The sequence below is a fragment of the Taudactylus pleione genome, unplaced genomic scaffold (assembly GCF_031769625.1).
Source record: "Taudactylus pleione unplaced genomic scaffold, aTauple2 ptg000025l, whole genome shotgun sequence".
Classification (NCBI taxonomy): domain Eukaryota; kingdom Metazoa; phylum Chordata; class Amphibia; order Anura; family Myobatrachidae; genus Taudactylus; species Taudactylus pleione.
Window position 1 is genome coordinate 4,304,385 of NW_028284427.1, and position 144,179 is coordinate 4,448,563.

The window sequence follows — 144,179 nt, forward strand, 5'->3', positions numbered from 1 at the left end:
CTTTAGGGACCTGGAGTGGAACTGGGCATAAGTCACCATGTCGAATGTGGCTACCGTATCTGCATACTGTAGCTAAGTGAACTGACACTGATTGCAAAGTAGATTGTGCACGTGAAACTGTAATGCCACAATCTTGTCCTCTGGTAGAAGAATCCTCTATCCCAGGGTGTCCAGAAGCGCCCCCAAGTGCACCATCTGCTGAGTTGGCAAAAGAAAATACTTTTTCCAATTGAGCAGTTCTCCAGTAGGAAGACAATGGTCATCCGTAGAGGACATTGTAACATCTCCTGAGATTAGGCCAATATCACGAGGTCATCTAGATATGGCAGTATCCTCGCTCCTGGTTTTCTGAGATGAGCAGTCATGACTGCCATTATCTTGGTAAATACCCAAGGGGCTGTGGCCAGACCGAAGGGTAGAGCCTGGAATTGGTAATGTGGCTGATCTACTGTGTACCTGAGAAGGCCTGGTGGGATCCTGCAATCGGGACATGCAGATATGCATCCTGTATGTCCAGTGAGACCATGAAGTCTCCAGGCTCCATCACCAGCAAAATTGACTGTAGAGTTTCAATACAGAATTTGGGCACCTAGATGAATCTTTTGAGACTTCAGATTCAGGATAGGGCGGTGTGACCCATTGGGTTTTTGAATCAAAAATAACTTTGAATAATAACCCTTCCCTGTTGCATCACAGAAACGGGGACTATGACTCCTGACCTCAGGAGTGCCCCAATAGACTCTCAGTAGGCCGTAGCTCTGACCGTGTCTGCAGAAAAGTTTATAGCAACAAACCTCTGAGGGTGATGCCTTAGGAATGTGATGGCATAACCCTGAGAGACCAGCTCTCACACCCAGGCATCTGTAGTTGTCTGCTGCCAGGCCAGGGAGAACAGTAAAAGTCGGCCTCCAATCCTGACATCCTCCAGGGGGAGGCACGCCCCATCAGACAGTAGGCTTACCATCTGGCCTGGAAGCCGAGCATTTAGTTGACTAAGATTTCTTGGGCTGCGGTATCCTGTGGGACTGACTCTTTCTTTGTCCTACCCTGTGGCCGAAAGGACCAAGATGACAACTGCCTCCTAGAGGTAGACGTAGATGGCAATTCAGCAGACTTCAGTGTTGCCAAAGTCATTATATCATCCAACCCTGGTCCAAACAGTACCTTCCCTGCAAAAGGCAAAGATTCCAGAGCCTTCTTAGACCCTGCATCCGCCTTCCAGGTCTTTAGCTAAAGTGTTCTTCAGGCTGCAATTGAGTTAGCCGAGACCCTAGAAGCCAGGATGCCTGCATCAATTCCCGCTTTCCCCATATACATAGCTGCTTCCCGAATCTGGCTGAGAAGGGACTGCTGCTCTTTGGTTGGATCAACTATAGTATTCTAAAGAGACTTCCTCCAATGCTCCATAGCCTTGACCACCCAAGCTACAGCCGTAGCTGGCCTGGTAATAGCTTCAGATAGTGAAAACATCAATTTCAAGTGATCAAGCTTTCTATTGTAACCTCTTTTAACGAGGATGCTGCAGGAATGGGTAACGTAGCTCCTGATTTATCTTGTCACATGAGCATCTATCGTTGGGGGAACTTCCCATTTATTACACACTCCTGGTGCAAATGGGTACCGAGAGGTTATATTCCTTGTGGCATGAAAATGCTTACTAGGGGTATCCCATGCTTCATCAAAGAGATTCGACAGGTGTCCAGACTGAGGGAAACAATCCTTAGTCACTGCCTGACGTCTAAAGATTGGCTCCATAGATGCCAGTGACACCTCCTTTTCCTCCATACTGAGGACAGATCTGACAGCTCTCACTAGAGAAGGAACATTCACCAGGGACTGATGGTCCTCTTTCACTGAGACAGACCAAGAACTCAGAGTCTGATGAGGAGGTCGAGTCAGACTCCTGAGGCAACACATGACTAGAACCTCTTTTATGCCCCTGCTTTTTAACTAGCACTGTGCGGAGAGGCTGAAGACAGCAGTATATTCTGACTAGAGTGAGCAGCAGAATTAACTCAACAGGAATTCATGGGGGGCATACACATAGGATGATGCACATGCTGTGAGTACCCCATAGCATGAGGCACTGCAGCAGCCAGAGCCTGTACCTCCATGTCTTTGCCTATTAAATAGGACAAAACCTCAGGTGTAATGGCCATCCAAGTTCACTCTGGTGCTGGTGCAGGTGTACCAAATATATTGGATAGCTGTTTGCAATAGTTATTACACAATCTATACTGGTTAACAGCCTTGTCGGACAGGCCTGCAGAACAGGACTTACAGGATATAAGCAATGGAGGGCTCTCACCTTCACCTTTACCTTCAGACATGACAATGTATAAATGGTATAAGGTATATAGTATAAATGCAAGGTGACTTTGCATCCATGAAACACCCCACACACCTTCAGAGAAACACAGTGATTAATGTACCCAACAATTTTGAAAAAATAGGCAGTGTACACACAGCAGCTAGCATACAGTCACATACAATGCATAAATACGCACATTTGCTAAAGCAATATGGACTCTGGATCAACTAATCAGCCACGAAGGGGTAATGGTAGGATATAGAGTGCGCTATATGCCAAACCCAAGGGAGAGGTATATAGAGAGACAGACCAAACCTCTGAGACCAACCACTTCAGTTGTGCACGGACAAATGCTAAATTGAGGTGGTCAATTATAACAAGCCAGAAGCGGGAATTTGTACCCGGAAGTATGCGTCTGGGGGGAGGAGTGGCCGCGGGAGCGCCTATCTTCCCTAGGCTGCGATTTTGACGGCCAGATAAGCTGACTTCAAGGCAAGACATTGACTAGTGTGCTCTGGTGCGTCTTACCACCCGTCCCTGGCGACGTACAATATGGCCCCGGCCGCCTTAGTGAGGACATGTTGCAAGAGGCCTTCAGCCGTAGCCACCTCTGATGCATCTCAACACCGGAGGTGGGGGACTGCTTCGCACACAATTCCCCGAGAGGAATTGCTTACCTGCCATCTCAGTGACCCGACTGCAGTCCCGGGCCTCAGCGAAAGCCGCTAGCTAAGCCACGCTGAGGCCTGCCAAGAACTTCAGGGCATACAGCGGTGCTGGTATTTTGGCATCGGTGGCGTTAGGAGTTGCGGTGCATCTTTCCCGGCGCCTGGTAACACTAAACTCTGAAGTTTGAAAAATCTTAAGGTAAAACATAAAAGAAAAAAGCCTATGACTGCCTAGCAGTCCCGCTGTTATAACAGGTGCGTCTTGCCGCACACCACACAAAAAAACTGAATGCCTGTGGCTGGGGTATATAGGGAGGAGGACCAGTACACGCTGGGAGCTCCAAAGCTTTGCTGTTTGGTGCATTGGATGCGATCCAACTACATACCCCCAAGGTAGATCCGGTGGACCCTATGGAGCCCGAAGAAGAAATCTGCAATAATGTTATCTTTACCTGGCACGTGTAGAGTCGACAGGAAATGGAGATGTCCTTCTGCCCATTCCCGAATTCTTTCGTTAGAACTCAACTCTTGGTGTCACCCTGGCGACTTAAGTAAGCCACTATTGCCACATTGTCTGAATACTTTAAGGTGCCTTCCTATTAATTGATTCTGGAAACAATGTATTGCTTTCAAAACTGCCCTCGTTTCTCGCTGTTTTAAGGAAATCATCTTCTCCTGCGGAGTATAAGAAACCTTGCCAACTTTGTTGCAGTAGATGTGCACGCCATCTTGTAGAGCTTGTGTCGGTAGTTAATACCAAACACTGTGGCTCTGATATTGACTTAGTTCTGTACTTGTCCACCAAAATAGAGTCTCTCGTGATTTGATGTAGGTTTACTTGGTAACACAGAGTGATCCCTTCTCGGCTATACCATAGTAAGTTCCACATTAACTTTCTCATCCTCCACCTCACCCAAGGGACTATGTCTATGGTACACGTGATCTGAGACATAATTGTATTTTAGCGCCTGCCTGTACCAAGGAGGCTAGTTTATTTTGTAATAGTTAATTTTTTTTCAATCTTTTTATGTTCGTATCTTAATTCTGTCAATGTTATTGCAAAGTGTAGAGTGTCTATCTGCACATTCAAAATTTGTATTTGCTGTACCGGACTTAACTGACTTTTTCCCAGTGAGACTGAATGAATTTTATGGATTCTTTACAGCAACTTTTACCATTTCTCTTGAACCTCCAGGATTTAGCAGGTCATCTAGATTTGTCCAGATTGCTATCCCTGGTCTTCTTAAATGAGCTATAAGAGTCACCAAGACCTTTGTAAATGCCCTGAAGGGTGTTGCCAAGCAGAAAGGAAGACAAGTATATTGGAGATGCTTTCCTTAGATGCAAAGTCTCAGAAGTCTTTGGTATCTCTTGCATACTGGAATATGACCATAGGCATCCTTTACATCAGTGGTTCTCAAACTCGGTCCTCAGGACCCCACACAGGTCACAATTTCCAGGTCACCCAGCGGGTGCACAGGTGTACTCATTACTCACTGACACATTTTAAAAGATCCACAGGTGGAGCTAATTATTTCACTTGTGATTCTGTGAGGAGACCTGGAAAATGGGCACTGTTTGGGGTCCTGAGGACCAAGTTTGAGAACCTGTGCTTTAGATCTATTGACGTCAGAAAATCATTTTCTTATACCTGCCAGAATAGATTTTATGGTTTCCACATGAAATGTCTCTACCTTCAAAAATGTGTTCAATTGTCCGAGGTCCAGGACTGTCTGAATCCTCCTGTAGATTTTTCGACCGGAAATATTAGAGCATAAAAACCTCTTCTTTCTGATCACGGGACAATTTTCACAGCTTATGAATTTTTCTAAAGCCGTTTTCTAGTGCCTTGATCTACAAAGTTACCACCAGAACCTCTGATTTCACAAATTTGTTCATTTTTGGTTTCTGAAAATTCTATACTTAAGACACCACATCCATAACCCTTCTGTCTAGAACAGACTACTCCCATTGCTTGGCGAATTTCAGGAGCCCTTTATTTGCATGGATGCGGGGAACTTGTAGCATTGCCTCTCTTGTAGGACTGGCGAAAGGACGGCCTTGTCATCCCTGAATAGTATGTTACTATATTGCCATCCAGGTCTATAACTTCTAGCTTCCTTAAACAGTTGTTTAGAAAATGGCATAGGGTACCTGCTCCGACTATCCTGAGTTAATTTTGCAGATTTACTTCCCGTTATTTACTGTATTATTGCCTCCTATTTATTACCTACATATGGTAATACATTTTTTTTCTATTTTTATTATTTTTCGATTGGTTTCTGAATGAACATCAGCTGCCCATAAATGCAACCATAGAGCTCTTTCTCGCCATCACTTACTGAGAATTCCAATACACCAAATGAGGTCTCACACAGATAATCTATAGCTTATTTTCATTATTGTTAGACTTCCTCTGTAAATTTTTTTTTTCTTTTAAGGAACCCTTAATATAGCCCGTTCTTCAAGGGGGTGGTAGTTTCGGATACAACCTCCTCTGCTGCTGCATTGCCTCTAGGAATAGCACACCAAGCTAGGAACTGCTCATAATTAATCAGATACATCTGATTAATTCTCTTGATATTACCCAGCAGGGCCGGATTAAGATCTGTGGGGGCGGGGCCCCTGGGCAAAAAACTTGTGGGGGCTCCTACAGCGGCATATTAAGACAAGAGGGTGTACGTGTGCATCCCCATTCGGAGGCCCCTCCTCTCTCCCCAGCGGTCAGCAGATTGACGCGGTTGACCGGCGTCAGCAGCAACAGTAGACTACGTGCACAATGCTGGGAAAAAGGCAGTGGCAACCATTTTCTGGCATTTTGTGCAGGGCTGAGACACCTGATTCAGGACCTCGTAGAGATATTGGCAAAATATGGGAGCAGGGTGCGCTGTGCAGACCCCCACTGGACTCAGCACCGCACACCCTGCACCCAGATAAATATCTATATTATTAGATTTACTTATAGAGATATATATATATATATATATATCTGTAAAGATATATGGTACTGTGCAGCATTTATTCTACACCTGCCTAAAACATTTGCAAAGTAAGAATGCTTTAAATAATAGAACGGTTTGCATTTTTTAATTGATACAAATAAACTATCAAGTGAATGAACAGAAGATAATTTAAAATCAAACAGCATCAATTCTTCTAGGTACACTTGCACACAGTTTTTGAAGGAACTCAGCAGGGAGATTGTTCCAAACATCTTGGAGAACTATCCACAGATCATCTGTGGATGTGGGCTTGCACAAATCCTTCGGTCTCTTCCTGTAATCCTAGACAGACTGGATGATGTTGAGATCAGGACACTTATATTTTTGAAAGCATTCTTACTTTGCAGCATATTAAAATATATTAAAAAGAACATAAAAAAGTGTGATTCAAGTTAGAAATAGTGTATTAGAATAGATTGTATGACCAGTACACATCTGTATATATATTTATTAGTGGGGGAATAGGGCTACAATTATATATTATGTTAGATGTCACATATATACTAGTCAATTTGTTGACTACATCTATTCCCTCCCATCAAGATCAATATATTTGTGACATCTAACATAATATATAATTCTAGCCCTATTCCCCCACTAATAAATATATATACAGATGTGTACTGGCCATACAATCTATTCTAATACACTATCAACATTCTGCCATTCTTTAGGCATAATTTCCTTTATTGGGAAAATACCTGCTTCTTTAGACCAGTCTTCAAACAGCAAATCCTGATCATCACCACAGGTTATAAATCATAGATGTATAAATATTCTGCAATAAATGATCCACATTAAATATTCTGATATCTTGAACTTCACTAGAAACAAAAGGACTTTCTCCATTAATTTTAGCAGCTAATTAGACTTACTGGCAACAGGTGTAGTTACCTTCACACAATTACTGCAAAACCTTACATCCCAATTTCCTGAGAAAGCTTTATCACAAGCAGCAAAGATTTGAGAGATGTTTCTTTCTTGCAAACGCTCTTCCTAGTTCCCATAGCTGGAGACACCCTGCAGATAAAGATAGTATTACTATACACCCTGACTATAAGAAGAAGGTACCTTCTATGACAGGGGTCAGGGAACTTTTTTACCCCAAAATATATTTAGATACGCCGTTACCCCCCTGGATTTGAAGGGAAGAAAATCATATAGTAGTGCCCCCATATAATGCCCCTATAGTAGTGCTCTCATATAGGGCCCCTGTAGTAGAGCCCCCATATAATGCCCCTGTAATAGTGCCCCCATATAATGCCCCTGTAGCATCCTCCCATAGTTATGCCCCTTTAGTAGTGCCACTTGTACAAAGGAAAAAAAAAAACCACTTACCTTAATCCCCGCTCCTGCATCCGCCGCCATCCTGTCCGCCCGGCTGCTCCTCGGAACTCTGGGAGAAACGTCATGACGTCTCTCCCATAGTGCGCATGGGGAGAGCCAGAAGCTGGAGTTCAGAGAAAACTCCAGCCTCCGGCTAACGCGGCGCTGCATGGAAGGTGCCGGGCGCCCGCTGGTAATATCTCAGCGGGCGTCCGGCCTAAAGCCTACCTGCGGCGCCGGGCTGGAGGAAACTGGCGCTGCACCTGACGCCAGTGACCTCCATTCCTGGGGCTCATGGACGGATAGCCGGGCATGCAATGATTAATATGCATGCCCGGCTGTCCATCCATTTCATTTTTACCACTTTTTGGGGTAATTTACCCCTGTTCCCCAACCAGTGTTCTATGAAGACTTACCTTGGCTGGGTACATGCTGCCTTTTGGGGAGGGCTGTTGATCCATGCTGACTCTGCTACACAATAATAGGTACGTGGACACAGTAACAGCTTTCTGCGGTGAGCGGAGGACAAAAAGCAGCTCCATATGCTCCGGTGTCTGGTGCAAGCTTTTCAATGCCTCTAACCTTTGACTCGTGCAGGTACATGAGCAGACCGTCCCGCATAGCCCGATGGGTCGGCCGCATTTCTGGCACTTCCACTCACAGCCAGAACCAACTCAGCATTACTGCGGGGGAAATAATGTCTGGGCTTCGGATGGTGAACATCAGCAAACAGACCACCTGTTCAGCATCTCCACAGAGAAAAAAAAAAAAAGACTATATACCGTAAGTGGGAGGTCTCTAGGGGAAAACAAATTTTGTGTAGAACTAAGGGAATGGGATGTAATCCTAGAGTGATGGCTGTCATGAAGTAGAAAGAAGCAACATTATGACATCTGGTCAGGCTTACAAAAATTGCCTAAAAATATTAACACCTCTACTCTGATGCAACCTGATACACTAAGCATCAACAGAATCGTGGAGGACAATGTACAAATTAGAATGTCACACAGTCCCTTTGAACACTGGGAGGAAAAAAAAAGGCAATTTAGAGCCCCTTGTAGAAACTAGCTTTGCTTTACTTAAGCTGCCCACCTTCCAGTGCGTACTCGGAAAGAGTGTTTAGCACAGCCGGGAACCTTGTGAGTGATCGGCTTAGGAGGCTACATCCTAAAAATGTGGAAAAACTGATGTTCATAAAAATGAAATGAAAGTAAAGTCTTCTGCTCTGGTAGGTTCTAGTAGGGGAATGAGCCAATATTGCGTGATAATGATAACAACACTGATATCTTACAACTGTACATACAATTAACAGTACTGTTAGCTACCTAAAGCCCATTGGTAGCTTGTTTTGTGGGATCCCAAACAAACCAAGCACTTCAGCCACAAAATTAACAGTCCTTGTCGCTGAAGTGCTTGGTTTGTTAAACTGTGCATGTCCTTTTCTATATACAACTTGAGGATGGGTGGGAGGGTCCAAGGACAATTCCATTATGCACCACTTTTCTTTCCATTGTACTTTACTAGGTCATTGTTGACAGGCTTCTGGTTTGCAAGACCCATTTCTGTTTTTCTTTTGTTAATAGTTGTAGCTGTTTCTCTGTTCGTATAATCAATCAATGGCATGCTTTACCTGGCTTCCACACTACATGTTCCCAGGCCCATGTCTGTTTTTCTGTTCTTTACAGTTATAACTGCTTCTCTGTTCGTATAATCAATCAATGCTTTACGTGACTTTCACTAAATAAATAGTATTAAATACTCCACCTCCACTTCCCTGTACTGGCCTTGGGCCTCTGATCTAGTTTCTTGATTAATGAAAACATTCTAGACCATCATATAAGTTTATATTACACTGCCATCCTGTCTGCCATTGTTTCCTAGAGTGCTCTATTCTTTTAAACTGCCATATGTTTGCGTTACATTATTTAGCATTATGATAAGCACATAAATGTGTGATTCAGCATCTACTAAGCATTTGTCCTTATTATCAAGTCATCACGTTCATAATTCTGACCTTTAACTGCTCCTTTACACACCAGTTTCTTGTGGGGAAGGGGCTATGTAGCATGGCTGCATCTGGTTCGTGATTTTTTTTAACATGTATGCTTTTCTAACACGTACCAGTGTATGTCAAATCCCTTATTTTGCCCTGGATGCAGTGCACTGCTTCCCAAACTACAGTAAATCTACACTTCTATTTCTGCCAAGTAAATTGCATTCTATACTATTTGAACTTTTGCCCAAGATAAAGAACACACGTAGAAATATGCCAAATAAATTGATCACTGGTGTGTTCACAATTAAGGTGTCCAATTGCACAGCATATATATTCAATTATACCTACCATTCACCCCCAATTCATCAATTAGATTTATTCTTGCTTGTTCAAAAAATTGCCATTTTGGTAGATTAAACTAGGTACTAAGACATTAGAAAGATGAGTCATTTGCAGCTTGTACATGCTCCTCTCTATCTTCACCAAAAAGCTGGGATTCTAGTACAAGAAGCAATATCTTAAAACGGCATAAACCTTCACAAAGAGAGAACAATGCCTGACGGTGTCATAGTTCATTTTATTAATAGCCTGCACTTTTAATCTTGGAATACCATTGGACAATTAATAAATTCATGCAGCAATTATCAGTTTGATGTAGTTTGAGAGTGACAATTAAGGTTAGGACGCCAAATTCTATTTGACTTTATTTTGCAAGTGAAGATTGAGCTTATACAAATTTTAGCAGCACAATTGTTGGTACTTGATAATGGCCCAAATGCATTATGGAAAGTGTAATCTCAATTTGCCAAATATAGTTTTTACATGAAGTAAATGTAACTAGTACACAAAGTGAAATACATTTTTTTACATGCTATAAATCTTTAATAACCATATAGTAGTATGTAACAATACCACATACTCCATTTGCGCAAAATAAACATCTGCATCTGAGACATAAAAATGACTGTAAATCTAAAATATTTTAATTGTCATTCAGTTGTGAGTAGCAAAACAAACATGCTTTTATGGCTAAGTGCAAGCGAGCTTCAGGAGTTTGCCAAAGATGCGCCAAGTCCACTATGATGTGAAAGCAATAATATCGAACAAATGTATGCCGGGTGTCTTAGCGTCTAGCCACGGGGAGGGAGGGGGGGGGGGGGGTAAGATTAAGGTTAGGGACCCCCCCGGGGGGACTTAGGGATATGCACACCCCGGGAGTGCTAGGCTTAGGCACCACTAGAGTGGTTAGGATTAGGCACCCCCCCTCCCCCCGGGAGGGTTAGGGCGCAGGGAGGGGGATTAGGTTTAAGCACTAACGGGGGGATGTTAGAGTTAAGCACTCCTAAGGGTTAGGGGGGGAGAGGGGCGGGTACTTACCTTCAGCTGTCGGGATTTCGACCAGCCGGGCTGCCGTTGTCGGTATTCGATCCGCCGGCATTACATACAGATTTCAATAGCATGATAGTAACTGATCACTGTGCATAAAGACTTTCAAAGAGCCACCATGCTATGAAGTCCTGGCAAAAATCTGATGCTTATGTGCACTTAGCTTAAAAGACGAAACATGATAAAAGAGGTTATATTAAATTAGTGCATATAATTGTTTCAATTGATTTCATAGTAACAAATCAAAAAAGTATGTAAAATGTGGAGAAGTACAGGCATTCCACAATCTGGCTTTGTTTTGTACATTTAAGTTAACATGTCCCAAAGGCAGCAGCAGCAAAGGGCAGTCCAACAAGCAGTTAAACAGGCACTTTCACCAGAGTCATCCCTTCTTCTTTCTTCTACAACATACACTAATAAAAAATAAAAAAAAGAGAATGAAAAAAAATATTCAATTTCAGCTATTGCAAGACAAAATATACCAATTCAATTTAATATTAAGTACCCTCCATAGTTCTTTATATAACTCTAGCTGGGATACAGTGTTGAAGACTGGACCCTGAAGTACACCTGCAGCCTTTATTTGTTTACATTGTCCTCGCCAATAACCCCATTCCATTCATCCTGAAAAGGACCCCACTGTTTGCTAACATGCATGCAAACAGTGCTGTAACTGCCGTGGGTGCTAGGGGTGCGGCTACTATGGTGCTTGAACTGCCTCTGTGGCCCGCCGCTCCCCCTGCACCCAGTCACGCACACAAGGTGGGCTGGTACAGTCCTGTTGATTTGGTGCCGGCCCACCTGCAGGCAGACATGGAGAGCGCTGCCGGTAGCGAGGCAATCACAGCTTGTGGACCAGCAGGCAATCAGCAGTGGCAGCTCCTGATTGGCTGCCGGTCAGCAAACTCAGATTGGTTCACGACCGGCGTCGAATTCAAATTGCGTCAGTGCTGTCTGTCCAGGTCTGCCGCAGCACAAGCTGTAATTAGCTAGCAGCCCTGCACCAAATCCACACCTGCTGTGGATTTAGTGCAGGGTCAGAGTAAGCGTTCACGAGTCAATCGGAGCTTGGGGACCGGTGCCAGATTCAAATTGTGCCAGCGCTGTCTGTCCATGTCTACCACTGCCTGCTGGTGTGCCAGCTGAAATTATCTGGCGGCCCGGACCCAAATTCACACCTGCTGGCTGCTGTTGGCACACAGAAGGAGACGAGAGGCTGCTGGAAGGACACGGAAGGTGAGTTGCTGGGGGGGGGGCATAATGTGTAAGGAGCACTACCATTGTGTACTACTCCTGTGGAGTAGTACATAGCACCCCCAGATCTTCCTGCATGTTCAGTTGATCTGGGGATGCGGTGTGCGATTCCATGCAGTGCTATGTGGGTGGGGGAGCCGGCATATCAGGCGGTTGTCCACCTGATTGCACAGTGTGTGGGGACCACCTGTATGTCGGACATCAGATCCCCCGTTGAGTCAGAAAGTGCATATCGCACTGTGTATGGGCGGCTCAACTAGGGAATTAATATGAATTGGCATGAGTCAAAGTTTGACACTTGCTCAGCCTGTGAGACTAAAAGGATACTTTTGTAGCTTTCACACAGGTTTTTGGCATACTGCCAATTTCCACTGAAGCCAGCCCCTTAACCTGTGTAATGTAATGCTGGTTACACACTTGTCGAATCTGCAGGAGATCCGACTCCCGACCGACATTGGACAAGTGTGTACCCACCGTTGACCAACCCGCACACCCAATCCTAATCGCCTGTCGGGTCTCCTGATTTTTAAACATGCTTAACAACTAGGAGACTCGACCAGCAACCAGGCGACCAATATTGTAGTGTGTAGGCTGTGGAGACTTGAGCTGGCGACTGATCTTCGGTCCCGGCAACTCAACACACTATCAGCGTTGTGGCGGTGCGGGATCCGAAGGGATCCCTGCACCATCTGCCACTGCTGCTGGACTTTAAATATTTACCTGTGCATAGCTCGGCGTGCATAATACCGGCGCCGTATTTTCCATTTCAAAAATGGCGCCCTTACACCAGCTAATACTAAACAGCGCGAGAAGGCGGAAGGAAGTCCAATGGCGGAGGAGAAGCAATGAAGAGCTCCTGAAGAATGAAGACACTGGGGAAGTCCTGGATGTGCGGCAGCCATGTAAAGGAGCTAAAAGGCTGCTTCCCCCCTAGGTGAAGGTGTAGGAAAATAAATTAAAAAAATTGTGTTTGTTTTAATTTTAATTAATTTTTTTTTTTTTTTTTAACAGGGGCCTTAATGCCCCGCCTGCTGGTACTTGTTGTGGTTCTCCAAGTATCAGCATGCGGGGGAGGCTTGATGAGACCTGTAGTTCCGCCTGTAAAAAACAATATTAAAAACTTTTACTAATGAACTATCAACTCGACACCCATAGCCCCAAGGGTGTTGGGATCGCCCCGGGCTTCAGCCCTGGCCTTTGGTGCCCTGGAGATGGGGGACCCCTTTATTGGGGGTTCCCCTCTTCCCCAGGAATCCCCGGCCTGGACTGACTAGTTAGGTGGGGATGAATGCTTTGGCCGGGGAACCCCATCAAGTGTGTCCCCTGGTTATGGCATTACCCCCCTGCTAGTGGAGCCTGGTGCTGGTTCTGAAAATATGGGGAACCCATACTTGTTTTGTTCTTCGTATTTTTAGAACCAGTGCCAGCTCCAAGAGCCTGGTGCTGATTAATCAAATATGGGCGACCCCGACATGATTTGTTACCTGTATTTTTTTTAATCAGGGCCAGCTCAAAAAGACTGGGGCTGGTTATGCCTCTGTGGCGGGAACTGTATTTTTTTTTTTTTAATCCTTTCCCGTTCCAATTATCAGGTTATTAATTCTCAACCTCCCCCTCTTCACCATTATAATTAAATTCCTCATTAATAAATCCCCTTTCCTGCATAGTGAGATTGGACAAGTTAGTAGCGAGGCTTGGATGTAGAATCTGCAAGCAGGTCTTCAGTAGAATTGTATAAAAACAGTCTGATCTGCCATATATTGAATAAGTGTGTACCCAGCATGAATACCCCATTTTTAGGGATTGAGTGACAGTGTGTGGCCCTGACGAAGGCGAAACCTAGGCAAAAATCTAATCCTGGTCAACCACCAAGCCAAATTTGGTAGAACTAGGTCTAAAACTGTGGCCGTGCATAAATGACAAACAGATACGCTTTCTTGCTTATATATAGATAGTTGAAGGCTGGTTGTGGATGGTAAATGAAATCTCAAAATAAATAAAAATAGCATATAAAAATAGAACAAAAAAAAAAAATATTACTATTCTGCAGTGCTCAGATATTATTCAATAGAAGTACTCAAAGAAAAATTATATTTTAAAATATCACACCTTGGCACACGCGCATATATATATATATATATATATATATATATATATATAGTGAAACGGGGTACTTGAAATGAGGATTTCAGACAGGCAGGTATTTTTGGTAAAGCAGTGTTTTTTTAATAGCAGCAAACACTGCACCTTAGCAAAGGTGTGTTTAGGCCTGCAGACATACAGTCAGGTGCATAAATATTGGGACAATGACAGAATTTTCATATTTTGGCCTCTATTCACCACCACAATGGCTCTGACATGAAACAAACAAGATGTGCTTTAACTGCAGACTTTCAGATTTAATTTGAGGGTAATTACATCCAAATCAGGTGAACGGTGTAGGAATTACAACGGTTTCTATATGTGCCTCCCACTTTTTAAGGGGCCAAAAGTAATGGGACAAACTAAACAATCCTAAATCTAACTTTTTGATACTTTGTTGCAAATCCTTTGCAGGCAATTACAGCCTGAAGTTTGGAGCGCATAGACATCACCAGACGCTGGGTTTCATCCCTGGTGATGCTCTGCCAGGCCTCTACTGGAAATGTCTTCAGTTCCTGCTTGTTCTTGGGGCATTTTCCCTTCAGTTTTGTCTTCATCGAGTGAAATGCATGCTCAATCGGATTCAGGTCAGGGGATTGACTTGGTCATTGCATAACATTCCACTTTTTAGCCTTAAAAACTCTTTAGTTGCTTTTGCAGTATGCTTCGGGTCATTGTCCATCTGCACTGTGAAGCGCCGATCAATGATATCTGCAGCATTTGACTGAATATGAGCATATAATATTGCCCGAAACACTTCAGAATTCATTCTGCTGCTTTTGTCAGCAGTCACATCATCAATAAATACAAGGGAACCAGTTCCATTGGCAGCCATACATGCCCACACCATGACACTACCACCACCATGCTTCACTGATGAGGTGGTATGTTTTTGATCATGAGCAGTTTCTTTCCTTCCCATCACTCTGGTACAAGTTGATCTTTGCCTCATCTGTCCGTAGGATGTTGTTCCAGAACTGTAATGGCTTTTTTAGATGTTGTTTGGCAAACTCTAATCTGGTCTTCCTGTTTTTGAGGCTCACCAATGGTTTACATCTTGTGGTGAACCCTCTAAATTCACTCTTGTGAAGTCTTCTGTTGATTGTTGACTTTGACACATATACACCTACCTCCTGAAGAGTGTTCTTGATTTGGCCAACTGTTGTGAAGGGGTTTTTCTTCACCAGGGAAATAATTCTGTCATCCACCACAGTTGTTTTCCGTGGTCTTCCGGGTCTTTTGGTGTTGCTGAGCTCTCCAGTGCGTTCTTTCTTTTTAAGAATGTTCCAAACAGTTGATTTGGCCAAGCCTAATGTTTTTGCTATCTCTCTGATGGGTTTGTTTTGATTTTTAAGTCTAATGATGGCTTGCTTCACCGATAGTGACAGCTCTTTGGATCTCATATTGAGAGTCGACAGCAACTGATTCCAAATGCAAATGTCACACCTAGAATCAAGTCCAGACCTTTTACCTGCTTAATTGATAATGAATTAACGAGGGAATAGCCCACACCAGTCCGTGAAATAGCTTTTGAGTTGATAGTCCCATTACTTTTGGCCCCTTAAAAAGTGGGAGGCACATATAGAAACCGTTGAAATTCTTACACCGTTCACCTGATTTGGATGTAATTACCCTCAAATTAAATCTGAAAGTCTGCAGTTAAAGCACATCATGTTTGTTTTATTTCAAATCCATTGTGGTGATGAATAGAGGCCAAAATATGAAAATTCTGTCAATGTCCCAATATTTATGCACCTGACTGTACAAGCACATAACATAAATAACAAACAAACATATGTCTCAGCACTCCTTGTGCTAATCAGTCAGCAGTGGTTTGCAGCCACAATTTGGGCTTGCTCTCCCAGTATAGCCCTTGGAACCTCCAAGTCCTGGCACCCTAATGCTAACCACCACTACCCCCAGCCTATCACCAGGCCAGGTTGTCCGGCATCAGAAGCCATGAGCAACATGTGTGAGAGTTTTAAGCCCTTTATGTGCTGCTGACTTCCTGCTGGCTCTGGGCGGCCTGGAAAACCCAGAATTCTATTTTTCCAGTTTGAGTTGTGCAGCCCAGAAAACCTGGAATAGGTACAGAATGTGCAAATCTTGTTTTCCTCTCCATTGGAGGGAGCTGATCCCACCAGAATTTGGGCAATTCAGGTGAGAGACCACCCCTCTCTCCACGAATATATATATATATATATATATATACACACACACACACACACACACACACCCATACAACTCACACATACATACATAATATATATAGAACCATGTATGCAGCACATCTCTTATACCACTTTCAGATATAAATCCCTGTCTTCAAACCAGGGATTTATATATCAGGTCTTCCGGCATTCAGTGGGAGCTTGGAGATGATCAATTTGTTTTAGGCGTGACCTGGGTCATTAAGACCCGGGCCACACCTTTCACACTTGAACCAGGTCATCGACCCAGGTTGCAAATCCCAGGAATAACCCTGATAGTGAGTTTTCCTTATAATTGAAAGAGTTTTAATATACTACAATATACTACACTAGATGGTGCTCTTTTCTCACCCATTTCTTTATTTCCCACGATATATACACATAATCAAACTCGGGTAGTTTTCAGGGTTTACCGCGGGTCGTTCTGTGGCACACTGCAGTGCAAAAGTCGCGATCAGGGTCACGATGACTCAGATCGTGCCGCATGCCGCCTGATTGGCCGGCTTCAGTGGAGCTTGGAGGTTACATCATCTCCAAGCGTCCACTGCAGCCAGCACTGGTCCAAGCAGCGCACCCCTTCTGCTCTCCCTGGCTCTGGACCGCAGCGGATTCAGGTAAGAGGGTCGGGAAGGGCGATGGGAAGAAGCGCTGCTCACCTGCACCGGAAAAGCCGTGTCAGTGCTGACCCGGGCTATGCCATGGTGTAACAGGGTCCTGTCCAGAGTCTGATTCGGGCTGGAAACGTGTTCCAAATCCCGGGTCAGACCAGGGACTTTGGTATAAAATGGGTATAAATGTTTTGTGAGAGGGACGTTAGGTTCCTCCATGTTGAGAGAGGAAATCAATTGTTTAGTTAGAGCCAGACAGGCTACACTTTTTTTTTTGTTTTATCTTTATGCTGCAAAATAAAACTAGCTACTGATACTTGTACCAAGACCCTGGACTGATCTGTAAAAGTGCACCCATCTAGCCAAGGCCATAGCAGGCTTACCCTGATCTTGCCACAACACTCTCTCCCCACGGGAGGGGAGGGTTAGGATTAGGGACTCCAAGGGGAACATAGGGTTAGGCACCTCCCCCAGGAAGATTAGGTTTAGGCTAAGGGAAGGGGGTTAGGGTCAGGCACCACCGGGGGGGAGGTTAGGTTTAGGCGTCCCCCCCCAGGAGGGTTAGGTTTAGGTTGCGGGGAGGGAGGGTTAGTTTTAGGCACCCCTGCAGGGAGGTTAGGGTTAGGCACTGGGGGGAGAGGTTAGGGGTGTCACTTACCTGAGTCGGGATCTTCAGCTGCCGACTTTCCGGCATCGTTATTTCATCTAACCTAAGTCTGGCGGTAATTCATGCCGATTCCCACACAAATATGTATGTACATATAATCTATTAACACAGTCAACTTTAATATTCAATATCTGCACCCATTAAATCTCCACTTTTATTCCATTCAATAATAAAAGCTTTTGTTATTGTGCATACACATTTTCCAACACTGTACTTTCACTTGCATTTCTGCAAGTCTCCTGCACACACACTCACATTCCTACTTCGAGTTTTCCTCCTCCTATTTACCTCAGCCACACCTTGACCATGTTTTCTTCAACTCCACTCTTCACTCAGTGTCTTCCTAATCCACTGTTCTGTCACCTGCTTCCACCTTTACTCTTGCCCCCTCCTCCTCCCCTTATCTCCCCCCTCCTGTCTGCCTTCCTCCCCCTCCTCTCCACTTTGTCTCCTCTACCCCACCATGGTCCTACTACCCCTCCGCTAATTTCTTCCCCCACCCCTCTCTCCATGTCACTACACCCCACTTCTATCCACATCTCATTAAACTCTCTCCCTGCCCACCTCCTAGCACTGGAGCCCAAACAAATCGCTACACTTTATTAATTTCTGTCCCCCAAATTAATCTCACCTCCTCCCTCCAAATTCCTTGACAATTTTGCTTCCTGGCTTCCTCACTTTCTCTCCTCAGACCTTCCCTCCATTATTCTAGATGACTTTAATATCCCAGTTGATATTCCCACAGAGTCTCTAAACTCCTTACCCTCACATCTTTATTTGGTCTCTCCCAATGGACCTACTCTCCCTCCCATGTGATTGGGCACTCACTTGATCTGGTCTTCACTCAAAATTGTGATATTTCGGATTACTCCAATTTCACATTGCCCCTCTCTCTTAACTTATCCCCTCCTCTACCTCCTAAGGCTACTCTTACTAAGCGTAACATTGAGGCTATCCACACTGATTCTTTTTCCTCCCTGCTAGACTCACTTCTCTCTCCTATCCTCTCTCTCTCTCTCCTGAACAAGCCACTTCCCTATACAATGCCTCCCTTCTGCTCTTGACTCTGTTGTTCCGGCGATCACTACGCACCCCCACAGATCCACACCTCAACCCTGGCAGTCCAAATGCCCCAGATACCTGTAATAGTTCACGTACTGGCGAGCGACAGTGGAGAAAATACACACTACGGCAGACTTCCTACATTTCAAATTATGCTCTCATCCTTCAGTGCTGCCCTTTCCCTCTCTAAACAGTCATATTTCAAAATCCTCATCTCCTCCCAGCAGTGGTGTAACTAGAGGAATTTGCCCAGGGCAAATTTGAGAAGGGAGCGCGCCCCCCCCCCGATGTGCGTGGCAAAAAATGGGCGTGGTCACTTAAAAATGGGGCGTATCAACAAGACACACCCCTTTATTTTCAAACTGAACATTCCTATCCCTATGCACCTTATACAGTACCCCCAGTATGCAGTTGTGGTCCCTCATATGCAGGCCCATAGTAGTGCCCCTTATACAGTATCCCCAGTAGTGGTCCCCCTTATACAGCCCCCAATTAGTTCCCCTTACTCAGTACCCCCAGTAGTGGCCCCCCAAATGCAGTGCCCCATGTAGTGTTCCCCCTTATGCAGTCCCCCTAGTAGCAATCCCCACAATGCAGTGCGCCCAGTAGCGGTATCCCCTTATGCAGTGCCGTTTATATGGTGCCCCCAGCAGTAGTCCCCCCCCCTTTGGAGTGCCCTTTATATAGTGCCCCCAGCAGTAGTCCCCCCCCATGCAGTTTTCCCAGTAGTGGTCCCCTTATGCAGGCACCCTGTAGTAATCCCCCCTATCCAGTGCCCCCTGTAGTGGCCCTTCCTATTATTGTCCCCAGTAGTGGTCCCCCGAGTGCAGTGCCTCTAGTAGTAGGCCCCTTTTATAATGCCCCCAGTGGTAGTTCCCCCCAAGTAGTAGTCCCCAGTAGAGGTTCCCCCTCCCGATTAAGTGCCCCCAGTAGTAGCCCTCCCAATAATGGCACCCCCAGTAGTAGCCCCCTCCCCCAGTAGAGGTCCCCCCAGTAGTAGCCACCCCCTTCCCCCGTTGTGCAGATAGGTTAAAAAAGAAAAATATATATTATATATAAAAATATACTTACCTGAATCCACGCTGCTCCTGCTCCTGTCCGCGACGCTGCTCCCGCCCGCCAGTCCGCCCGGGCTGGCGCGCTCAGCATTATGGGACAGACGTCATGACGTCAGTCCCATTACCCACTTGCAGTGGGTGCTGCAGCAGTCAATGAGAGTCTGACTCTCATTGGCTGCTGTTTAACACACGCATCGCCGCCAGCGATGCGTGTGTTATGCACAGCCTGAGACCGCCTCCTAGCACTATTCTGCAAGCGCTCAGGGGGAGGGAACGGGCTCAGGTGTGAAGCACAGGACCGGCGCTGGAAGCCTAGCGCCGGTCCTGTGTAAATGTGTACCGCTGACCGCACTCATTGCGGTCGGCGCTACACTGGCTAACTAGGGCGGGCGGGCCGGTACCGTGGCCGGCTGGGCCCCCCCGCGCCGCGGTCCAACGGCGCCCAGGGCACGCACCCCGCTCGCCCTGCCCTAGTTACGCCACTGCTTCCCAGTCCTCAAACCCCTGGTATCTCTTTGCCACTTTAAACTCCCTACCTCATTCTCTCTGCCCTTGACTTTGCCACCTACTTTAAATCTAAAATTTATTCCATACGTCAGGACATCAAATCCCGCCAGACCCTCAGCACTCCACCCCCTCCTTTCCCAGACCACCCGTCCAAATCCATGTTACCAACTCTGACATCCTTCTGCCCTGTATCTGGAGAGGAAGTCTTGGCTCTCATCCGATCCTCCTCCCCTTCTACCTCCCCCCTTGACATTATTCCTTCCTGCCTCCTCCACTACCTTTCTCCTTCTGCCTGTTCCCATCTTGCCTACCTAGTAAATCTCTCCCTCTCATCTGGCAGTGTCCATTTCCCTGCATTCAAACATGCCCTGGTCTCCCTTATTCTTAAAAAAAACCTTCCCTTGATCCTAACACTCTCTCCAACTACCAACCCATCTCTCTCCTCCCTGTTGTCTCCAAACTCCACGAGCTTATTTTTTACAACCACCTAACTTCCTTTCTTTCCTCCCACTCTCTCCTTCACACTTTTCAGTCAGGCTTCCGTTCTCTCCACTCCACTGAAAATGCCCTCACGAAAGTCAGCAATGACCTCCTTGCTGCCAGATCCAAGGGCCACCAATCTCTGCTCATTCTCCTCGACCTCTCTACTGCTTTTTACACTGTGGACCACCCTCTCCTCCTGCAAATCTTTCACTCCCTTGGGCTACATGACACTGCCCTCTCGTGGCTGGCCTCCTACCTCTATGACCATTTATTCGCCATCTCCTCTCATGACTCCTCTCCCCCCCCACTTCTACTTACAGTAAGAGTTCCCCAAGGTTCTGTTCTTGGACCACTCCTATTCTCCCTCTATACATCCTCTCTAGGCGAACTCATCAGCTCTTTTGACCTCCAATATCATTTCTATGCTGATGATACCCAGATCAGATCTACCTTTACCGCTCCCCTTTTTCTTCACCTGTATCTCCAACTGTCTCTCTGCTATCTCTTCCTGGATGTCCCAGTGCTTTCTTAAACTTAATATGTCTAAGACTGAGCTGATCATCTTCTCACCCTCCCGCATAACCTCACTTACCACAATTTCATTATCAACTGACGGCACAACTATCTCCTCTAGCCCCAAAGTGCGCTGTCTTGGAGTTATCCTCAACTCCTCCCACTCCTTCAACCCACACATTCAGCACCTCTCACAGTCCTGCCGTTCAATCTCAACAATATTTGCAGCATCAGACCCTATCTCACCCTGGGGGCTACTAAAACCCTCATCCACTCACTGGTCATCTCCAGATTTGCCTACTGTAACCACCTCCTATCTGGCCTCCCTGACTCCCACCTCTCTCCACTTCAATCTATCCTCAATGCTGCTGTTCAGGAATGATCCAGGAATGATGATGTTCGTCCATGTAAGATGACGTTTAGCCTCTTTCTGAGTTCCGTTTTTTTGGAGGGAAAAATCCGAACTCAACGTGCAAACTCGAACCTATCCGAGCCTGCACATCCCTAAAATATATATATATATATATATAGATATATATATAGATATATAGTTTTCCAGCACATATTTGATTATTAAAGCCTCTGTTTTCTGTTTGGAAGGGTGGATTCATGCCGAAGGAAGAATCACAAAAAAATGTATTAGTGGTTTGTATTAAAAGTATACACATTTGCTTATAGTTCACCTTCTTACTATTTTGGATACAGTTTACATAACATGTTACATTAAAGCAAAGAAAATAATATTTTTTTCAGAAAAAAAAAAAAGATATAATGTTTGGGTCCTGCATGACAAATTAGGGATATTGATGATAGAATATGATGAGGCAAACAGAAAAAGGACTTAGCAAAGTGGTGGGAAATTCCTCAGAATATAAGGAATATGATTGTTAGTCTCAATGTTCTTCTTTGTCCTTCCTGTATACATTTGCCCAAAATGGCTGTCAATATTGAAGATATAAGGTCTACCTACTGATCAGACAACTGTGACTAATCACAACGGTCCTCTTTTGTCCACTATCTGCTATTAGCTGCCAAGACAACTGCCTTCTTTAAGCTGTTATTATTTTGACAGAGCAAGTACAGTATTTGTCCGCTTGCTGGCAGATATCCACTTGCCCCTCAATCACACAATCTTCCCTGGAAATACGAGGGCTGATTGAAAAGTAATGAGACTGCCTCTGTTTTTCAGTCCCATAGGTAGATGTGGTAACGCTATGTTGGTTATTATGAAGCTCATACATCGATGTGTCTGAACCTGCAGTTGGACTGGACTTGGAAAAAGCGGAAATGAAACTCAAGAAATATTACGGCTAGCATACGGTGGAGAAACAATTAGCAGTGCTGCAGTATTTCGGTGGTGGAAGCACTTCAAATAGAGTGACTGACGAAGCGCGTTCTGGGAGACCATCCAACCCGGTTACAGACGCCAACATTGCCAAAGCTGCGGAGATTTAGCAAAATGACAAGTTAACTTTCCGCATACTTTCTGCTTCACTTGGCATCTCATTCTAACAAGTTCAGCATATTGTGATAGAGGGACTGGAAATGCATCATGTGTGTGCCCGGTGGGTACCAAGAAAGCTCACAGAAGACCAGATGCGACGGCGAGTTGAATCATGTAAGAACACCATTTGAATGTCAGAGAGGATACCCGATTTCCTGGCATCGACTGTGATGTGTGACGAATCGTGGATTCGTCATTATGAATCCAAACAGTCCAGTGTATGGAAAACATTTCCGCAATTTTCCAAGTTTAACACAAAATTCAATCACACAATCTTCCTCATCCATCATGACTAAACAAACGAAGATCTTCCACTTGCTGTGACCAAACAGACTACTGACTACGCCAGTCCAACTGCAGGTTTAGACACATCGATGTATGAACTTCACAATAACCAGCATAGCAGTGCCACGTCTACCTATGGGATAGAGAAACAGAGGCAGTCTGATTACTTTTCAATCAGCCCTCATATAGATTGTTAAGTTTAATTGAGACTAGAAAAAAAAAATAAAAAATGTTTAAGTTATTATTTTGGGTGCAACTGGCAAGGCCAAACACCTAGTAAGTACAGTATACACTGGCTCTCAAACAAGCACAACCTTCCTGGCAGATATACACTACCTCTCAAAAGACACAAAATCTTCCCTTGACATATCTAAACCAGAAAAAGGTGTTCTTTGGGGTGCAGCTCACTCAGATACAGCACAGTATTTTTTGATCAGGTAAGCTTGCAATCACAGTACTGTTCCTAATGCACATGACATATACCCTACAAAGTGTACATTACACAGTAAATTTTGCTCAAACACAAGCAGGAGGGCTTGTGCAGATTGCTAGCTATAGTGTCTGTCCATTTATCTCCCCTTGACAGTTTAAAAGACTGCTTTTCTGTCCACCCAGACACAACAATGAGCAAATTAGATCTTTGGCCAGCTAATCCTGAAATCACAGCATTGTCTCTACATTATACTGTATAAAGTGTATGAGGGAATCCCTTGTATATATTCTAAATACAGTTAACTTTCAAACATACACTGTATTGTAGATTGCTTGCTATAGTGTCTGACCCTCAGACGGATCAAATATACCTTCTTTTCCACCCTTTCCATCCACTCCAACCACCTACAACTCTCTCCAATGACCACTATCGCAGCACAGCTACAGCAAACAATCCTCTCCATCCACTTTCCTATCTAAAATGGTATCTGAAATAACGAGGGATACTTCTATGCAATCCAAAACTAGCGCGATACAGCATTTTTAGGAAAATTACATATTGTCTCATTTTCAGAACAGACTTTGGCATGAGGGACGGAGCCATGCCTTGCTTTGACTCGTTACCACAAAATTCAGTCCTGTTGGATTTCTCCAACATATACACAGTAAAGTGCCAAACATAATGGGATAGATGGCTAGCCCGGTGAAGTGCAACAACTCAACATGGCATCAATTCCAAAATCTCTGGGTAGATGTTGACCCATGCCATCTGGGTAGCTTCCCACAACGCTCTGATATTTGTAGGTGCAGGATCTTGGGTGAGAATGGACCTCTCTACCATGTCCCATAAATGATCGATCGGGTTCATATCGGGCTAATGTGGTGGCCAAACCATTTATCAAAACTCTCCAGAATGCTCCTCAAACCAATTGTGGACAAATTGGGATCAATGATATGGTGCATTATCCTGCTGGAATATTCCATCGTGGTGGTACAAGTAGTTAAACAAAATGCAACGTAGTGGTTATTGGTCAATGGCGTGTTCAACAGGACTAGTGGACTCAACCCATGCCAGGTGAACACACCCCACACCAATATGAAATCACCAACAGACTGCACGGTGCCTTGATGACAACCAGGGTCCATGGCATACCAGAACCAACCATCAGCCCGAAAAATCTGGAATCGGTGCTCATCAGACCACACCACATGTTGCCAGTCCTCCAGGGTCCAATTAGTAAAGTCATGAGCCCAAGTGATGCGTTGTGTCATAGTGTTAAAAAGGGCACTTTGGTGGGCCTTTCACTCCCATATTCCATGGAAGCTAAAGACCGTTGCACTGACCTGCTGGATATGCATTTGGTACCCCTTGTGTGTGAATGTAGATGTGATTTCAGCCAATGTCTCTTACCTTGGACAATTCTATCCAGATGCCTCTGATCACGATCATTAAGCACCCGTGGTCAGCCACTGTGCTGTCCACAGTGGGTGGTAGTGCCTTCCATGACTTATTTCTGGTACACATGGGACACCGTAAATGGAGAAATTTTGAATGTCAGCAAAACTTCGGAAATGTAATATCCCATCCATGGGGCACCCACTATCATGCCCCGCCTGAACTCCAATAATTCACGTAGTCTTTCCATGAGCAGCCTAGCAGGTGTTCAAACTGACTCACAGGATGTCAGATTACAAATGATGCAAGACATCATAGTACGGATAGAGAAATTGCATATATATGTGTATATATATATATATATATATATATATATATATATATATGCAGACAGTAGGAATAGCGCACTAGTGAGAATAATATAAGAAGTATAATTTTACTTGTAATAATGCCCCCTGACAAAGTCATTAACGAAACCGGTTGGATGTGGTCTAAACTGATGTGAAACATTAAAGTCATCTGCTATCTCCAGAAGCAGCGCTGATCCGGAGGCACCTGTAGCGGTGGCGACTAAGAGATCTGCCAGATGAGAAGAGCTGATTACCGGGCGATGTACAAAGTTCTTGTGTGTATGTGAGCATTATCACAAGTAAGATTATACTTTTTATACTATTCTCACGAGAGCGCTATTCCTACTGTCTGCATCTTTTAGAAAATCTGGGATCCTCCTGGCAAGAGGAAATTTAAGGGTAAGCAGCAAATACATCTGGACAGTTTATCTGGAGGAAATCTATAGGTTTATCTGCGCTGAACATTGCTGTGTATGTGATTTTATATATACATATACAATTCTTCAGGAAAGACTTCTGTATTTTGTGGAGCAGATAAGTGGCTTAAATAATAAGTCTGCTGAAGAGAAATTGTTGCATGAACAAATTGTTGAAATATTACACAGAGTGAATTGTCCTCTTTAAAATAAAATTTAGATAAGAGAAAGAAAAATGACAGTTGGAATTAAACTCCTTGAAGAGGCTGAAGTGTTGAAAGAGTCCATGAAGATTATGTGCTTCTTGCAGAGAAAGAGCAAGACATTGTTGAATTGCACCAAAAGTGTGCATTACTTCAGCAGGCAGTGGAAGCGTTAAAAGAACACGTAAAGGAATATCAGAGTTGTTGAAAGAAAAATATGGTGTTGAAAGAAAAATACTCTTTTATTGTGTCCACAGAAGCAAAATGTGCAGAGTGTAAATTAGAGAGAGCTCAGTAGCAAAGAGACAGGAATGCAAAAGACATGGAAATGGTTTGCCTTCAAGCAAATTTTGAGGAGCAAATACAGACGTTCCAGTACAACTTTGCTACTTCCAGAGCAACTTCAGGGTGTTTGACTAAAATAAATATAATTCTAGAGGAAGTCATGCATGAAACCGCAGAACAAAGTGAAGTTTTGGAAAATAACTTTACCATGTACATGCTGTGATTGAGGAGCTACAAGGAGAGAATAAGAACCTTAAAAAATGGCACAGAAATAGTTGCACAATCTCCAGTAGGAAAATAGAGAAGAAGAGCTTGAGTGTAAATTAAATCTTGCAGAATCTGAAATAGCTGAAAAAAGTTGAGTCTGGTTAACCTTGAAGATATGGAGAGCAATCCTCTGCAGACTCAAAGCGCAAAGAAAAAAAAAGTATCCAGCTGGAACAACAGCTCATTGCAACTGAGGAAAAGTGCCATTTGGAAGTTGGTGTGGCTGAAGCAGCCGGGCCAGAAGGCCTGGTGTCATACCTGCAAGAAGCATGCAGGACTTTCAAACTTTGTGAAGTGTTTGCAGACTAGCTGCCAATTGTTAGATAGGAATGATAAAGTGAGGCATTGCATTGGAAGAGGGCTAGGCTGTTAATTATTTTCTGCTAAAAAAATAGTTTATTTATGAAAAACCAAAACAGTCAGCTGTATGTATGGATACCCTTATTTGAGCACCCAAATATTGCACCACCAACCACTATACTTCCCACTACGGCCCTAACTCTGTGGAGTTTGTATATTCTCCCTATGCTTGCGTGGGTTTCCTCCGGGTGCTCCGGTTTCCTCCCACACTCCAAAAATATACTGGTAGGGTAACTGGATCCCCACAAAAGTGACCCTAGTGTGTATGTGTGTGCGCATGTGATAGGGAATATAGATTGTAAGCTCCACTGGGGTAAAATATTCTCTGTAAAGCGCTGCGGAATATGTGTGCGCTATATAAATAACTGGTAATAATAATACTGATCAAAATACCCCATAACACACACACACACACACACATATATATTATATTAGAATAGAAAAATAACAATGACAAGCTCTAATTTGTTCAAGCACCCAGGGGACTATTATACATTTTTTCTATAATTGATGTTTTAGATAATGTCAAAGTCACTAGCATGACTTTTTTCAATAGGATTTAAAAATCCTTTCATTATATGTTTTTTTTTATATTATTAGTGTATTTTGTATTGACAATATTTTATTGTTTGAAGTTTGGGATAGCATTGTACTGTGACCATTTGCTCACATACAGTATAGAACCTGTTATGTGGAAGAGCATAATTATCCATGCATGTTTCGATATGATCTGCTGCCATCTAGTGGATGTTATGTGTAATTATCTTAGAGCCTGCTCTGGAACACTTCCATGTTGATCGGTGTCCTGGGGGAAGAGGTTTAGTGAAACAGGCAGGAGTCGCTGATTGCAGTGTACGCTGAATGGGATGTTTGGCCGCATGGAGGGCATGCCGACAGACATGCTCAGCTGGGTGGAATGCACGCCACAGCTGGTGCTCATTTACTGGGTTTATAACGGGTAAGTGAGCAATTTGATCACAACTATTTTGCAGCATGTTCACGCCGCAGGCAACTTGAACTCTTTGGTAGTCTGGAATGGCCCAGAGGTGGTCGAAGTTGACTGACATGATAAGTAGCTTACAAAAAGTATGGTGGTCGCTCACATCAACTTAATGACATTGCACAGGTGCTCGTAAAGGGTGGGGTTTACACTGAGCTACAGAAAAAAAAAAAAAGGGATTTTCCCTCCAGCACACTGCAGCAAAAAGCGTGGGGCCCCCAAGGTTGCTCTGGCTGGGCCTTTTTTCAGGGCATCACCACTTAATTCACATAGATATTTTTTTATCACCTTTCTATTTGTTTGTCTATTATTTATGTCATTTTAACCCCTTACCATTAACACTTATTGATTTATCTTTACACAACTATACTTTACACTTCACTTTCACCCTTTTTTCCATTATTCGTGTGATGCCCTGGGGATGGTCCTTGGCTGGATTCTTTTGGGGTTCCCTGCGTCTCGGACGTGAACCCCATAATGTTAGGGACGCTGGTATAGAGGAGCCTTGACGTTTGGCCCAGCGCTTATTCATATATTTGCAAATGTATGTAAACCAATACCTCTGAATTTCTATTATCATGTAGGATTAAAGTATTTTTGTTTTTGCTGCAGTGTGCTGGAGGGAAAATCCCTTTTTTTTTTTTTCCTGTAGCTCATGATAAGTAGCTTACGTTAGAAGCCAATGTTCATGATCCGAGTTGCTGAAACATTTTTCATGGTGAAGTGACTGTGCAATATATTCTCACTGGTGATAATATTGTATGCTTGAACAAATTGGAGAGTGCCATGGTTATTTATATTTTATGTGGCTATACTGAATGCTGGTATGGCTCTGAATGTAGCAACCCAGAGGAATAATTATGAGTAAGGAGAGTGCGGGCATCTTATTTTCTCATGGGAGGTTTCTGTCCTCCCCGAGCTCGCCTATATATGAAAATGATGATCATTGTTAATCATACACCAGACAAAAATCCTACAAAATCCCTGACATTGTGCAAGTGTACCTAGAAGAATGGATGATGTTTTGAAAACACAGGGTGGTCACACCAAATATTGATTTGACTTAGATTTCTCTTCTGTTCATTCACTTTACATTTTGTTAATCGATAAAATAAAAACACTTCTATTTTCGAAAGCATTCCTACATTGCAGAATTTTTTGCACAGTATTCGTCGGTGTGTGTAATAAATAAATATATATATATATATATATACACACACACACACACAGATGTGTCCTTGCTCATTTAGCCTTTCGCGATATGCCTGGCGTGAGTGAGCCACCAGGTTCCATGCAACTTTGCTAGCATCTTTTTTTTTTTGTCGAAAATGTGCCCAAGTCACAATGTGAGGAGACTAGGACGTACCAGGAGACTGTGTGCAACTGAGCCTGTAAGCAGAACTTGGTGTGGAAAAAGCTGCGGCCACTGCATCGTAGCACGTTGCATACTGATGGAGAGGCTCCGTCGCAGACAGATAGAACAAGTGTTGCATATCAAATTGATCAGCATAGTCTTCTGGTGCATCCTAGTCACATCAAAATGCAGAGCACTAACACGGGACCAGGTGTGCCTAGAGGGGATATTTGGCACGACTGCAGCAAAGATGAGTGAGACACATCTGTATTTGATTGCAGTGGCCCATTCTAGCAATTTCATGTTTACTAAAAAAATTAAATAAATTAAAACTTATCTTGCATAAGTCTGGTGTGACATTGTGTCTGGTTGGGAAACCCTTGCCTCTTTGCCAGGTCATGGGCTGAGTTGCCACAGAAGCCAAAAGGTTGATCCATCACACAGGGTATTACAAATGCAGTCATTATGACTACCTTTACAATGTTGACAATCGTAATGACGCCACAGTCAACAGGTATGATGTTCATAATGCCGACATTTTGCATGGATCGGAGGTTTAGGGTTAGGCTTCAAGAGGGAAGGGCCAGTATTAGGGATACTCACAACCAGAAGTGACGCAGGATCAGCTGGAAGTCACTGTCAGCTGATCATCGGACCTGGAAGACACCACTGGAGCCACCAGACCCAGGTAAGAAACATTTTGTCGATATTTCATCAGTGTCAACATGATGAATGTCGACAAAATATACTGAACCCATATGTATGTATGTTATTACTATGCACAATTTATTTTTATTAGAAAGGATGTAATATTACCTTAAAAGTTAACTGTTTTTGTAATTAAAAATATATAGACTAATCCTAGTCAAATAAGGCAAACATTTAAAAATAAATTCTCTCTTCTTTCTGACATTTAGTAAAATTGCCATTTACATTGACATTTACACAAAATGTGTATTTACTTTATTTCCTCATTAACAAAACCATGGACTAAAATAAACTAATATTTACTTAAGATTAGAGGTTTCAGGACATTTTCTGAAGCATTTTGACAAACAAAGCAGGTATTGTTTATATTACAAAGTAAAGAATAGAATACAAATACAATACATAGCATATGGTAATGTTAATGCAATTTACCATTTTGGCAAACGTCTCTCTTCACTGGGCTTTTAATACAATAAACAGAACTTTGTAGTCAAATATATGAAGATTCTGAAAGCGTCTACTTTTCCAGTGTGCATTTGCAGGCCTGAATGTATGCGACTCTTTGGGGTAAATTTTCGAAGCAAAAATTTTCAAAATCCGCTACCTCTCGGCGTTGTGTAAGTATGAAATGTAAAAATCACACATATTATTCAAAGCAAAATACTGCGTGTCCTACTATTAATAGCATTATCGTTTTACATTTCCTGCACAGAAAAGAGTTGGCACTTAGTAAATGTACCCCTTTTTAAAGTCTAGTACATTTCATACTAGCCTACTTATGAAAAAGCATTTCAGGGAGATTGTGAAAGCAACACCTATGAGCGCTGCATTAAAATGGACATGTACGGTATCGTCTTAGAGGCGTGTCATAAAGTTGGCTTACATCCAAATGTAAACAAGCCCCAAATCAGCAGTTGTTGCTCAGTAAGATCTACTTATTGAGGAGAACACACTGACTCATCATTGTACCTTATAACCAATGCAGGGAAATGGCACTGCTGATCCCACTTGAATGTATATATTTATGTTATTTCTATTTTTCCAAGTATATAACAGCTACATAATGGGGGTAAGGTGCAAACAGGGAGATTGCTATTATTTTAGGGAGTCTCCCTGACACTGAGGGAGAGTTGGCAAGTATGGTACAGATGTGTCCTCTTACAGCCTTGTAGGACACATACAGTCAGGTGCATAAATATTGGGACATTGATAGAATTTTCATATTTTGGCCTCTATTCACCACCACAATGGCTTTGACATGAAACAAACAAGATGTGATTTAACTGCAGACTTTCAGATTTAATTTGAGGGTAATTACATCCAAATCAGGTGAACGGTGTAGGAATTACAACCGTTTCTATATGTGCCTCCCACTTTTTAAGGGGCCAAAGTAATGGGACTATCAACTCAAAAGCTATTTCATGGACAGGTGTGGGCTATTCCCTCGTTATTTCATTATCAATTAAGCATGTAAAAGGTCTGGAGTTGATTCTAGGTGTGACATTTGCATTTGGAATCATTTGCTGTCGACTCTCAATATGAGATCCAAAGAGCTGTCACTATCAGTGAAGCAAGCCATCATTAGGCTGAAAAATCAAAACAAACCCATCAGAGAGATAGCAAAAACATTAGGTGTAGCCAAATCAACTGTTTGGAACATTCTTAAAAAGAAAGAACGCACCGGAGAGCTCAGCAACACCAAAAGACCCGGAAGACCACGGAAAACAACTGTGGTGGATGACAGAAGAATTATTTCCCTGGTGAAGAAAAACCCCTTCACAACAGTTGGCCAAATCAAGAACACTCTCCAGGAGGTAGGTGTTGGCTACCTCCTGGAGAGTGTCAAAGTCAACAATCAAGAGAAGAAGACTTCACAAGAGTGAATATAGAGGGTTCACCACAAGATGTAAACCATTGGTGATCCTCAAAAACAGGAAGACCAGATTAGAGTTTGCCAAACAACATCTAAAAACAGCCATTACAGTTCTGGAACAACATCCTATGGACAGATGAGACAAAGATCAACTTGTACCAGAGTGATGGGAAGAGAAGAGTATGGAGAAGGAAAGGAACTCCTCATGATCCAAAACATACCACCTCATCAGTGAAGCATGGTGGTGGTAGTGTCATGGTGTGGGCATGTATGGCTGCCAATGGAACTGGTTCCTTGTATTTATTGATGATGTGACTGCTGACAAAAGCAGCAGAATGAATTCTGAAGTGTTTCGGGCAATATTATATGCTCATATTCAATCAAATGCTTCAGAACTCATTGGACGGATCTTCACAGTGCAGATGGACAATGACCCGAAGCATACTGCAAAAGCAACCAAAGAGTTTTTTAAGGCTAAAAAGTGGAATGTTAGGCAATGGCCAGGTCAATCCCCTGACCTGAATCCGATTTGAGCATGCATTTCACTTGATGAAGACAAAACTGAAGGGAAAATGCCCCAAGAACAAGCAGGAACTGAAGAGATTTGCAGTAGAGGCCTGGCAGAGCATCACCAGGGATGAAACCCAGCGTCTGGTGATGTCTATGCGTTCCAGACTTCAGGCTGTAATTGCCTGCAAAGGATTTGCAACAAAGTATTAAAAAGTGAAAGTTAGATTTAGGATTGTTTAGTTTGTCCCATTACTTTTGGCCCCTTAAAAAGTGGGAGGCACATATAGAAACCGATGTAATTCCTACACCGTTCACCTGTTTGGATGTAATTACCCTCAAATTAAATCTGAAAGTCTGCAGTTAAATCACATCTTGTTTGTTTCATTTCAAAGCCATTGTGGTGGTGAATAGGGGCCAAAATATGAAAATTCTGTCAATGTCCCAATATTTATGCACCTGACTGTATGTACATTCTTTTTTAACAATTCTCCTGCAAATACATCAGGACCTTATACAGTTTAAGTCCTGACCTGAATGCATGACAAATATATAAAAATAGACCTTCAGACGTATCCTCACTCGTCTTTACTGCAGTTGAGCCAAACAGTCCCTCTCAGTGTGCCTGGTCCCGTGCAACTCTGCTTGTGTCTGCTGAAAATGCGATGCGACTTGACTAGGACACACAAGGAGACTGCAGATTAATTTGATATGTGCATTTCAACTTGGACACATTTTCGGCAAAAAAAGACGTATGCCGCTAGCAGAGTTGTACGGGAGCAGACTGCTTGCTGACGCCAGGCATATCGCGCTGCATGGTGTATTGAGCCTAGATGAGCAAGCGCACATTTGTAATCTGTAATTTATATGCTATGAGTACTTTCAGCAAATGCTCTGTGGAAACAGATTTTACTTTTATTCTATAGCAAACCAGAGTATTCATGCGACAGGTATAAGAGTTTCATTACGTCTGCAACATCTGCATCTGGAAACTGAGAAATGTCATCATGTGCATGAACAGGGCGTTACTTGTGTACGTGGTCTCCTGTTTTGGAACTACAAGGCACGCAATCCCTGCCTTACACTTGAGAGAAAGCCATGCTAAGACTTGTAGTTGCACAACAGAAGACAAGGAAGTTGGCTAAAATTATCACAGAGGACTCCACGTTTTATTTATTACCAGTTATTTATATGGGTTGGGTACAGGATGCTGGTGCTCAGGATCCCGGCAGTAGGAATCCAGATGCCGGAATCCTGACAGGGTTAGGATACAAATGTTAATAAAAATGTAATGCCGCGCTACTGAATAAAAGCTCACTTAGAAAAAAGAAACAATAAAATAACTATGTAAAGGAGCGCTTGGAAATAAACTGGTTTATAAGCCTATGATATGTGTAGAGCGTTCCCTGTGGAAAAAAGTTTAGTAATAATAGATGTTTATAAAGCTCTTTTGCATAATTAGACAGTCCGTAGATGCATAACACTATCGTTATAAAGCCCGCAGAGGCAAGGGGAGGCCTAGTGATTCTGGATAAAAGTGCATATGAAGCAGAAATCATGAATCTTTTGTCAGACAAAGAAACCTATGAAATACTACCAGGAGACCCTACCACACAGTACCAGAAAGAACTTGGAAGAGGGATTAGAAATAGGAATCCTGTAGGAAAAAAAAACAAAAATAATTAAATGTAACGAAGAGAGAATCTAAAATAAAAGAAAAATAACGTGAAACAGAAGGACTTATTGCAGTGGTTCTCAAACTCGGTCCTCAGGACCCCACACAGTTCACGTTTTGCAGGTCCCCTAGCAGATACACAGGTGTATTCATTACTCGCTGACACATTTTAAAAGGTCCACAAGTGGAGCTAATTATTTAACTTGATTCAGTGTGGAGACATGGAAAACATGCACTGTTTGGGGTCCTGAGGACAGAGGGCCTGATTTAGACCCGGACGGCATATGCGAAGGGTCGTTCAAAAAAAGGGGCCGGCTATTTAAATTGTGCGCTCGCTCACTGCGGTTTGTTGACGCCTCTATGTCTGAGCGAGCGAACGAAAAATGCGCTCGCTATTTTGTAAAGACGCCCCTTTGCCGTTCGCATCACACATCATCTCCGGTATTTATTTGATTAATCGGGTACATCGAAAGGCATCTGAACTGCTCGCAGTGCTTGTGGTAGGTTTTTCTTACCGCTACCACTGCGAGCAGTTCAGGCTAAAAGACAACCAAGTGACGTGGTCGCTGATGCTCCTTTACTAATTATGCACTCCCATTAAACGCCCTTTTTACCGTTAGGCACGCCTGCGTTCGGATCTCCACTCCCCCGTTTTCAAGCACCTTCCCGTTACCACCCACAAACGGTACATTCTGTCACTGAAATTAGCAGCCCCTCGCTGTTTTGCGAGCGCTCGATTTCTGACCACGACTGGTTTGCGCATGCGCATTACGACCCATATGCATGCGCAGTTGTGTGAACATCGCTCAGAGCGAACGAGCGGCTGCTTACGAGCGGCTCTGAATCAGGCCCAGAGTTTGAGAACCTGTGACTTATTTATTTGTCAGAATGCAGATGTAGGGCGGTATGTAATAGAGATCGAGTTCGGCTTTGCCTTGTAAATGACTGCAACTTCAAAAAAACGATCGAGATCAGTCTGCATCCCGCACCTCCAGCAGACTCTATCTCTATTACATCCCGCCCGCGGTTTCCAATATATAGGACAAACAAAGGAAACTAAAAACTAGAATTGTGGAGCATACTATATATTTAATAGCAATAAAAGGACTGCAATCTCATAGCGTACCTAAACACTTCTGTGAACATCATAATAAAAAACCCTTTAGAATTACATTTCAAAGAAATTTAAAAAATCCCAAGGATTTGGAGAGGAGATCTTCCCCAACTGCTTATGAAGAAAGAAACAGAACGGATCTTTGCTATGCATACCTTACAACCAAATGGTCTCAATATAGATATTGAGATTAATGCTTTTTTATAGAATTAAAACATAATTTGAAACTAAGTCCAAAAGTCAATACACATCACATACCTTATAGTGATTTTTCATAATCTTATTTTATAGTTATTTTATCAGATAGAAACGAGACACATGGTAGCCGCTTTTTTAACTGGGAATCCGATTCTGACTTCCGTTTTTACCACTAAAATTTTTCTCTATAATATAGAGATTTTAAATCATTCTAAGCTATCCTTGATAAAGGGCTGAAGCGCCTGAAACGCATTGGAAGAAAGATTACAGACACTGTGAAATGCCATACTGGAGCAGCGCCTAATATTGCATTCACCAGCGGACGAATCAAGCAATCACAGAGGGGACCAGCCAGCGTCAGTAAAGAGCGGCACGAAAGGTCGGCAGTGACAGGGCTAGTAAGTTAGCCTCACCTGCAGCAATCTGGTGACAGCCTTACAACTGGTATAATTGGAACCCAAAAGTTATGCATCCACGGACTGTCTAATTATGCAAAAGAGCTTTATAAACATCTATTACTGCTAACCTTTTTTCCACGGGGATCGCGCTACACATATCATAGGCTTCTAAACCAATTTATTTCCAAGCGCTCCTTTACATAGTTATTTTAGGGTCAGGATACAGACACCTGTCTGTCCGTATCCTAACCCCGCCCCCTCTCCCTACCAACTGCCTAAACCTAACCCTCACATCAGTCACAGTCCCAATGGAGTTTACAATCTATGTTCCTTACCACATGCACACACATATACAATAGTACAGAGGTTCCCAAACGAGGTCCTCAAGGCACCTCAACAGTTCACGTTTTAGAGATACCCATGGTTGAGCAGAGTTGGTTAAATCAAATTGACTGACGTACTAATTAAGTCACCTGGGGTCAACCATGGCTATCTCTAAAACTTGAACTGTTGGGGAGCTTTGAGGACCGCGTTTGGGAACCTCTGCACTAGGGTTAATTTTTTGTTGGGAGCGAATTAACCTACCAGTGTATTTTTGGCCTGTGGGAGGAAACCGTAATACCCAGAGGAAACCCACTCAAGCACAGGGAGAATACACAAACTCCACACAGTTAGGGCCATGAGGGGAATCAAACTCAAGACCTCAGTGCTGTGAGGCAGTAATGCTAACCATTACCCCATCTGTGCACTTTTTAATCTATCCCATGCCTACTAACTAACATGTACCCCAGATACATTGCGCTGAAACAAGAGAAGAATGCAAAGTTTCATACCTTCTGTATCCAAGATGCACAGAAGATCTCTAGAAAGCTTACATCCATACAGTATATGGAGGCATTGCTTTGTACTAGACTTCTTTTTTCCTAACAAATTAGGAAACCCAGAAATAACATATGGATATGAATGTACTAGAAGAGGATTTAATAAGCACAAAAAGAACATAATAATACATAATATTACAATAAACTGGTTTAAACAGGGTGAAAACAAAATGCCTGGACAACACAATCTTAGGGCCTGATTCTGTGCAAAAATATGCTAATGATGCACAAGGCAACTTGTTTAAATAGATGCCTTCTGTCGGCTTCTGTGATCCGCAGTGACGCAGCCATCTAATCACTTTGTGTCTATTGGTCTTCTGTGTAACCTTCTGTGTCTTCTGTGGATGATGGCCGGTGGTGTAATGCAGCTGAAGCCAGAAATGCTGCATCCAAAGATAGAGCCTGTGGCTAGAGCACACCCAGAAAATGGGGCCATCATGTCTCTATTTCCTCAGAACCAGCCTGAGATCGCCCCCGCACCACCCCCAAATGGCTGCAGCCTGTCAGACTGGCACCTGCACACTGTGAGCGAGTTCACAGAAAGAGATCTGCACATGAGCAATACAGATCCTGTAACTAACTTTGGAGTTGTACTAAACCATCGGGTTTGCGTACAGTCCCTTAAAACGGATCCATACAATCATCTAAATCATTTCAATATGACATGAGTTATATAGGACCTGAAGATAAAAAGTTATTTACCAACAGGCAGAAGCAAACAGTTGAAACTATAACAGATTGTCAAGCAAAGTTATTAAGCAAAAAAGCCTTTAAGAGAATGAAAAGGGTTGGCTACATGTGACTGGGCAGCAGTAATGTCATCCATTTTTAATGCATCCATATGGAATAACGACTTCTATTCTGACAATATTTTCTGCCTAGGACAGAAGCATTTTTCTTTTTGTACAGTGAATTTATGGACATTATATAAGGAAAAATAAGAGTTATGGTATAACATACCTTAGTTAACTCTTTTTCTTCGAGGTCCATAGGATCCACAAGAACTACCTTGGGGGTATGTAGTTGGAGTGATCCATTGCACCAAACAGTTTACAGCTTTCCACCTCCAGCATGCATAGGGCCTCCTCCCTATATACCCTGCCCCCAGCCACAAGCATTCAGTTTGTAAGAAAGCCTAACGGCAAGAGAGACGGACAGTGACGAAGGAAGTACAAAGTACACAAGAAACACTCTCAAAAAAAGAAAGAGGGAATCAGTCATACAAAAAGAAAGGAACACATCCCAACTGAGGCCAGGTGCGTCAGGGTGGGTGCCCTGTGGACCTCAATTAAAAAGTTAACTAAAATATGTTATACCTTAACTCTTATTTTCTTCTTCAGGGTCCATAGGGTCCTGTCAGGGCTCAGCCGGGGATCGGCTCTCGCTTACCGTTCCGCCGGCTTCCCCTGACATCCCGGGTGGTCGGGCAGCTGGCGCGGCGGCGGGGGAGAAGCTGAGCATTCTCCCCACATGCAGTGGCTTCCGGGTGGGCTGGTGTCTGGCATCGCAATTCCGGACATGGGCGCCGCCATGACAGTCGGCCCATGTGACAGTATCTCCTTCCCAGGATAGGTGAGTGATCAGCTGACGCTGTGCATCTATCAAAGGGTTCCCCTGGGTATATAACTGTTCCACAGGTTACAGGAAGTTGCCTGAACAACGGTTGTCTCCTAGCGTGCCTTAGTTGAGTTCCCGGTCCAAGTTCCTAACCTTCGTTACAGCAGCAGTGTATACCATCTCTACCTGTGTGCCTCCCGTCTCTGGTGAATATCCGTGCAGCAGTGTATACCATCTCTACCTGTGTGCCTCCCGTCTCTGGTGAATATCCGTGCAGCAGTGTATACCATCTCTACCTGTGTGCCTCCCGTCTCTGGTGAATATCCGTGCAGCAGTGTATACCATCTCTACCTGCGTGCCTTCCGTCTCTGGTGAATGCCCGTGCAGCAGTATACGCCATCTCTACTTGTGTGCCTTCCGTTTCTGGTGATTTCTCGAGTAACCGTGAGTCCTTCTCCACTTGAATATCCTCTTGCTAGTGATCTACGTGTCAAGGGGTTGTTACTGTACTGTTAGGATATTGTTTTGTGCCTACCCAGGCATATCCTCTCTGGGCCACGGGTGTTGTGTCTCTATTCCCTCGGGGCTTGGGTACCTGGTCAAAGGACCGCGACCTGCTCACAGGGTGCAGCGAAGCCCAAATCCCGCTTGGAGGGGCCACTGGCGAACACCATCCTGTGGGTTAGATTCCGCACCTTTGCCCAGGTCTCGCCAACACTCAAGTCCTGTGGATGAGGAGAACATATATCCAGGCCTCTCGTCTCCGCTTCCCCCCGCAACCTAGGCCCACCACATCTCATATTCCAGTCTCAGACGTGACAGGTCCACAGGAACTACCTTGGGGACGTCCTACAGCAGTTCCCTTAAGGGTGGGGACGCTCCTGAGCAGAAAGGAGAATCCGCCGCCCAAAAGAAGCATCCTGGGAGGCAAAAGTATCAAATGCATAGAACTTGATAAAAGTGTGGACCTAAGACCAAGTCGCCACCTTGTAAAATTGTTCTGCAGAGGCATCATGTCTAAACGCCCACAAAGGTCCCACAGACTGAGTAGAATGTGCTGTCACAGTGTTCGGAACATGGAGATCAGCCTGAGTATACACATGAGAAAAAGTCATAAGCAGCCACCGAGCCAGAGTCTGTTTGTTATATGGCTTTCATAAACAGTTGGCCAGCTAACACAAAAATTGCATCAGATTTTCTGATGGAGTTGGTACGATCCACGTAGATACGAAGAGCTCGAAGCACATCCAGTGAAACTTCACCTACAGAAAGGCCAGAAGATTGAAATGCTGGGACTACAATTTCCTAATTTATATGAAAACGGGATACTCCTTGTACGGAGGACAGCTCTATTCTGATTAAAAAAATCAAATATGGAGAGCATGAAAGTGCTGCCAAATCTGAAACTCTGCGAGCTGAGGACATAGAGAAGAGGAGTATTCACTGTCAACCATTGAGCTCCACTATGCCTGAGGGTTCAAAGGGGGGGGAGCCTGCAGTGCCCTGAGAACCAAGGATAAATCCCATGGTGCCACTGAGGGACAAACGGAGGTTGCAGGCGGAGAACACCCTGAAAAAAAATGTTCTAACATCTGGCATAGTGGCAATTCTGCACTGGAACCAGACGGACAATGCAGAAACCTGAACTTTTAAAGGTAGCCAGACGAAGACTTAAGTCCAGCTTGAAGAAAAGCAAGAACTCGGGAGACCACGAAAACCTTAAGGTCATATTTTCTGTGGGAACACCAATTAAAAAAATGAATGCCAAATCATGTGATAGATGCGGGCCGTAGCAGGCTTCCTCACCCTCAGCATCGTCTGGATCACAGAAGTAGAGAAACCTTTGGCCTTTAAGACGGAAGCCTCAAGAGCCATGCCGTCAAAGCCAGCCGAGGTAAATCCTGATATAGGCAGGGACCCTGTATTAGCAAAACCGGTCATAGAGGCAGTGGAAGTGGAAGTGGATATGGATAGACATGTCAGATCGGTGAACCAATGTCCCCTGGGCAAGGCAGGAGCTATTACTATTATCCTGTATTATTCTGCTAGAACTTTCTGACGACCCTCGGGTGGAGGGAGATTGGAGGAAACAAGTATGCCAACCTGAAGTCCAACCTTACCACCAGAGCATCCACGAAGGCGGCTGAGGGGTCTCTTGTTCTGAACCCGTACCTGGGGACCTTGTGGTTGTAACGCGACGCCATAAGGTCTACGTCCGGAAGTCCCCACTTGTCCACCAGGAGTTGAAAGACGTCCAGTTGAAGAGCCTATTCTCCGGCGTGTATGTCCTGACGACTTAGGGAGACCGCTTCCCAGTAGAGGACCCTTGGGATGAATATTGCTGGAAGATGGCAATCTCCCACAGTAGAATGTTCACCACTTCCTTCACGGCTGCTGGACTTCGTGTGTCTCCCTAATAGTTGATATAGGCCACTGCAGTCGCGTTGTCGTACTGAAACTGGACAGGCCTGCCTTGAAGGAGGTCCTGTGCCAGAATGGTAATGAGGAAATCCCCATTAGGGGAAGAAACGCGTTACAGATTTTTATTACTGCTTCATTGAAGGGTCTGGACATTTGCTGCAATTTCCATCGATTGCCTGCTGCTGCACCACCCCTATTGGGATACAAAATAACAACTTCCTGGACATTAGCACTGTGAACTGTTGTTAAAGGTACAATGAGACATAGAAAGAAGAGAGGGATTCAATCCCCAGTGGCCGAAGCCGCAGGTGTAACTCTCCTCTCAAACCCGGCACACGTTAAGTCCAGGACAGCAAGTCACAGCTAACCAGTGATATTGGAAACCAGCATCACACGCGTATCTTTCTCCCGAAACACAGTACACGCTAAGTCCAGGTCTGCACGTTACAGTTAACACAAGCGACTGGAGCACAGTGGTATCGGGAGCTGAAACCCAGTAAACGTTAAGTCCGGGACTGCCCGCTACATCAATACAAAGAACTGGAGCACACTGAGATCGGGAGCTGTTTCTAGTATTTGGGAAAGATTCCTGGACTGCACAACCTGAATATATATATAATGGGAGGTGCTACCTGATGAGACTAATTGCAGGCACCGAAACAGACAAATCTCAGGTGCACAACCCCAAATTATTGATAATATATAAATGTAATAACATTTTGCAATCAATAGAGGTTATTCAATTAATGCTACACATCCAAATTAAAGCAGTTATTTTTATAAAAAATTTAACTTTTATTGGTACAGTTTACCTCCAAGCAATTTTTTGTATAAATAGATATAGTGATACATTTATAACAGTAAGTATTTTCTTGCTAGATATGTTTCTATTTAACATTTGTGGCTGTTACAAATGAATTGGAGATATTGTATGTGTTTTATATTACCAGTGCAATTAATTAAACCCTTTTAAAAAACTTATATTGGCATATTTGCAAATTAATCAACATCTAATTATTCTTATTGCGCTGTTATTTAAATCATATTTAGTTCTTTTTATGCTTGCTACAAACGGCAGCAGAAGATCAGGTGTATATGAACATATATTTATACACGTTTTTATATACTTATTTATTTTGAACATATATTTAAATTATATATTCACAGACAGTGTGAACACTAGCCTTTCTATGCGCCAAAGGCTTTTTTTTTTCTAGAAGCCATCAATAACCGCTTCCCCAACATACACAGCTGCCTCTCGCATCTGACAGAGATAAGACAGCTGTCCTCTGGTAGCATCAGGCAAGCTATCTTCCAGAGACGTCGTCCATTCTTCCATAGCTTTGGCTACCCAGGCCACAGCCATAGCTGGTCTGGTAATAGCTCCAGATAATGAAAACATTGATTTCAAATAGTTATCAAGTTTTCTAGCTATAACCTCCTTTAGTGAGGATGCGGAAGGAATGGGTAATGTAGAGCCCCTGATCAATCTAGTTACATGAGCATCTAATGATGGGTGAACTTCCCATTTGTTACATTCACCAAGTGAAATGGGTACTGAGAGGTTAAATTCCTTGTAGCATGGAAATCCTTATTTGGAATACACCATGCTTCAGACATGAGATTAGTCAGTTGTTCAGACTGAGGGAAATAATCTTTAGCCACCTTCTGACGCCTAAAGACCAGAGTCTTAGATTTCGGTGAAACCTCCTCCTGCTCTATACTTAGGACAGATCTAACAGCTCTCACCAGAGAGGGGACATCCACAGAGGATTGATGGTCTTCTTCCACTAAGTACCAGAATTCTGAGTATCAGAGTGTGATGAGTAGGCAGAGTTAGAATCCTGAGGTAATGTCTGAAGCTAACCTCTCTTATGTCCCTGCTTTACTGATACTGGTCTATTTGCCTGCATTACCTGCTGCGGGGCTATAGACGGCAGCATACTCTGACTAGAGTGAGGAAAAGCATCAAACCAAAAAGGATTCATGGGGGACATTTGGAATTATGAAATATGGAAAAAGTGAAGCGCTGTGAATACTTTCCGGATGCACTGTACATAGAAGGATGCAAATGCTGTGGGTACCCCATAGCAGGAGGCAATATCATAGCAGAAACTTGTGACGTTGCAGCCCTGTCCACTAAATGTGACAAAACCTGAGACCAAGAGGCCACCCAGGGTGGTTCTTGAGCCGGAGCAGGTGTACCTGATAGAAAATGTGGCTGTTTACAACAGACACTACACAACCATCTTGCACAAATCCTGCTCTGACAGGCCTGCCAAACATGATTTACATGACATCAGCGCTGGAAGCTCATCCTTCTCCCCTTTACTTTTAGACATAGCAATGTATAACAGGTATAAATGCAATGTGACCCTCTTCATATTTGTGAAAAGCCAATGAAAAACCCCACACACCTTTTTGGAGGGATGAGGAGAAACATAGTGATAGATATATCTGACAGTTTGTAAAACAAAAGGTAGTATAAATACAGCAGCTAGCATTAAAGTCACATACAATGCAAATATACATTCAAATGCTAATGCAAATAGACTCTGAATCAACTGACCAGCCCCACGGGGGTATTGGTGGGATCTAGAGCGCTATATACCTGACCCAGGGGAGAGGTATACAAAGAGACAGACCAAATCTCTGAGACCAACAGCTTTCAACAGTGCACCCAAGGTGGACTGTGAGCGTCTCACATATGAGGTGGTCAGAAATAGCAAACCAGACGTGGAAATCCACCCCGGAAGTTGCGTCTGGGTTGGGGGATGAGCGGCCATCTCCACCAAACTGTGATTTGGACGGCACGGATACGCTGGCGTCACAGTAGCAGGCGCTTACTAGTGCATCTACTACCCGTCCCCAGCGACAGACTATATGGCCCCGGCCACCTTAGTGAGGACACGCTGAGTCTCCTACACCGGAGGCCCGGACTGTAGCAACGAGGAATCTCCTTACCTTACCATCTCTGTGAATCCGATTACAGTCCGGACCCCAGCGATGCTGCTAGCTAAGCCTCGCTGTGGTCTGACGAAATCCCCAGGGCATAAAGCGATACTGGCGTTTCAGCATGGCGGAGGTAGAAGGAGTCGCAGTACATGCGTCCTATTCGTCGCCTAGTACCGCTAAACGCAGTAGCTTCCAAAACTATGGTAAAAGAAAAAAAAAAAGAAAAGCCTGGGACTGCCTAAGTAGTCTCGCTGTTATAACCAGTGCATCTGGATACTTGCTGCGCACCAAACAAATAAAACTTAATGCCTGTGGCTTGGGGCAGGGTATATAGGGAGGAGGCCCTATGCATGCTGGGAGCTGGAAAGCTGTTTGGTGCAATAGATCACTCTAACTACATACCCCCAAGGTAGTTCCTGTGGACCATGAAGAAGAAAACAATTTTAGAAAAGCATACATGAAGATTGTTCCTTGTCCTAAGCTTGCCCTTAGCTACTTGCACTATTTTGTTGGTCACAGGACAATAGTAGATGCGTCGTCTTAAAGGCAAGATGTTTATTGCTTAATGTCTTGAAAAAGACACTTCCCCTCAGATGGTGCTCGGGGGTATCACAGCATACAGATAGCTTCAGAAATACAATCCTTGATGGTCAAAAGAATACACACATTTCAGAGCACGTAGGTTCTTCCTGTATCTGGTTCCATTACATAATACCACAGGGGAAGTCTGCCCGGGGTCCCTTAATCAATCAAGTACTGTACATGCATACATTTAGCAGCATTGTCCCTCATGGACAGTGGGGAGTGGTCACTCGGTCTGGCACTACTGAGGGCATTCCCCTGATGCAGCACAGTGCACCAGGGGTTAACAGCCCAAATCACTGCAGCCACTGGAATCCTTTTCAGCTGTATAGTTATAGTCCTGCAGTCCAGGAAAATTTTCCTATCTGCAGCAGCTCCCTGCTACCATGCAAGTGCTGTTCATTACCTCTCCTACTGCTGCAGCACATTGGGGGTTAGATTGACGCCGCTGCAGCTGTGGCGCACCTACCCCCCTCTCCCCACCAGGAGCCAGCACTGGTGGTGCCCCAGCGTGCGACTGCTTATCCCTGTAGTGCTGGGAGCTCCCAGTCTCTAGTGGTCAGCACACAGCCCTGCAGCCCGGGACTAAAAGGACCCCATACACGGTGCGATATGTACCCTGTGATGCGATGGGCGACATATCGGGCGCTCCCCACACATGGAGCTATCCGGTGGCCGAGCGCCCAATATGCGCGCACCCTCCTCCCCCACCCGTATAGCAGAGCGACGGGCGAACCCACGGGCGCAGCGGACGATATCATGCCCACATAGAACGATATAGCGTATCGGCCGCTATATCGCTCCCTGTATAGGGTCTTAAGTCCCAATGGTACAAAAAAATATCACAACAGCCTGCGCTCCTGGACTGCAGCCCTAGTCCACTCTATGGCGCACTACACCTTGATACATACAAACAACACTAATGAATGGTCCAATGGGCGCTGTCCTTCTCTTTAAGTCCAAGATGTAATATGGAGTCTTCCTCTCAGAAAAGAGAAGAAAAACAAAAACAAAGTCTGTATATTAATCCAATATATTATAGATGTGGTTGGAATAGACTGGTGATTAACTCACCTATCCTAGATGAGATGTATTCATCAAAAGGTATCTTTAACTTTTCCTCCTATTCTAAATGCAAGGGTGTTATATACAGACGTCCCCCTTAAGGAAATGAACTCACCTGGGCTCAGGTGTAAGTGTTCCACAAAAGGTATCTTTATATATCCCAATCTGGTCGTCTCAATGGGTTCACCCCCGCCAGATATCCAGCCAACGATACCATACAGCAGTTTCCCAGTATAAATCCTAGTCCTCCATTTGCATAAAAAGCAATACTTCATAGAGTGCAGGCATCAATATTTCTTGGTTAAAAAAATATTTTTAATCCTCCAGACAAATATTTCCATACAACATTAAAATAGTCCATTACACAAATTGGGCCCTTCCAAAAGGTATGGTCACATAAGAAACTCGTCCCACTCACCCGGAATGAGTGAAACACAAGCAAATCTATAACGGTGGAAAAATCTTATGGCCAACCAGGTGGAGAAGCCCTTACCACCTAAAGTCCTGGCAGCAGCGGCTCTATAGTCCCCCAGTGCAGCGCGGCGGGGGTTAACCCACTGCCTGGCACATATAATAAAAGAGAATACATTTGTCCATGTCCCAGCGCCTTGCAGACCTCCCTCAGGGACGCAGCCGCACCGGGGTGCGGGCACACAACATAGCATTAATAGATTAAAAGTACCTTTAATCAACCACACGGCGCCGGGTGTCAGTAAATATTTAAAATTGGCGCCCTGCGTTTCAATTGTTCATTTAAGGATGCTGGGTCTCGGGCCACAGTGAACAAAGAACTCATTTAACAACATTAAACAATGCGCACCATTCATAATTACAAAATACAATAACCAGTCAACAACAAGGTGATCGAGAATAAACAGAACATAGAACTGCAGTTCTAGCATATTGACAAAACTGTGAGCATCAGTTATAAGAAGTAGCTGTGTGAAGTAGGAAAGTGTGAAAGATAATGGGCTGGTGAGACAGAGCTGGTGAGACAGGGGTACAGTGGTAGGAAGGAAACCACAAGGGAAGAGTGACCTGCATGTGAGAGCTTACATCTTAGACGGAAGAGCAGATACAATTAGGGTGGTACTAAGTGCAGAACTGGATTAAGGGCCATGTGCCTGGGGCTGAAAATTTTCAAGGGCCTATTGTGAGGTGCAGGGAAGCTATGATTGACCAGTGATGTGTGGATGTGGCCTGTGCTATGTGGGCATGTATGCCCCAAACTCTACCTTCATACGTAAAAATTTAAAATTGCACAATTTAGTGAGGAAAATAGAAATACATTTAAATACCTATGACCATGTGGCCATCTGGGAAGATTGGTCATCATCATGATATTATAAAGGCGCCACCCTCCCTCTTAAGAACCATACTGGTCAGCAGCCCTGCTGGGCTGTACTGGAGCTTGGGAGCCTCCTGCAGTTAAACAGCAGCAGTCTGCTCTGCCTGTGCGGGGGGGGGGGGTGTGTGAGGAGCATCACACACTGATCACGCCCCCCCTTCCTGATTTGCCCCTGGCTGAGGGGCTCACAGCACCATCTCCAGCGCAGTAATAATTTTCCTAAGAGGGTGAGACCACACCTCCCACGGTTACACCACTTCCCCAGAATATAACCATCGCAAATGGTTGCAAAGGCAAGAGTTAAGGCCCCCATACATCAGAGATTGATTGCAGCAATCATGCAATTTGCAATCGATTGTGTATAAAAATCTTTCCCTTTTTCAATCGATTCTGGCATCTCTCCAATATGCAATCAATAGAAAAAGGGAAAGATTTTTATACACAATCTATTGCAAATTGCACGATTGCTGCAATCAATCTCTGATGTATGGGGGCCTTTAGGAAGGTTGATAGACTGGAATGAAGATGTGAGCTTTGAGAGAGCAGGTTTCTAAGCCCTGGGGACTAGTGGCTAGTCTAAAAGACTGTACAATTGTGTTTCACTAGAATAACACTGGTGCCTCCAGGATATATCCTATTCATGCAAGCTGATGGATTTTGTACTGCCACAACAGCAGCAAACACGGGTGTCTCCAGGATATCATATTCATGCAAATGGCAAATTACATCCTGGCGTACAAATTACATACTAGCCAATATATGGCTAGTGCATCTTCGTGCCTGTAGTCCCAATTTATCTTCATTAGCCTTAGAACTCGCTCCAAAATGCTGGAAGCAGGGATACTTTAATTGGAAAAGCCTTATATTTATGCCATGGATTTTAGTGCGTATGCCTTCACCGCTATTCTGCAATAACTGTACAGTAATTCTTTTATCAGTTCTGCAGGTGGGGAATTTTGAATGGCATGTGGGCAAGTTGGAGGGCATTTTATGGCAAGATAAGTCTATAAGCATATCTAAGCAAGCAGGTCTGACTGGCACATAGAAGCATTCTATGGCAAAATGTCTAAGGGCATGTGTTAGATTTTAGAAGCAGGTGGGGGACATTACTGTAATTAAGGCTGTGTTTGAAGTCTATCTTGTTTGGTCTCACTGACTTACATAATGCTTTTTATTAAGTTTTTCAATTTCATAAAAATAAATGAATGCTTACTTCATACAGAAGTGCATTTATATAAAGCTTGTTTCTTTATCAATGGCCTAATCATGACAATCTTTGTAAATCAGCTGTTTGAAATGTCTTGTAATTTTGGGCAATATTGTATAGGAATAATTTAACAGTTTTCTTTTTAATGAAAATCTGTAAAATAAAAGTACAAAAATCAGAGGCATAAAGTCTGATGCACTAGTGAATTGTAGCATAAGCAAAATGTGCCAAAACAGATAGGGCTTCAGAAGTTCACTGAAGTCCTTAGCACTCATAATGCGTTTTGCATAATATAGAACTGTAAAGATTCCCTTATTTACCCTACTGGCCAATAGCTGACCTGGTGTTCCTGCTGTTGGTACTTGTTGCCTACTGCAAAAAAAATAGAATGCAAAGCAACTGGCCCCATAGTAAACATTCTAGTTGGTGAACTTAGAAGAACTCCATGACCATGTAGTAAGGGACCACGCAGCTAAGACAGCCACCACTGTATAAACTTTCCTGCTGCAGTGTCATCAATGAGAAATGTCAGCGCTATGAGCCTAATGTGGACTGATTATGTAAGGATGTAATTCAGATGTGTCTACATACACGTATTCTCAATTTGCTCCAAACAGCCCAGTTTAGCGCTCTACGGACTTTGCTACTTAGCCGCTACAAAAAACACATCCTAAGTAACTAGTACACTATGGGCCGTATTCAATTAGCGGCGAAAAACGGCCATTTTTTTCACCATTGGTGAAAACAGCCGTTTTCGCCCAAAAAACAGGCGAGAAGAAAAAAAACTGGAGAAAAGTTTTCTCCATCCCAGACCAGGTGAGAAAAAATGCAAAATCCCAATTTTTGGCTAAAAATGTGGGGATTTCTTTCAGAACCCTTTGGACACCCCTCCTAATGATAAATTACTGGGGGAAAAAAATTATAAGTTGCGTTTTTTGTTTTTAAAATGGTTGTTTTCGCCAATGATGAAAAAAAAATGTCCGTTTTTACCACGAATTGAACGTGGCCCTATAAGTGAAAAAAGTAGCAGCCTGATAGACAAATTAAGTGTCTATCTGGTTCTCCTCTCTTTTTTTTCCGATTGCTCAGACAGTAGGGCCCAGTTGTTACCAATGTTTTTCACCTTTGCATCACACTGCATCATTTTGCTCCGGCAACTTCACATTTGTGGAATAAGCCCCCCTTCTGCTCATTGTTATTGCATTAGTTCTCTCTTTTCAATGCCTATTATTGTGGTCCCATCTTTCCCACATGGACCTTACCACTCTATTCCCACACTACACTTACTAACACTCTCCACCTTTTCTTGCAGAGAAGTGGGGTCTATTGAAGAGCTGCAACCTTAAATGTTTTGATTAAAATATGAATAAAATCCCCATGCTTTTATCTGATAGATACACAAATTTGAAATATATTATTGTTTGTGCCGATAGCGAAAGTCTTCTCTCTTTCCTCTACGCTCCTCTTTTCTCACTCAGTCTCTGCCTAATGTCTCCCTTAGCTCACCACTTTCCCACTTAAATTAATTGATTTAAATTAATTACCTCAACTTTCCCCACAAGTTTACTTTTTCCATTCAGTACCTTAAACATCAATGGGGGTGGCTCAATTAGGTGTGATTATCTTGCACCTGCGAGGAAGTGCAGCTATATGCCACACCTCTGGATTCGCATATTATTGTTTGCAGCCAAAATTGTGCAAGTCCCTCGCAGCCCTTATACAGGAAACCCACTTTCTTAAACTCATGCTAACCTAACAGAGCATTCCCACAAGTATTGAATGCTTCCTCAAATTGCAAATCTAAATGTGTGGTGACCATCTTAAGTAGTTCTTGATCCATTTTTGGTTGACTCCACTCATGCAGTTCCTCAGGGTCACTACCACTTCCTACTTCGGACATTAAGAAGAGGTAATTTCTATGGCCCAGTGGCAAAGTAAACCCGTCCAAATTGCTCAAGGAAAACTGTAACATCCCCACAATCTTTACCAGCCAGTGGAGTAAGGCCAACCAATCACATCACAGATTGCAGGAAAAAAAAAAAAATCTTACAATAATCTAATTTTCAATAAATTAAATGTGTTTTGTTTTAATAACTTGTGATCTCACATTAATATTTTATTTTAGCTTTTGCCATAACTCTACATTTACCTTTTTCTTTACACTGAGTTTATGAATATTACTGTCACAATCTGAGGAAGCCCTACCTAGGCATAACATTGATTTCTCTTGGCCCTTACACTTCCCAGCTTCCGACTTAGTGGAACATCCATCTTCCACTGTTCTACTAGCTTTGTGAATTACTAATGTCAAGTTGTTTGTCTGTCTCTTTTCACCCTCCTATCCAGTTAATTAAATCACCCGGTTCTTCATTACCTCAATTATACTGAAACTAACAGATCATAGACAGACATTGCAATCCATTGTATTGATAAAATAAAATCTGTATTTAATGCCCACTGATTAGTATGGCACACCAGCCGATAACCGATGTATTGCCTAGTAGCATCCACTTACAGTGGAGATCACAACTACAAGATTGCTTGATTGGAAAGATATGTGATAACTATAGGATGTTCTAAAAATGTGAGTATACTTCCATGGAAGTGTTCCATGTGTAGGAACTTGTGGGCAGTATACTTTGCTGTAATGTGATCCAATGTAACTATGTTCCCAATATATGCATTTTAATTGCATATAGATGGAAGATACGTGGCATCCCACTAACACCCCAGCCCACCTTCTCCTTCCTCTGGTCCCCAGCATGAAGCTAGAAACAGCAGAACCACGGTGCCATTACAATGCATGTAAGGAGTTAAACATGGAACGTTTACGCCACTTACGAGACCTAAACCCCTTCGTTCATGTGATGGATCATTCATTATTTCAAGAGATTCACTGCCACAAAACCAGCAGGGGTATGCTGAAATATCTGAGCTTGGTAACTGCTCAATAACATAACCACTTCCTTCATATTGGTCAAAAATATCACCTGGGATGTAACCTTTACCCATGGGAAATAGTGTTTGAAAAGAGTGGTTGGAGAACTTTTCAGTGTGTTATACATTGGAGAGGACTTGATGTTGAGTATTTGGATTTAACCAGATTCTAGCCAGATGCACTGTTCATCTGTCCACCTTTGAGATACAGTTGCAGCAGCTCTCATTCCTGCAGTAAAGCACTCCATCAAGAGAAGCTCACAGTTTGGAAAATCCAAGTGCCTACTGGAGTAGGGTGACTGGTATTCGCTTCCAATTACACTGGTAGAGGGTACGTTGGCTAAGCTGCCAGGATTCTCAAAAATACACACTCTGGGTGATACATGAACCCAAGCCATGTCAGTTAGCTATAAACATTCGTCTTTGGAAAGGCAGCTTGGCCAAATGGCCCACCCAAATCTCAGATCTTGACCCATAACAGTAAAGAGGGGAAGAATGCATTAGAGTGTTAAATAGGAAAAAAAAGGAGTAAAAATGCACAAAAAAATAAGTGTAACTGCAGTTTTATTGCAAGTGGAAAAAGCATTATTTGGTGGTGAATTAGATAATTTGATTGAATCCCTACAGACGCTGTATTAATAGGCTAAGTCATGAAGCTCCAAGATGGAAACAATTATGTATATATTTTTATAAACCATTTGATCACCTATGCCTGATAAAATGGTTACACAATATGATATATACACAGAAGCCATTAACAGGGGTATCAAGAGATATTACATCAAGAGACCATCTTTATCATGCACTATTCCCAACCCATTAAGCTTGTAGTTTGAATGGTGTGGGCATTTTCCAGTTTGGATCAATGACAGATACCTAGCCTAATGTCAGCTTGATATGAACATACTAAATACACAGCACATTTCAGCTTTGATATTATGAACAAGACCTGAAAGTAATTCAAATTAATACATTCCTTACTCTTCTCTGCTTCAGTAAGGGATAATATACTATTATCAGGCATCTACTATCAGCTGAGAACACTTTTAAAACATGCGCACTATATTTAGTCAGTACACTGACTAACAGGATGGAAATATCATTTGGTAATAAGTCATTTCAGGAGTTTCATACCTGTGTTTTTAGGAGCCTCCATATAAACTGGCGCTGGAGGTTGACCACCCTGCCAACCATATTGGGGATATTCCTGATAGCCAGGCTGTCCTGGCTGGTATCCTACCGGACCGGGGGGGTAACCAGGATATGGAGTTGGGCCTGGGCCACCTTGCGGATGTCCATATGGTGGGTAAGGAGCAGTTGGATTAACCCCGGAATATGGTGGAGGATTTTCGTAATTCATGATGAATGGTAATCTATAAAAAAAAAAATATATATATATATATTTATATATAAATTTTACTTACCACCATTGATGCATATTTTAGCATTGTTTATTTTGCTTACAAATGTGATTACAATTTACTGCATTTTAAGTCAGACATTCAATCCCTCTGTGTCCCTAATGCAGCGTTTACCAAACTGTGCGTCGTGGAGCCCTGGGGTGCCGCTGCTGTGAGGTCCAGTCTGGTCCTTAGTGGGCTTGGTGATCAGTGCATGCATGTGGTGGCGTGGTATGGGCGAAAAGTGGAGGTGGGCTCTGACAGCGATGGATTGCCCTGCCCACATTCTACACTAAGATAACCCTGATCTCTGTTTCCATAGTGGAGCAGCGCTTCCTCTGCAGGTACTGCACTCCCTACGCTGAGCTCCTCAGCTTCCCATAGTACCTCACTGTACAGCTATCTCCCTTTCTTCCACAGGCTAAAGTATGTGTGTCATCATGCCCCCCCCCCGCTTCCTGAGGCAGAAGTGTGTGTGTGTCACCATGTTCCCCCCAAGCTCTAGTGTGTCACCATGTTCCCCCCAAGCTCTAGTGTGTGTCACCATGTTCCCACCAAGCCCTAGTGTGTGTCACCATGTTCCCACCAAGCCCTAGTGTGTGTCACCATGTTCCCACCAAGCCCTAGTGTGTGTCACCATGTTCCCACCAAGCCCTAGTGTGTGTCACCATGTTCCCCCCAAGCTCTAGTGTGTGTCACCATGTTCCCCCCAAGCTCTAGTGTGTCACCATGTTCCCACCAAGCCCTAGTGTGTGTCACCATGTTCCCCCCAAGCTCTAGTGTGTGTCACCATGTTCCCCCCAAGCTCTAGTGTGTGTCACCATGTTCCCCCCAAGCTCTAGTGTGTGTCACCATGTTCCCCCCAAGCTCTAGTGTGTGTCACCATGTTCCCCCCAAGCTCTAGTGTGTGTCACCATGTTCCCCCCAAGCTCTAGTGTGTGTCACCATGTTCCCCCCAAGCTCTAGTGTGTGTCACCATGTTCCCCCCAAGCTCTAGTGTGTGTCACCATGTTCCCCCCAAGCTCTAGTGTGTGTCACCATGTTCCCACCAAGCCCTAGTGTGTGTCACCATGTTCCCACCAAGCCCTAGTGTGTGTCACCATGTTCCCACCAAGCCCTAGTGTGTGTCACCATGTTCCCACCAAGCCCTAGTGTGTGTCACCATGTTCCCACCAAGCCCTAGTGTGTGTCACCATGTTCCCACCAAGCCCTAGTGTGTGTCACCATGTTCCCACCAAGCCCTAGTGTGTGTCACCATGTTCCCACCAAGCCCTAGTGTGTGTCACCATGTTCCCACCAAGCCCTAGTGTGTGTCACCATGTTCCCACCAAGCCCTAGTGTGTGTCACCATGTTCCCACCAAGCCCTAGTGTGTGTCACCATGTTCCCACCAAGCCCTAGTGTGTGTCACCATGTTCCCACCAAGCCCTAGTGTGTGTCACCATGTTCCCACCAAGCCCTAGTGTGTGTCACCATGTTCCCACCAAGCCCTAGTGTGTGTCACCATGTTCCCACCAAGCCCTAGTGTGTGTCACCATGTTCCCAACAAGCCCTAGTGTGTGTCACCATGTTCCCAACAAGCCCTAGTGTGTGTCACCATGTTCCCAACAAGCCCTAGTGTGTGTCACCATGTTCCCAACAAGCCCTAGTGTGTGTCACCATGTTCCCAACAAGCCCTAGTGTGTGTCACCATGTTCCCAACAAGCCCTAGTGTGTGTCACCATGTTCCCAACAAGCCCTAGTGTGTGTCACCATGTTCCCAACAAGCCCTAGTGTGAGTCACCATGCGTCTCCTCCAGTGTGTGTGTGTGTGTGTGTTACCAGGGGCACCGAGAAAGGGGAAGGAGCGGGTACAAATTACCCGGGCCCGTGGTTGCTGCAGGGGCCCGGTGGGGCCCCGTGTCCGGCACCGCTCCCCCTCCCTCTTAAGTCACAGCTGTCCTGGGAGACTGCTCGTGGCTGCAAAAGCACGGGGATCACGCTGATCGCGACCCCCATTGGCTGTGCACCCGTGCTGAGGGGCACACAGTGCTCCCCTCCCCAGAGTGCAGCGGCGCTGAAAATATTGTATTAAAAAAAATTTCTAAGGGGGCGTCACTACGCTTCCAGCGATTAGGCCACGCCCCGTCACCTGGGTCCGGTGTGGCTCGTCGGCCCTGTGTGTTACCATGTTTCCCCCCCCCCCTGGTCCTAGTGTGTGCGCCACCATGTTTTACCCAGGACCCAGCATGTTTTTCACCATATCCACCCCATGCCCCAGTGTGTGTGTGTGTGTCACCATGTCACCCCCAGGCCCCATGTCCCACTCCCCAAAGCCGCATTATGTGCGTCACCATGTCCCCATCCCTCAAGCCCTAGTGTGAATGTTTATAGGTCTGTCCCCTCCAGTATGTAAATCACCATGCCAGTCTATATAGAGTTTGTATAAAGTTTGGAAAACACTGCCCTAACGTGTGTGTATATACAGTCAGTATTATTGGGACATTGACAGAATTTTCTGATTTTGGCCTCTATTCACCACCACAATGGTAAAGATGTGCTTTAACTGCAGACTTCCAGATTTAATTTGAGTGTAATTACATCCAAATCGGGTGAACGGTGTAGGAATTACAACGGTTTCAATCGGGCGATCCGCCAGGTAAAAATCCCCCATCGCGCGGCACTGTAGCATCAGCGGTGCAGCCCGCACCCGCCGCTAGTGTCCCACAAGTGTAGGGCAGTCCGCAGTGAGTAGCGGTCTGCCCTACACAGAAACAAACACACAGCCACCAGTGGCGGCTGTGTGTTTGTCATAGCAGCGCAGCCAGCCAATGACAGTCATACAGACTTTGATTGGCTGCTGGGGCCACGGAGGGATCCGGCTGGAGCTCACTCAAGAGCTCCCATTCCGGCTCCCCCCGCAGCGGTTGATGGGAGAGACGTCATGACATCTCTGCCATAGTGCAGAGCGGGCCGGGAGCAGCAGGCAGCGGCGGTCGTCGTCTACAGCGGGGATCAGGTAAGTTGTCTATTTTTTTTTTCTTTTGTGAGTATGTGTTACTGTATAAAGGAGGGCTGCTAATGGGGGTACTGTATAGGGGGGCTGCTACTGGGGGTACTGTATAGGGGACTGCTACTGGGGGCACTGTATAGGGGACTGCTACTGGGGGCACTGTATAAAAGGGGGCTGCTACTGGGGGCACTGTATAAAAATAGGATTTTGGTACTTACCGATAAATCCCTTTCTCCGATTCCACAGGGGACACTGGAGCCTCAGTACAATGGGGTATAGGAGTGTGTTAACCGGGAGCTGGCACCTTTAAATAAAAAACTACTGGTAGCTAGCTCCTCCCCTCTATACCCCCCCCCCCCAGGTCAGTCTAAAAACAACTGTGCCCGAGGGGAGAAGGAGAAGGAGACAGAAAAGCTACATTAATCACATATACATAAGAAAACAACATATACATGAAAAAACAAGAACAGGTCAGTCAGACAACATTAAACGCAAACCAGCGTCTGAACCTGTAAAACAGTAACAATGCAGGTAGAACAGCGTAGGGAGGGTGTCCAGTGTCCCCTGTGGAATCGGAGAAAGGGATTTAATCGGTAAGTACCAAAATCCTATTTTCTCCTTCATCCACCAGGGGACACTGGAGCCTCAGTACAATGGGGATGTCCCAGAGCTTACATCCCGGGTGGGAGAGCGCTGAGAGCCCTGCAACACCGCACGGCCAAACTCCAAAGCGGAGGTCGCAAAAGTATCAAACGATAGAATCGTAGGAAGGTATGCGTGCCTGACCAAGTGGCTGCTCTACAAAGCTGGTTTAAGGAAACCCCGCGAGCAGCCGCCCATGAAGGACCTACCGAGCGCGTAGAATGCGCCGTAATAGGACCCGGTGGTTGTTTGGAGGCCACCACGTATGCTTGCCTGATAGTGAAGCGAATCCATCCAGAAATGGTCTGTTTTGAGGCTGGCCAACCTGGACGGGCCACATCAAACCGAATACACAAAGTATCGGATTTACGGAGGGAGGCAGTCCTGTCAACGTAAATCCGGAGTGCTCCGACTACATCCAAGGATCTTGAATTGGAAGAGTCATCCTTAAACACCGGAACCACGATAGGCTGGTTTATATGAAAAGCTGTCAACACTTTGGGAAGAAAAGCCCTTTGAGTACGCAGCTCCGCCCTATCTTCATGGAAAATAAGATAAGGAGGGCGGCAGGATAAAGCACTGAGTTCTGACACACGCCTTGCCGAAGCGAGTGCCAAAAGCAGAACAACCTTCCAGGTTAAGTACCTTATCTCCACTCTCTGTAATGACGGAATACCCTTTTTTCTGAGGACGGCCCTTTCAGTAGCCAGGCCGTCAAACGAAGCCGCCTTAAGTCGCGATAAACAAATGGGCCCTGAAGAATGAGGTCGTCCTGAAGAGGCAGTGGCCACGGCTCGTCTATTAACAGATTCTGTATCTGGGAATACCACGCTCGTCTGGGCCAATCTGGTGCTATCAGAAGCACCTTGATCCCTTCTCGCTTGATTCTTTGAAGCAGGCGCGGAATGAGCGGAAACGGAGGGAATAGGTAGAGGTAATGAAACTTCCACGGAGCCGTCAGTGCGTCCACTGCAGCTGCTCGTGGGTCCCTTGTTCTGGAGTAGTAAACCGGTAGTTGGTGGTTTAACCTTGATGCCATAAAGTCGGCTTGAGGACAGCCCCACCTCAGAGTTAATTACTGGAACACCTGAGGATTGAGTGACCATTCCCCTGGATGAACATCCTGCCGACTGAGATAGTCGGCCTCCCAGTTTTCTAGTCCTGGGATGAAGATCGCAGAAATCGCTACTGCAAATTCCTCTGCCCAAAGTAGAATCCTTGTTACCTCCCTCATGGCGGCTCTGCTTTTTGTGCCGCCCTGCCTGTTTATATACGCCACTGCCGTGGCGTTGTCCGACTGGACTCTGATGGCCTGCCCCTCCAGCAGTGGATGCGCCAGCTGGAGAGCATAAAATACTGCTCTCAATTCTAGAATAATGGGCAATCTGGCTTCTTGCTGCATCCAGTGCCCCTGAAAATGCTTTCCCAGAGTCACTGCTCCCCAGCCCCTCAGGCTTGCATCTGTGGTGAGGAGGGTCCAATCCCACACCGCAAACCTTTTCCCCGCCAGCAGGTGGGAAAGGTTCAGCCACCAAATGAGAGATGTTCGAGTCTGAGGCATCAGGAGAACTCTCTGATGGAGAAAGAGGTGGGATCCTGACCACTGGTAGAGGAGATCCAGCTGAAAAGGATGGGCGTGAAATCTGGCATACTGAATCGCCTCGAAAGCCGCTACCATCTTCCCAATAAGGCGGATACAGAGATGTACAGACACTCGGCGATGTTTTAAGACCAGGCGCACCATATGCTGAATGGAGGCAGCTTTGTTTTGAGGCAGGAAAACTCTTTGATGCACTGTGTCCAGTATAATTCCTATGAATAGTAAACGCTGGGTAGGAATCAGGGAGGACTTTTTGAAATTTAGTATCCAACCGTGTTGCAGGAGGATGCTCTGAGTTAAGCGAATGTCCCTTAACAGCCGAGCTTCCGAAGAGGTCTTTATCAATAGATCATCTAAGTATGGAACAATGGGCCTGATTCAGACCCACTCGCGAGCGGCTGTCCGCTCGCAAGTGGGTCGATGGTCTGCACTGAGCATGCGCACGACAGAGGGAGCTCCGTCGTGCGCATGCGCCAGACGTGACGAGCGAAGGACTTTCCTTCGCTCGTTGTGTCTGATCAAAGGGGGCGTGCTGTCGATGTTGACTGACAGCACGCCCCCTTTGGTGGGCGTGGCTCCCAGACGGGGGCGTTCCCAAGGGAACGCCTACCGTCAGAAGCCGGCCCACTGACATCACTAGTGATGTCAGTGGGAGTGATTTTGGCTCTGATAGAGCCAAAATCACTCCGGGCCTTGCGATTGAAAAACTCAACCGCAAGCTCCGGCTCGCAGTGGCGATGGTCAAGACCATCGCGGCCATCAACCTGCACACTCGTACAGGCTGTGGGTGGTGACCCACAGCTATACGAGCGTCCAGGAGGACGCTCCATAATTATGGAGGACGGCCCTCATTCAGAGCGTGCGCTCTGCTCAGAGCGTACGGCTCTGAATGAGGGCCAATGACGACCCCCTGACCATGCAGTAGGGCCATCATTGCCGCCATAACTTTTGTGAATACTCTTGGGGCCGACGAAAGTCCGAAAGGTAGGGCCTGGAATTGAAAATGCGACTCTAGGACCGCAAAATGAAGAAAAGCCTGATGGGGGGGCCAGATTGGGATGTGGAGATAAGCGTCCTTTATGTCTAAGGACACCAGAAACTCGTTCCTGTCGAGACCCGCTATAACGGATTGGAGAGATTCCATCTTGAACTTGAAAACTCGAAGTTGAGTGTATAAATCCTTGAGATTGAGTATGGGTCTCATGGAGCCGTCCGGCTTGGGCACCACAAACAGGCTGGAATAAAACCCTTGACCTCTCTGGTGGGTCGGAACATTCACTATTACCTGAGACAATAACAGTTTTTGTATTGTCTCCTGAATTTCTCCTCGTTTTTCTGCAACCAGAGGTAAACCGGTTTTGAAAAAACGAGAAGGAGGTTGGACCCTGAAGTCCAATTTCAGGCCGTGAATAATGATGTCCCTGACCCAGGCGTCCTGGCAAGACTGGATCCAAATGTTCTTGAAGCGTAAAAGGCGCGCCCCGACCCTGGGATCCCCCAAATGAGAAGGAAGGGCGTCATGCGGCAGGCTTGGCAGCTGCCTTGTCCTGCTGAGTGTTGGAGGTGGCTGATGCTGAAGCTCTACCTCGGCCTCTGGAACCTCTTGAGAAGGCTGGACCTCCTCTGGAACGACCTCTAAATCTTCCAGAGGCACGAAAGGATCGAAAGGAGGCATCTGTCAAAGGTCTTCTAGTAGGAGGAGGAGCTGCAGATGGTAGGTAAGTGGATTTCCCACCTGTAGCTTGTGAGATCCACCTATCTAACTCCGATCCGAAAAGTACCTCCCCAGTAAAGGGAAGGGTCTCCACCGCTCTCTTGGACTCTGTATCTGCCTGCCATTGACGCAGCCACAGAGCCCTTCTAGCAGATATAGCTAATGCTGAAGATCTGGCGGATAGATTACAAATGTCCTTAGACGCTTCTCCAAGGAAAGCAGCCGACTCTGCAATCTGTTTGGCTAACTGAATTAAGTCTTCAGTTTGCGTACCTGTCATAATCCTCTCAGCCAGCTGCAGCGCCCAGGCTTCAATGGCCTTATTTACCCAACAACTAACTAGTGCTGGACGCATCAAAACCCTGCAACTGTTTATAAGGATTTTAATGCGTGTTCCATCTTCCTATCCGAGGTTTCCTTTAGGGAAACCGCACCAGGCACTGGAAGCACCGTTTTCTTAGATAGACGAGCTACTGACGGGTCCACGGCTGGAGGAGTTTCACATAATCTCCTACTGTCAGGTGGGAAAGGGTAATAAGACAGATATTTCTTAGAAATTTGAAATTTTTGTCTGGATGTTTCCATGCGGAAGAGAGAATCTCATCCAGCTCTTCTGATGCTGGAAAAGTAACAGACTGTTTAAATCTTTTACCGATAAATAGATGGTTTTTCAGTAACCTCTAAATCCTCTACATGCAACACCTGCTGAAATTAAAGCATCCACGCCCTGAGATGCAGGTTCGGGGTCCTCAGTAATGTAAGTTTCCTCTTCCTGAACCTCGCCCTCTTCAGTGTCCTGCAAGTCCTCATCTGACTCATCCCAGTGCAAGGGGTTATGAATCAATCTCTTACTAAGGACCTGAGCAGGAGAAGAAGAAGCAGGTGGAGCCTGGGACATTGCTTTTGTAAGTCCCTCAACAGATCTGGCCAGAGAGCGAGCCCAATCTGGTTCAGCTGCTGTTTGTCTCAGCCTCTCCCTGTCCTTACGAGCTGATTCCAGCTCTGATGACAGATTTGATATAACTGCAGTCAATTGTTCAGACCACCTAGGCTGGACTTCAAGATCAGTATCTTGAGGTAAAGACACACATTTATCACACAGTAAGGAAGCATTAGATTGTCCCTGTGTGAATTTTTCACCACGTCTTGCATGAAAAAGACTTTTGTGCAGCTTTAGACCCCTTGGTAGACATGTCTATAGTACAGACACCACACCAACACACACAGAGAAAAGGACAGTAATGCAATAACAGATTTCAATCACACTACACAGAGACCTGAAAGGGGCACAGAGGGAGATAAACTATAATGCTTGCAGCGCTAACAGAATAGTGCTGATAACAAGAATAAAAATGCAAGTGCTGATACACAGAGTACTAGCCTGACTCCTGACACAGCTCTCTCTCCACCCTGTAGTGCATGTAAAATGGCCACCAGCATCCTTCTGGAAGCGCTGAGGCTGCAGGGAGGCAGGAGCAGAAGGGAAACTTAGGCTCCGACCCCCGCTATGGCGCTCTCAGCGCTAGCGCAGCGCACTGTGAATGCCCACCTAAATACTTGTCCTGGCTCCTCTGCTAACCAGGGAGCCAGGGAACACTAACCTTAGCCCTGCCTGTGCTGCCGGTGGTGGGCGTATGCTACTGGGTCCCGCGACGTGCACTGCATGCAGCGCGTCTTTGACTGAGGTCTCTGTAGCAGGAGACCTCAGCGCAAACCGCATGCAGCAGCAGTGAGGATCTCCCTGGCTGCTCCCTCGTCGCAGACAGACAGGGGCAGTAGGCTGCCTGTCTGTCCTCCTGTTGTAGAGTATATTTCCGGAGCCCTAAGGAGGCTTACGTCCAGCTCCCAGGGCACATTTTTTTAGACTGACCTGGGGGGGTATAGAGGGGGAGGAGCTAGTTACCTTTATTTTTTATTTAAAGGTGCCAGCTCGCGGTTAACACACTCCTATACCCCATTGTACTGAGGCTCCAGTGTCCCCTGGTGGATGAAGGAGAAAGGGGGCTGCTACTGGGGGCACTGTATAAAAGGGGGCTGCTACTGGGGGCACTGTATAGGGGGGCTGCTACTGGGGATAGTGTATAGGGGGGCTGCTACTGGGGACACTGTATAGGGGGCCAGCCTGGGGGCACTGCATAAGATGCACTATTTAAGCCTGGGGGTACTGCATAAGGGGCCAGTCTGAGGGCACTATTTAAGCCTGGGGGAACTACATAAGGGACCAGTCTGGGGACACTACTTCAGCCTGGGGGCACTGCATAAGGGCAAAGCTAAACTACAGGGGCAATGCATAAAGGGTAAAACTACAGGGGGCACTGCATAATGGGCATGTTTGACTGAGAGCCAGTGGGGGAGCAGCCTGAGACCTGTTGGGCTGGATTGCAACTACCTGCTTACTGAACATTTAATTCTTGTTTGTTTGTGTTTCTTCTCTACATTGTTTAAATAATTCCAGTACCACTGTCAATTTAGCTTTATACCACTGTAGTATCTACCATTGTTTCACACCTATACGTTTTATTTTTTTCATATAATTATTCTTTATACTAATTCTCAAGTCTTGCTACTTTAACAGCTCTATACTCCTTTTTTGTTTATAATATACTTTTGTAGTTGTGCCCTTACATCTTCCAGCAGTTCTTCCTTTTATCTGATTTTGACCTTTGACCTGTACTGCTCCTGCATCTCACACTCATTACTACTTACCAGCTCCAGTCGGGAAATCTTCAAGTTGGGCTTCCGCTGTCGGGATTTGAACCTATCAATCCCATTCCAAGTGGAGTTGTTGGCCTATTGCAACCAGATTCTAGTTATTATCTTCTAGAAGGTGCTAGATAAATAAGTAGAATCTGATTAGTTGCTACGGGCAACAACTCCACTTCTAATAACCCGCACTGTAGTAAATATACCCCATAGTCAAAAAGACTTATTGGGTACGCCGTGGGAAAATAAATATTTTGAGGTGGAAAAAAAAAGCCACAAATGCATTTACATTCTTCTGAGCATGAACCACTAACTTACAAAATATATTAATTAAGATAGATTCTTTCAGTGTAATTATAAAAATAAACCTGATAATTTTGTAAATAGGTCACCCATTACATGTTTTTTTCCAATCATTTTCAATCATGTTTTTACAATTTTTCTAGATTTTAATAAAGGACTAATTTAAAACAAAAAAAAGTAATAAACACTGAACTCCAATAGACGGTAATACACTTTTCTTTGAATATACCCGAGAAATAGAAGAATGATTTTCCATTAATATTGCAGCTAGAAAACTAATGCCCTTTAAAAAGCAAGTAATAGTAATGCCTAAAGGTGCATACACACACGATTTTTTGAACAATTATCGTTAAACGATATCGTTTAACGATAATCGTTTGAAAAAATCGTTCACTTTCTGAGTCAAACGATGAACGATTATTGTTCATGCGCGTTCACGTTTGTAGTTCAGTCAGACTTGCCAACTTTTCATTAAGTTAATATGCAAAAATCGTTTGTAGTTCATAAAAATCGTTCATTACATTACATTTAAATGAACATAGTAAATGAACAACTTTAGTAAATGATTTTAGTTCATTTTTTCAAGGTAGAAAATCTTTTACTAAAATCGTTCATTAACTAAATCGTTGTGTGTGTATGCACTATTAAAAAGTATCAAGTATCAAATATTGTATTCTATTAAAATAAATTCCATAAAAAATATAGTTGCACCATATAACGTTTAATAATATGGTTAAAAACAAAACAATAAACCACCCCACAGAAATGATAGTCTCCTGGAAGACATTAATTTGAGAGTTTTTCAAAAGAGGAGAACCTCTCACTGCCAGACAGAGGGATATATAGCACTCCTAGGTGATGTCAGCCATATCCCAGTGCCTCACTAGAGCTTGAAGACACAGAGGCATAAAAACATGATAAGCTCTACTAGCTAGTTGCAACTGAGCTACAACACAGACTTTCTGGTTACTTTATGTATATAATATATATATATATATATATATATATATATATATATATATATATATATATAAACACACACACACATATATATACACTGCATCCGGAAAGTGTTCACAGCGCATCACTTTTTACACATTTTGTTGTTTCAGCTTTATTACAAAATGGAATAAATTAATTTTTGTCCTCAAAATTCTACACATAATACCCCATAACGACGTGTAAAGTTTTTTTTTTTAGATTTTTGCAAATGTAATAAAAAAAACCTAAGAAATCACATGTATATAAGTATTCACAGCCTTTGCCATGAAGCTCAAAATTGAGCTCAGATGCATCCTGTTTCCACTGATCATCTTTGAGATGTTCCTACAGCTTAATTGGAGTCTACTTGTGGTAAACTCAGTTGTTTGGACATGATTTTGAAAGGCATACACCTGTCTATATAAGGTCCCACATTTGACAGTGCATATCAGAGCACAAACCAAGCATGAAGTCCAAGGAATTGTCTGTAGACCTCCGAGACAGGATTGTCTCGAGGCACAAATATAGGGAAGGGGACAGAAAAATATCTGCTGCTTTGAAGGTCCCAATGAACACAGTGGCCTCCATCATCCGGTTCATCTTTCAGCAGGACAACGACGCTAAGCACACAGCCAAGATTTCAAAGGAGTGACTTCAGGACAACTCTGTGAATGTCCTTGAGTGGCCCAGCCAGAGCCCAGACTTGAATCTGATTGAACATATCTGGAGAGATCTGAAAATGGCTGTGCACAGACGCTTCCCATCCAACCTGATGGAGCTTGAGAGGTGCTGCTAAGAGGAATGGGCGAAACTGCCAAAAGATAGGTGTGTAAAGCTTGTGGCATCATATTCAAAAAGACTCTAGGCTGTAATTGCTGCCAAAGGTGCATCAACAAAGTATTTAGCAAAGGCTGTGAATACTTATATACATGTGATTTCCTAGTTTGTTTTTGTTATTAAATTTGCAAAAATCTCAAAAAAACGTTTTACGCTTTGTCATTATGAGGTATTGTGTGTAGAATTTTGAGGACAAAAATTAATTTATTCCATTTTGGAATAAGGCTGCAACATAACAAATGTGGAAAAAGTGAAGCGCTGTGAATACTTTCCGGATGCACTGTATCAATCACTGGATACGAGTTTAGCATTAGTCCACAACACACAGTGTCTGCCACCTGCTATAACTGAATGGTAGCTTTCCTAACTTGTCTCATTATTACAGAGGTAACTGTGCAAATATGAGCTTTATAGCAGCTGTGTTTATATTGAGTACTGTAGTGTAAAGCATGTGCATCCCTTTATACATTAATGCCGAATAATGTCAGCAATAGCATATAGTAATATGTACAGCCATTACAGTAATAAGCCACCAGTAATATACCTGGCAATATTCAGCTCATTGCTTTTGCTGCAATTTCCTTTTTCTTCTTCAGTACCAGCCTGCTTTACACGTAGCAGTACAACTACAGGATTACTACTCATTGTCTCATGTCATGACAGGGTTAAGCCACCAAACTGTAGCTAGTTACCATAATGACCAATTAAAAGTTTGTAGCACATAGCCAACATAAAGGTGGGTACACACTAGACGATGTGCTCACGATATGATATTATGAACGATTTCCCTTGAACTCTCCCCTGCACTCCAGGACAGAGGGCCTGATTCAGAGCCGGACGCTATTTGCGGACGCTCGATCAGAAAAAGGGGCTGGCTATTTAAATTGAGCGCTCGCTCTTTGCGGTCTGTTGACGCCTCTATGTCTGAGCGAGTGAACGAAACATGCGCTCGCTATTTTGTAAAGACGCCCCTTGGCCGCTCGCATCATACGTCATCTCCGCTATTTATTTGATTAATCGAGTACATCGAAAGGCGTATGAACTGCTCGCTATTCTTGTGGTAGCATTTTCCTACCGCAATCATGCGAGCAGTTCAGGCTAAAAAAGACAACCAAGTGACGTGGTCGATGACGCTGCTTTATTAATTATGCACACCCTTAAAACGCCCGTTTTGACAGTTTGGCACGCCTGCGTTCGGATCTCCACTCCCCGTTTTCAAGCACCTTCCCATTACCACCCACAAACGCCTCATCCTGTTACTCAAATTACCAGGCATTCGCTATTTTGCAAACACACACGATTTCCGACCGCACTGACTGGGTGGCGCATGCACATTACGACCCATACGCATGCGCAGATGTGCGAACATTGCTCGGAGCGAACGAGCGGCTCTGAATCAGGCCCAGAATACGGTGTTACCCTCTGACGAAACCGCCATTCTTTTTAGCGGAGAAACGCGTAAGTGTTTCCTTCCAATATACCAACTTGGTCTCTTATGCTCCAGCTGCCAACAGCGACTCGAATATTGCAATACAGATGACAGGCACGAACCCTATCCAGGATGTATAGTTTGAGGAACTACTACTCATATCCTGGTATCTAATGAGCGTGGACGACTTAACATTCACAGAGCGAATTATTCCTTACATCAGCCGGCCGGCGGTAAGCATTAGTGCTCTGCACAAGTGGGGGTGAACGGACTGTGCTAACTCTGCCACCTGTAATAAAACAGACTGTCCTCTATTTTCAATATATTAAAGACTCAAATTGTTTCCGTCGTATGATTAATATTCATACGCAATACGAGGACAATATATTTCAAGTGGACTGAACTGCATCTGTTCTAGATCCGAGCCAATATACAATAATATCTCCATTTATATGAGAGAAAGGACGGATTCTTTGTTCTTAACACTTGATCAGTGCTGTGTGGAGCTGGAGCAGACATGGCTATCTAAATAACTAACCACAATATATATTTTTTTGGCAAGAAACACCCACTGCAGGGGTGTATTTCTTCTGGTTTTATATATACATTCAAGCCAACCTATATATTTTTCACCAGATTGATTTCAATATTTTTTGGTGTGTCTTTATTTATTGTATGTATGTTCAATTCATTTGCTACTGTGTTTTATATACATATGTGCAATCCAATATTTTTATGATGTTAATAAATTGTCATAATTTAGACATTAGCGCTCTTTGTCTGGCAAGTCTATTTAGTTGATACCAACACTTGACAATAGTGGTATTCAATATAATAAATTGACTCTATGTTTAGATTTTTTATTATTGTCACTCAAATTAGCAGGCATTCGCTATTTTGCAAACACACGATTTCCGACCGCACTGACTGGGTGGCGCATGCGCATTACGACCCATACGCATGCGCAGATGTGCGAACATTGCTCGGACCGAACGAGTGGCCGCTTACGAGCGGCTCTGAATCAGGCCCAGAATACGGTGCTTAAAAGTGTCCAATCTAACCAACGATCTATCGTGCATCCTTAACGATTTCCAGTGCGTCATGTAAAGAGATTGGCAGGCAAGATCTGAAGATACAATCGACGAACCGCGGGTACGCTCATCGCCATCGTTAAGACTTGCACATATTTTACACGATTTGTCGTTACGATGTGTCGAAATCGGGTGAATCGTGTAAAATATCTTCTAGTGTGTAGGCACCTTAAGTGACACAAAAGACCGGAGCAGTGCTATTACAATATTTTACCATTCCCCTACTAATTGTGCATGCTTGTGTATGGAAAAGTACATTTTATTAATTCGACAGGTCAGGGATGGCAGAGAGAAAAATAAAATTGTAAAAACAAATATAGGTGACTTGATGACCTTACTCCATCAGGAAGACATGATATACACTATGCACATCTTCAGAAATTTTCATCTGAACCGATGTTAACCACAGACCCCAGAAAAAGTTCACCTTGTATGATCTTTTCAACAAGATGGCCAATACAACAAGGCGGTCCCTACATCAACGATGGTCCATACTTCTGATGGGGCCTTGAGGGTAAAGGATACATTACTACCAATGATAGCCTTTAGGCGGGGCCCCAGTTTAAAACAACTTTTACTTAGACCAATGATGATCCCCCCCCAACCATCTATGAACACTAATTAGTTATTACAGCAGAAACCAGGATGTGTTATCTGTTCAAATTGCGTCATGTGTAGGAGCCTTTTGCAAGGTGCAACTCTTCCCCATCCCCAGTCAGGGAAACAAATTAAAATCAAATATCGATTGCACTGTTTGATGGATCATGTCATCTATGTCTTAGTCTACCCGTGTAGTCCTATATTACGTGGGTTTGACCACAAGAGGATTTAGAGAAAGGATGGCTAATCATAGGGCTTCTATTAGATCTGCATTACAGACCTGTAAATTTGATAAACCAGTGGCACGCCACTTTCCTGAGAAAGATCATCAAGTCTCCGCTCTCAAATGCAGAATTATTGACTGGGAACCACCACCGACACGAGGAGACAGTGTTAGGATATTACACCAGAGGGAAAGTCACTGGATTAGTCGTCTTGACACAGTATCTCCCAAGGGACTTAGGCCCTCATTCAGAGGCGGTCACAAGAAGCGATCGTTCTCTCTGAATGAGGGCGGCCGCTTCATTTTTGAAGTGCGGCCTCCTGATAGTTAGTTAAGCTGTTACCACCCACAGCTTAACGACCGACCAGGTTGATGGTCGCGATGGTGATCACCATCGCGACCATCGGGGCTTGCGACGAAACCCTAAGGTTGGGTCTCGGCAACCGCAAGCCCCAAGGAGCTTTCTGCTCTGATGGAGCACGAAGCTCCCCACTGATGAATTTGAGTTGAAATTAGACCTTCATAAATTCTCTAGGAAATTAAGACTCAAAGAATACTATAAGGATAAACCAAATATGCGTAATGAATCACCTTTTGACAAATTTCTAACAAGCTGGGGATTTCAGTAAGCGGCCGGCAGTTCAAATCCCGACAGCGGTTGCCCGGCAGGGCTGAAAATCACGATCATCCAAGGTGAGTAATTGCTAACCCTATCCTACCCCCTAACCCTATCCCTCCCTAGGGGTTCCTAATCCTAACCTTCCAAGTGCCTGACCCTAATCCCCCTAACCCCGCCACCTAAACCTAAGTCCCGGGGGGGGGGGGGTGCCTATCCCCAAGTCTCCCCCTGGAGCCCTAAACCTAACCCCCCCCCCCACCCCGCGCCGGGCTTCCCTTCGATCGGTAAGCTGGACGTCGAGCTCCTGGCGTAGGTAAAATGACAAGCGTCAGGATTTCGACGCCTGTCATTTAACCCCTTGCCGGGATTAGACAGTCGGGAAGCTGGCGGTCGGGATTACTTCCGTCAGCTTCCCGACTGCTTCCCCTACCAGGGTGTTGAAGATGAAACAAGGGTGGACATTTCAGTAAAACAATGATCCCAAACACACATCCAAGGACACTCTCAAAGTGGTTTCAGAGAAAATAAAGCTGCAAGAATGGCCCAGCCAATCACCTGACTTGAATACAAATGAAAATCTATGGAAAGAAGTAGAGTTCATAGAAGAAGCCCACGGAACCTTCAAGATTTGAAGACTGTATGGAAGAATGGGCCAAAATCACACCTGAGCAATTCAAGCAACTAGTTTCTCCATACAGGAGCCGTTTTGAAGCTGTCATTACCAACAAAGGCTTTTGTACCAAGTATTAAATAAATTTCAGTAAGTGTGTACTATACTTTTTCCCTGTGTCCTTTCACATTTTTACACATAACTTAATTTATGGACAACTATGGTTTTATTTCTGTGCATGTGTGGATTGCATGGGTTGTTGCTGACATTTGGTGAAAATTTCAGTACAATAGCAGCATTGCAAATATATTTAAAATGTTGATGTGACTTATTTTACCCGGTGTATGTGAGTGTGATCTACACACACACACACACACACACACACACACACACACAACCAGGTTGAGTCTCCATGTCCAAATATTGTGGTATATTCCGAAATACAGAATAATTTTGGTATGACTGAGTTGATGAAACCTTTGAGTTTTGATGGTTCAATGAACACAAACTTTGTCTATGACACAAATTATTTAAAATATTGTATAAAATTACCTGCAGGCTGTGTGTATAAGCTGTATATAACACATAAATGCATTCTGTGTGTATATAAGGGTCCCATTCCCAAGATATTTCATTATGATATGCAATTATTCCAAAATACGGAATATTCCGTTATCCAAAATACCCATGGTCCCAAGCATTTTGGATATGGGAGACTCAACCTGTATACGATATGTGTTTTTATGTGGAAGGGCACTCTGTATAGATGTAATAAGAAATGCCAGGGTGCCTTCCCCATAGGGATACATACACCATGTCATATATAACTAGCTCTATTTACATCTGGCATTGAAGGGCTTCTGATGTGATTGATCCTTCTATTCAGCTAACAGGCAAAATACTAATGCAACAGGCACATGTGATTGGAGCATTGAATATTATTTTATGTAAATTGGCATTAATTACAATCTGCAAATTCTAGAGTCTGTTTTAAGGCATGGCTTTTTATTAATTTTTGTTTGTTTTCTGTGGAATTTTTATTGGTAGTCTGATATTAGGGGTGTGATGCAATCATTCAAGCACACGTCTGTACAACCATTTATTAAACAGTGTATAGGCTGCAGTCGGTAATAGGCTGCTTTGTTTTTTTCTTATTCAAAGTGGTTTTTTTTTTTTTTTATAAGCGTGATTACATTTAATGTATTGTAAGAGTTATACAGGAGTAAAACAGGAGTAAAACAGGATTACAGTCCCTCTGAAATCTCTACTACTGTGAAACTACTTTGAAGAAACTGCAATTTGGCCTTTCTCCAATTTAAACACCTGCATTCTCCATATCTTGGACACTACTTACTAAACACCCTATGGCCTGTTTCACACTTTCCGGTTTTGGCCGGTCAAGAAACAGGCAGAAGCCTGCCTTTCACAAGCAGCGGCTTTGAGACGCTTTTAATGTTTTTATTTTTATTATTTATCTACTGAGCATGCGCAACAGCAGCAGCTGCTGCACAAGCCGACCGGTGTGTGTAAGGAAACATTGTTTCCTATACACCACTGGCAAGCAGGGCACGGCAGCCGTCCTTCTCAGTAAATATTTCCGGCTGTTACACGGCAACCGTGCTGTGCCCGAGCCATGTGAAAGGACCCACCTGCTTCCCTGCATAACTATATTTCACACCTGGCAAAAAAAAAAAACGGGTGGCATTTTGCCGTCCAGTCAAAACCGGCAAGTATGAAATAGGCCTATGGTTTCTGCACTTCATCCTGGACAGGTATTCAATGGGGAAGCCGGCTGCCGGATTCCCGACAGCCGGCTTCCCGTCTGCTTTATCCCGGCGTGGGATAAATGACCGGCGTCTATATGTAGACGCCTGTCATTTTCCCGACGCCGGGAGACAGGCGCCTGGCATCCTGATCGAAGGGATGCCGGGCGCCGCGAGCGGACAGCTGCGCGGACGGGGGAGGGTTATTTTTAAGGCACCCGGGGGGGACTTAGGGTTAGACACCCCCCCCCGGGGAGACTTAGGGTTAGACACCCCCCCCGGGGGAGACTTAGGGTTCGACACCCCCCCCCCGGGGGGGACTTAGGGTTAGACACCACCCCCCCGGGGGGGACTTAGGGTTAGACACCACCCCCCCGGGGGGGACTTAGGGTTAGACACACCCCCCCCGGGGGGGATTTAGGGTTAGACACACCCCCCCCGGGGGGGACTTAGGGTTAGACACACCCCCCCCCGGGGGGGACTTAGGGTTAGACACACCCCCCCCCCCCGGGGGGGACTTAGGGTTAGACACACCCCCCCCCCGGGGGGGACTTAGGGTTAGACACCCCCCCCCCCCCCGGGGGGGACTTTGGGTTAGACACCCCCCCCCCAGGGGGGGACTTAGGGTTAGGCAGCGGGGAAGAGGGGGGTTAGGCACAGGGGGAAAGGTTAGGCACCCCTAAGGAGGATTAGGTTAGATTAGTTGCCGGGATCTGCTGTTTTGTTGGGCTGCCGCTGCCGGGATTCGAACTCCCGGCCATGCGGCAGCCGGGATATCATACCGATTCCCCTGGACACTCTCCCCAGCTGGATCTCGGTGACCTGGTCATGAGTATCCATCCACATACACTAATACCATAATACTATCCCCTAACCCTAATCCCCAAACACCCTAATCTCCTATCCTAATACCTTAACACCTAACTCTAACACCCAAACAACCCTAACCCCCTAATAACCTTAACTGCTGACCCTAACAAAGCCTCTAACCCTAATACCATAACCCCTAACTCTAATACCCTAACATTAATGCCAAAACAACCCAACCCAAATAATTTAACCCTAAAGGGGGAGACTAGTTAGGCCAAATGGTTCTTATCTGCCGTCAAATTCTGTTTCTATGTAATACACCATGCGGGTGAGATGCCTGGTGCAAGTAAGCTGTTAGGGCCTGTGCAACCTGGCTTGCATCAAGAGTCTTTCGCATCCTGAAAATGTGTCTTAAGGCCCCCACACTCTGTACGATTTTTTAAAAGATTTGGCCACTTTCGAACGATTGTGGGCATGATAACTATGTCGATGTGCGCAACCGCCGTGGTTGATCATCGTCGCTGATCAATTGAACCTACAGAAAGATATCGACCTTTCACGATTTGGCACACATTGTTCCGTGTGTGCAGGATGACCGATGCGATGGCCGACAGCATGTAGCAGGGATGAGGGAGATCCGTGCTACATGCATCTGTGTGTCATTGGCGGAAGGTACACCACTTTCAGCCAATGAGGGCTCAGTGGCGGGGTTCCATAGTGAAATCCCCCCACTAAGCTCTCATTCGGGAAGTACCTTCCATGGAAAACGGTACTGTGTCCGGGGGCTCGCGTATTTGCGTTATTGTTTTTCCAAGCCCGGGGATTGCCTACTTTGGACCGAAGAGGACCCGATCCACACATAGGAGTAGGTGAGTATGGATATTTTATTTTTACAGGTACCCTATGGATTTTCTACATGGAAAAGAGGACCGATGGGCTACAGGGATACATAGATGAGTATGTGAGATACAGCCGTGGCCAAAAGTTTTGAGAATGACACAAGTATTGCTTTTCACAAATCCTGCTGCTTCAGTTTTTATGATGGCAATTTGCATATACTCCAGAATGTCATGAAGAGTGATCAGATGAATTGAAATTAATTGCAAAGACCCTCTTTGCCATGACAATGAACTTAAGCCCAAAAACAAAATTTTCACTGCATTTCAGCCTTGCCACAAAAGGACCAGCTGACATCATGTCACTGATTCTCTCGTTTACACAGGAGAGAGTGTTGATGAGGACAAGGCTGGAGATCACTCTGTCATGCTGATTGAGTTAGAATAACAGACTGGAAGCTTTAAAAAGGAGGGTGGTATTTAAAATCCTTGTTCTTCTTCGGTTACCTGCAAGGACACAGGTGAAGTCATCATTGCTTTGCACAAGAAGGGCTTCACAAGCAAGGATATTGCCGCTAGTAAGATTGCACCTAAATCAACCATTTAGCGGATCATCAAGAACTTCAAGGAAAGAAGTTCAATAGTTGTGAAGAAGGCTTCAGGGCGGGAATCAGTATGTAATGCTGGATTAAATACCGACAGCGGGAGCCCGACGGGTCGTAATCCCGACAGCATCAGGTAAATAGAGCCCCCTTGCTGGTAATTAGCCCGGCTGCTCATGTGACTGGAATCTGCCTTGCTAGGATTAGCTGAACGTTCGAGTGATGTCAATCCAAGATGGTGGCACCCATGGGAACACAGGAGCAGAAACTATCATGGAGGACGCTAGGCTCGCAGCAAGGACAAACTGCACAGGTGAGTGAGACAGTCTGGAAGGCAGCACCAGAACGTGCCGGACTCGGTAATAAGGTCCCGGCATGTGACACTTTCTATGGATTAGTGCTGCGCATGGTAGTGGGCAGAGAGCTTGAACTTGGAGACACTAAGCTAAACCACAGGACCGCTGGAGACTGGCATAGCATTCAGTGTTTAAGTGGCAAGTCACAGGATACAAGCAGATGCAGGAGCTTTTTTAAGGAAAAGGAAGTTTATTAGCTCTAGTAATATTATATTTATTTTAAAAAAGACAATTCCTTTAGCTGGAGATGCTGAGGAGTATCACAATGGTCAGGATGGTATATATTTTTTAGTTTACAAAGCCCTTCTATTATACAAATTTAACACACCTGTAAACAAGCCCCTCTGCCTCTTTAAACCAATATTAGTTCACAAATCTTGCATTTAAATTTGGCATCAGGAAACTGTCTCCCAAAATTAAATAGAATATCAATTTCACAGGAAGCTGTCAATTGAGATCACCCTAAATATTATCCACATAGAAAGAAATGACCTATTTTATACAGCATTTTGATTTCATCAGAATAACCATCAATGGGATATTTCCATACTAACATGTACAAAAAGAATACCCCCTACTGTGCATTTAAACTAAACAAATGGTCAATTAACACTAAGGGGTAGATTTACTAAGGTGCATTCTGCTACCACTGTCTATGTGCCTACTTCAAAAATATGAGATATGGTAAGAACTTACCCTAGTTATCTCTATTTCTACGAAGTCCATAGGGTTCCACAGGATACCTTGGGGTATAGGTGATGACGTCAGGCATCGGGCACCATAGAGTTAAGTTTCAGCCTCCCAGGATGCACTAGGGTCCCCCTCCTATACCCCGCCCCCGAGCCAAGGCATCTCAGTTAGGTACCAAGCCATAGGCCGGAGGAGGAGAAGGAAGAGAGAGAAGAAACATCTGGACACACACAAGAATCACATTCTCACCAGAGGGAGACGGAAAAACCGGTGACCAGAGCAAAGCCCATCTGCAGCACAGGTGCGACAGGGCGGGAGTCCTGTGGAACCCTATGGACTTCGTAGAAATAGAGATAACAAGGGTAAGTTCTTACCATATCTCATATTTTCTACTTCAGGTTCCATAGGGTATCCACAGGATACCTTGGGGATGTCCCAAAGCAGTATCCTTTAAGGATGGGGACGCTCCTGTGCTGAAAGGAGAATCCACCGCCCGAAGGAAGCATCCTGAGAGGCGAAGGTGTCAAACCTGTAATACCTCACGTAGGTATGGACAGAGGACCACGTAGCAGCCTTGCAGATCTGGACTGCAGAGGCACCACGTCGAGCTGCCCACGAAGGACCCACAGACCTAGTGGAATAAGCCTTCACAGAAGGAGGAACCGGGAGGCCTACATGAAGATAAGCTTCAGAAATAGCCATACGGATCCAGGCTGCCAAACTTTGCTTTGAAGCAGGCCAACCCTTTTTACGGAAGCCATAGAGGACAAACAAGGCGTCCGACTTCCTAAACGAAGAAGTGCGGTCAACATAAGTCCTTAAGGCCCACACAACATCCAAAGTGGCCTCACCCACTGAAAGGCCAGGTGAGTTAAAGGCCGGAACAACTATTTCCTCGTTAACATGAAACTGGGAAACAACTTTGGGAAGAAATTCAGAACGAGTGCGTAGCACTGCCCTGTTCCCATGAAAAATCAAGAAAGGGGGTCTACAAGAGAGAGCCCCTAAATCAGAAACACGTCTGGCCAAAGCTCTGGCCAGAAGGAAAACAAACAGTCTTAGCTGTTAGCCATTTAAGATCCACTGAGCCCAGTGGTTCAAACGGCTGTCCTTGGAGAGCCCTCAGGACCACAGTCAAGTCCCAAGGCGCAACAGGTGGAACAAAAGGCGGCTGAATTCGCAGAACGCCCTGCATAAAGGTGCGCACATCAGGAATTGTAGCAATCCTACGGTGAAACCAGACAGACAGGGCCAAAACCTGCACCTTCAAAGAAGCAAGGCGAAGCTCATGGTCTAGTCCTGCTTGTAGGAAGGCGAGTACCCGAGACAGACGAAACTCCCGCGGTGCATAACCTCTCGGTCGACACCACTGGAAGAACGTATGCCACACGCGATGGTATATTCTCGCGGAAGACTGTTTCCGAGCTCTTAGCATGGTACGCACTACAGAGCTGGAAAACCCCCTGGACCTTAACATGGCCGTCTCAACAGCCACGCCGTCAAAGACAGCCGAGTCAGGTCCGGGTGAAGACAAGGACCCTCTGACAGAAGGTCCGGTCTGAGCGGTAACCGCAGAGGACTGTCCATGGACAGACCCTGAAGGTCTGAGAACCAGTGCCGTCTGGGCCATGCGGGAGCTATCAACAGGAGCGTCCCTCCTTCCTGTTTGAATTTCCGGATTACCCGTGGAAGAAGGGAAACCGGAGGAAAGAGATAAGCAAACCGGAACGTCCACCAGACGGACAGAGCATCCACCAGAGACGCCTCTTCGTCTCTTGTGCGAGACCCGTACACCGGCAACTTGTTGTTGTGCCGGGACGCCATGAGGTCGATCTCTGGAAGACCCCACCTGTCCACCAGCAGTTGAAAAACGTCCGGTGCAGAGACCATTGACTGCTGGGACAAACCCATCTGAGTGAAGGCAGGCTGCGGAGCTAACTGGCCCACGAGGGTTGTAAGCGCTTTGGCAAAACAAGCCCAGGGCAGCTCCTGTACCGGAGCCGTGACCGTAATCGGTCGCGTCAACGAATAACACCGTCGACATAGTACTACCGTCCCCCTCCGTTATAGGTACCTTGCATGTAGTACATAAAAGCTGGAGAGGAAAATCACTTTCAGACATAATGGTAAGTATGTGACCCTCTCACTGATACTCGTTAGTATAGTGTGAGACCACCCTGCAAGCACCGCACTGCAAGGGCTTTAGCAGAAAGAACAGGGACAGTTAAATGCTGACAGATAGAAAATGAAAGTACAGGCAGCAGACGCTAGCATAGGTCACATACAATGCAAATAAATCAATTCCTGCACTATCAGCGCTGATCCTCAACTACACAGACTCAGAGCCTGGTAGGACACAGCACTGCATACATAGACCTTAATCCAACGGAGGAGAGGTATGCAGGGGGACCCAGACCGCGATGCCACCGTTCAACAGCGTCCAGCAGTGCTCACCATGCTTCTTCCAAAGATGGCCACGAGGAGCAGAGAGGAGGCCGGCCTGGGGGAGGAGCGCTGACACAGAACCAGTCAGCGTGTGCAGAGAGGGCTGTGTGCAGCGGGGGAGGCGCCGGCTGTGAGACAGGGAAGGCGCGCTCCCCTGGCATGCATTTAACCCCTGGGACGCCGCAGCGCTAACGCTCTGCCGCGGTCCTGCTGTCCCAGGGGGGTAGTGGAAGTGCAGGTTAGAACCTGGCTCCACGCTGCAGCCAGTCCCCAGGGAGCCCCCTGCCTGGGGACTCTGAACCATGTATCAGCGGGGACCCACCGCGGGACCCCGCTGCTTACCTGTTGTCCCCCTTAATTCCGGCCATGGTCCTAAACATCTGGGGTCACCGCTAGCTGTGACCCCAGATGCCTACCAGCATCCCCGGATCAGTACCGGCGTTCTGGTACCGGCGGGGGTGTAGGGAAGTCAGCATGGACGTCAGGACTGACTGTCCATGCTGTACTTCCAGATGTGCAACCACGGCTGCATTGAAGAAACTTCAGGGGCTCTTCATGGCCCCCCTCTAACAGGTGCATCCGACTCCGGCCGGGCACCAAACTAAACGGAGATGCCTTGGCTCGGGGGCGGGGTATAGGAGGGGGACCCTAGTGCATCCTGGGAGGCTGAAAGCTTAACTCTATGGTGCCCGATGCCATATGTCATCACCTATACCCCAAGGTATCCTGTGGATACCCTATGGAACCTGAAGTAGAAAGTGCTATTGTAGTGATCACCCAGGAAATTCTGCCACCTCAGTGTTGTGTGCCGACGCGGCTTGCGGGGGAAGCTTTAGCGGAGGTGTCAGTTGGTTAGCCCTTCCAGCACGGGCTGGTGGCTTTATAAGATGGACACCCACGATGCTTTCTGCCTCCAAGCATGGCTGTGAAAAGCTCCAGCTACATAGGTCGGATTATTGGCACTACCGGTTTTAGCCAACAACATCTTCACTGCACAGCAGATTTAATGAGCCACATATTGTGACGCTAAACCATTGGTGGCTTTACAGACACTATCTATTCCAGCAACAATAAGGACACGGCTACGCATACAAGCGTATTGGAGACCTCTCTTAAGGCAAAGGTCCCTTTGCTAAATTGGTCTCCTGCTTGAATACCAGATGTGGATCTGCTGGTAAAAACAATCTGCACATATCAGATATTTATTAGTTAATGTGGGTGGAAGGTGACAATGCTAATTTTATCAACTAGTGGACACATTATATTTTAAAAATGGTCCATTAATTAAATGGAGTAATTTCATAATAAATTGTGTTAATTTTTTACATGCAAGTCTCTATCTATTTTGCAACATCCAGTACATTAATTGTTCAATTTCAGTTCCAGCTCTGTGTTATTCAGTATTAGATTTACTAAAGCTTCTAAAAATGTAAAGTAATGGTGTTGTCCATAGCAACCAATCAGATTCTATCATTTCTCTATACCATCCTAAAAATGAAAGCCAGAATCTGATTAGTTGCTATGGGCAACACCACCACTTTACATTTTTATAAGCTTTAGTAAATCTACTCCTTTGGAGCCTTCTGCTGAGGCCATAATAATTACCATGACTTCCTATGGCAGTATGTCACAAGGCAATCTAATCAACTGGCAATACCTTATAAAATAACCTTACCCTGGAAATACATATCTACACTTAGCACACAGTGCTAGAACCAAACCTCCGTAAAGGCTGCTGCACTGAACGATTAAGAATACAATTAAAACACATTAAAACATTTCCACACATTAGAATAATTTTATGTTTTCCTAGTCCCTGCACTATGACTAGCTGGGTACACATTTGTTGATATAGTATTTGTTTGATCGACAAACAATATATCGTGAGTGCATTGGCGTGTGTGCACATCATAAATGTCTGTGAATTACGTCGCTCAAAGATATTAGGCTGGCCCTGCAGCCAACTTTGGATTGGTTCCTATGTGCAGCTTCATTATGCGCATATTAATAAAAGACCAGCAGAGTCATCAGCACCACTCAGAAGAAAGAAAAGTAAAGACTAATGATGCATACACACGGTCAGAATTTTTTTCTTCAGATCTGAACGATTACGATTTCAAAAATCATTCAATCGTTGATATCTGAAGGAAAATCTTTCATGTCTGAACGATGCGCGTTCCCGAATGATATCGGACATCTGATATGTCTGCAGTCAGTTTTGGACGATTTCAGTCATTTTAATGCAGTCAAAAATCGTTCATAGTTCAAATCATTCAAATCATTGGTCAAATCGTTCATCAAATCGTTAATCTGACACATCTGACAAATCTGACCGTTTGTATGCACCTTAAAAGGTGCATACACACGATTTTTTGAACGATTATCATTAATCGTTCAATCGTTGAAAAAATCGTTCACTTTCTAAGTAAAGGGGCCTATCCATTAGCAGATAAATTTGGATGAACGATTTATCGTTCAATTTATATGCTAATGGTAAAAATGTGCACTCCCGCAGCCGACAAATTGGGTTTTTTATCTCTCCAACATGTTGGTCAATTATCGTTTATCGCTGACAGATATTAGAAATATCTGTCGCGGTAAACAAACGATTTTTTTAATGAAAATTAATAGAAACAAATAAAATCCACTCCCAGAATGATGTCATGCAATATCGTTCGTCATTTGCAAAAATCTGTCATGTATATGACAGATATCGGTCACAGCAGCACCAGGAATTTTTAAAAGATAAATCTTTTGTCTTTCAGAAAGATCTGCTAATGGATAGGCCCCTTTAAAACGATGAACGATTATCGTTCATGCACGTTCACGTTTGTTATTTGTAGTTTATAGTTCAGTAAGACTGACCAACTCAACGATTTTCATTATGGGAATATGCAAAAATCGTTTGTAAATCAAAAAAAATTGTTGGTAACAAAATTGTTGTGTGTGTATGCAGCTTTACATCTATCAAGCACAGGAGCTTCTAGAGGGTGGGTTGGTGCAGGGGTGTTTGGCTACAAAATGCTCAGGCCTGCCAATGTGGCAAAGACATATCCCACCCCCCCTCCCAATGGCAAACCTGTGTCCCATGTAGTGGGTGGTACGCAGATCCGACATTCAAAATAGGTCATGGCCATGCCCCCTACATGCACGCATGGCCTCACCCTCAAGTTTAGGGGCTCAATGGATTGTCAGCTCTAAACATTGATACTAGCTGTTTATATTTAAATATCAAATTCTAGAGCTTTCCAGTACCCCTCACCCGTCTCTTCACACACAAAACACACATCTCTTGGTTGCAGATTACACTGGGTTTTGTGCAGAATCTGGGAAGCCAATTTGCAGAAATAAAAAAGAATGGGGTTTGGTTAGTTTAGAGAACAGGTCTTCATTGCCCAAAGGACAGAATTCCTACAATTTATTTTTAATAATTTTAGACAAGCATGAATGCTGCATAGCCATAAACACATTAAGAGCCTGGTCAGTTTTAATATTTTGCTCTTCCACAAAAAGCACAGAGACTTTCCTCAAAACACAGAACACTAGATCACAAACTAAAAGCAATATTCTTTCCCTCTAAATTCCTTACACACACTAACAAAGATGATGAAGGCCTAATGATAAAAAGGGACAAAACTATGACGCGTATTACTTGAACGCAAATCTAACCAAGTTACCCCGTACTCGATGTTGGTAGAGAACAGTGTGCAAATGTTCCACTGCTCTTTTGCCACATTATATATGCATATTTGCTAAGGAATTTTCCAATAATCCAATTGATCTAAGGGATGTCATTCACGGTGCCTTCCACAGCTACATTTAAAGCTCTTTCAAATGTGTGGCGGTGTACCTGGAGTTGACCATTGCTTTGACTACTCCTTTCTGGTAGTGCGGTTGTATATATTTGTACTGTTACTGTCCTGACTGGCATCTGCAATTGTAAGCGGGGATGGATCACCTTATAAATACATAAAGCCACTGAACTTATGTCCTCTCTTAGACAGCTGTCTCTCAGTATGAGTTTTTGGATCCCCAAATGTCTGGTCACAGGTTATAGTTGACCTAGGATAAATGGCAGGGTCAATATTAAAAATAAAAACCAGCGTCTCTGAACCCACGTTTCAGTCCCGAGATGTGTGGCAAGATTTGATAGGTGATCTGCGATGTCTTGTTTATCTTGGGATGCGGTTAAAATAGCGACGGAGGGGATCTGGTGGTCATAATCCCGGCGCCGGAATCCTGACACCCATCAGAATCCTGGTACCGGCACCCCAAAAGTATGTGGCGGAGCTATGGGGAGGGTTAGGCACTAAACAGGGAGGGTTAGGTTTAGGATGCAGGGATGGGAAGGTTAAGTTTAGGTACTAGTGGGAGGTTAGGGTTAGGCACCAGGATGAGAGGGTTAGGTTTAGGGTAGGGAGAGGGTTCGGATACCGACCCACAAAGTGTCATTATTCTAACCCTGTTGGGATGCCGCCATCAGGATTCTGATCACCAGCATACCGTACTGATCCAGTTTATCTTGGGTGGTTTTGGCCATAAAGGGGTAGGCATTTCTGGCCCTCTGCTTCCTGATGGCTCGTCTATCCCCAGAAATCAGACTGAAAACGTAGGTTCAGAAACACGTGTCTTTAATTAGAATACTGAGCCTGCCATTAATCCTAGGTCATTACTATAACCTGTGACCAGACCTTTGTGAATCCAAAGACTCATACTGGGAGACAGCTGTCCAGGAGAGGAGATCAGTTCAGTGGTTTTACATACTGTACCAAAAATCCATACAGAGCAAGACACATGGAGCAACTTAGACTCTCCACAGTAAGCAAGGTCTGTGTGTGTATATATATATATATATATATATATATATATATAATTTGTCTGCTTATCTGAGATAGAAGTTATATTGCTTTGTTTATTGTACTTATTTTTGGCTCTGTGACTTGCCTTTTGCCCGTGAAAGTTGTCCTGTTGTATATGCTTCAATAAAAAAAAAAGTCCTGTGTGTTATTTTTTGTGTTAAGAGTGTGGTGTGTTTGTATTTTATTTATTTTTGTTTTAGATTGTTGTTTGTGCATTTCTTTTAAAGACCAGTCAAGTCTGGTGAGAGACAGGTCGTCTAAATTAATTGATTTTGATAGGCAAGATTGATTTACAGCAGGGGTCTTTAACCCATGGAGCTGTTCCCAGAGGCCAGCCGACAGGCTCCATTTGCCAGGCGCCCGCTGAGATTTTGTTACCAGCGGGAGCCGGAGGCTGGAGTAGCTCCGGCTTCCACAGTGTGTAGTGCACTAGGGGGAGAGACATCATGACGTCTCTCCCATAGTTCAAAGGAGCAGTCAGGCGGACCGGACGGCAGCGGACGCAGGAGCGGGGCTTAAGGTAAGTATTAGGGGTTTTTTTGTGTGTGTGTAGGCGGCTTCACTACAGGGGGCACTACTGCTAGGGGCAATTACTACTGGGAGTACTACTACTAGGAGGCACTACCACTGTGGGCATTGCATAGGAGGCACTACCACTGTGGGCTCTGCATAAGGGGCATCACTACTGGGGGCTCTGCATAAGGAGCGCAACCACTACTGGGGGCTCTGCATAAGGAGCACTACCACTACTGGGGGCTCTGCATAAGGAGCACTACCACTACTGGGGGCATTGCATAGGGGGCACCACTACTGGGGGAATTGCATAAGGGGCACCACTACTGGGGGAATTGCATAAGGGGCACCACTACTGGGGGAATTATGTGTAAAGGGCACTACTGCTGTGGGCATTGTGTGTATTAGGGACACTACTACTGTGGGCATGGTGTATAAGGGGCACAAATGTGGGGATTGTGTAAAAGTTGCACTGCTGTGTGTCATAAGGGACACTACTATGTGGTGTAATGTGAATCGGGGGTGAATCAAGATTGTGCTACTGTGTGGCATTATAGCTTAGTGGCCCTCGGGCTTCATTTAATTTTTTTATGTGGTCCACACTGTCTTAAAGGTTGAAGACCCCTGATTTACAGGAATATCATTAATTGGGCTATGGAGGATATAATATCCTCCACAGCCCAATTAGATGATATTCTTGTAAATCAATATTGCCCGTCAAAATTAATTAATTTACCTGCTGTTTCAGCAATCATATCCAAGTAATTTTTTGGGTGCGAGCTTGCCGCGGTTTAAAAAATAAAAATGCTGCTTGTTAAATATTGGGTTTTTATTCTATGTCTCCCATTGTCCAAAGCATTGAGGGTGCTTTGATATTCAATTTTATTCTATTCTAAAGTGTGCTTTCTCAACCTTGTAAATTGGTGGGTTGTAAAACTGCCAGGATTTAGAACCCGCCTCTTAGTAAATTTAGCTCTTAGAAGAAACAGTTACACAACCAATAATGGTCAGGAAATTGCTTAATGTATGAGCAGGAATACAGTAGATCTCTTTTATACTGACTCTAATGTTTTATATTTATGCAGCAAAATAAATAGTTAATATTTTGAATGAATTTTATATGTTCAAACTGAGGGCCTGATTCAGCAGTGCACTTCTGAACGCAGATTCCCGATGTTTGGGAATCTGCGCAGGCCCCATTCTGTAGGGTGCAGCATGGGTCCTGCTATCTCGCTCACATACTGGCACTGATTGACAGTCTGCTGCCGTTTGCGGGCGGGGAGGGGGTGGCGATGCCCTACGTTTCCCAAAACGGAGGCGTTTCGCCGCCGTTGCAGGGGAGGGAAGAAGTCAGGATCTCCGTCGGGTGACGGAGATTTCTTGGCTTCCTCCTCTAAACTGCAGCGGCCAACTGCGGAACCCCATGGGTCACCACAGCGGACGATGGTACGCAGATTAACCAATGCTGCGTTGGACAACGCAGCTCAGTTAAGTAATGCACAGGAGGCATGGGTCTTGTAGAAGGAAAAATGGTGTCCACCTATTCACCTATCCTTAGTATCTGGTAGGAGAGGTTTAGTTTCTTATAAAGCAATTTTAATGTTCTGATCTGTGGGGTCTCTAAAACCCCTTTCACACTGCCATCAAATAACTCTGGTTACTGCGCAGTGTGAAAGGGGCCATTTGAAATAACCCAGGTCGAGAGACCCGGCATTTAAACTCGTGTAGCGAGCAGGGTTGAACACAAGTTCAACCCGGCCCGGCTCGCTGTGCAGTGTGAACGGGTAACCCGGGTCCAGGCGACCCAGGTCCCGTTCACTGCATAAGGAGAGCCGGAGCTTGGAGATGAGATCATCTACAAGCGCCAGCTCAGCAGCAATGGCGGTGACGTCATCGACCCGGAATTAGTGTCAGGTTGGGCCGCAAGTCTGAAAGGGATTGACACGTGCACAAATCCCAGGTGCGACCCGCCATTAGCAATGTGATAAGTGGACTCCAGGTCAATAGTAGTTCTAAAAGACATTAGCTATAGTTGCATCTACATTAAGAACCAAATTCAGTATAAACTTCATCATCAATATATACATAAAAGCAGTTAGAATTAGACTGGCGTATTTCTAATCATTATTTATCCACAAAACTTGCTATTTTTTCCCCTCAAAAATCGCTCAGAAATGTTTTCATTTTTTGTGTGATAAAGTTTAAAAAAGTATTTTTAACGTATAGATATTTTATTTAAAAAAATATATATCTAGGGAATGTTTTGCATCCCCCCGTGTCCATAGGCCCCCTTTATAATATAACTTCTCTCCCCCCCCTATTGGCAATAGATCCCCCCAGTGGTCATAAATCCTAATAATAGTACCCCACCATATCTGCTTAGTAGCAAAAAAATAAAAATCAGTTTTTTTAAACCAACCCCCCCCCGTGAAAAGCCCTAATTTTGGGCATAACCCCCTTCTCCTACCCTGTGACTAGTCTAAATTGTTTTATTTATTACTTTACCCCCTCCAGCGTCATACTGCTTTATTTTACCCCTACCCCATCCCCCCTGAGCATATACCCCCACAAACAGAGGGTAGCAGAGCATGTGTCAGTGTGAACTGATTTTTATTTGTTTTTGCAGTTGTGCACCTCAAAAATAGATTTTCTGTTTATGTGGATGTTAATAATCAGTAATTCTCACATATTTATAGGGGACAAATTGTTTTTTTAAGATGTGCTTATTAATGGGCGCCCAATGTTGCAATTCAATTGCTTTTGGGCACACAATTATCGTGCTTGTTGCGCCCAATTAGACAGGGTTTAGCCGCGTAAAACTGCTAAGCCCGTCTAAAGTCCAGGTTAGAGACCCCAAACTGCCGTTTGATCGACCATACCACGGACTTTTCGCACATTTCTTCTCCCCTCCTCAGGAGGGGGTGAACAGAGATGCCGGGGCCGATTCACATGTGAACAAGAGAAAAACTAAATTGCCCAAAGCGCTGCAGAGTATGTGTCCGCTATATAAATAACCGGTAATAAATATATGGGCCTGATTCAGACCGGCTCGCGAGCGCATAGTGCTCGCAAGCGGGTAAATGGCTCGCTGCGGGACTCACTACAAGACGGGGCGGCTGTCGATTGTGATTGACAGCTCTCCTCGATTTGTAGGCGTGAAGGGGGGGTGGCTGGACAAACAGAGGCGTTCCTGAAGGAACGCCTGCCGTTTGTGGGCGGCCCTACTGATATCACCAGTGATGTCAGTAGTGAACTTCCTGCTCTATTCGAGCAGGAAGTTCACTGGGCCTTGCAGTGGACGAGACCCTACCACAAGGGTCTCGTCGCAATAATCGCGACCATCGCCAGGCCGCCCGCTAAAGCTGTGAGTGGTCACCCACAGCTTAGCGAGCGGCCTGGAGGCCAGTGAAAAAAAAAAAAAAAACGGCCCGCCCTGATTCAGACCGAGCGCCTCAGAATCAGGGCCTATGACCATTAGAAGATTTTACATTACCCAAATTAATTTTCTTTTCAGTTTTATTGATTCATCGCTAGAGATATCCTCTGCTATCCATGAACTATAAATCCGGAATATGAGAATCTACCTTAAACATCCATGCCTTTAAAAGATCTTGTTCTTTTAGCTCCATCTTTAACATAAACACCTTATTTAGTAACAAAAGCTTCTTTCATCCTTGCAATACTTTAAATTGTTATAGAGACCACTTTATTCCTTTCTTCTGAATCACGTCTTACGAAATACTTTTTTATTTTGTACACAAATACTTTCATCACACGTGAGACAAGTTTTATTAATTATGCTGTGACTTTATTTCTGATTTTTGATGTTATACTTCTTTCTCCCTGAAGAATCTGAAAGGGCACTGAAGAATAACTGTAAACAAAATCTAATTTTTCCAAATATAACATATGAAACAACCCCCTTGCCTGCTTCCAAATGCTAAATGTTGTCAATTTGTTTGTTTGTTCGGTTAAGCATTCCGCTACCTCTGCACTGATTAGGATGAAACCAACGCAATGTGGTCCAGTTGGATTCTGGCCAAGTTTTAGGGGTGTTAGGGTCCCGGGTTGGACCTCCTGTTGGAGCACGCTGGGCAGAACTTTGACCAGGGGAGCCTGTTCTGAGCCTTCCACTGGATGAATTTGGATGAAAACTTCAGAGGGTGGTAATTGGTCTGGGATGCCTAATGGAGTGGTTAGGGTCCCGCCAGGCGGAACTTTGACCCAGGGATCCTGTTTTGGGCCTTCCACTGAATGGATTTGGACAACATCACATAATAAAATGTAATCAATTGAAGATTTAAACCCAGGCAACGACGGGTACCTCAGCTAGTCCTCCATGTTTACAGTTAGACAGTGTGTTCAAATTTTCTCAGCTTTGTAGCCTTCCCAGTGCTTTCAGAATTAAGTGTTGCACCCTTAGATTAGGCATTTTGTACAAGTTAAAAAAAAAAAAAAATCTGCTCCAGGAGATGATAGACTGGTGGACACTGGTCTGCCAGCCCATCCTTGGCATGCAGTAATAGAATGCCAGGACCAGAAAAAGTTTTAAAATCACTAACTTAGCGTCAGACAGTGCCAAGTCATCTGTCTAACAAAAGCATGCTCTATCTGTACCAAATCTAGGCTGTCTATCCGGGAAACTAGTTCTAAAACAATAAAGTGAGGCCTTGCTTCCTTTTCTAAATAGTGTTTGAATTAATGTGCTATAGCATGTATCCAACACCGTATTACATTTAAGGAAATCGTATTGACAAATGACTCCATCCTGTATGACACATTATTACCAAACAAGGTGTCCTAAGGTTGAACTAGGTTATGTAACCTTGCAGGAAATTCCAGTTTGCTGCAAATTCTGGGTTAATCCAATCATTTCAATAAAACAGTTTCATTATCACAAATACCTTGAGTACTTCTCGACAGGAAGATTGGCCATACAGTTATTTCAAGGACAATCTCCATCCATAAATCCTAATTGATAGCCACAGCATAAACCTGTCTTTCCAGAAGTACGGAGAACAGGTCCGTACACAAGTCTTTATACTATTAGGTAAGTGAGAGAGATTCCTGAAAGAGCAGCAAGTCACACAGGATAATCAGAGGAATCAACTGCATAGGGAGAAACAACACTGAATAGTTGTACAAGACAAATAACTACATATTCAGTAAACCTGTTTACTTGCAGAGAAAACAATGTTGCAATAATCACCAATACATTAACTTCAAATAAATAAATTCAAACTGCAGGAGGTCCACTAGTTGCTTATATGTTCATTCAACATGTAATACTACATTAATATCTATGGCAGTGGTTCCCAAACTGTGCGCCGTGGCACCCTGGGGTGCCTCGGGACAAATGCAAGGGTGCCTCAGGTTGGTGGTCCAGCACCATATCAAATTATTTATGGTCAATGTAATGTAAATATGTGGACAAACAGAAGCACAAACCTGTCCTCCACCACATAACTGAGCCCAAGGATGACAGGTCAGCACAATTTACTTCACTACTTTTTTTCAGAATTTATCAATAACAAACCTTTGGCTTAGGGGTGCCGTGAAAACAATGCTGATACTATAGGGCACCATAGTTCGAAAAAAAAGTTTGGGAACCACTGATCTATGGCTTTATCTGTGAATCCAACACACAGGAATATTATAAAACAACTAAACAACAGTCAGAGTATACGCAGAAAATTAATGTATGTGGGTATAAAATAAAAAGTAAAATTCAATAAACAAAGTTACATACTACACCAATTAATATCACACACATACTGCATGATATTCCTCCTAATAAAAAATAGGAACAGCTAACGCAATTCAATTACAAGCATCAAGTCGTGGGTATTGAGCGTTAGCTCTGCAGACAACAAACTACAGTATGTAAAGTGCATTAAAGTGTGTGTAAATCATCCTGAACCCTCAAAAAGGTGTACAATAAGATAGCAAGTGGCCACAAGACCAGAAAAGGAGGCAGTTAGTGGCGATAAGAAAAGTATAGGAGGCTTTTATAAAGTGTCACAGGGTTGAAGTTTACAACCTTTATTAAGAATGAGTCAAAAAGGATACCCAGAATGTGTATTTCAGCAAAAGTGTCTTTAAAGTATTTTGGAGTGCATTTAAATGAATATGATTTTATAGGAGTTTATAAAACATATAATAAAATATTGTGACAAAAACACATGCAACTACAGTACCGTCTGCAGGTAGAAAAAAAAACAAAAGTGTTTTCCGTCAATTTAACACATCAACATACTTGTCCCGCCTCATTAAACCTCTTAGAATCCCAGTGAAAAGAACATGAAAAAAAATCCACTTTATTAGCAATATTTTACCATTGAAACACCTTAAATACATTATCAGAGGTACTGCACTTTACAATTCTGGAAGCACACATTAAACACTGACATTTGTCCCACCGAAACCCATGTTACCGGAATTTGATTTTCTAACTGAATAGCAAAACGTCATGAACACAGGATTTTGTCAAACAGAACTTTGTTGTACTGTACTATATTTGTGCATAACCAATATGAGATTGCATATTTATGGAGTAATAATGAAATGTAAGTTTAGCTTCATGACTTGGGTGTGGTATATTTTGTCGACATTCACAATGTTGACATCATGGTGTCAATATGGGCATGATATCAACATGCAACACGTCGACACTGACCCCGTTAACACTGATAAAATGTTGACATGATTATTATAAAGACAAATCATGTACTGAATATGTGGAAGGTGTAGTGCACTTCTCATGAGTAATTATGATGTGGAAGTAGGGAGTATGTGATGTGTAATTGGTCTTATGCTACAGCCAAAGACACTGGTGTGCTCCCCGTTTTCACCAATATAACTTACACAGACAGTGGGTATGGGACTTGTGTCTAGAATGGCGCAACATAATCTTTCATAAACCTGCAGGATTGTATGTTGAGTCTCCCATATCCAAAATGCTTGGGACCAGGGGCATTTTGGATATCAGAATATTCCGTATTTTGGAATATCTGCATATCATAATAATAAAATCTTGGGAATGGGACCCAAATCTAAACACAGAATGCATTTATGTTTTATATACACCTTATACACACAGCCTGCAGGTAATTATATACAATATTTTCAATAATTTTGTGGCTCAAACAAAGTTTGTGTACATACATGAAATTCATTTGGGTTTCATATACACCTTATACACACAGCCTAAAAGGTAATTTTATTCAATATTTTTAATAATTGTGTGCTTTAAACATTGTTTTTTTTGATGGTTCAAAATACACAAACTAAAGTTTTACTATTTCAGTCATGCTAAAAATATTCTGTATTTCAGAATTCCGTATTTCGGAATATTTGGATATGGGAGACTCAACCTGTATTAAATTTATTTTTATTTAAATCAGCAATATATTGTGAAGTTATGGCAAGTTTTTTTTATGTTTATGTGTAGGCATGTCTGCCCACATGGCGGAGATATCGGGCACCACAGAGTTGAAGTTTTCAGCCTCCCAGGATGCACTGGGGTCCCCCTCCTAAACCCCACCCCCGAGCGAAGGCAAACCAGTTTCGTAGGTGCCCGGCAAGGATCACCACTTACAGAGGGGGGCTTTACTGGCCCCTGAAGTTCTTCAAGGCAGCTGTGGCTGGACAAGATGAGCTGCACAGCATAAACAGTCAGCACTGACGTCTATGCTATCGCTCCTCCACCCCGCTGGACCAGAACGCCGGTACTGATCCAGGGATGCTGGTAGGTGTCTGGGGTCACAGCTAGCGGTGACCCCGGATACCCGGACTGTTGCCGGATTCTAGGGGAGAGGTACGCGGCAGGGTCCCACGGAGGGTATCCGCCGTTAACACAGTCCTAAGTCCCCAGGCAGGGGACTCCCTGGGTACTGACTGCATGTGGAGCCAGGTATTAACCTGCGCAACCACTAGACCACCAGGGACAGTGGGCAGCGGCTGAGCAGCAAAGCTCTGGCGTCCCAGGGGTTAATTGCATGCCTTCCCTGTCTCACAGCCGGCGCCTCCCCCGCTGCACAGAACCTCTCCATAGCGATATGGCGCTATAGCGCTCCTCGGCGACCATTTTCTATGAACTGACAAACGCTGCTGTACGCTGAATACCAGTGGCATCGCGGTCCGGGTCCCCCCACATACCGCTCCTATGATTAAGGTCAGAGCATGCAGCACTGATTCCTACCAGGCTCTGGTCTGTGTAGTTAATCACAGTGCTGGTAGTGTAGGGATTTATTTCTGCATTGTATACGACTTACTGCTAGCGCTGCTGCCTGTACTTTCACTTGCAGTCCTTTCCGAGACATTCCGGGGCCAAGTAGTCTGTCAAGCCAAAGAAACAGGCTTGGAGTACAAGACGCCCTGCTCCCAAGTCGGACGATAAGTCTTCTGCCTGACGGGACGGGCCTCCCTTTGTTGGATCCCACAGTGGGAGGCCGCCTGCTTCAGTTCGCCCATTACTGGTACCCGACTACCAAGGACACTTGGGTACACGAGGTGGTCTCTCGGGGGTATGCCCTCTGCTTCCGGCGCAGGCCCCCCAGCAAGTTTTTCACCACAGGCCTTCCGTCAGATCAGAACAAAGCCCTGGAACTACAGAAAGTGTTGCACTCTATGCTCCAGGCTGGAGTTATAGTACCTGTTCCATTCTCCCAGAGGGGCATGGGTTTCTATTCCAATCTTTTTCTGGTGCAGAAACCCAATGGGTCTACCGACCCATCCTCAACCTCAAATCCCTCAACAAGTCCTTGAGGGTTCCTCGGTTCAGGATGGAGACCTTGCGTTCCATTATACTGGCGATGGAGCCTGGGGATTTCATGGTGTCGTTGGACATTCAGGATGCCTACCTGCATGTCCCCATTATCTTAATATACCAGCAATTCCTCAGGTTTGCAGTGCTCTACAAACAATTCAGTTCAAGGCACTGCCCTTTGGTCTGGCAACAGCGCCTCGAGTCTTTACCAAAGTCATGTCGGTAATGGCAGCCCACCTGCGGATGCAGGGGGTCCTCTTGTTGCCTTATCTGGATGACCTTCTGTTAGCAGGGTCTCCAGAGGTCCTCCAGCCCCATCTGCAACTGACAATATCTGTGTTTCAGAGTCACGGCTGGTTAATAAACTGGAAGAAATGAAACCTGGTTCCCTCGCAGAGGATGCTCCATCTCGGGGCCCTGTTGGACTCTCAACAACAGAGGATCTTTGTCGGAGGAAAAGATCTCTGCATTACAGGCAAGCGTACGCAGTTGCCTTCAGAGCCACCGAGTGTCTATTCACTCAGCGATGAGGTTACTGGGCTCCATGGTGTCACTGTTCGACATGGTGGAATATGCCCAGTTTCACTCCAGACCTCTGCAGCAGTTGATCCTCTCCAGATGGAATGGGTTGCCCCATCGGATAAAGACACAGACCATGGTGCTTTTTCCGGAGGTACGTCTGTCTCTGACCTGGTGGTTGCGGACGACTCACCTGAATAGGGGACGTCCTTTTTGGGTGGCAAACTGGGTCCTTCTGAAGACGGACGCCAGTCTCCGAGGCTGGGGAGCAGTGACGGGTCCACACTTGTTCCAGGGCAGGTGGACCCCGGCAGAATCTGCACTTCCAATAAACATCCTGGAACTTCGCGCAGTATTCAATGCTCTCCAGCAAGCAAAACATGTTCTACACGGAAAACCTGTGCAAGCACAATCGGACTACACCACCACGGTGGCTTACATAAACCGCCAAGGAGGAACTCGAAGTCGGGCAGTGCTGACAGAGGTGTCCCGCATCCTGACTTGGGCGGAGGACAATCTCCCTGCCATCTCGGCGGTGTTCATCCCGGAAGTCCTCAACTGGGAAGCAGACTCTCAGCTGTCAGGACGTGCATCCAGGAGAATGGCCTCTTCGCCAGGAGGTGTTTCAACTCCTGGTGGACAGGTGGGGCCTTCCATTGCCTCCCGACACAACAAGCTGCCTGTGTACGGGTCAAGAACAAGAGACACGTAGGCTCTTCTGGTAGATGCTCTGTCGGTCCGGTGGACCTTCCAGTTTGCGTACCTCTTCCATCCATTCTCCCTTCTTCCTCAAGTGGTTCGAAAATTCAAACAAGAAGGCGGCACACTCATGTTGATAGCTCCAACTATCACTGGTTCCCAGATCTTCGGAGTCTCTCCGTAGACACTCCGATGCTGTTGCCTCTACGTCCGGACCTGTTGTCACAGGGTCCTTTCCATTGCCCGGACCTGAGTCGTCTGTCTTTGACAGTGAGGCTGTTGAGACAACCCTCTTAAGGTCCAGGGGTTTTTCCAGCTCTGTGTTTAGCATCATGCTCAGAGCTCGGAAGCCTGCGTCTGCAAGAATTTACCATCAAGTATGGCATAATTTCTTTGAGTGGTGCCGCCCTAGAGGCTATGATACTCAGGTGTTCCGCATATCCAGGGTGTTGGCTTTCCTACAGGTGGGCTTAGATCACGGTCTTCGCCTTGCTTCTCTGAAGGTGCAGGTTTCTGCCCTGCCAGTGTGGTTTCAGCGTAGGATTGCTACTCTTCCTGATATCCGCACCTTACTGCAAGGTGTACTTCATATTCAGCCTCCCTTTGTTCCACCAGTGGCTCCTTGGGATCTGGCAGTGGTCCTGAGGGCTCTCCAAGAATTGCCATTTGAACCACTGGGCTCAGTGGATTTTAAATATCTTACAGCCAAGACTATTTCTTCTGGCCATTGCTTCACCCAGAAGGGTTTCCGAATTTGGGCTCTCTCATGTCGGCCTCCCCTTCTAATTTTTCATAGGGACAGGGTGGTGCTTCGCGCTCGCCCTAGTTTCCTCCCGAAGGTGGTATCTAGTTTCCACAGTAAAGAGGAAATCATAGTGCTGGCCTTTAATTCTCCAGACCTCTCGGTTGGTGAGGCCACCTTGGATGTAGTATGGGCTCTAAGGACTTATGTTGACTGTACCATTTCTTTTAGAATGTCGGACTCCTTGTTTGTCCTCTATGGCTTCCGAAAGAAGGGTTGGCCTGCCACTAAGCAAACTCTGGCAGGATGGATTCGCATGGTGATTTCTGAGGCTTATATTCATGAAGACTTCCTGTTCCATCCTCTCTTAGGGCTCATTCCACTGGGTCTGTGGGTCCTTCGTGGGCAGTTCGACGTGGTGCCTCTGCTGTTCAGCTGTGCTAGGCTGCCATGTTGTCTTCTGTCCATACTTTTGTGAGGTATTATGCATTTGACACCTTCGCCTCTCAGGATGCTTCCTTTGGGGGCGGCGGATTCTCCTTTCAGCACAGGAGTGTCCCCACCCTTAAAGGATACTGCTTTGGGACATCCAAGGTATCCTGTGGATACCCTATGGACCCTGAAGTAGAAAATATGAGATATGGTAAGAACTTACCCTTGTTATTTCTATTTCGACGAAGTCCATAGGGTTCCACAGGACTCCCTCCCTGTCGCACCTGTACTGCAGATGGGCTTTGCTCTGGTCACCGGTTTTTCCGTCTCCTACTGGTAAGAATGTGATTGTGTGTTCCAGATCTTTGTTCTCTCTTTTTATTCTCCTCCTCCGGCCTATGGCTTGTTACGCAACTGGTTTGCCTTGGCTCGGGGGCAGGGTATAGGAGGAGGACCCCAGTGCATCCTGGGAGGCTGAAAACTAACTCTGTGGTGCCCGATGTCTCCGCCATCACCTATACACCAAGGTATCCTGTGGAACCATATGGCCTTCGTAGAAATAGAGATAACAAGGGTAAGTTTTTACCATATCTCATATTTTTCATTTTCACTTTGTGTTTATGTAGGCTGCTGTAGGCCATGTATGCGTTGTGCTGATTTTGCCGAAATAAAAATAGATTATACAAAAAAAAAAAAAAACCCATCCAAAATAGTCTGTTCAGAGGTATCGGTTGTGCTTCGTATCATAAGAGATATTGGAATTTGCATAAGTATTTCATCCTCTTGGAGTATGCATATATGTTCAAGGTAGCTTTAAAGTAGTAAATGTTATACACACTTTTCCTATGTAGGAATTGTAGCCTGTTATTAGAATCTAGGTGCACGCACCGCCTACCTCATTGTCAGCGATGTACTTATCAGGGATCCCCTTGTGGTGAAAGTGATTCCCCTTGCACTGTAGTACCTAGTGTATTGTTACTGTATGTGAGATGGATAGAAGACCGGGGTCCGCTCTCTGTACTGAACGCTGCCTGTGATGGAGGATAGCAGCCGCCAGCTGCATGTAGAAACCAGTCAGTGTGGGTGTAGGAGCTCCGGCAATGAGCATGCATGTCTGTCTCACCGTCGGGTAGCTTCTTCCGGGACCTGCTTTGCAAAGGGGGGTATGGCCAACGCGTTTCACCCGCTTGTCTCAGTCGGGCTTTATCAGGGCTATTGTGCTATGGAGCTGTCATCTTGTCTTTTATTTAAGTACAGGCTAATTTCCTCCTTCTGTGTTAACTTATTTCACTAGTGGTTGTAGAATGGTAGCTACTTACTCTGAGCATTAGCTGTTAGTGAATATTTCAGATACTATGGGACGGCCTGGTGGGTTATTGCAGGTTTTGTGAATTTTTGGAAATAAAAAAAAAAAAGTAGTATTGGATGTTGTTTTATATTTTCATAGTCGGCCTTATTTAAAACCACTAGTCACACAACAAGACAGCTACCTTAGGTATACCACAAAAGTTCTGGAAATACTGAATACAACCAAGGGCTTTATTCAATTAGAAAAACTATCCCCGATTGCGTCTTTTCACCAGGTTGGAACTTATCTCCGTATTCAATTCCAGACGGTTTTCATGTACGCGGAAACTCAATACATTGTAACAGGCGAAAAATACTTGCCTCAATAGCAGGAGAAAAGAAGTGCAACATTTTTATTTTGAGGTGCAAACGTGGGGAAACCACTCATAACCTTTGGGACAGACCCCCAAAAGGACAACTGTCAAAAAATCCCAGAAAAAAACTTAACACCCAAAAAAAATTACTTTCATTTTTGGGGCAAAAAAGCACAAAGTGGAGGGACAACTTAAAAAACTAGCGAATTAAGGTTCTGGGGGTGTTCTGACTTCGCGGGTCGCCATTTTCGCGTCTTTAGGAATTGAATACAGCGAATAGCGGGGACGCGCACGATGAGTTTCCATGTACAAAAGACGCGATATAGGCGAAAAGTCCGGCAGGCAGAACGTTATCGCGGAAGCGAAACCAATTGAATACCGCCGGAAATGGGAAGAAGGTTTTCTCCTTGCAACATTTCATGTCAAGTCCTTATATGCCTGTACTGATCCCGAACAAGGATGCAAAGGAGTAGATATCATCATGAATATGGATCCTAACATCAAGGAAGACAATAGTTTTCACAATCAAAAGCATAAAGTTCATTCTGACCCATAATTTTTGGTTTGGCAGTTTCCACTATAGACGGGTTCACGGCACAGCTTTGGGGACGTAATTTGCGTATAGTTATGTAAACCTATTTATGGCTAAGTAGGAGAACACTATATTTGGACAAACAACCCATAGAGAGCATATATCCATATGGCTACGCAATATAGACTATGTCATTGTGATATGGACTGTAGGTATAGAAAAGTTTTACCAATTTGTGGAATACATTAACTAGAATGACAAATATCTTGAATTCACTGCCAAATGGAGCACACCAACCATTGATTTTTTTTCAGATTTAACGATCTACATTGAAGATGGCAAAATCCAGACAAAAACCTACACTAAATCAGTGGACTGTCACAGTTTTATTCCCATAAAAGGCAACCATCACAAAAACTGGCTCAACAGCGTTCCAGGTGGGCCAGTTCAAAAGACTAAGACGCAATTGTTCTAGGTTATTATTATCATCATTTGTTTATATGACGCCACAAGTGTTCCGCAACGCCTTACAAAGTACATAAACAAATAAGTAACCAGTGACTTACAATACAATACATTACAAAGCAGGACACGGACAAGGATAATAAACATTGCTATATTAGCGACCTTTACACCCACATAAGCTGCCAAGTGTTATTTGCCCTAGTGAGGAGTAAGAGATAAATGAAAATACAGTAGGGAGAAGCACAAGAGGGTAGAGGGCCCTGCTCGAAAGAGCTTACATTCTAAAATGGAGGGGCAGACAAACAGGAGTGACACAGATGGGGAGGAAGGAAGATGTAGCAGCAAGTTAGGACAAGTTAGGTTAAACACATTTGAAGAACAATCATCACATATTAAGTCCTAATTTCTGAGTCGGAACTACAATCAAGATACAATAGATAAAGAATTATTAACAGCAAGAAACACAAAAGTTTATTATTATTTTAACATATAAAACCAAAAAAAAGAAGAAGAAATGTGCCCTCTTTTCATTACTCAGTACAATGACCATGAACGGAGGGACTGGGAAGCATAAAATAAATTTTACCTTAAATGAACACAGAAGGAGAAACTTAGCCTGTACTTAAATAAAAGATGACAGCCCCATAGCACAATAGCCCTGACAAAGCCAGACTGAGACAAGCAGGGGAAACGCCCCCTTTTGCAAAACAGGTCCCGGAAGAAGCTACCCGGTGGTGAGACAGACGTGCATGCTCATCGTCGGAGCTCCTACACCCACACGGAATGTTTCTACATGCAGCTGGCGGCTGCTACCTTCCATCACAGGCAGCGTTCAGCACAGAGAGCGGACCACGGACAACGAGCAATTGGAGGCCTTTTATCCATCTCAAATACAGCAACAATACACTAGGCCAGAGGTTCCCAAACTTTTTTGAATCACGGCACTAGAGTACTAGTACTAGAGTAACAGAATTGTTTTCACGGCACCCCTAAGCCAAACGTTTGCCATTGAGAAATTCACAAAAAATGTAGTAAAGTAATAAAGTGAAGTAAACTGCTTACCTGTCATCTTTAGGTTCAGTTATGTGGTGTTGGACAGGTTTGAGCTTCTGTTTGTCTACATATTTACATTACGTTGACCATAAATAATATGATTTAGTGCTGGACCACCAACCTGAGGCACCCCTGCAAGTGTCCTGAGGCACCCCAGGGTGCTACGGCGCACAGTTTGGGAATCACTGCACTAGGCTCTACAGCGCAAAAGGAATCACATTCACCACAAGGGGATTCCTGATAAGGACAGCGCTGACATGCTGACAATGAGGTAAGAGGTCCGAGCACCTAGATTCTAATAACTGGCTGCCAATCTTACATAGGAAAAGTGACTGTATTTACAACTTTGAAGCTATATACACTACCTTGGATTTCTATGCATACTCCAAGAGGATGAAATTCTTATGCAAATTCCAATATCTCTTATGATACGAAGCACAACCGATACCTCTGAACAGACTATTTTGGATGTTTTAATGTGATATGTTTTGATTTGCCGTACATGAAGTGTATTTAGTTTTAAATGCCTTTGATTACCCATACTTATTCTAAAGAAGTCAAATGTGCTCAGTTTTATCTTTTAATATATCCTATCTGCTTTTAATTTTATATTTATATGAAATTCTAATAAATATACTGAATATATAATCCTGCAGATTTATGAAAGATTATATGTTGTGCCAAGTCCATACCTAATGACAAATCATTCTGATGGTCTAGCGGTGATTTACTTGGTATGGCGGCTTTAGCACTATCTTCCGGTGACGTTATGATGACTTCTGGGTCATCCTGTAGCAAGTCCAGCAGTGGGTATCCCTAACCCTCCCCCTAGTACCAAACACTAACCTCCCCTCCTGCAGCCTAACCCTGGTCCTTAGTCCCCTGTTGTAGCCTAACACATACCCCTTGGTCCCTACAGAATGTCAACATTGTGAACATGTCAACATTCTGCAGATGGCCAAATATTCAATGTCGACATCATAACTGACCCACAAAATTATGAACTCAGTGCAAACACTGCTTACCAAAATGTTATGTTATAGGGGTGAGACCAGAAGTCCTATGTAAGCTTAAATGCATTGATCAATTCATGAAGCAAAACCCCACTGTTTATTATGTTTATTATTATTATTTTTACTTATTATGGTGAGTGCAGAGCCCCTGTGTTTCTATTTAAACAATGTGGTCACATACCATGTTGCACTCTAAAACTAGGAATGGTGAGTGCCGTGGTTTAGTGCCTTTTATTATGATTGATTTTTATAATTAATCATTTTTGTGATCACATTTTCTCATGCACCCCTCTTAACTAGTTATCTAACTTGTATCAGCTGTTTTCCTAGGTGCTTTGCAACAGGTGTGCTTGGTAACTGTCTCACATTTAAAAGCAAAGTTGCTGTGAGCTTTAAACCTTGATAGCATACCCTGAGTTTAACACTAATGTGATGGCTATGTCCATGTTATAATTCTGAGCAATAGAGTAGGGACTTGCAGTAAAGTGGGGTCCCGTGACGATGGGCTGCAAGCTTAAATGCATTGATCAATTCAAGAACCAAAACCCCACTGTTTATTATTATTATTAGTTATTATGGTGAGTGCAGAGCCCCTGTGATTTCTATTTAAACAATGTGGTCACATACCATGTTGCACCCCAAAACTAGGAATGATGAGTGCCGTGGATTAGTGCCATATTATATATATAGATTTGCAGTATGTCTAAAAACATATAACATCAAAGTGTATAATTAACACTGAAGCAAGGTCGTTGGTTTATCTAAATCACCACAATAGTTTAAATCAGCTAAAGTTTGATGCTGATTATTTGTTAAACGGAGATATTTATCATCCCAATTATTGGGGGATCCTTTATATAGTGCTTCCTCCGATGTGTATGAAGCATAAATATGAATAAGTATAGCTCCACAGGCGGAATAAATTGACTTTGTCGTCTTAAAAAAAAAAAAAAAAGGAATCAGGTGTTAGGTGTTCCACAGCGCTGTTGTTGTTTCTTTTTTTGTTTTTCTTTAGGCTAGCAACCTTAACAGCAGTGTGTAACATCTATTATAGTATCTTAATTATTACATATATTGGATATTCCTTTTTGCAGCGCCGGTCGCTTTATATTCTCATTAGAAATTTATGAAGAGCCTATTATGTGTCGCAGGGGGTGTGCCCAGTGGCACGGGGATGTTACTAGTGATGTTGGGGCTTGGTCTGCACAGAGGCTATATTAATAGTGTAATGTGAGTCTATGAACAAAGGAGAACAACCCCTGTTAACATGACCATAATATGACAAAAAGGAAAAGGGCATCTAGCATACCTCCCAACACTAGGGAAGATATAGTAGGGATTTTTGTGTGTACGCCAAAAAAAGTGTCCCCCAGCCTCTCCCGGCACAGTGTGGATGAACCGCATGCACGGGACTGTGCCCGAAAAATTGGACTGTCGAGGAGATGTGCTCAGCTGCGGCTCCTATAGATTTGGGGGAGACTATTTTCGGGCTGCCCACTGCCTCAAAGTCACTGCAGTGGTGCCCGCTGACCGCCCGCTACCTCCTGGAACTAGAGCCGGGTCCCAGCGGCCGTGTATGTGACAGGCGACGCCTGCGGCCTACACTTGAGGCCGAACTGCAGACTGGAGTTCCGGCCGGCGGCGCCCGTGGCTGACGAGTCCGCGCAACGAACTCTGCTTTGGGCTGTACCTGTGTCCGGTGGACTTGGGGAGTGCACCGGACCTGTGGCTGCTTCCCCTTTCCAAAGTGTGTGAGCCTGGCTGCCTAATAATCCTCCTGCTGGGCAGACGGCACTGACGCTGAAGGGCCGCCGCAATCTTGAAGAGCTTTCAGCACCATGCTCCCAGGGTAAGCCTGCTTCCTGTCTCTGCTTCCCTGACATCCCCTGCGGCCCTACTGTGCTCGATTCATGTGCTGCTCCCTTTTACAGCCTGAGACAAGCAGTGGAAAGGTGTCAGCTCCTATCATATTTACACAGCCATCTTGAGGTGGAAGCCAGGCACTGACTCTCTGCTGGATCTATATGTTTTGAATATATCCTGAGGCACCCTCTACCTCCTCGCACAGTTATTCTGTTTAGAGTTTACATCTGCTCCTAGCAGAGTCCTCTATTCATCTATAATTTACGTATTCTGTCCTGGACGCTATATTTCCCCAGCTACAGGTGGGCCCTTACTTGGGTGTGATCAAGCTAACCATGGTTTAATTTAGCCACGTTGAGGGCAACTTGTGATGTAGCTTAACTCTTCTACACCTTACTGGCCTCTGACTAGGGCCTCTGACTAGATGGGAGACAGATAATTTCAAAATGTCCTGCTGTTACTCCAGCGAAATCCTCACCCAACGCTGCCTTTAATACCTTGTTTGGGGTAGCCTACTCCTCAGCCTCCACTCCGTCTGGTCACCACTTATGGCTTCCGGAAGTTCGTAGGGTTACTCCACCCCCGGCTCTCTATCACCCCACCAATAATCGTCTTTTCCGGTGGGAAATCCGGACCTTAGTGAGATATTAACTTATTTGCATACCATGCCTACTAGACAAGATATTCAGCAGGACTTACAACTCCTGGAGAGAAAGATACAGAAGACGGTATAAACTCAACTTGCTTCTGTAAAGTCGGACCTTACCCAAGTTGCTAATAGGGTAGTGACATTGGAGGAGCGTGGAGAGGAGGTGGATGGCCAGATAGGTGAATTAAGCTCCCAGGGTTTTCTCGTCAAGCTCGTACGATGTTAGAGATGCAAAGACGGCTTATTGATATTGACAACCGGGGTCAAAGAAATAACTTGAGGGTTCGTGGTATCCCTGAAGATGTCGGACAACCGGGTCTTGAAGATGCTCTTACAAAAATGTTCAATTAACTATTATATGCTGATCCGGATTCTGTTCGTCCAGACCATAGAGCTCTGTGCCCTAAAGGCATGCCTTCTGAGAGACCCAGGGATGTCATCTATCGGCTACATTATTTTACAGTCAAGGAGGTTGTTGTGCGGAAGGTCCGACAGGTGACAGCGATTGACTTTAAAGGACATTAGGTTCAGATCTTTCATGGAACACATTTCAACGTCGTTGTTTGCTTCGTCCTCTAATGGATGAACTCTGGAAAAAGGACATTAGGTTAAAGGAAGGGATGTCCTCTCAGCATCTAGGTATCGCACAAAGGAAAGCTTCTCTAGCTCCGTGATCCAAAAGATATGCCTCAATTTTGGTTTTCATTGGGTTTATTCCCTGTAATTGCCTAATTGGTTGGATCCGTTAGAAGATCCAGTCCCCTCTTCACCACGTAAAGAGCCATGGCAGCTGCTTTTTGTATATCTATTTCTGTTCCCCCTTCACTCCTCTTTTCCTCTTATCTTCCCCTTTTCCTCTTTGCAGATGCCAATAAATATTCTAAGGGTGAGCCGTGTCCCATTTCCGTAAAGTATGTCTATGTAACAGCTGATTATGGCTAAGTTATCTATTTTTTCGAATAACGTGAAAGGCCTCAACCTCCCAGAGAAAAGGTCACGTCTCTTGCACTCACTCCATGTAGACAAGGTTGATGTAGTATTTTTACAAGAGACACATTTCAAAAACTGGTGTCTCCCCGACTCTCCATTCTAGTCATTTTCCACTGTGATTTTTTAACAATTTCGCTGAGGCCAGGGCTAGGGGGGTGGCTATTCTGTTTTCTAAACATCTCAGGCTCACAGACGTCTCTGACACCTATTGGGGATGGTCGGGGTCTACTTGTTAAAGCCACAATTGCAAACCAAATATTTTCATTTGTCAATTTATATGTTCCAAATCGGGGCCAATCTAAATTCCTCTGTAAATCCTTAAGAGTTTATTGAGAATCAGTTAGATGGTATACTAGTGGTTGGAGGAGATATTAATTGGGCTTTAGAATCCTCTATTGATTCCACTTCTAATGCTCCACATTCCTCTCTTAAGAAAGCTAAAAGGTTTAGAGTAATTTTGATTGATTTTCCCCTTGTAGATACCTGGCATCTTCTTCACCCAGCAGAGAGGGATTACACATTTTTCTCCTCACTGCTCTTACTCCCGCATAGATTTTTGCCTTAGTCACTCCCATCTGGAACTCCTAGTGGATGCAACAATTGGGCAAATTACAGGGTCAGACCATGCAACTAGACTATATTTCTCATAATACCACTGATTATGTTTCCCCTGTCTCGATATGGGAGGACCACAAATGTGTTATTCGGGAAAAATGTGTCCAACTGGGTTCATTTCTCAAAAAGCAGAAGCTGGAGTGTAGAAATGCCTTGTTAACGAAAATGCGATTACTAGAATTATCCCAAGAGAGTAATTTGATGCCTAATATTCTAGAAGAGCTGCAAAAAGCTAGGTCAAACCTAAATTCACTCCAAAACAAGGGGGTTAAAAAGGCTTTCAGGAGGTGTCGGAACCGGTAATACCGCTGGGGAAATAAACCAGGAGGGATGCTGGCAAGGGCAGTCAGGGCCCAGAGGTCATTGACTTATCTACATCGCATTAAAGATGCGTCGGGCATTCTCTGATTCACAGATAAGGCAATTTTATTCTGAGCTTTATAATTTATCTCAGCCACGTTCAGAGGCGAAGGTGCTGGAGCGTGGTTTGGAAATTAAGCGATACCTAGAGGAAATTGCATTTCCGTTTCTTCCTGAGGAAGTGTCGCAGGCTTTGGATGCTCCGTTTACAGATGTAAAACTGTCTATAGCCATAAAGACATCTCCTCAGGTAAGAGCCTCGGCCCTGATGGCTTTACGCTATCTTATTATAAGGCCTATCAGGATAGGCTTCTCCCCTTCTTACTCCATGCTTGCAATGCTATATCCCCAGTGTCCTCCCTTTCTGCGCAGTCACTTGGTGCCCACATCACGATGATACCAAAGGAAGGCAAGGACCAGACGGTCAGCCAAGAACTATCGTACGGAGCTGGCCCCCCTGGTCCTCTATCTACGGCCCGCCACTTACACCGCGCCCAGCAGCCGCTGGAATTACCACGCCAAACACTCAGACCGGAGTCTGACAAAGGATTGTATTGCAGTGAGTAACAAGGGATCTCTCCTATGTACGGTTTTATAATTTTTTACCCATATTAAGGATTACTATTCCAGCTCATCAGCGATTTATTCAAACAGTAGTGGAAGACTAAATTACATCATACTTTTCGCTACAAATAACACTGGACATTTAGTTTCCATTTGAGACTGTTACTCATTATCCAGTTTTGCAATCAGCACTGAGGTTTCAATCTAGGCTCTTTGCTACCAGCCATTACCAGTCATTTAGATCTCATACTATTGATTTTACTGATTGTTATGTGTTATTATGTACTTACTCCCGGGAGCATTCAGGTTTGTTTATATGTATTACAGGTTGAGTCTCCCATATCCAAATATTCTGAAATACGGAATATTTTTAGCATGACTGAGAAAGTGAAACCTTTGCTTTCTGATGGTTCAATGTACACAAACTTTGTTTAAAACACAACATTATTAAAATACAGTATAAAATAACCTTCAGGCTGTGTGTATAAGGTATATATGAAACAAATAAATTTCATGTATGTACACAAATTTTTTTTGATGCACAAAATTATTAAAAATATTGTACAAAACTACTTGCAGGCTTGTGTATAAGGTGTATATAAACAATAAATGTATTCTGTGTGTATATTTGGGTCCCATTCCCAAGATATTGTATTATGGTATGCAATTATTTCAAACTACGGAATATTCCGATATCCAAAATATTTCAATATATCCCAAGCATTTTGGATATGGGAGACTCAACCTGTATATTAAATATATATTTTTTTTTATCAATTCTTTGGTCTGATACAGTGTTCATGATGTTCTTAGCGCCTTTGCAGTAGATCCCTGTTCAAGGACCCGACATTGCCTGCGAGCCATCGCCCCATATCACTTATATCTCTCATAAATCTCTCTTAAATGTAGACATTAAACTGTATGCAAAGCTTATTGCCAACCGTCTCAAACCTCTGCTTCCAGGACTCATCCACTCTGATCAAGCTGGTTTTGTTTCAGGCAGGGAAGCTAAGGACAATACCTCCCATGACATTGCTCTCCACTGACGCTAAGAAAGCTTTCGACCGGGTGGATTGGGAATTCATGACAGCGCTATTGAGACGCCTGGGACTAGGCGAAGCTTTCCTACATAAGATTTTAGCTTTGTATAGGGCCCCCTCTATGCAGATCCGGGGATTTTGTCTGATCCGGTATATATTACGAATGGAACACGCCAGGGATGTCCACTCTCGCCACTGGTTTTTGTCCTCTGAATGGAGGCTCTGGCGAGAGCGATTCGCTCTAACCTGAACATTACTGGGCTCTCGGTGGCCTCTAGAGACTACCGTCTTGCACTTTTTGCAGACGACCTACTTGCTGTGATCACAAATCCAGTCACCTTGCTTCCCAACTTAATGCAGGAGTTTCACAGTTTGGACTCTTCTCTAATTTTAAAATCAATTATGGCAAGTCCACTTTCCTTAATATCTCTGCTCCTGCAGGAGTCGCCTCTGCTCTAAGTTCAGCATTCCCTATTCAATGGCATCCATCACATATTAAATATTTGGAATTCTCTTCCCCAGGTGCCTTAGCGATGTGTTCTCTCTAAACCACTCTCCTCTACTCTGTTCGCTTCGCAAGGATTTAGATAAGTGGCTTTTGCAGCGAATGTACCTGGCTTTTGTACCTGTTGCAAACAACCCCAGTAGGGCTCCCGCCCTGTTTTCTTACTGAAGTCCACGATCTTATACGTGATTTTCTTTTGGGAAGGGAGGAGGACCCGGTTTAAACACGAGGTGCTTTTAGACTGAGTGGTTGGGGAGGTAAACAATTACCCACGATAGCTACATATTATCAGGCTAGCACTTTGATTAGAATCTTGGAATGGTCACATAATTCTGGGGGGAAGCAATGGGTGGAATTAGAGTCCCTGTCATCAAATCTTCATTTAACCACACTTCCTTGGTGCTCTAAAATAGTTCGCTCCTCTCACACGACTGTTGGCCCTACACTGGAGATATGGAAACGTTTGCGCGCTCGAAGCAAGGTTTCCACTGTTATTTCTCCGCTTACACCCATCCTGTACAATCCTCTTTTCCAGTCTGGGATTTTGAAGATGGTTGCTTCAAATTGGTCAGTGGCTGGGATCACGAAAGTGGGACAACTATTTTTAGATGGTCGACTTATGTCCTTCCAAGAACTTACTGTTAATGCTCCCATCGTGAACCAAGATTTCTGGTCATTTTTACAAGTTAGACATTCTGTTTGGTCTCTCGGAGGACCCTCGCTATTTACTAGAAACTTGACCCTCTTTGAGAATATGTGCACTCATGAAACTGCTCCTGTACATACTGTCTCTGGGATCAAATTTTGTTACATGGTATGTGCCAATCCCCTATTTGTACTAGCCTGGGATAAGGATTTCTTGGCTAGAGGTTTTCAAGTAAACTGGGAAAAAGTTTTTCAGGTCGCTAGTGCTTGCTCTTCTAGTCTAGAGGTTATGGAGACTCAATATAAAGTACTCAAGAGATAGTATAGTTGCCTGGTAATGCTCCATAAGTATGTCCCCCTTGTGTTCCCTTTCTGCTGGAGATGTCATAGTGCAATAAGTACGATGATTCATATATGGTGGGACTGCACTCTGATCACTCCATTTTGGCATAATATAATAACCTTGGCCTTAGAGATTTTGGGTTACTCTGTTCCTCATTTTTGGTTGCTTTCCTCATTTTTGGTTGCTTTCTCACACATCTATCCCAATTTCTAAATACAAAAAATCCCTACTAAAACATTTAAAATAATGCTGCTAGGGCAGTTTTGCCTGTCCGCTGGCGCTCAGATACCCCCTTCAACATGGGATTGGTGCCAACACTTGGACTTTTATATGGCCATGGACGATATATTTTACTCTGCCCCTGAGAATCATTCAGAGTTGTGACCATGTGGTTCAGTTGGATTGAATTTAAATCATCTGACTCTTTTAAGGCCCTTATTCATGATTGCACTATTATGTTTGTTAGGATGGTACTTACTGTCTAACTGGAAGTTGATAGAAGCTCACTCCCCTTTATTGACCTGGTATCTACACAACTTCTTTCCCTACTTTCTCTCCCCCCTTTCGTGTTTTTGATTCAATTTTTTTTCTTTTGTTTATCTTTTTGTGTTATGTGTTTTCTTTTTCTGTTTCTTTTCTCTGTCTGTAGATTTGGTTTATATGATTGGAAACATAAATATAGGTACGATTTTCCTTACTTGATTCAAATTGGCTGTTTCTATATATTTGGTAGACACTGTTTTCCAGTTCTGGACCATTATTTGTGCTCAGGTTACTATGTCCAGTTTATTGTATGTCTACTTTGCACTCTTTACTGTACAATTTGTTATATGTGACAACTAAATATTTTTCCTTTACAAATAAAGGAGTTTTTATAATATATATATATATATATATATATATATATATATATATATATATATATATATATATATATATATATATATATAAAAAAATAGAACTGTCCTGCTGAAATGAGGATGGTTAGGTGGTATGTGCATGGTGATGATGTAAATGTGAAACACCTTTACTAATGAGCATGTGGGGGAAGGGGGAGGGGACGGGACAGACTCAGAAGAGAACCAGCCACCATGGAAAGTATGGGATGAGAGCTGGGCATTGGTAGGGAGTGTGAGGGTGGTTGTCAGGATCTTACGCTAGGTACACACTCAACGATGTGTACCCAACACAATGTCGTCAACGGCGGGTCTCAGCATCGGCAAGTGCATACCCACATTGCCGATGCCAGCAGCAATGGAACGACAGCGGGGGCCATGATGCATTCGGCAGCATGGCCCCCGCTGATCTCGTCCGATGAGCGATGACGCGCGGGAGCACGCATTGTCAGCAGCATAGCGGGTACACACTGCCCGATGTGGACGATAGGTCGTCTGATCAGACCAGCTTTAGGACTGAGTGTATATAAGGTGGTGGGAGCAAGGTGACCGTATGCCCGGTGTTTGAAGCTCGGGTGGGTAAGACCTCTGTCCAGGAATGAAGCTATGCTTTCTGTTACCCCGGGCAAACGCTCAGCTCTGCTAAACCCCCACCCCCACATTAGATAGTAGTTACCATTGGCTTGGTTAAATACATATGTGAACATTGTAAACATTAAAATGTTGAAGGCAAGAAATGTTTTTAGGACAACCACTGCTGCATTTATGTGCATAGCATCTATTCAATGTGCATCGGCCAGTGTGTACCAGCAATATATGTCTGAACGACATCGTTCACAGACATATCGCGTCTGCTGTGCTGCACAGTCGATGCCAAATATATCTGCCGACAGGGTTGCACAATTTAAATAAAATGATGTAGCTGTAGCTCTTAATCGTGCACAAAGACGCAAAAGCACCATAAGTGAGGTCGTACAAGTGTGGAAGAAGCTGTTAGATGATCTTGAAGAGATTGGACACCACAGCAATGTAGTAAAGATGCTAAAATTGCACTCACAGATGCCGACTTGCTGGCTAATCTACTTGATCCTCGGTACAGGAGGAAGAAAAGCTTAGTCCTGCTGAAATTGAGACTGCTGTAGAGTTTGCACATGCCAATAATCATCAAATTATTCCGATCATCATCAACTTTCGTGCATCCATGAAACCATTTGCTCCATACATGTTTGAAGTGGACACTTTACGCCAGATATCTCCTCTAGCCTAGTGGATGTCCTACGCAGCTCGACTTCAGTTAGACACTTCTGTAGTAAATCTTCTGAAGCAGATGCTCACCGCAGTTCATCAAGTGCAGGAATTGAAAGGATTTTTTCAACGGACGGTTTTGTACAATCCAAAATAAGCAACAGATTGGGAAATGAAAAAGCAGCTAAGCTGGTTGCATTCTACAGAGCCTTTTCTGTTGAGGACAAACGTGAGGACATGGACAAAGACATGTACATGTTTGACTCAGACTCAAACAACTGATTGAGTGAAATTCAGAGCCTAATTGTACTTCTTGATGGAACTGTTTAGTGTGTATATATTCTATTACTGTGTTCATTTTGTTACTGTTCTCACTTCAAAAATTGTTAATTTATTACTAAAGCAAGGTTTAAACATCTAAAATGAAACAGTTTACTTAAAAAAAAATTAATAAAAAAAATCCTATTTAAATCCCAAAAAAATCTGATTTAAATCAAATAAATCCAATTTTTTTTTATTTTTAGAAAAAAATCGGATTTTTATGCAACCCTGTCTGCACATATATTGGGGCATCATGCTTTGCTCATACACAATCAGCTGACCGCCCGTACAGTTGCAGCAGAGATGATGGTTGTTCAGGGTGTATGAACAATCATCAGCTGCAGATATATCTATATCTATTAGGTGAATACCCAGCTTTAAAGTGTTTGGGTATGCCAGCACTTGGAAAACTGCCAGAACATGCTGCGATTTCTAAATGACATCAATGAAATATACTGTATCAATTAGGGATGTGCAGGCTCGGATAGGTTCGAGTTTGCACGTGGAGTTCGGATTTTTCCCTCCAAAAAAACGGAACTCAGAACGAGGCAAAACGTCATCTTACATGGACGAACATCATCATTCCTGGACTTAAGTCCAGGAATGATGATGTTCGTCCATGTAAGATGACGTTTTGCCTCGTTCTGAGTTCCGTTTTTTTGGAGGGAAAAATCCGAACTCCACGTGCAAACTCGAACCTATCCGAGCCTGCACATCCCTAGTATCAATGCAACCTCACATCGGTTTAGCTGCTTTCAAAAGAGTGGTCTACTGTGCTCCGACCAATCACAGTGAATCAACTGTTTGATAATGACTGGCTTAGAGCACCTGTTTTTTTTGCCAAGTGGATTCCAAGTCCAAAATGCACAAATTCTGCAGCCAGCTTCGCAATGGCCATTTAATGTAAAGGATGATTTTGTCTAGGTCTCATAACATCTGTCATCTGTTTAATGTACTACTAATTGTAGCCTTCTAATAATAAAACACATTTCTAACACTGAAAAACATTTAGCACCTTAACAGTCATGGCATATTTCATAATCAGTCACATGCCAGTGATAACATTTCTTCTTAATGCACAGTACAGTACACGTCTCTGATTAATGAATCACCTACCAGGCACTGGGTGTAGCACTGTTTTTCGTCAGCAAATAGTGATTATAAAATAAAAGACATGGGTTAATGATTATACTACATGAGTTAGGGAAAACTCAGGGCAATACAGAATCAGAACCAATGTATTATATGTTTTATGTTTATTTTTATCTGTCAAGGATGTCTTTAATTTCTAATCTTAATTTTATCAGTGACAATTTACAGCATATCTATCATAAGGTGCAGGTCTTAGGGGTGAATTCAATTGTTTTCTCGCACCGGATCTCCCATCTAAAGTGATGGGACGATAGACGATATTCAATTGATTGTGCCGGCAGGTGCAAGATAATGGGTACCCATTATTTATCACGCATGTCACCCCCAATGCACTGGGTTTAGACGCGTAGAGCAGCTAAACCCGTGCAAAAGTACTGGGCGCACTGCGTTTGAGAGCCCAAAAACCCGACTTTTTGAGGCTTTCCGCTCGCCACCTCAGGAGGCTGCCAGCAGATATAATGGGCGCCTACGGCACTCATGCTCATCGGCACAAACAACTGAATTGCTCCTGTCACTTTACACGGAAGCTGAGGGCAATGCAAAACAATTGGCCCCTGTGTCTGAAGCAGACTACTTTAAGTGGGATCCCAATTACTGCATATAAAAGATAGTCCTAAACATGGAGAAAAGCATGGTCAGGGAAGCCAAGGGTGTATAGACAATGGAATGGTAGATTGAGGCAGAACAGAATACAAGGGTAATCCACGGGGCATGGTTGATAGACATGGGCAGAGGTAAACATGAGTGAAACCCCACCAGGCAGAATGGCTGGCACGGAGAAAACAAAGATGCGTAGTCAGCTGGCAAGAGCCTCGGTCGACTATCTGCAACGCATATTGCAGAAAAGTAGATAATGAGAAAACCGGGAGATGTGGTCAAAGCAGGGTCAAGAACACAGCTTGATAATACAATGAGCACTTGCAATAAATTAAACGGGTTTCCTTAAATAGGCTGAGGCTGGGTAAACACCTAAACGACTGGCAATCGTGCCGATGTTCAGGGCGATTTGCCTTCACCCTGGACATCGCATGATTGCCGATACACACTGCACAATTTAATGAATGACAGAACGATGTACATGTTCCGTCCTTCATTAATATGTATGGCGCCGCATGCAACATCGTATAATTGACTGTGCAGCACAGACAATCACACGATAACGCATGCGACCAGCAGGAGCGCGCAATTGTGCATACACACTAGGCGATATACACGATTTGTCGTGCCGATACACCAAATTGTGCCGATATCGTCCTGGTGTATATGCACCCTGAGAGTACATATCTTTTATCATCTCTGCCTGTAATGTTATGAGTGGTGAACGTGAACTGTGGCACAGGCACCAGAGACTATTTGTCACCAAAGCTTCAGAGAGCACTTCCAAGCTATGTCATATAGCCGTCCACACTGGGAGTGAGCAGCACCACCAAGAGTACCCACAGACATCAGTGGATGGGCCACGGAATTGCGGGTGATAAAGCCTCACGCCCGACTAAGTGCTGCTTGGCAGCACTTGGGCGCCCAAACAGCTGACTTTTCATGGATTTCTGCTCGCCATCTCAAGAGGATGCGAGCAAAAATCATGCAGTTGTACCCAATAAGTAAACAATTGAATAGCTGCCATCGGGCGCCCATCCCTTACAGGCAAACAATTGAATTTTCCACTATGTTTGAATTTAGGGCCTAATTCAGACCCGCTCGCGAGCGTAGGATGCTCGCAAGCGGGTCGATGATGCCCTAATGCGCATGCGCGCGACGGAGGGAGCTCCGTAGTTCGCATGCGCGGGACCCGGGGAGCGACAGCCAAGCTGTCGCTCCAGGTCTCGCACCAAAGGGGGCGTGCTGTCGATGGTGACTGACAGCACGCCCCCTTTGGTGGGCGTGGCTGCCAGACGGAGGCGTTCCCATGGGAACGCCTACCGTCTGAGTCCGGCCCCACTGACAGTAGTGATGTCACCATCAGTAGTGATGTCAGTGGGAGTGATTTTGGCTCTGATAGAGCCAAAATCACTCCAGGGCTTGCGGCAGCGAGACCCTACCGCAGGGTCTCATCGCAAGCCCGTTCGTCGCGATGGTCTTGACCATCGCGACCATCATCATGGACACTCGCTATAGCTGTGGGTGGTAACCCACAGCTATGCGAGCGTCCATGAGGCCGCTCCAAGTTGAGGTAGGAGGGCCCTGATTCAGAGCGAGCGCTCTGGTCAGAGCGTCCGGCTCTGAATCAGGCCCTTAGCCTGCATTAACTTTCGGGAACAATCCTGACTACAAAAACATACATACTTCCCATGTGAGAAATACTGATGTGCATTTAGAAAAAGCAAAGGCTATGTACTCTTTTTTCTGTATCAAATTGTTCAGTTTACAAGTGGGGACAGGCCTGATGATGAGTGGGGGGCTGTGCTGACATAGGGGAGGGTCGGAGGAGTGGGGGCAGGCCCCTGCCTTATTTGCCCCTGGCCCCCCAAGGGCTTCAGCTTCATCAGGCCCTGAATAACGGGACACTACTGTGTGGCGTAATGTTAATTGGGGGTATGTGTGTGGCCACGCACTTTCCCTATGAGTTCATACCCTTTTTTTTTTTACTGCGGCGCGCACTGTACCTGTTTACAATGTGTGGGGGGGGACCAAAGCTCTTTCTGGCACAGGAAAAGATATAGTTACGGCTCTGCCGACTGATATGAGCTCACAGGAAGCCAACTGTAACATAAATAACCATGCATTACAGAACAGCAGATGTATGCAGAAGAGCATATTTAGATGCACAGCATGTCGAACCTTGAAGTAGATGGGCTACAGCAACAGAAACGATACTCGTTTCCACTCTTGTAAGCTAAGAACAGGAAATAAATATTGTAAAATACACACACTAATAATAATATATATATACACAGGTTGAGTCTCCCATATCCAAAATGCTTGGGACCAGGGGTATTTTGGATATCGGAATATTCCGTATTTTGGAATATTTGCATATCGTAATGAGATATCTTGGGAATGGGACCCCAATATACACACAGAATGCAGTTATGTGTTATATACACCTTATACACACAGCCTGCAGGTAATTCTATACAATATTTTCAATAATTTTGTGGCTCAAGCAAAGTTTGTGTACAGAAATTAAATTCATTTATGTTTCATATACACCTTATACACAGCCTGAAGGTCATTTTTTTTTCTACAATATTTTTAATAATTTGTGCCTTAGACACACACAAAGTATTTTTCCAGGGACGAGGTGATAAAAGACCGCAGTCGATCCAAACAAATGTGGACACAAAGGCATTTAAAACTGTTCAACATGTCTAACTCGCTACCATTCAGGAAGACCTGTTTTCTAAAATCAATTATAACTTATTTTATTTTTGAAGTATTAAGAGACAAGTGATTTGCCTCACTCAATTTAGTTAGGAGTGCGCCTCATGTTTGCACGTGGACCCTTAACCATTGTGAATTAAAGGAACAGTGGTGGTGTCATAAGCAAATTTCACTAGTACATTTAAGTTAAAAGTAGGAATACTTGCACTTATACTCAGCAAGATTTCTCACTTTAAAAAGGAGTGAGGGTGATTGGTCAAGAAATCTAAATGCCAATGACAGACAGGCACACTATGGGCCTGATTTAGACCCGCTCGCGAGCGCATAGCGCTAGTTAGAGGGTCGATAGTGGCCCAGTGCGCACGTGCGTTCGCAGGTCTCCTTGCAATGCCGATGGTCGCGACCATCTCCAGCCCGCTCGCACAAGCTGTGGGTGGGCACCCACAGCTTAGCGAGCGGGCAGGAGATAAAAAAAAATCCCCACCCCGATTCAGAGCAAGCGCTCGCAAACAGCGACCGCCTCTGAATCAGGCCCTATATCCAGTTTCCTGCAACTTAACAATAAGCATTGCAGGAACAATAGTACTGAAAGACGAACTATAAATCGACAAATAATAGCCCAACTTAGGAGTCCTATTTCTCTAAATAACAAAGAACACGATGGAGCACAGTAATAATAGCATCTTCCGTTCACCTATTAGTCCTATAAGCAAATTGATGACAATCAAAGTCTGCCAATAGGCCATTCTAATATATGGTCCAACTCTATTCTTTCAAAGCACTCCATATTTTTAACACACTTATACATACAGCCAATGACAGGATAAAAATACCCGGGATACAATGAGGACCAGGAAACACAATCTAACCTGATTCATCCAGCACGAGTAACCTATCAGAAGGAAATATTAACCCTTTTACCTCTAGAATATTCTCCCTATGAAATCTCCACAAGAGCAACATTTATCCCAATGGACAAGGATTTAATTTTGTAGTTGGTAATCTGTTGGATTCCCTGCCACATACTATGTGGTTCTCTATTATAAATGGAAGAGCTTTTCAATTTTTATAGAATAGGCCCTTTTAGCTACAGTAGGTTAATCTCCATGCTCAGATCTAGGGGCCAAATTACCAAACTATTGGTGCGGATTGCAGTCCCCATTATTATAAATGGGGACTATGATCTGACTGCTATGTACCAAACTCTGTTGGCCCCGCTGGTTTATGCTATCCTTAGAAAGTGTAAACAGCTTTATGCCTGTGGAGACATGCATGCACAGTGTCAGATTGTCTCAGAAGAGTCTTTAAAAAATGTAAAAGACTATTCTGATACACCGGAGATGTAACTCGTAGGGACGGTGGTTATCTCTATCACTGTCCTTGTGATTAGCTTTAGTACATATAGTGGATAAGTAAAAAAAAAAATACTGACTATTTCCCCTGTTATGTACATTGGAAAAAAAAAACAATTGCAGCACTCCCGTGATACCCTGAACATAGGCCCCCTAATGTATCTTTCTTTATACGCACCTGAATCTTACATTTCAATGCATTATCTCTCACCAATAACAGATTGTGGTATGGAATGATATGTAGGTGAAGAAAAATATAGCTTGCTCACTTCTTTAATGCACTCTAAACTTTTAAACACACACTCAAACGGAACACTTCTGTAAAATCATTTTAAATCTCATATTAAGCCGGGGATAATCCCAAACTCTAACACCACCAAACATTTGCTATATCTTTAACATTGAAATTCATCCAGCCCACCTTAATATCATATCTCTCAAGTCGCCATCTATTGAATATCCGGTTTAGAAATGTACTGCTAAACATTTTAATTACTGTAACACTCTTTAAATATTTATTTCTGTTTTTGTTATAGCTTTTCATGTTTACATGGACAAAAGTGTCTTAGGGATCCCTTAATTCAATGCCGTTAAATCGACGTAGGTATATTACCATAGTCTAAGGGTTATATAAAACCATTTAATGACCAAAAAACACATTTCCACAATGTCCCACTTAGCATACAACTACAAAGCATAAAAGCGGTGGTATACTGAACTTAAAATAAATGCAAACACAAGAAAAGTTTCTTAAACAAATAAAATAATCTACTTACATACCGCTCTCCCCATTTTAATGACACAATTTACATATTACATTTTCTCATTCTACATTAGTAATTCACAAATATACATCAAATAGAAGGAAGGTTATACCAAATTATCCATAATGGTGCCAGTTCCCTAATATATTTGTCCTCTTACCTCCAGCACAATCCCTAACTACTTCCACTAACAGGGTTGGGTACAGGATACCGGAGCACACATGACTTGTGGTCAAAATGCTGACTGGTTTGCAATACCAGCACCTGGAGGTAAGTTGTTTAACCCTCCCATCATGCAGCCGCAGCCTAACCCTAACCTCCCCCCACCACAGCCTAACAAAAACCCTCCCCTCTCGCCCACAGCCTGAGCCTAATACTTACCGTGGGGATATCAGCGGTCGGGATACCGGTGTTGGGATTCCGGCGCCAGCATTCCAAACGTCGGGATGCAAACTACATCCCCAACTGACAGTACAGCACAAGGAAAAATGCAACAAATAAAACCAAAATACAGAATTTTAACCCTGTAACCTAACCTGTGATTGAGTCAGACCTTGTATTAAAAAAAAAAAACTGAAGTCAAGTAAGTTAGCCGGGTATACACTAGACAATATGGCGTCCGGTCCGGCAGACTGGACGACATATCATCCACATCGGCCAGTGTGTACCGCCTATGTCACTGACGACCAGGGCCAGATTAACAATGGGGCGGATGGAGCTACAGCTCCAGGCCTCCACATAAAATAGGCCCATTGTCATGACAACATGATGTTGACTGGCCATCTGCTCTCCACACGGTCAGCCATAAACCATAAGTAGTAAAATTGTATTTATTTTTACCTCACAAAATGAAGCATTTTTTTCTTTTACATATTTAAGGAGTCATTTGGGCTGAGAGTATGGGGATGTACACGCCCACATTTCACTGGCCACACCCACACAGCACTGGTTACACCTCCTCTGCTTCTCATAATAGGCCCAGCTGACGATGCACTCTCTCCCACGCGACATCATCAGCGGGTGCCAGGTTGCATTCTGCAGCAAGGCCCACGCTGACTATGTCGCTCCGTCTAATGTGTACCGGCCTTGAAGACTATTCCATTTTGTAGTAGTTTACTTGTATTTTGTGTTAACAAGGTGAATGCAAGACAAGTCTATTAATAAATTTATTCATTTTTGACTCTAATATTAAAAAAAAAAAAAAAAAAAGAAGGATGATCACATTTTTGGTGATTATTTAAAACATCCTTAGTTTATCACAAGTACAAATTTCCATATTCATATTTAATCTATAGTTCTATTTATTAACGATTTAAATAGATTTACAAATAGAAGAGACAAAACTAGAATTACACCACAGATAAGGAAGGTCTTTGAAAAGCAGAGGACAAAAAAAAATCCCTGAAAGGACTTTAATTTGACTTCCAAAAGCCGATGGCTCCAATTACTGAAGTCAGAATAAGTCGAAGTATTGTTGAGACTAGAGGAGGGGAAGGGAGCAGATTTGTTTGTATTTCCATCCGCACCCAATGGTCACGGCTCCATCACTGTCATGTAACATGACGGACCAGACCTGCAATTCACCCAGTAGGAAAACAGGAGCAGCCAGGTTATTACCCTTCGCACTGAGCAGCTATGATGGATAGATTGTATAATGTAAGACTGAAGGACTGCAGCAGCTACCAGTCATCATATGTATCGCCATACATACACCTTACATACATACAGTCACCTGAGGCAATACTGCCATAATAAAGAGTATATAAAACCCACTGTAATAATTACCCGGCCCCTTCCTGCGGATCAGGTGCAGCCGCAGCCTCAGCCCCTCAGCAGCGTCGCCAGTCGGTGTCTGCGAGTCCGCCTGTAGCCAGAGCCAAGCAGCTGTGTCAGTCTATCAGGAGGAGCTGCAGACGTCACATTCTCTCGAGACAGCGGTCACATGATGCCGTTGCTAAGATATGGAAGAGGCTCTATGGTACCAGGTGACCTGCCTAGCAGCAGCGGCACTGCCACTGACTGAGTGTCGCAATCCTGGAACTGCTAGTACTGATGCTGTCGCAACGCTGCTCTCCGATTCTTATATTCTAGGGAGAAATCTTTGCGACATAAATATATTTTCCGGGGAGGGGTTGGTGTGTGTTCTTCTTGTCACGGTACTGGTTGCCCCAAATTTCCCTGCTGACTCGCATAGGGCGATTCATGACGGATCCCTATTGCAATCACGTACTAAGACTGCTTTTTGTTGCGTACTGCGTATGTATCGTATTGCGAATGCGTGAAGGCATCACTGCGATCAAAGAGACCACGCAGGCTTATCACAGAGTGATTGACAGGAAGTGAGCGTTTGGGGGTGTTGACGGGGGGTGGTCTGCAAAACCCAGGCGTGTCAGTGTGTTTGAATGCTGTTGCAGGGGCGTGCATAAATTAGCCAATGTGATGCTATACGCAGCTTGAGCTCTCACTGCGTACAGGAAGGTTAGCAATTTCTGAGTAAGGTCTCACCTTGTGTAATTGTGCGTGATGCTCCGATGTTACTTGATGGTACCGATGTTTTCGCAGTCTTGCAATATATTACAGATGTGAGACGGGAAGTGGGTGTCTTTATGTTGGCGTGTGACGGCAATGTGATTGCAAGCATTAGCATATTTTCGCAGTGGACCTGCGTACGCAATCGCAACTGCGATCGCAATAGCGATCCAGAATGAATCAGGCCCATACATCTGACATGCAACTGAACAAATCGCTGAATGTCCCTCTCATAGATAGCCCGAGTAACCAGCCACCAGACCCTACCAGAGGGCCTCAACATTTTCTGACTTATGCAGGATATACACTGGCCGACATATCGTCCGTTCAATTGAACGTCCGATATATATCGTGTGTGCGTTTACCAGTGTGTACCAGCGATATGTCTGTGAACTACGTAGTTGAAATAACTATGTGGTAAATTTTAAGAGCTAAGCTTCCAGTCACATGTGCTTTTGATTTATTATCTTGCAATAGCATCAAGGTCCAAGCAATCTATTGGCAGCCCTGGTGCTAATTGCAACTTTCCTAAGCACTCTGCAGTGGCCAAAAAAAAGACATGCATCCTACCTAATAATAAAATGCTGAGGACTAAGGACCTCATTCAGAGTCGATCACCTGCTGCAAGCGATCGCTCTGAGTGAGGGCGGCCACTTACTTTTTTAAGTGTCGCCTTCTGGTCGATTGCTAGGCTGTGGGTTACCACCCTCAGCTCTAGCGATCGAACAGGGTGACCTGGTCTGAATGAGACCCTAAGACACATTTGCAAACATATGAGAAGCTACCAGCCACATCAAGGCGCCTCTGTGTTGGGGGTCCTACACTACATAATAATAGCCCAACTTTGGGTCATATATTAATGTGTTTCTAAATTGAGAGCCAGCTTACCTGGAGGCACCTCAAGATACAAGACTCTCCATTTTAAAACACATGAATAAACGGCCCAGAGTGGGGCTATCATGTAGAGTAGGACCACCAGAGCAGAGATGGCTTGACGTGGCTTATATGCTTGCAAACGTGTGAAACTGAGGGCCTGATTCAGACCCGGTCGCAATCGCTGAGTGCTCGCAACCGGGTTGATGGTGGCCCAGAGCGCATGCGCACGACGGAGCCGGCTCCGGCGTGCGCATAAGCGAGACCCGGATAGCAACGGGCAATCCGTCGCTCCGAGTCCCGCACCGAAGGGGGCGTGCTGTTGATGTTGAGTGACAGCACGCCCCCTTTGGTGGGCAGGCCGGGGGGGTGGCTACCCAGACGGAGGCGTTCCCATGAGAACGCCTACCGTTTGGGGGAGGCCCCACTGACATGATGTGATGTCAGTGGGAGAGCTTTCGGCTCTGTTTGAGCCGAAAGCTCTCTGGGGCTTGCGGCCACGAGACCCTACCACAAGGGTCTCGTCGCAAGCCCAATGGTCGCGATGGTCTTGACCATCGCGACTATCATCCTGGCCACTCGCATTAGCTGTGGCTGGCAACCCACAGCAATGCAAGCGGCCAGGAGGCCGCTCCATAAAAAAAAAAAAAGACGCCTTGATTCAGAGCGAGCGCTCCGTCAGAGCGTCCGGCTCTGAATCAGGGCCTGATTCAGACCCGCTTGCGAGCGCTCAACGATGTTGCCCAATCCATGCGCGAGACCTGAATAACGACGGCCAAGCCGTCGTTATGGGTCTCGCATCAAAGGGGGCGTGCTGTCGATGGTGATTGACAGCACGCCCCCTTTGGTGGGCGTGCCGGGGGTGTGGCTGCCCAGACGGAGGCAAACTTTACACTACACATGGTTCTAGCAATGGCCCTTAGAGAGGTCCTGCAAAAGGCGTAGCCTCACAGGGAAATGTTCAGCACCAAAACTCTCATAGAGCTCACCATTGCGGTAAACCTGGAAGACGAACTTGAACAGTTTCATAGCTGCCACCAGTTGGCATGAACCACCATAAAGTAAATGGTTGGGACATGTTATTGAGTTACCCAGCGGAGCTGATGTATGTGTCCTCCTCACTGTCGTGGGACATAATGGAGAATTCCTCCCAGTTGTCCACCACGTGCCTCACAATTAGCTCTGCACCTCCCTAACCATTAGCTGAGTGCTATACATGATATAGGAGATGGACCATAACAGGCAGGCTCCATCTCCTGTGATGGGGACAATGGTGTGAGGCACCATCTCCCCATTTACATTTAAACACTCAGTTGCCATGTACAAATAGGCGGCTCCAGAGGTGTGGCTGCAGCACAGTCCAATATTTAAATGGAGCCACAGCAACTGCCACCCCAAATGCTGCCAAACATCACTGATAGTTGGTGTGGCTCCCCACAGCATCTATATCTCCGTGCTGCCATCGGCTTTCTAAGCCGCAGCATTCACTTCAAACTACCTGTCTATCTACTAACGGCTATTGCCACACCATCAGCACACAAGCCACATCATCGGCACATTTGCCGCACCATCGGCTCTCAAAACCGCAACATACTACCTATCAATCTACTAACGGCTATTGCTGCACCATCGGCACACTAGCCGTATCATCGGCAAATTTGCCGCACCATCGGCTCTCAAAACCACAACATACTACCCATCAATCTACTAACGGCTATTGCCACACCATCGGCACACAAGCTGCATCATCGGTACGTTTGCCACACCATCAACTCTCAAAGCCACAACATATCATCTGACTACTAACGGCTATTGCCGCACCATCAGTATACAAGCTGCACCATCGGCACGTTTGCCACACCATCTGCTCTCAAAGCCACAACATATCATCTACTATCCGCTAACGGATATTGCCGCACCATCGACTCACCACATCATCGGTTTCCAAAGTCGCATCTCTCCTACTATACTAAACTCCTCACCTCAGGATTCCAGTTGACACCCCTGTAAGCTGCTACTACTCCAAGCAGTAAGTCCAGGCGGCCGCCTAAATACCAGTGGGTTTATTATCTCTAAGGGATTAATGGGAGGTTGTTATTGGCGGAAGACCTCGTGACCTGAAGTTCTAGTCGGCTAACTAGGGGTGGTCACTGGCAATCATAACAGTTACCCAATCACCTCGGTCAAGAGGAAACATTTTAGCCCCTTAGGAGTCAAATTTTGAAAAATCCCAGCTTAGTGGTGTTTGGATCGCAAGTCTGCGAACACATGCACCCGTTCTGTGCATGCATATTCACCGCAGCGCGCCACTGCGCACGCAGTGGATACACAGAGCCATCGCAGAGTGATTGACAGGAAGCACCGTTTGGGGGTGGAGAGGTGGGTGGTCAAAGGAATGCAGGCGTGCATGTGTGTTTTAATGCCATTACAGGGACGTGCATAATTAAGCCCCTGAGATGGCAAAAGCAGCCAAAGGTCTAGATGGCAACAGGAAGTTTTGCAGTTTGTGAGTCAGGGTCAGCTCAACCACAACTGTACGTACGAGTCCCATGTTATTTGATGTTAATTATGTTTTTGCTGACTTGCGGATGTATGTAATGGGAAGTGGGTAGCTTTGTACAGTGGTGGGCGTATTGGTGTAGTGCTGCGATCACATTCATTTGCATATATTTGCAGCATATTTTCCTACCCTATTCTACCCCCTAACCCTCCCTTAGGGGTGCCTAAACTCCCCCCCAAGTGTCTAACCCTAATCCCCTCTCTAAGTGAATAAACCTAACACCCCCTTCCCCGCCACCTAAACCTAAGTCCCCCAGGGGGGTGCATAACACTAACCTCCCACTGGGGGGTGTCTAACGCTAAGTTCCCCCCCCCGGAACCTTAAACCTAACCCTCCCCTCTTATGGCTGTCCGTGCCCGGCGCCTGGCTTACCTTCAATCGGTAAGCCGGGGGTCGAGCTCCCGGCGTAGGTAAAATGACAGGCGTCGGTCGGCTTCCCGACTGCTTCCCCTCCTGAGACCTCTCAGTCAGAGAGAATGTAGAGAAGGGATACAGCACTGCAGTGCAGCAGCAGCCAGCACAGTAACTATTTTCTATTATCAATGTATGGGTTTAATGGGAAGTAAATAATTCAGTGAGGAGGAGGGGGCGAGCATTACCTGTCATTGTGTGTGTCCATTATACCTGTGCCCGCAGGGGCTGTGTTCTCCCTATGCTTTATCTCTCAGATGGCTATGACATTTCAGTCACAAGTTCATCCTATTTAGTGGTGCATAGTTTGACCAAGTTAACTAAACTAAATAACTTTAATTGCTTCTGGAGAAGAAATATTGTCAGTAATTATTTTTACATTAACTTCATCGCTTATTCGCATTATCTTTACTGACTGTGCGGAGTACTGTTTTCATTTCCTTTCCCCATTACTATGTGTTGCTTACCTAACATAACATTTCATTTGTGATGGACAAGGGATGCCAGCGTTCAGATTTCTGGCGGTCAAAATCTCAACACCAGCATCCAGACAGGGGGCCTGATTCAGAGCCGGACGCTATTTGCGGCCGCTCGTTCAGAAAAAGGGGCTGGCTATTTAAATTAAGCGCTCACTCTTTGCGGTCTGTTGACGCCTCTATGAACGAGCGAACGAAACATGCGCTCACTATTTTGGCAAAAACGCCCCCTGGCCGCTCGCATCATACGTCATCTCCGCTATTTATTTGATTAATCGAGTACATTGAACGGCGTATGAACTGCTCGCAGTGCTTGTGGTAGCATTTTCCTACCGCAATGATGCGAGCAGTTCAGGCTAAAAGACAACCAAGTGACATGGTCAATGACGCTGCTTTGTTAATTATGCACACCCTTAAAACGCCCGTTTTGACTGTTTGGCACGCCTGCGTTCGGATCTCCACTCCCCGTTTTCAAGCACCTTCCCCTGTTACCACCCACAAACGCCTCATTCTGTCACTCAAATTAGCAGGCATTCGCTATTTTGCGAGCACACGATTTTCGACCGCACTGACTGGTTCGCACATGCGTACTAAAACCCATACGCATGCGCAGATGTGCGAACATCGCTCGGAGCGAACGAGCGGCCGCTTACGAGCGGCTCTGAATCAGGCCCTGGGTTAGGATACCTACATCTGTCAGTCGGTATCCTAACCCTCCCCCTCTCACTACCCCTCCCTCCCTAGTGCCTAAACCTAACCCTTCCCCCTAGTGTCTAATCCTAACCTCCCCACACCCTTACCCTAATGCCAGGTACACACCTAACCCTTCCCCCTAGTGTCTAAACCTAGCCTCCCCACACCCTAAACCTCCCCCCTAGTGCCTAAACCTAATCTCCCCCTCCCCGCACCCTAAACCTAATGCCAGGTGCACACTAAAAGATATGTACATATCGGGCACATCGGCCAGTGTGTACCCGCTATGTCACAGCGTGCTCCCGCGCTTCGTAAGCGACATCGCCCGCCAGACCTACATGCAAGTCTGATGGGCTATATCATCAGCTGGGGCCATGCTGCAGAAGTGCCGAAGCATGACTCTCGCCATTGCTGCTGGCTTCGGCAAGTGTGTATGCCAGGACCCCTGCCGTTTCCCGCCGCAAATGACAATGCGCTGGGTACACATCGATTAGTGTGTACCCAGCTTAGCCCTCCTCCCTTAGTGCCTAACCCTTCCTCTAGTGCCTAACCCTAAACCCTAACCCTCCCCCTAACCTCACTACTTACTTTTGGGATGCCAGTATCGCTATTCTGACAGGTTTGGGCATTTCTGGAGCCGGTATTCTAAGTGTTCGGATTCTGAACGTGTCATTTTCATTTTACTTGTTAACGCCCTTCATTTTGCATATATAACATTACAATACCCAAACATATGCTCTCCATTGAAATGTGGGCCTGATTCAGAGCCGGACGCTCTGACCAGAGTGCTCGCTCTGAATCAGGGCCCTTCTACCTCAACATGGAGCGGCTTCATGGACACTTGCATAGCTGTGGGTTACCACCCACAGCTATAGCGAGCGTCCATGATGATGGTCGCGATGGTCAAGACCATCGAGACCATCGGGCTTGCGTCGAGACCCTGCGGTAGGGTCTCGCTGCCGCAAGGCCTGGAGCGATTTTGTCACTCACCATCGACAGCACGCCCCCTTTGGTGCGAGACCCCGAGCGACGGATTCCCCGTTGCTCGCCGGGTCTCGCGCATGCGCATGACGGAGCTCCCTCCGTCGTGTGTATGCGCACTTAGGCACCAAGTGCGCATACACACGATGAGCGGGTCAGAATCAGGCCCTCTGTACGGATCCTGCAAAACATTTTATAGTGATGGAGTTAGGTGAAATGACAGTTGGTTAAATGGAAATTGCACAAACCTAGTAAATTATGGGAGGATTTCATTGTTTCCCCAGGGTTCTGAATGCAAAATCCTCAGGCTTTTCACTAGCTTGCATAACACCCTCCTAAAAATGGGTCTAGCAGGCAGGGGCGTAGAGAGCCCTGCCAGGCCCAGGTGAAGAGGGGCATGGCCTAATCGTGGGAGGGGTGGCCACACCCCCTTGAGATAAAAATAAATAAAAAACTATTTTTTAGCGGCGCTGTACGCTGGGGAGGGGGCACTGTGTGCCCCCCAGCCTGGCACAAAGTCAGGGGGGGTGCGATCAGTATGATTGCTCCCCCACAGGCTTAGGAGACTGCTGTGGCTGCTGCTCATCAGCCGCAAGCAGTCTCCCACTGCAGCCCACTATATGCTGTGTGCTGGGCTCCTGTGAGGGAGGGAGGGTGGCGTCGGGCCCCTTTAGGAAGCCTGGGCCCAGATAAATAGTACTCGCTCCCATCCCCTCTCGGCGGCCCCCACCTCTTCCCTCTTGCTAGTACATTACCTTCCTATTACCCCATCTCTCTATCTTTAGCGTCCTCCAGAACTGGTGGTGTATTGCACAAACAAATCCAGTCTGCCCAGCGCTGTGAATGAGCCTGTTAACTAAAGGTTTGTTCCAAAGCCTTCTGCTCATTACAACATGTGTCATGTGACTGTGGTTGTCATAGTAGACAATACCACTTGGCAAGAGTCATTTTTATATATATATATATATATATATATTGTGACACAGTTAGGTTAGGGGGTCCCTCTCCTGGGTAGAGGACTCCTTCCTTACACACACACACAGCAGCAGGGAAGCAGCACACCAGTCTGGATGCAAGTACAAGCTGGTCGGCGCCAGTCTTTATTGTACAATGTCAGAAACATAAAGAAAACATAGATATAAATCCTAGCCCTGTCGGGGCACTAACTTCACAGGTAGTTCCCTCACTACCAGAACCTGGCAGGGCCTAATGCCCTCACCAGCAACAAAGCACAGCACAGTACTCACAAATAGGTTTTTCAAGTGTCTCTGAGCAAACTCCCTGCCTGCTCTCCCAGGTGAGACACTCAGCCCTAAACACACTAGGCTTATATTGGCCACTCTCAGGTGAAAAACTAACAATCCTGTTACCAGGCTGCGAGAACCAAAACCTGGAGTGGCCGTGGGTGGAGCCCTCCCTCTCCTCTCACCCACAACCCCCAGGTCCCAAACCGGCTTTTCAAAAAGCCGAAACTCAAGCCTGCTACACTGCAGACTTTCTCCTGGGGGTTTAAAACACAAAAGACAGGAATCTGGGACAAATGTACCTGCCACAGACCACTTTACCAGTGATCCTATCACATATCCCCCCCCTTTGTTTCGACCTGTGGGGCGGAACAACTGAAGCCCCCAAACAATGAACGCGTGACAACGCGTCAGCATTGGCCAGCTGGCTTCCTGGCCTGTGTTCCACTGAAAATGTAAAAGTTTGTAACGCCAAGAACCATCTTGTAATTCTCGCATTACTGTCCTTATTTTCAGACATCCACTTCAGAGGGGCATGGTCAGTGATCAATTTGAACTTTCTTCCAACCAAGTAGTACCTGAGAGCCTCTAATGCCCACTTTATGGCCAACGCCTCCTTCTCCACTGTGGCATAGTTTCTCTCATGTACATTCAACTTTCTGCTAAGATAGAAAATAGGGTGTTCCTCACCCTCCTTGTTCTGGGACAGGACCGCTCCTACACCTACTTCTGATGCATCGGTTTGTACTATGAATTCCCTTTCAAAATTAGGAGTCATCAGGACTGGTTGGGAACACAACGCTACTTTCAACTCCTGAAAAGCTTTCTCTGCCTCAGGACTCCATTCTACCATGACTTTTTGTTTGCCTTTGGTCAGGTCAGTCAGTTGGACTGCCATGGTGGCAAAGTTGGGTATAAACCTCCTGTAGTACCCCGTAATTCCCAAGAAGGCTCTCACCTGCTTCTTATTCAGAGGCCGTGGCCAGTTTTGTATGGCTTCAACTTTATTGAGCTGAGGCTTTATCAGGCCTCTGCCAATGGTGTATCCCAGATATTTTACTTCCTCCATGCCTAGACAACACTTTTTTGGGTTGGCTGTCAAACCTGCCTTATAGATGGAGTCCAACACTGCTTGCACCCTGGGTAAGTGAGACTGCCAATCAGGACTATGAACGATCACGTCATCCAGATAAGCAGCTGCATACCGTCTATGGGGCCTTAGAATCCTGTCCATCATTCTTTGGAAGGTAGCAGGTGCCCCATGTAGCCCGAAGGGCAACATCTTGTACTGAAACAAGCCCTCTGGTGCTGAAAAAGCTGTCTTTTGTTTGGCGCTCTCGGTTAATGGTACTTGCCAATACCCTTTGGTTAGGTCAAGAGTGGTTAAATACCTTGCCGTCCCTAGTCTCTCAATCAGTTCATCCACTCTTGGCATCGGGTAGGCATAGAATTTTGAAACACTGTTCAACTTTCGGAAGTCATTGCAGAAACGCACACTCCTGTCGGGCTTTTGAAATCAACACAATGGGACTTGACCATTCACTATGTGATTCTTCAATAACCCCTAACTCTAGCATATTTTTAATTTCTTTCGACACCGATTCTCTTTGTGCTTCTGGTAACCTATAGGGCTTTAGATTAACTTTAACCCCTGGGTCAGTGATGATGTCATGTTTAATGGCTGAGGTTTTCCCAGGTACATCAGAGAACAGCACCCTATTTCTAATCAGAAACTCCTTGACCTCTTGTTGTTGAATTGCCGACAGGGTTTTTGCCACTGTCACTTCGGGAACTAAGGGCCCTGGACTTACTGGAGGGTCTCGGACGGCCGACAGTACCGTTCTATCTTTCCATGGCTTTAACAGATTTATATGGTATATCTGTTCCGGCTTTCTTTTCCCCGGCTGGTAAACTTTGTAATTGACCTGCCTCACTCTTTCTAAGATTTCAAAGGGCCCTTGCCATTTAGCCAAAAGTTTATTTTCCACAGTGGGAACCAATACTAACACTCTGTCCCCAGGAGCAAAGCTGCGTAACCGAGCATTGCGGTTGTATACCCTCTGCTGTGCCTGTTGAGCCTGTTCCAGGTGCTCTCTCACTATCGGCACTACCGTAGCAATTCTCTCCTGCATTTGAGAAACATACTCAATCACCGTTTTGTAAGGACTAGACTGCCCCTCCCATGTCTCTTTGGCAATGTCTAGTAACCCCCTTGGGTGTCTCCCATGCAACAAGTCGAAGGGTGAAAACCCGGTGGAGGACTGGGGAACTTCTCTTATGGCCAACAATAAATACGGCAATAAGTAGTCCCAATCCCTACCATCCTTGTCGACCACTTTCCTAAGCATGTGTTTTAACGTCTTGTTAAACCTCTCGACCAGCCCATCGGTTTGGGGGTGATAAACCGAAGTTCTTAACTGTTCGATTTTGAACAGGCGGCATAACTCTTTCATGACTTTGGACATAAACGGTGTACCCTGGTCAGTTAGTATCTCCTTAGGTATACCCAGCCTGCTAAAGACATGAACTAGCTCTCTGGCAATGGTCTTGGTTGACGTATTGCGCAACGGGATCGCTTCCGGGTACCTGGTAGCGTAATCCATTATGACCAGAATATACTGGTGTCCCATGGCAGACTTCATTAAGGGTCCAACCAAATCCATCGCTATTCTTTCAAATGGCACCTCTATGATAGGCAATGGAACTAGTGGACCCTTAAAATGTGGCCTGGGAGCATGATACTGACACTCAGGGCAGGATGCGCAAAAGTCAGATACCTCTTTATGAAGCCCAGGCCAGAAAAACCTCTGCATTATTCGCTCAGTGGTTTTCTCTACCCCTAGATGGCCTGCGTTATATGACCATGGGCCAGATCCAACACTGTTCTTCTGTAGGCTTTGGGAACTATTAGTTGTTCCACAACATCTACCCCCTTCTTAGTCACCAGAGCCAAACGTGAATATCTCTCAAGAAACAGTTTGGTAAGAGGATCTGCACCTAAGTTATACAATTTTGAATAATAATCAGAAAAATTGTTTGCAATGTAATTAGGATCAGACATCTTAACTTTTTTAGTGTTATAAAGGTTCTGCACCCTTTCTTGTGCCCTATTCCCCCTCAACTTGTGTACTAGCACCCTGGAAGCTCGATTGCCAACCAAAGACATCACATTTTTTATTAAGTCGAGCTAAATTTTGGTGGACTGCCTGTAAAGAAAATACCCGAGCTGTAAGCAATTCTTTAAACAGAGTTTTATTATTGGGATCAGTTTTATGAGCTGCTTCTAATTTATTCGCTGCATCTTCGAATTCTATTCTGCATTGTTTATATGCTTATTTAAGTTTAGCAGCCACCTGTGTTGCTGTGCCACAAACCACCGCCTTTAGCGAGCACCAAAAGTTGTCTCCTCTGGCTTATTGCTAAAAAAACTGAGATGGACTCCTGGATATGCTGTTGGGCCTCCAGCTGAGAAAACACGTATCTACCTAGTCTCCAGGGGCCAGGACAAACACCTCTATTCAATATATCCCACATAAAAAATATGGGAGAGTGATCGGACCAAGACATTGGCAGAATATCAATTTTACCTATGGAGGACAAAGTGAACTTATTAGACAGTACCAAATCAATTTGAGAATACGACCTATGCACATGTGAGAAAAATGAGTAATCTGTCTCCATTGGGTGTTTATACTCAGCGAGCAGTTGGCGAAAGCCTTTAGCAAGGTCAACATGTATGGGGAGAAGTAATCCGTGACCTGTCCAGCATTGGGTCGGGGACCAGGGGCGTATTAATAATGGGTGCAAGGTGTGTGGTGCACACGGGACCCTGTGTCCAGGGGGCCCACACACCACACACCCTGCACCCAATTACATATACTTACCTCTCCGTCTACCCAGCGCTGGCTGTAACAATCACCAGGAAAATGGTCACTGCAGCTATTTCCCTGGTGATTCACGCATGCGCAGTATATATGTCCCGGGAACGTGGTTTGGATGCCATGTTCCTGAAGACTTGTGCTTGCACAGTACACTCTGGCACAATGGCAGAATCTACTGCTCTTCCAGAGATAAGGGGGCACAATCGGAGCCTGCACAGGCCTCCTCCTCTCCTAAAGCTGGCCTGCCGGGGATCATGTTGAAGTCGCCAAGAATCATCAAGGTTCCCTTACGACCATCATTTACCCTAAGTGAACCTACAGTGAACCTCATAACTGTTCTGGCTATAACAATGGCCTATACACTTAGTGGTCATATTATTTGGGAGTCTTGTGCAATATTTAATTATACAATTATGTAACAGCAAATTAATGCATAAAGGCAACATGCTCAAGGGGTTCAGGTATTTTTCATACCAAACACCAGAATAGGCTAATGTAGAGTTTGACGTATGCCCATGTGAACAGTGTGTCCTGCGTGGTTGCAGGCTGTGCATACTTCTGGTCCAAGCTTATGCAGGGAGTGATGCAGATTTGTTTTCATTTTGGTCACATTTCTATTTTGGACTGAGGAGGTAAAACTGGTTTGTAATGGTGCGTTCTCACATACTGTAAGCAAGGTTCAGTCAGTGCATGTTGACACAACTTTGGGCTGTGCAGAGCTGTGTGGAAGTGTAAATATTCCTAATTTCAAAAGTATCTTTTGTGCCAAAAATAGGCTGGTCCAAGTACACAATGATGAAGATGATGACTATCAAACCAAGTGTACAGACAAGAGGTTGGTGCATTGCTAAAATGCTTATAACTATATATCATCAATATACTTTTTTTCACGCACACAATGCAGAAGTGTCTATTTGAGCCCACAGTCTTGAATAAGCAGGATACAGAGCCCAAATTCAGTCACCACTCTTCTTGGCAGTATAGAGTATAGTAGTTAGCAAGATAATCACAGTGAAATGTTCAAGTCAATTACATACAGTCAGTAGAACCAGCATTTGGCCAGTAATGCTGTGGGAGTGTTGAGATGTAATAGTGATGCTTGAGCCACTGGTAGAAGTTGACAAACCAAAAGTCACTGTAAAAGCAGTGTACAGAAAAGCTGGAGTGAGCTGGAATAGCAAGTACAGCAGGCTTAACCCAGTCATCTCCTCATGGAGTTAGTCATGAGGGTATATTTACTAAAGTGCGGGTTTTAAAAGTGGAGATGTTGCCCATAGAAACCAATCAAATTCTACTTATTTATCTAGCACCAATCAAATTCTACTTATTTATCTAGCACCTTCTAGAAGATAATAGCTATAATCTGATTGGTTGCTATGAGCAAAACCTCCACTTCTAAAAAACTGCGCTTTAGTAAATTTAATTTTATGTAGTTCATGTGTTTGTTTTTTTGCAAAGCTCTAGGACTGTAGATTCTACATTGATCTTGGGAATATTACAATATCCTGAAAGTAAATATAATTTTTATCCTTCATCAACTTTCAGCGTTTTAGCCATATCAGAAGCCCTAATCTGGAATAAAGTGTCTACGATTTATGCAGGTGCAGCACTATGGGAGACAATGGAGGCGCCTGCCACTGGGCTCCAGCTCTGAAGGGGCACCTCCTCCATTGTTCACAATATATTCACCCCACTTAGGGCTGTAACTATGTACCCAGAGTGTACTGTCCCAGCCGCCCAATACATGGCACCCCTTCCTGGCACCTGAGAAGCCACCATACACTAGTGGAGAGCTCCATGTCAGACCATCAGCTGCTGCCTTCGTCTATCTACAGCCTGTCTGCATGCGAATTGCTACATTACAGTGTCAGTGGCTGTGACGGGGGGTGGGGGGCACCAACTTATAACTTGCCTCTGGGCATCTGGGATAAATTTATACCACTGGATTTATGTGAAACAATGTTACTACATTATACTTCACATAGGCAGGTAGAACTAACAGCAATCTTTGCCTTTAATTGTCCATGAATCATTATCTTTTAAGCAAAGGATAACACTGTACATCTCATTCAGAGTTGCGGCCAACAGAGTACACAATTCATACACATTATATTATATGTCTGAAAAGTGAACATAATAAGTACCCAAGTTGCCTGGAGGCTGTTTATATTAATGAGTGTCTAGTACACTGTCACTGCTAGTACAGCCACCTGCATATGGCAAGACAACAGTCCCTGCACAGTCAAACAGCCTAACAAAAGTCCCAAGACCCTGACTACTCAGAGACCTGCTACAGTGTCAGCTCAGTTACCTGCACATTGCAATACAGCAGCCTCTACACAGTCAAGCATTTCCATTCCATCATCGTGACATCAGAAAACGACATCTTCACACAAAACAAGGTCCCAAGTCTCTAGTTCCTCCAAATCTTTATCTGTCAGCAATGCAGCCATAATGGCACGCGCAAAAGCGGAAGCTGCAAAAGTGTGGGCCACCTTTGCTGAACAAGAGATGCAATTGAAAATAGAAAAATCACGTTTGGAAGCAGAGAAAGGAATAGAGAGATCACGTCTGGATGCAGAAAAAGATATGGAGAGGTCACGTCTGGAAGCAGAAAGAGATATGGAGAGGTCACATCTGGATGCAGAAAGAGATATGGAGAAAAACCGCCTAGAAGCAATTAGTGAGAAGCTCACTGCAGAGAAGGAAGCAGCAGCTGCAATAGCTGAAGCTGAATTCTTAGAGTCTGTAGAACTGCCTGATATAAGGAGGATCAATGTGATGACGTAGAGCTTGGATCGCAGAATTCATTGCAACGCACATCAGAATATGTCAATCAAGCATCCAAAATGAGTAGCAAACCTCAATCAGTACAAAGCATGCATTCAGACTTCGTCAGTGAATCAAGCCAAACACACAATGCAGCGCCCCCACTAGTCAACAGTGAACTGCAAACTTGCAAACAAGAGAATTCTTGACACAGGGAACCCATGATGGACAACCTTCCCCCACACCAGGTGTCTGAATCTGCAAACTACAACAAAGGCACAACTACCTGTACACAAAAGTGGTGTGATACAAGCTAACAGGAACCATACAATCCTAACAGGTATGACCACGCACCATTTACCCACCATGTTAATGCACAAACAGCATCTCCTAGAGCCAATCAAGACACATTAGACTTTGCCAAGTTTCTTGCTCACCGTGAGCTGGTCAGAAAAGGACTCTCAAAGTTCAATGATCGCCCTGAGAGCTTCAGAGCCTGGCAATCCTCTTTCCAAAATGTAATCAGAGGGTTAGGCCTTTCACATAGCGAAGAGATAGACCTTTTGATTAAATGGCTTGGGAATGAATCCGCTGAACATGCTAGAAGGTTAAGAGTGATCAATATTAACCACCCTGAGAATGGCCTTAAAATGATCTGGGATAGATTAAATGAGTGCTACGGCTCACCAGAGATAATAGAAGGTGCACTATTTAAAAGAATTGATGATTACCTAACAAAAGCTATCAGAGACTGAGAGAATTAAGTGACCTACTAATGAAGCTTCAAATAGCCAAGTGTGAGGGAGATTTACCAGAACTTGCCTTCCTCGACACAGCCAGAGGCATAAACCCAATAGTGCAAAAGCTACCTTACAATCTGCAGGAGCAATGGCTCATCCATGGTTCCAAATATAAGCAGCGGCACAACGTGCCATTTCCACCATTCTCTGTTTTTGTGAACTTCGTGCACCAACAAGCTAAGACCAGGAATGATCCTATTTTTGCCTTTTCCCTATCTCAACCCCTATTCTACCTAACCCCCGCAAAATGTCAGTCGCAGTTCTCAAGATTAATGTGCATTATACAGATTCTTCCCACAGGTCTACACATTCTACTCGCCAGGAGAAGAGAGATAAAGATCCTGCCAAGCAGAGTCCTCTGCATAACAAACCGCATCCTCTCCTGAAATGCAGAGCCTTCAGAGAAAAGTCCCTGGAGAACAGCATTCCTAAGAGAAATCGGCATCTGCTACAAGTGCTGCTTTTTCTACAACCCACCTTGCCAAGGATTGTAAGGTTAGTGTTTAACTGCATAGAATGTCACAGCACAGAACACAATACAGCTCTACACCCTGGACCTTCCCCATTGACTTTACAACACAGTTATGGTGACACAGAGCATGGCGGGGAGCTCAGTGTGGAGCAAAGAGACACTACTGCAGTAATACCAGAGATAACTTCACAATGTACTGAAGTCTGCAAAGACACTATTAGTGGCAGATCTTGCTCCAAAATCTGTTTAGTCAGAGTCTACCCCAACGGCCAACCAAAGAAAGCTGTCAAACTTTATGCAATCCTAGATGACCAAAGTAAAAAGTCTCTAGCCAGATAAACCTTCTTTGAGACCTTTAGTATCAAAGGACCCAGCACTCCATACTCCCTAAGGACTTTTGCAGGGAGTTTTGAGACAATGGGGAGGAGAGCAATCGGCTATCAAGTCGAGTCCATACACAGAAAGACATGCCTTCCCTTACCCACTATCACTGAATGCAATGAGATCCCTGATAATAGGTCTGAAATCCCTACACCAGACACAGCTATCCATCATGCACATGTGAAACGTATTGCACATCTGATACCAGAACTGGACCCACTAGCCCAGATAATTCTACTCATTGGGAGAGATATCTTACGAGTCCACAAAGTCAGAAGTCAGATTAACGGTCCACACAAACCTTATGCTCAAAGATTAGACCTAGGATGGGTCATAATAGGAGAAGTATGTCTTGGAAATGTGCATAAACCAGCTACTGTCAACAGCATGCTTACCTGTACTTTAGAAAACGGATGCCCTTCTCTATTTAAACCATATCACAATCACTTCCTCATAAAGGAACTACCACACTGCACTGTCATAGACTCTCCTAGTGACAACCACATCTGTGACAGCTACCAAGAACATTTGGTGTGCACAGTCTTCCAAAGAACAAAAAGGGATGACCAAGTGGCAACGTCCATAGAAGACAATCTATTCCTGGAAATAATGAAAAAGGGACTAGTCAAAGATGATGCCAACAGCTGGGTTGCACCTCTACCTTTTAAAACACACAGATAGCACCTACCTAACAACAGAGAACAAGTACTTAAACGCTTCTCTTCACTAAAACGCAACTTTCACAGGAAACCAGAAATTAAAGATCACTTCTCTTTCATGGACAAAATATTTGAGAATGGTCATGCTGAGATAGCTCCAATTCTTAAAGATACAGACGAATGCTGGTACTTACCAATGTTTGGTTTGGAGTATACCAACAAAGAAACCAGGTCATATCAGAGTCGTGTTTGATTCCAGTGCCAAGTTTGAAGGCATCTCCTTAAATTATGTTCTCCTGACAGGACCAGACCTTAACAACAAACTCCTTGGAGTACTCATATGTTTCCGTAAGGACTCTATTGCCTTCACAGCTGACATTCAACAAATGTTTAATTGCTTCCTCGTGAGGGAAAGTGACAGGAATTTCCTAAGATTCCTTTGGTTCAGAGACAACGACCCCTCTAAAGATATTGCAGAGTACCGCATGAGTGTACACATCTTTGGTGACAGCCCTTCCCCTGCAGTTGCCATCTACGGACTCAGATGTTCAGCTCAAGAGGGCGAGCTAGAGTATGTTTCTGATGTTAAACAACTTGTAGAAAAAGATTTCTATGTAGATGACTGTTTAAAATCTATGCCAACGGATGAGACAGCAATCAGCCTCCTCAAGAGAGCTCAGGAAATGCTTGCCTGCTCTAATCTCAGGCTTCACAAAATAGCTTCCAACAGCAAAAGAGTGATGGACGCCTTCCCTTCTCAAGATCATACCAGTTACTTAAGGGATTTAGATTTAGGAACTGATTCTCCACCAGCTCAATGTAGCCTTGGACTCTTATGGGACTTAAAATCTGACTCCTTTACCTTCCAAGTGAACAGTGAGGAAAGACCCTATACCAGCAGAGGTGTCTTGTCTGTTATAAACAGCTTGTATGACCCCTTAGGATTTGCTGCTCCTGTCACTATCCAAGGTAAAGCCTTGCTCAGAGACCTAACCTGTGAGTCATCCGACTGGGACGCGCCACTGTCTCCTCAGAAAAGAGGTTTGTGGGAGGAGTGGAAAGGTTCTCTGTCCACCTTAACCAACCTTTATATTACACGTTCGTATGCTCCTGTACCTTCTACAGAAGTACAAAACCAGAGACTATGTGTATTTTCTGATGCTTCAATCCAAGCAATTGCCGCTGTGGCATATCTTAAAACTGTGGATATTAGAGGTCAGTGTCATATTGGATTTGTCATGGGCAAAGCGAAGTTAGCCTACTTCCAGAGCATACCATACCCAGGCTAGAACCTTGTGCTGCAGTGCTAGCTGTAGAATTAGCTGAGCTCATTTCATCTGAGTTGCCAATTGAACTCTCGGGAGCAGAATTCTACACAGACAGCAAAGTAGTGTTAGGATACATCTGCAATGAGACAAGTTGATTCCATATTTACGTCAGCAACCACTGCTATGGATCAGGAAGTCCACCAATCCAAAACAGTGGCATTATGTATTTACTGCTCACAATCCTGCAGATCATGCTACAAGTGCCATCTCAGCTAGTCATCTTAAAGACACTTCATGGCTCAGAGTACCGGAATTCTTGTACGAAACAGATGGGAACAATCCTGTAGGTGACACATATGAGCTAGTAGATGCAGATACAGATGTGGAAATCCGTCCACAAGTGACTACGATCCATACCATGATCTCACATTGTCAACTTGAGCCACAAAGATTCCAAAGATTCTCAACTTGGAAATCACTTCTTAGACCAATTACCTGCCTAACTCATATAGCCCGTTCATTTAAACGTGCCACATTTCTCAGAGTGACTGAATGTAAAGGTTGGCATCACTGTCAAAATATTTACACAGCAAAAGATCCACTTCTGCTTACTCCTGCTACTCTTCTTACTCAGGAGACCAGGACTATCTATGCTCAGAGTTCACCAACAAAGACTTATTCAAATGACAATGGAGGCAAGTTTAAAGTTTTGCAAACACCTTTTGGGACAGGTGGAAAAGACAATATATCTCTACCCTGCAGCCAAGGACCAAGTGGCAAGTTGCCAAACCCAACCTAAAACCTGGTGATATTGTGCTTGTCAAAGATTGCCAGTTACAACGTAATGAGTGGCCTTTAAGTCTCGTCACCAAGATGTTCCCAAGCAAGGATGGAAAAGTTCATAAGGTCGAAGTCAAGATCTGCAAGCAAGGAGAGACTAAAGGAGCACATCCACTAGACGATCTACTCCCTGTCCAATCTCTAAATGATTTTCCCTTGATTTTTTCCCCTGAAATTTTATCTTTCAGTCTCTAAACGATTTGCAAACGATTTGCAAACAATTTGCAAACTATCTTTAATAGATCAAGTGAAATTGACCTGCATGTTCAGTCGACTGACGAGACGATCAAACGACCAGCGGGAGCGCGCATCATTGATCGTTAACGACCAAACACTGCACGATTTCTAAACGATTTTTAAACGATTGAATGATAACGACGTCGTTATCGTTCAATCGCCTGCTAAAATCATGTAGTGGATGCCCCTCTTTAGTTGTTTCTCAGACCAGTGTCTGAACTGTTTTTACTGTTACCTACTTAGAGTTTAAATTTGTGGTATCAGTGATACCAGACGGGGAGTGTCATGCTTTCAGCATAGGGTTTATGTTATATTAATTCATATTAGCAGCCCCACCTAGTGGTCAGGACAGTAGCATCTTAAATCTGATCCATTTTGTCCCTCCCAACATGCCTTAGCAGTCTAGCAATGTATTCTGGGCTAAAGGAGCTGTAAGCAGCCATTTCTTGTTTTCACATGGACCCAGGCAGACATCTCATATGCTCAACCCTGGTATAGCATCTGATGGTGAGTTTCTAAGCTTTAACTGTGCCATCATAGATCTGCTTAGCCAGTTATGTATGTTAGCTGTACTATGTCACACTTCAGCAATACTTTGCTTTCTGTATAACTTCATGCTGTTTGCATATTCCATGTTATTTATATGTTTGCCTTGCATTTCCATGTGCATTTTGTAATTGCCCTTTTATTGTGTATATTTACAGTTTTACCACGCACACTCGCTTATACGCACGTATCTGTGTACATTCACGCAAGTTCCTCTATTGAATAATAACCTCAGGCCCTGATTCAGAGCCGGACACTCTGACAGAGCGCTCGCAGCTATAGCGAGCGGCCAGGAAGATGGTCGCGATGGTCAAGTCCATTGAGACCATCGGGCTTGCGACGAGACCCTTGTGGTAGGGTCTCGTTGCCGCAAGCCCCAGAGAGATTTCGGCTCTGACAGAGCCGAAATCTCTCCCACTGACATCACTCGTGATGTCAGTGGGGCCGGCCCCAAACGCGCATGCACACTGGCCCACCATCGACCCGGTTGCGAGCGCACAGCGCTTGCAACCGGGTCAGAATCAGGCCCTCAGTTCTTCAGATCACATCTGACTGGATTATTGGAAGATAGAGTATTAGTTATGCTGTCTGCTCCAAATTTGTCAGACACATAGTGAGGGGCAGAACACAGACGGCCATCTTGGGATGCACTCTGCTTCGACATGCACTGTACTATGGCCACGTCTAGACCCCCTTCCATCTCTGTATTGTTCCTCTTGGTGCAGGCAGCAAATTGCAGCTGTCAACAGGGCAAAAAAGTATTGCTTACAAAAAGAGCAAATTGCAGGATGAAACTGCCACAACTTTTGTTTACGTCCAGCTCTGAATGAGGTCCTGTATTCTTTTGGCTGCTTTTCTAAAAATGAATTCACAGATTGTTTTCTGATTTCCTCAGCAGACATAACTGAGATCCAAAATAATGTCCTTAGCCCCTTTGATGCTGAGGGTTTCTCACCCATTGTACTACATTTGCATTCGTTGCAGTCCAACATCACTTTGGCTTGCCCACATCTGTACTGCCTAATCTTCCCCTCTACACACCATTCTGTCTGCCCCATCCACACCGCTCTGTCTTCTTCCCCCACAGTGGTCTAAGTTCATCCCAGATGCCCTGAGGCAAGATTTAATTTGGTGCTCCCCATAAAAAAAAGGGAAAATATATATTGTGCATATATATTACATATGCACAAAAAAACTAATATAAAATAGTCTTAAGCGGGGTGAATAGATTGTGTGCAATGGAGGAGGTGCCTCTTCAGTGCTGGCACCTGACAGCAGGCGCCTCCATTGCTCCCATAGTTCTGCCCCTGTTCCCCCATCCACCATACTCTTATCCCATCTGCATAGCTGTATGAACTACTCAGACCTCAGTTGCATAGACTGCATGTGTGTATTCCAATGAGCACACAATTCTGTGAAATAGCAGCTCTACCATTTTGTGAGTGACAGCAATCTCACTATGTGAGAGTGCTGAATCTGCAGTCAACCACATGTAGCATTCCCGCTAGGCTGTTTTAGTGGGGCGCGGTGCCCTGCCCTCCTTCTGGAGGGCAAAAAGCACCCTGCCCTCCAGGAGGAGGGCAAAAAGTGCCCTGCCCTCACAGCCTGCGGGTGCCATTCTCACCCGCGGGACGCAGTGTCCCACGGGTGGATAAACATGCGGTGACCCGGCATCTATTCTCCCTGTCTGCAGCGCTTGGGGGCTGCCCGGCATGTCCGTAAGCGCCGGGCACGCCCCCAAGTATGACGAAAAGGGGACGTGTCTTATAGACACGCCCCCTTTTCATGACCACGCCCTTTTCGGGCGCGCGCACAAGGTTGCCCTCTCTAGCTCCGGTGCCCTGCTTGCCGCCGGAGCTAGAGTGAACACTACACATGGTGTCATGGCATACCATATCTGTATTAGGCAAGGAACACATCCATTAAGGCGTCATAATTGCATAAGGCGTCATAATTGCATTGCTTTTTGGAGTTTGAGTGGCAGAAATTCAATAGGTTTTGTGAATTTTCAGATCATATCTAAGCAGCCTTAATGGGACATGTGAAACTGTAAGGTTTATTGTCTATGGAATTTCATAGCTTTTTAAACATGTATTAACTATTAGGGTTTGGATGAGCAAACTGGGCAACCTGCAGGGGAGAAGGGCAACAAAATGGTACACTAGCACAAGTGGAAGAGGGGACAGCACACAGGAGGTGGTTTGGGAGGTGCAGAGTGCAAGATGGCTGTAGGCGTGCGTGGTAGTGGCAGCAGCGGTGGTGCAGAGCAGTAGCAGTGGTGCAGTGGAATGGGGGCATCAGTGGTCAACAGAGGGCTCACTGGTAGTGTGCATGCACCTGAGGAAATAAAATCAATAGGTCACGGATACATGAATGCAGCAGTGAGCTCCATCTACGCATCTATGTTAAACAGCCTGTCCTGGTTGTGTTTAAATACAGGGAAAAAATGATGTAGGGGTCCCCTGTAATTAAGCACAACCAGCACCAGGCTAGTCATAACCAGACCTGGTTGCCAAAATACGGGGGACAAATGATGAAGGGTTCCCCAATATTCAGCGCAACCAGCACTTGACTCTGAGCCAGCCCTGGTTCTGGAAATACAGGGGGAATACAGGGAGAACCAGCACCAGAGTCTTTCAAGTGTGTGGGGGGGGTGATGCCACAGCCAGTGGAGCCCTTTCACCTGGGCACCCCCAGCCGAAGCATCACATCCAAAAAAGGGGTCCCCTGCTCCCCTGGGCGGTGGGTGCCGGGTTGTTTATGTAAAGTGTGGTGCAAGTAAAGTTTGAATATTGGCTTTTGCTGTGTAACTATAGTTCCCAGCAAGCCTCCCCCACATGCTGATACTAGGAGAACCACAAGTATCAGCATGCGGAACATTATGGGCCTGCTGGTACCTGTAGTTCCACATCAAAAGCAATATTAATAAACCACACAGCACACACACCATAGAAAAGTAAAATCTTATTAAAACATACATGCACACACTATCTCACATACTCACCTATGTATCACTGTAGCCAATCTGTCCAATGGAGCGCCTGTAAATATTGAGAGAATAAAAAAAAGCATGTCCCACCCACCCAATGCCAACAACCAGCATCAGGCTTTGAAGACCCAGTACCTTTTGTGCTAAATACAGGGGACAAATAACATAGTGGTCTCCCGTATGAAGCACAGGGGGAAAAAAATGCGTAGGGTCCCCCTGTATTTACCAGAACCAGCACTGGACTCTCTAACAGGGAGGTGATGCCACAGCCAGGGGAGCCCTTTCACCGGGCCCCCCAGCCGAAGCATCACCCCTGACTGCTAGTCAGCCCAGGAAGGGGATCCCTGGGGAGCTGGGGACCCCCCCAATAAAGGGGTCCCCCTCCCCAGGGCACCCCAGGCTGATAGCCCGGGGCTATCCCCAGCACCCCTGGGTGGTGGGTGCCGGGTTGATTATGTAAAGTGTAGTGTATATGAAAATCTAAATATTGTCTTTTTCAGTAGTAATACAGGTCCCAGCAGGCATCCCTGCAAACTGGTACTTGGAGAACCACAAGTACCAGCAGACAGGGCATTAAGGGCCTGCCAGTATCTATAGTACCCCTGCAAAAGAAATATTAAAATTTAAAAAAAAGACAGTTTTTTAAAAATATTTTATTTTGCTGGACCTCACCTGGGGGGCGGCAGCCTTTAAGCTCTTTTTCATGGCTGCCGCTCCCCCAGGACTTCGATGGCGTCTTCACCTGGAGTGTGGCAGCCGCCACCAATCCGGGGCTTCTACAGCGTCTTCACCTAAAAGATGGTGACCATTAAGTTCTTTTTCCTGTTTGCCGCGAATCCAGGGCTTCCGTGACATCTTCATCCTTCAGTTGGTCTTCTCTCCAGCTCCCCAGTCGACGACTGAGTGGATGGCGCCTCGGTCTGGCTGTATTTAAGCCAGCCGCGGTGGGCGGGGCGATGACATCGCAAGCTGTGATTGGCTCACGTTGGCCATCTTTGTATTTAGAAAATGGTGCTGAGGTGCCATCTTTGAACAGGGCATGCTCGGTTCCCACCATTGAATTCAATGGTGAGAACAGCTCATTGGCTGAGAGGTGAAAGGCTTGTCTCTCTCAGCCAATGAGCGCTCCGCACCAGGATTTCTGAACTGAAATGCCAGGCGGAGCTGTCATTTGGGTAGCAGTGTTCTCTAAGAACACTACTAATGTGCGAGGGTCCGGATATTTTACGTTTTTTGTTTTTGCCAAGACCCTGGATTGCTTTGAATAGGACAGATCCACGCATAGGAGGAGGTGAGTATGGAATTTTATTATAGGTGCTCCATTTGGATTGTCTACTGGAGAAGAGGAAAGATTGGCTTCAGGGATACATAGGTGAGTATGTGAGATACTGTGTGCATGTGTGAGTACATGTGTGTGCATGTATGTTCTAATAAAATTTTACTTTTCTACAGTGTGTGTTGTGTGTTTTTTTAATATTGCTTTTGCTGTGGAAGTTCAGGAACCAGCAGTCCCGTAATGCCCCGCATGCTGGTACTTGTGGTTCTCCAAGCTCGCGATGTCATCGGTGGTGGCACCCGGCAGCTGCTGGACCAATCACGGCTCATAGCGGCCATCTTTTCATTTCAAAAATGGTGCTGGGAGGCACTTTTGAAATGGGCGCCGCTGCCGTACTCAGCAGAATGGCTGGCAGGGACTGGATCCTCTCGAATCCAGCACCACCGCCAATGCCCACACAGCCGCGGGTTCCTCCGCCGCTGCTGGGTCCCGCCGATACCCGCGCTGCTGCCGCCGACACTCGTGTCACCGCTGACACCCATGCTGCCGCCGCTGATGTCCTCGCTGCTGCTACCATTGCTGTGATCCAGCGCCACTATTGTCCACAAACGATGCCCATCTTTGTGCACCCAAGTGAAAGCACATTGATTACACCTGCTGGAGGCTCTATCTGTATAATCTGTATATCTGTATAATGGCGAATTCATGAGGTAATAGTTTAAAAACTGTAACTTTCTAATTTACCTGAACCCCAAAAGCATGTACCCTGGCACAATAGCTGCCTAATAAAACAAACCCCAAGTCTAAATTCACCCCCTATCCTGAGATATGCCTTCCCAAAAGAAACCCATAGACTACAGCAGAAAAGTGGTCCTAATTGAGAATGTCAGAAAAATTTGACAGTTGGAGCTTTAGATTACTCCCAAATGCTTTTTTTTGTCCTGAAATTTGGCATGCAGCACCGAACGACAGTTCTACCCGGCCGTGCCAAATTTCAGCTTGGTACCTCCTATAGCTTTTGAGGTGTAGCCCCTTAAACACCATGCCCCCCCCTCCGGAATTTTCTATGGGAGAATTGCAGTTTTTTATACGCAGTCTTAATATAATGGCACGACTGTGCCCTTATTTTATATATATATATATATATATATGTGTATGTGTATTAGGGGTGTGCACCGGCCACTTTTCGTGTTTTGTGTTTTGGTTTTGGATCTGGACCTTTCTTCGAGTTTTGGATCCGGAGTCTCCGTGTTTTGGGTTCTGGGTTTTGTGTTTTGGATCTGTATTTTTTTTTTTTAAAAAGCATAAAAACAGCTAAAATCACACAATTTGTGGGTTTTTCTGCTCCTATGCTATTATTAACCTCAATAACCTTCATTTCCACTCATTTCCAGTCTATTCTGAACACCTCACAATATTGTTTTTATGGCCAAAAGGTTGCACCGAGGTAGCTGGATGACTATGCTAAGCGACACGAGTCGGCGGCACAAACACGTGGCCTATCTAGGAGTGACACTGCAGTGGCAGACAGGATGGCAGTTTGAAAAACTAGGCCCCAAACAGTACATAATGCAAAGAAAAAAAAGAGGTGCAAGATGGAATTGTCCTTGGGCCCTCCCACCCACCCTTATGTTGTATAAATAGGACATGCACACTTAACAAACCAATCATTTCAGTGTCAGGGTCTGCCACATGACTGTGGCTGAAATGATTGGTTCGTTTGGGCCCCCACAAAACAAGCTGGCAATTAATGTGTCCCTGCACAAACTGGTTCTACGGAGGCAAGATGTCGTCCTCATCCTCCTCATCCACCGATTCCTTGGATAAAACAGGAAAAAGGGATTTAGGTGTCCCTGGACTGCTTATGGTCTTAGCCAAAGTTTCTGAACTTGATAGTAACATTTTATGAACGCGCTGCAGGTGCCGTATAAGGGAGGATGTTCCTATGTGGTTAACGTCCCTACCCCTACTTATTTCACCTTTACAAATGGTACATATGGCAAGACAGTTGTTGTCCGGATTTGGATAGAAATATTGCCAGACCAAAGAGGTGGAATGTTTGGTCTTCTGCCCAGGCATGACCGTGATGGGCTTTTTAATCCCACGGACAACAACTGTCTCCCCCGGAGCCTGATTTAAACAAACCACATCACCATCAGAATCCTCCTCGCCAACTTCCTCCTCAGCGCCAGCTACACCAGTATCCTCATCCTGTTGTACTTCAACAGTGACATCTTCAATTTGCATATCAGCAAGTGGACTGTGGGTGCTCCTTTCAGCACTTGCAGGGGGCGTGAAAATGGTGGAAGGAGCCACCTCTTCCCGTCCAGTGCTGGGAAGGTCAGGCATCGCAACCGCCACCACGGACTCTCCTTGGGGATTTGTGATATCTTCTTAGAACGAACAGTTCTTCACTGTGCTTTTGCCAGCTTATCTCATTTGATTTTTTTAGAGGGAGGAGGGCTGAACCACGTCATGAACATAGGGAAAGACCTTAGACGTTCCTTGCCACTCCGTGTCGTAAATGGCATATTGGCAAGTTTACGTTTCTCTTCAGATGATTTAAATGTTTTTTTCAAGGTCATTTTCCTGAACTTTGTCATTTGGGATTGTATGTGCCCTCTACTATGACATTGGGCATCGGCCTTGGCAGACAACGTTGATGGCATGTTATCGTCTATTTCATGACTAGTGGCAGCAGCTTCAGCACTAGGAGGAAGTGGTTCTTGATCTTTCCCTATTTTATTTTTATCGGAGAAAGTTTGGTCCTCCATTTATGTTATATTAATATATACGTGCGGCTAAGGCGCACACAAACACAGAAAATAATTTTTTATTTTTGCTGGCGAGTAGTGCACTTTGTGGGTTACACCACCCTTTAAGAAATGAGCCAGCTGGCCCTTTACTTATGGGACACAGGCGCATGCTTGGCGCTGCTCCTTTGCTGATGCACGTGCAGCTACAGCCCACACAATTCACAAACACAGAAAATATTTTTTTATTTTGTTTGGAGTGCCCTTTGGGGGTTACAGCACCCTTTAGCGGTCAATCCAGCCGGCCCTTTATTTATGGGACACAGGCGCACGCTTGGCACTACTTTGTTGATGCACGTGCGGCTACTGCGCACACAATTCACAAACACAAAATTTTTTTTATTTTTATTTTGTTTGGAGTGCCCTTTGGGGGTTACAGCACCCTTTAACGGACAAGCCAGCCGGCCTTTTACTTATGGGACACAGGTGCACGCTTGGCGCTGCTCCTTTTTTGATGCACGTGCAGCCACAGTGCACACAATTCACAAACACAGAAAAAGTATTTATTTTTTTGCACTTGGGGGGAGCACCCCTGATGGACAGAGCACCCCCTGGACAACACTACAGCACCCCTTTAGGACTGGGACGCTGCACAGGACTTTGGAGTGGACACAGCCCCTATGGACAACTGACTGCACAACACAGTCCAGCCAGCCCCTATGGACTTTGAAGGAGTGGACACAGCCCCTATGGACAACAGCAGCACAGCGCAGCACAGCACAACACTACACTGCACTACACTACACTACACAGCCCAGCCAGCCCTAACTCCCACCCTCCCTCTTCACTGTCCACAGCCGAGTGAGAAAATGGCGCCGACGCGGGTACCTTATATAGGATCCAAAACCCGCGAGACCTGGAAGGCGGGATGATGACATTTTGCCTCGATTTCAGATCCGAGTCAGGCGGGAAAAGTCGAGCCTGACTCGGATCGGCCTCGGATTGGGGGGGCTCGGGGGGGTTCGGATTTCAGAAATCCGAACCCGCTCACCCCTAATATGTATATATGTTGGTGATTAGATAAGGTATTTATGTCATGTTCTTGTTGTTATATTGTTTTCAGCATTGATAAAGAAGGTTCCCCCTTCGAAACGTTGACTACATGACTGTAGTTGTGTGATTATTTTCACAAGTCTCTGTGAGTGCCATCCATTCTCCTCTGTTATCTCTACATTACTTGGAAGGGCACCAGAGCACGTATTATCACAGAGGATTGAATGACGGACTATCATCCATTATATATATATATATATATATATATATATATATATATAATATATTATATATACACAGTCCCAATAGGCGGCACTCTGAATTAATGCAGGCAACACAGGTTTAAAGTGAAAAAATCACCTACGTTTCGGAGCCTCATTATTGCTCCTTCATCAAGGTAAGAACAAGACAAGTACATATATATATATATTCGTTCTTGATAAAAGTCATTCTATGACTGAAACTTCGAACTACACAACACAATTGTTGGCTCACTCTTTGGCTACAAGACCCGTGGGTGCCACCGCTTTTTACTATATACTATATGTATATATATATATATATATATATATATATATATAGAAACCCCCCAGAGACCTGCATTTGCCCCTGTACAACCTATTGCATACACCTATTTTTATTTGACCCAACATGACGGAAATCTGGGCTTTATATTCCCCCTTCAACGACCCCATCTATGGAAAATGCTTTGTTGTGTACTGTCTAAGTCATTGATCATCTCAGATAATAACTACTAAATAAATACAAACTTTGGAAAAGTTTAAACAAGAGTGTACCAAAGTGTAGGCCAGTATAAGTGAGATTGGGGCACATTTCTCCATGGTGTAGGGTTATATTATTTGCTGATGCCTAGACAATAGCAACTAGGAGG

At 44.7% G+C, this 144,179-nt stretch overlaps 1 protein-coding gene across 2 annotated transcripts; it reads right to left on the bottom strand.

Moving 5' to 3' along the window:
- Window positions 1-9,860: 9,860 nt before the first annotated feature.
- On the bottom strand, window positions 9,861-115,652 carry CYSTM1 (cysteine rich transmembrane module containing 1). Of its 2 annotated transcripts, none has more exons than XM_088451163.1 (3): window positions 115,370-115,652; window positions 51,606-51,844; window positions 9,861-11,102 (listed from the first exon to the last, which is right to left on the bottom strand). In XM_088451163.1, the coding sequence occupies exons 2-3, from the start codon at window positions 51,829-51,831 to the stop codon at window positions 10,996-10,998; spliced, it is 333 nt and encodes a 110-aa protein (XP_088307289.1). In that variant the 5' UTR covers window positions 51,832-51,844; window positions 115,370-115,652; the 3' UTR covers window positions 9,861-10,995. The 2 variants fall into 2 exon arrangements, with proteins under 2 accessions (XP_088307289.1, XP_088307282.1); XM_088451156.1 differs by having other exon boundaries at window positions 115,382-115,598.
- Between the last annotated feature and the right edge of the window lie 28,527 nt (window positions 115,653-144,179).

Coding starts and splice junctions, on each gene's coding strand:
- CYSTM1 (XM_088451163.1), bottom strand. CDS start 51,831: ATGAATTACGAAAATCCTCCACCATATTCCGGGGTTAATCCAACTGCT. Junction 11,103..51,605: donor GGAGGCTCCTAAAAACACAG/GTATGAAACTCC, acceptor ATTTTTTATTAG/TGTATGTTGTAGAAGAAAGA.